The sequence below is a fragment of the Amblyomma mixtum genome, chromosome 1 (assembly GCF_055824585.1).
Source record: "Amblyomma mixtum isolate Tamu chromosome 1, ASM5582458v1, whole genome shotgun sequence".
Taxonomy (NCBI): Eukaryota; Metazoa; Arthropoda; class Arachnida; order Ixodida; family Ixodidae; genus Amblyomma; species Amblyomma mixtum.
In genome coordinates, this window is record NC_143012.1 from 276,253,933 (window position 1) to 276,398,111 (window position 144,179).

The 144,179-nt window shown below is 46.9% G+C and overlaps 2 protein-coding genes and 1 pseudogene across 5 annotated transcripts in view; 1 reads left to right on the top strand and 2 right to left on the bottom strand.

Moving 5' to 3' along the window:
* The first annotated feature begins 1,307 nt into the window (after positions 1 to 1,307).
* On the top strand, positions 1,308 to 5,277 carry LOC149371785 (uncharacterized; annotated as a pseudogene).
* Positions 5,278 to 7,400: 2,123 nt separating this feature from the next.
* On the bottom strand, positions 7,401 to 65,729 carry LOC149371786 (WD repeat-containing protein 17-like). 2 transcript variants are annotated; one of them, XM_089585259.1, is made up of 26 exons: positions 65,497 to 65,729; positions 59,977 to 60,157; positions 53,437 to 53,839; positions 44,247 to 44,516; positions 43,282 to 43,574; positions 40,309 to 40,422; positions 39,490 to 39,636; positions 39,134 to 39,219; positions 38,932 to 39,018; positions 38,010 to 38,174; positions 37,041 to 37,243; positions 33,909 to 34,058; positions 32,891 to 33,012; positions 32,665 to 32,793; positions 31,331 to 31,489; positions 30,294 to 30,358; positions 29,024 to 29,245; positions 25,348 to 25,447; positions 24,507 to 24,646; positions 16,337 to 16,448; positions 14,859 to 15,000; positions 14,554 to 14,656; positions 13,857 to 13,958; positions 13,675 to 13,773; positions 10,296 to 10,461; positions 7,401 to 7,671 (listed from the first exon to the last, which is right to left on the bottom strand). In XM_089585259.1, exons 2-26 carry the CDS (start codon positions 60,100 to 60,102, stop codon positions 7,552 to 7,554), a joined length of 3,825 nt encoding a protein of 1,274 aa, XP_089441385.1. In that variant the 5' UTR covers positions 60,103 to 60,157; positions 65,497 to 65,729; the 3' UTR covers positions 7,401 to 7,551. The 2 variants fall into 2 exon arrangements, 1 of the variants encoding a protein (XP_089441385.1); XR_016292022.1 differs by lacking the exons at positions 7,401 to 7,671; positions 10,296 to 10,461; positions 14,859 to 15,000.
* An 8,460-nt stretch (positions 65,730 to 74,189) lies between these two features.
* The window catches only part of Gycalpha99B (guanylate cyclase 1 soluble subunit alpha 2), a 198,036-nt gene continuing 128,046 nt past the window's right edge, over positions 74,190 to 144,179 (bottom strand). For all 3 annotated transcript variants that reach the window (XM_089566075.1, XM_089566076.1, XM_089566074.1), the window contains exons 3-10: positions 132,795 to 132,865; positions 129,921 to 130,069; positions 120,599 to 121,296; positions 119,222 to 119,543; positions 115,630 to 115,796; positions 98,801 to 98,944; positions 81,491 to 81,645; positions 74,190 to 76,205 (exon numbers count right to left, since the gene is read on the bottom strand). In XM_089566075.1, the coding sequence (XP_089422201.1) occupies positions 75,998 to 76,205; positions 81,491 to 81,645; positions 98,801 to 98,944; positions 115,630 to 115,796; positions 119,222 to 119,543; positions 120,599 to 121,296; positions 129,921 to 130,069; positions 132,795 to 132,865 (1,914 nt within the window). In that variant the 3' untranslated portion in view covers positions 74,190 to 75,997. The remainder of the gene's footprint in view (positions 76,206 to 81,490; positions 81,646 to 98,800; positions 98,945 to 115,629; positions 115,797 to 119,221; positions 119,544 to 120,598; positions 121,297 to 129,920; positions 130,070 to 132,794; positions 132,866 to 144,179) is intronic.

The following is a 144,179-nucleotide window of genomic DNA, read 5'->3' on the forward strand; positions in this document are numbered from 1 at the left end:
TAGACGAGTGTATAGTCTCCGAGGCCTAAACGGTTATGTGAAATAACTGCGATTAAAACTACATGGTACCAAAAGATGAAATCACAATTTCATACAGTTGGGTATCGGTGGGGGGGGGGGGGGGGGGGCAAAAAGCATGTAGACCGGCACAGAACTTTTCAAGCACGAATATTTTGGTTATATTTTCGGTTATTTTTAAGTGCTGTTTAAATTTAGAATCTTCAATAACATACCATCGTGCCATTTTACAGCTTAACCTCTTCTAAGAGCACTGCAACAACACAAGCACTTCACACACCTCTTCACTCACCTGATTCAAACAAATCACCCCTATACTTATGCTTATATACCCCCTAGGAAGGATGTCCTCATGTGGGCAAGTCCCAGTGTCAACACTGACAACCAAGGGATATCCCTGCGAAATTTTCAAAGGACATGCGGATATCCCCAGAAAGTATGGAGAAACTCCCGCACACATCCGTCGCATATCTTTTTGGCTGTACTTTCTGTGACCAAGGGACGTCCATAGGAAGTGTCTGAGGCTTTTCATATACCTTAACATGGACATATTCGGTATTGGTGAAATAACGGTAAATTTCTCTGGCAATTTTTATGGGCACATGAAAAAACTTGCTCGGCTCACGGTGAAAAATAATCGCAACCGTAATTTATACTTTCTGTGTTCGCCCGACGGCAATGTCCACGAGTATGGCTCGTGCGGGGCACCGCGGAAGCGCGGTTGTGAAAGAAAAAAAAAAATGACCAGCTGATTACACTGGTGTTGTTGCTTGGCCTAACGCTGACATTTTTTCGGCCGCTGTTTGACAGCGGTAAACAAGACTAACACAAAGCATATGCGAAACACAGATCAGGACGCACAAACGCTTTCATGCAACACCAAATGTTGGGCATATGTCCATTGAACGAATCATTACACGAGCATGTATACTCTAAATCCAACCTCATTTTGTATACCAGTGTTTCTTGCACGTTGATTCATATTATTTCATTCGATTATGCATCTATAATCACAAAAACAAGAATTGAAAATGAGTGGATCACGTTGCGGACATTTTATATTAGAAAAAATTCAGGCGGGCACTTTCTTTACCTAAAGTGCGGCGAGGCGAAAGCCTTAAGCGCTGTGTTGCTGCTTGTGTCACTGATGTGTGGTTAAGATGTTAAGCTTCGCTAGAGTGTACTAGAATAGGTGAGTGCCGCGACCCGCGCCGACGCGCATGCTTTCGAATGGCGCTCCGCGCGCGGAAAGCTATGCGGGGGCGCTGCGGTCGAGGTGGATTGGGAAGCGCCGGCCGCGCCGGGTCCCACTCGGAGAGATGTGCTGATGGAGGCGTGAGTGCGAAGCGTTGTTTGTTGTGTTTTGCAATGAAATTCTTCACTGAGATTGGCTGAGATTCACTGAGCGTGGCTGAGATTGTGAGGTGTTTAATATGCCGAAGGACCGGCATCGGCACTGCTACGCGCCTGGCTGTTGCACCGGTTACGCTGGTGTGGAAGCCACTCGGAAACTCTCCTTGTTCAGCGTGCCAAAGGACGAAGCCCGTAAGAAGCTGTGGGAAAAGAATCTACGTCGCGCCCACAAGCCGTTGGATATAGCAAATGTGCTGTATGTGAACTGCATTTCGAGGACCGCTATATTCTCCCTGAGTACGTGCACATTGTGGGCGGGAAAGAAGTGTGGAGTGCCGGCGCTCAGAAGTGATGCAGTGCCTACAATACTGCCAAATTCCCCTAAATACCTAAGCAAGGCGGTCCCGGTCGAACGTGCGCCTCGCAAAAGGGAAGCGTCTACAAAGCTGCAGGGTGCAAGGCGAAAAAAAAGGAGGGAAGAGAGCCCATGCTCGACAACAGCTTTACAAGATGAACTAGAAAGCAACGATTGCGGCTCGCCAAGCATTGATGAGGATAATTTGAATCATCTTAAGACTCCGTCAGCCAAGTGGTCATTACACCATTTCGAAAACTTCGAAGGCACCGTATATGCGCTCACACACCTGGAGGCGTGCACTGGAACAGTGCGCTCGGACAGAGCGGTTCTTTTCAGCCTCAGTCAAAAGAAGGATGTCTCCTTCAAGGCATTTCTCGGAGGGAAACAGGTTTCCGAAGGAACTGTAAGAACTGTGCTTGAAGCAGAAGAAGCCCTCCTTCATGCCTCAAGTTTAATTACATGTTCTGGTGCCATTTGTGCGTCAACAATTTTGACAGAGGATCTTACAAAATCACTCCTGCAAAAAACAGATGTCAAGCAGGGAAGTTTATACAGCAAAAAGTGCATGGCGACAACAACAGAGGGTAAATATTGCTTCATCATCTTTATTGTCAATTGCATGGATTTGGGCATTATTTTCATGTAATGCTAAACAGGGGGCTCGCTACAGGCTAAAAATCTAAAAGCTGCAAACATTCTCTGTTGCCAAAGAGCTCGAATCATTCTTTTACAGTGCCTTTACTGCCCAGGGATAGAAGCACTGGTTCAGTCATTTCATTACCTATTCCTTGCTTGCAGCATATTTGTTGACTAGCAAGATTGTGACTGCACATTCTTTCTAGGAATGCCCTGCATGTCCTGTCGCTACCTGCGAAAAGCTCTTCTTACAAAAATCTCTTGGCTGAAGAATCAACGTGTCAAAAAGACCAAGACCGCTGCGCAGAAGCTAAGGTCCACTTTACAAAAGCACCGGTGGCTGCCCAAGAAGGTGTTCAGCCTGAAGGGGCAAATTGAAAGAATGAGATCTAAGAATGCCACTATGGAAGAAGATGTACTGAGGGAGAAACTGGCCATACAGTGTGCCGAAACTGTTAATGCGACCGTCGTGTCGGCTGCTAGGTTCGACGGAACGCTTGTTCTTGCTTCAGTTTCCACAGCTTACACAAAGCAAATAAAAACTTGCATTCGCAACATGACGACGGCATCGATTCAGACTTGTCTAGGTGATCGCCGCGGTCGAAACAAGTTCAGAGCAGCGATTGCGCAGCGCGTAATCTGTCCCAGCAGCAGACGCTCCGAGCAAGCAATTCTCTCGGCAGTATTTCGTTACAATTGGGAGGCACTTAAATTGTCTTCGCGCACAAGCAGTCTGTTATTTAAAGGATGCTGATGCAAATCTGTGTCCGTACTGAACAGCGTAACCAGCCGCCGGAGTACCACCAAAGCGTGCGGCGATCCGCAACTCCGCAAGCAGGCGACAGCAAGCCGACCAAGCCAGGTCGCTCGCAGCGACCTCTGCCCTTTCCGCGCGCCGCGCCTCACGGACGCGGCTGTGGTCGGGCGCTTCGCCTCTAAGAGTGGAATGCGACAGCGTCTTGCAACGCTGCCAGGGAGTCCACAGAACGCCATCTCCAATTCGGCTTTACGCCTTGCTCGACGGTAAATTTCTTTTTGAGGAAAGGAAATATATCTCTCTCGCATATCTAGGTGGACACCTGAACCTCGCCGTAAGGGAAGGGAGAAAGATGGGAGTGAACGAAGACGCCATATCAGCTAGACGCGCCTTGTTCATTCCAAACCATCCTCTCCCTCCAGACACGTCCCCAGAGGCTGCAGAGGAAGCCGCCATTGCACTAGCTATCACTCGCACGGAAGCCCGGTATATACTAAGTGACTCCAAAACTGCGATTTTAAATTTTGCTCGAGGCCGAGTTTATGTCCCTGCTTTTGGCATACTGGACTCGCCCGATGCACCCCCGCCCCGCCATGTGGAGCTGATATGGGTGCCTGCGCACTCCGGGAATCCCGTAAACGAGGCTGCCAACCTTTTAGCCCGAGGTTCTTTAAACCGGGCTCAGGTGGCCTCGGATCGGGGATTCACGAAGGAGCGCATGCACACATTCAGTGAGCTGACCCAGGCATACAGAGCCTCACGCCAGCTCTACCCCCCGCCCCACCCCTCCCTAGATAACAAACACGCAACACTCTGGCGCAGACTACAGACACACACTCTCCCCTCCCCTGTTAACCTAGCCCACTATCACCCATCCTTTCCCACTTCCGCATGTGCCCTATCCCCAGAACCCTTCGCTTCTTCCCTCCACATCCTTTCCCTCTGCCCGGCGGACCCTCCCCCGCGGGACCTAGAGAACCTCAAGACCTGGGAGGACTGGGCGACCCTGCTGCGCTCGGAGGACCCGGCCGTGCAGACCATCGCCACCGGCCGTGCTGCCAGTGTTATGGACCTCAGGAACATACACACTTGAGTGCAGTGGGGTCGTGCGGGGACCCTGGGGCGTGTCCCAAAGTCCTGTGTAAATAAAGTTTTCTCTCTCTCTCTCTCTCCAAACCATCGAGCTGACATGGCGGAGTGGTTAGCGTACTCGTCTCCCAGTCCGGAGACCCTGGTTCGATTCCCCTACTCAACCAATTTCCTACTCGGTTTTATTTATTTGTGTGGTCTGACTAGAAAGATTAATTAGGCTAATTGGCCTTTATTGTTCTAATTCCATGTATCATGTCCTGTCACTAACCAGTCAAGTGATGGAACTCTCTAAAATGTTCGACAGAATGTGTATTAAACGTCTAGAAATGGCTAATTATGATGGTTAACGATAGTTAAGCATGACTTGCACATTTCGTGATACTAGTTAATGTATGGTTAGTGATAGTTAACGTGACGATAACTAGTACACTGATTAATTAATTTTAAGGTACAGGCGCAGTGCAGTCCCACATGCCATTTCTTTACTACTAATTACCAATTAGTCATTAAGTACAATGACATAATCATGAAATCTCTTTATATCATGTTCCGATGTCTCGATTGCACCCGATTCAGTATCGATTGGCTATTGATTGGCATATGCCCATATAAGGCATGCATCCGAAACGCGGACACATTTGCTAACACGTCTTGGTCACGACAGTATGAGACATTAAAGACTTTCGCCCTAAAAAAACAAACGTCCATTGTGCCATCTTCGTCGCGAACGTTATGCAGACGTAATGAGACATGATTGAAGAACGTGCGTAATATCATCCGAACGGGATACTCAACGGATAGAGTGTCAGGGCATCTCTACAAAAAGAATGCATATCAAGTTAGTGTCCGTAATACCACCCGAACGGGACATCCACCGGATAACGTGTCAGGACTTCTAAAACAAGGACTTGCCGCGGACATCCCTCGCAAGTACTCAAAAGTGTTAGGATATCTGGCTGCGATAAGGATATCCCTGGAATGTGGTGTTGTCACTGGATGGTAGACTGTTGCTTAACATGTTGACTTTTTGTTTGTTCTGTCTGTATGCCATAGGGTAAAGTAAGTTCAACCAGAGTGCTCTGTTAGTTGAAAACCGCAGTTAGTTCAAAAACAGTCAATATAATAAGCTCAGGTAGCAGCTGTCAAACTGTGTGCTTAGCCCTCCCATGCGGCGTACAGCCTTTGTCAAAAGTAACCAAACTGCATGGTTTGCTCCTAGCTCGTACAGTGGAGCCCTTACAGCTTCCCTGAAGCTGAAATGGTCGTTGAAGTTAAGGAGTGGGGGTCTTCTTACCTTGCAACACCTTTTGATCTCTAGAAAAGTCACAAGGGCTCCACTATAAAAGCTAGAAGCAAACCATGCAGCCTGGTTACTTTTGACGAAGACTGTACCTTACACTGATACTGCTGCAAAATATACCTAGTATGAGACAAAATGAAAAAATTTCTGTCTTTTCCAACAACCAACAGGAATTAATAAATTTTGTATGAATTGCTACTCCCAACCAACAGTTCTTGTCCGGAACGTTGAGCAAGTGCATTAAAAAAAAATTGAAGGACGTCATACACTTAAGGTCCGCCTTAAAGGGAAGCTGAAACGGTTTTTTGAGAATTCGAGGTTATTCAAGAATTCGAATCTATCAAGCTTCTAGATAAAACATGCAAAGTATTTTTGCACTAGCATTCAAAATGGTGACATAATCGTCGATTTAACCCGCGACGATGTTTAGGCTTCTCCTCACTACGTTGGGGGAGTGCGAGGAAACTCGGCAGTGACGTCATTGTTGCCGAAATTTCAGATGTCCGCTGCATTCGCCTGCATGCTGCTGTGCGTCGTCAGATGGCGCCAAACAACGCATCGATGACGTCGGTTTTCTTCCATGGAATAACCGTTTCTTCACTGGAAACGTAGTGCCGTCATACGTGACGTCATTATCGGGGCCTCTGCCCGTCTCTGCGCACTTCAGAGAAGCTGAACGCCGACGACGACTTTATTCAGCGATTACGTCACCATTTCAAATGGTAGAGCAAAACGATTTCGCAGGCTTTACCAGCACATTTCGCACGTTCGGCAGCATTAAACTCATCGAATTCGAAAACCGCTTCAGTTGCCCTTTAAGGGTATGACGCGATAGAGTAGTTGGTTAATTTTCATATATACAGAAGGTCATTCTCTAAATTACATTCATAGATCCCTGGGAGCCATCATACCCCTCCTGGCGCAGTGGTGAAGCAGTTAAGCGATGTGCCACTGGCCTGCGATGGCAGGTGCTCCCAGCAGTGGACCTTGTGCGACCCAGTTTGCTCTTCCCGAGCGACCGATCATTAACTGCCATCTCCCACGGCCGTGGGAAGTTCTCACTATCTGGTGGGCAGGTTGTGATGACGCCGCAAGGTCACATGACCTTGGTGGCCCACCTGCCTCCTGGATGGATGGATGGATGGATGGATGGATGGATGGATGGATAGGAGCGCCCCCTTTGAAACGGGGTGGTGGCAATTGCCACCATGCTCAGCTTTTCTTTTTAGAGAGCATCCTCCTAGGTTGCTCTCTGGGCGCCACCTGCCAGAGTCGTGCCCGGGATTTTTCTCTCACAGCGCCGACAACACCGACACCTTATTTCCTGGTTAACAAAGCCTTTAACACTATCATGTTAAATTCAGTGACGTCGAACCGATTTAGTTCAAAAGTCATTCTCCAGGATTAGCCTGTGTGTCCAGGAAAGAGTATTAGGGAAAAACAAGGAGATATGGGAGGTCTCACTTTCCCTTGATGTCAATTAACAATATCTATGAACAGTCCAAGAATGATGTAGAGGCAACGTCACGAATAAGGTTGCAGTTCCTTTCTCAGCAAAAGTAGATAAGCTGGACGGCGTAGAGACAATGCCTATGGACGTAGACGCTTGTACACAGTAGGGACGTCGCTCGGAGGTTTGTGGTGCGAAAAGAGTGGTACCGGAGTACACCATTCGCCCAAACTTTAGCTGGGTGATAAAGAAAAAACAAACGCAAGATGCAGAAATTATAACACCCATCCTGGAACCAGGTCTCTTCCTGAAAGAAAATCACCTGCTGCTTCAGTATCTTTTTTTCTTTCTCGAGATTATCGGCTGTCATTTAACCTTGACTTGCAAGGCAGAAGCTCATTTGGGCCAAATGTGAAGATCACAGCTGATATGATGGGACGCTCCAGATACCGTTGTACTTAAAGTTCGGGAACCTATTGGAGTAACAAAGGAAGTTTGAAACGACAGGCACATAATAAAAAAATCACAAAATATGCCACTCAGTAACAAGGTAAGGTGTATTAGTCAAACAACAGGCGTGCTGGTAGTCAAAACGGAACGATCCGATTGTATGCTCTTATTGGTGACAGGAGGTTGACCCTGGCCCACATTATGGCTTCGCTGAATGATATGGTAGATTCTCCGTCGTCTAGAAAGTAAACTGGGCCCTGAAAAAAAAAAAGAGAGACAAGGAAGGCAATTATGGAAACGTCACGGCGTATTCAAGAACTGAGGAAGTAACATTTCAGGGCATGTATTGATGCTGCTTTGTTTGCTTCTTTCACAAAGCTAGTTTCGCAGTGCAAGAGGCCATGCAAAATATGTTCATGAATCGTATCTCAACAGCTACTTCTGTAGCTCAAAGTTCGCAAGACGCTGTCCTACCTGCGCCTCAAGCACGGCTTTCGTCCATTCATGATTACAAAGAAAGAGATAGAGCTGTTAGATTCGAGGACAACTCGTAATGGGACGCATTCGTTGCAAGAAATGTTTGTCGCACTGAACTGCAAAACGAAAAAGTAAAATTAAATTCAGAAAGAGAACGTGCAGTAAAATACAGTATGCTATAGAACATGTAATGAGTCACCATCGAAATACTTCCTTTGAGTAGCGACTCGTCGATCAGTTCTACAAGCCGCCACTGGAGCTACTGCTGTTCCTACTCGCGGAATTCCATAACATCACATCCTCAGTTCACTTTCAATGTGATCTCCCATGACACTGGTTCGGGACAGTTAGTTCTTACCATGGTTTACAGTAAACAACACCGGTACAATACGCGACCTGTCCCGTCAGTGCTACGATGGTCCCCACTCCTCGTCACTTAGCTGCTCTAGCGCGGGTGGTTTTCAAATGGCGCAAAAAATTACCCAAGTTAGTTGAGCCACAGCGGCGCGGGTGACCGCGTTTTCGAAATTCGAAAAACTGACATGGCTATTTTTGCGAGCGTGCGTATAACGGCAAAAGTTAAAAAGTCAGCTATTATAATAGTTAGCGTACTAGATAGCATTATTCGCCTGTTTTTTGATGTCTGCCAATACTGGTTTACACTGCCGCAAAAAGCTTCTCTTCGCTTCAGAAACTTTATTTTTATAAGTTAGTGGCGGGCTTCCTTGAAATACACGTATATCTATACAGGCTGAGGGTAAGGTCGAAATGCGGTAAGCTGACGGAATTATGCCAAGGTTGGTTCGCCAGCTTATTGCAAGAGGACAAAAGAACAGGTCGTACTAATATCATAAACAAAAGCTTGATATCAGGATGTGCTCCCGGTAAGCGGCAGGTAAAGAAAAACGCTCTCTGTTAGAAATCTAGCAAACTAGCCCTTGCACTCGGTCATTTATTGCGCAAGTTTGCTTCTTAAAACTGAGTCTGCCTGTTGGCTTGGTCAGCACTACCTGCTGATAAAGACAAGAGGACATTTTTAGTGAAGTGAAATTCCAACGGTGGCTGCACCCGCTATGTCATGTACGTGCACAATTACAAGATGAAACGGGCTTTTTCAGGCGTAGCCGCCGTCCAAAAGGCGTTTCTTTACCAAAGCTATCATTAAAAAAATGAAGCAAGTGTTTGGAAATAAGGCCGAAATGTTGAAAAGTTTAATTGTATGTTTTTCTTTTAAACAAATTAACTCTGCATACTGCCTTCAAACGGCGTGTTTGTAAACACAAGTGAAGAAAGTCAATGGTGTTTTAAGCCACACGCTGTATTGTTAGATTTATTGAATAAAAACTGTTATTTGCTTCGTCATTGAGCTGCTACGTGAACATTTAGCTGTGCGTTTGGCATGCGAGGAATTACACTTCGTGACACTATTCTCACTTAATTTCATTTATTTCCAACATCACCCTGATGACCGCGAACAGAGCAACTAAACGGGCCTTTGTGTGCTCCATACTCAGCTTCGTCAGCGAATCCAAGTCTCTTTTATATTTGCGTTTTATGAACAAATCAGAACTGTGGAGCTTGAATGAAATGTCAAATGGCGACCTACAGAGCTTGTTAGTCGACACAAAACAATAAGTTACATCAGAGTCTTTCAAAAAGCATTGAAGGGCTGTGTTTAAATTCACTTTAGTGAACTTTTGTTTGGAATTGAAAAATTTGTAATTTACAGAATGTCACCTAAGCAATCCATCGACGGGCAAGCAAACTGCCCCGTTTAATTTTTTGTTTCTTTTTATATTGTCCTCACTGAACTTTGCCATACTGTACTCTGTTTTACCTTATTGCCATTGAAGATGTACAGAAAGGTCATTACGCAGAAAAAAAAGGCAAAACTAAGGCTGAACAAACACAACCAAACAAAATATAACTTTTCACTTTTCCCTTTTCGCTTTTCCTAGTTGAAACAGCTGGGAAAAGCTGGGTGCTTCAGTGAAGACTTCGTTTGCTTGTTTTGGATAGAGAGGCGTAACCATGAGAAGTGTGCGATCTGGGAATAGTATTGCTACATTTGCATTTTCTGCTGCTTTTTCTGATGCTTTATTTTCCGCTTGTGCTAGGGTACCACATCTGAGGTTGTACTTCTGCAAATGTATGTATTGGATCGCTCTACTTTCAAATAAATCAGCCCTGATAGCGCTCGACTATTACTTTTTTCTCAGAGCGCAGCGCGTACCAACCAGGCCCGCAACAACGCCCTCGTACAAAACTGAATAAGGATCCCACTCCTCGTCTTGTGCGCTACTATCCTGGTTAAGTTGTGAGCTGATACCCTAAAGTCATCGGAAACATGCGCTGTGTCTTTTGAATTTTTAGTAGCGACGGAGTTCTCGGCAAGTTTAGTTACCTGTATTGGTTTTCCGGTGAAGTGCGAGCGCCTCTGGTCTGAATGCCTGGGAAGGTGCGAGCCTGCAACCAGGACTTCCCCAAACTCCCCCTGATCAGTCGACATCTCGCCGAGTCTCCTAAGCAAACGTTCGGTTTGCAGTCCTCGATTTTGCATGATGCCGTTTCTGAAAAAAAAAAAACACAGAAAATAAATGTATGCACATGATGAGAAAGTTTTAAATTTGCTACCCACTCCGAGACTTTCGTTTCGAAGCACAGAGCCTGCAAGCTTTCGTAGTTTCGCGCTCACGTCGAGTTTGAGCGCTGTCGCAAAACTCCGGCGCTAATTGACGTAGTCGTTCAGCGTTTGGGCGTAAACCTGAAACAAAGAATCTTCACCTGCTGCCAGCGTGTTCTCGGCGGGACGCACCGAAGCAAGGGCCCTCATTAACGCAGACACGCATGAAGGGATGCTGTTGGTTCGCTCCCGTCCAAATACAACAGCAACGCACAAAAGTGCTCTTTCGAACAATCTCCTTCGGTGGATTTAGAACGAGACCTAAAATTCCGAAGCCCTAGCCCTAGTATAAAGGTGTACTACAATAAACGGTCAGTGCACTTAATCTCATGAGCTTCAAACCGTTTGAAGACACAACGTTCTGGCATCTACTGCATCCAAGTGCGGCACAGGCGTCATAGTCGGAATCGTGCCATTTGTATTTGTAATAACCGCGTCACGCCAGACCTCAAGTAATATGTTAATAGGCAGTACTGTCTTTAAAAAACCTGATCAATTAAAAAACATCATTTAGCCTTGGTTTTCTTCCTGCTTAATGTAGGTCGTGTTTTCGTTCCGAAAGAATACGAACACATCTAGGGCTAAGAAATGATTGAATCTTTCCACTTCATTCTATCTCCCAGAGGCAAGCCTGTACGCTGGACGATTTCGGCTCAGAATTTGTTGTTTATTGGATGGTAGAATGGTTCCGATATAAAGGAATATCTAACTTTGAAAGGCCGAGACTGGCGCTGTTTAGCACTTGGTACAGACGCTCCTAAACAGTAAGTTAAGCTTCAACAGGCTTTACCAAAGCTGAACTCATGCTTTCTCAGAGATCGAAACTGGAGGGGGGTAGAGGCGGACAGAGGGAGAGAGAAGTACTTTAGTAGAATGAGACTCGAGTCAGCTGCGGCCTGAGGCTAGAGTGATGGACTGTTTGGTTGCGTTAATACGTGACTCGTTTCGAAAGCGATCACCCCAGTAATGTGAGGCAAGTCCTCGTGATAACAGAGTGTTTTTATCATGCGCAAATTTAGGTTCGCAGGAAGCTCAATTGAGAGGAAATACCGCCATAGCGTTAGCAAAATCCTCTTTCAACAAACTTCTAATCATTACATCAACAAATCTACATGCACACACACACGAATGCACGCACATGTGTGCACCTTTGTCTTTTACCACTGCAAAACCAACAGAAAAAAATAATTAGTACTAAAACAATACAAAAATAATTAAAAAAATATATAAGAGCTACCACATAGAAATTCTTCGAATTTTCACGAAGACGGTCCATCTTAGCTACACACTACCTCTTTACTGTAGGGTCGACTTATTCGTCATGGCAAAGGACGGAAGACCAGGGAAACGCGTGTATTTCATGCCGGAACACAGTACGCGTGAGGGCTTGGATGATGTAACCGGAAACAACCGAACAAGTAACTGTGAACGTTGTTGGTAAGCGTGGTGCTCTTCCAGCCCTCGGGCTCGACAAGCACAACGATAAGGAACGTAGACGTGCCGTCTCGGCAGCACCATTATCTCGTTGCTTTCTCAGCATCTTCTTGTGTAATGGCGACTCGGACACACCTCCGTCGCTGCTCGGCAGCCTCAGCTTACGCTGCTCAAAGATGTATGCAAAAAAAGCCCATTCTCCCCTGTCGCGGCAGAGTCTTACGTACCTGTTCAATGTCGCCCTCACTAAGCGGCGTTGTGAAAAATGATCTTTCTTTATCAGCGACAGCTGTATGGGTGTTGTTCAGCGAAATCATGGCGTCGTTGTCGTCGGCGGATATCGCACTCCTACGTCGCTGCACCCCCACTAAACTCCTGGCTGCTGTTAGAGTTCATGCACGTCCACCACGGCAAGGCCCCTGTAAGTGACGTTTCCCGGAAGCTGCTAATCGCGCCATCCTAGCATCGTGTCCTCGCGGAATGGTTGGTTGGTTGGTTTATGGGGTTTAACGTCTCAAAGCGACTAAGGCTATGAGAGACGCCGTAGTGGAGGGCTCCGGAAATTTCGACCACCTGGGGTTCTTTAACGTGCACTGACATCGCACAGTACACGGGCCTCGAATTTCTCCTCCAAAGAAATTCTATCCGCCGCGGCCGGGATCGAACCCGCGTCTTTTGGGTCAGCAGCCGAGCACCATAGCCACTGAGCCACCGCGGCGGCACTCCTCGCGGAATGATCCCTATACTTGGACATGGCGACGGCCCACGTTTGGTAGGCGCCGACTAACCCATTGGGACGGTATGGGGATGAACAAAGGAAGCGGCCGTGGAGAGGAAGGCAGACAACTGCCGGCGACAATGGCGATGGAGGGGCGGCGGAAATAAAATTTGAAAAGAAGGAGCGGAGGGGAGGAACATAGGGAGCGAGGGAAGCTAGCGGACGAGACGTTCGTAAGAGAGCAAGAGAGAAGATCCGGGCGGCGCCATAACCCGAGAGCTCGTGGTCTAGCCGTTGCTTGAGTTCAGCCTGCGTGAACGCCTCCTCACGCCTGGCAGCTCGGCGTAGAACTATCAGCTCACGACGAAGGCAGCACAACTGGAAAGAATCCCCAGCCTGACTGCGGCAAACATCGAGGCTATGATCCAGTCCTTTATCGAGCTCGTGCCACGCCACGTCGATGTAGCCCCAGTAACGACCAACCAAACAAGTCACGTAAGTGACACCACGCCATTTGACTTCATTAAATATATCTAAAACTCATTTCTTGAGTCTGTGCTTCTATCGCCTCGTGTCCAGTGTGGACCCAGGGCCATTTTAGAAACTGGTTCATCACATTGCTTATTGCACCCGGCTACTCCAAAATAGTCGACGCTGCACCCCGAACACTAACACCACAACGTCCTCGCTGTACCTGTCACGGCGGATTACCGCCTGATATGGATGGATGAGCGACCGTGTGCGACCGTGCATGACGCATGGTTCTGCGTGACACACGTCTACCCTCATCCTTATACCCCACCCACACCCAACTCAATATGCTCAGCAAAATGCTCTCAGCAGACTTACCCTTGGCGCTAGTGCGAGTATAATTACATGTTCGACTTCGGGCGCAAGGCCAGAGGAATAGAAAAAAAAATCATGAGGCAATGCGCTCTTCAGACTTACTTGGATTCGATACTAAACTGCGGTAGCGCGTCGCTATCGTCCAACAGTACTTCGTTCTCTAGTAATGACTCCAGTGAGCGATTCTTCTTGAGCAGTTCTCTGGAACAAAATGACGTCATTGTAAGGTTGACAGTACAGGTCAGCGCTGAAGATGCCCTGGGCGAAAAAAAAAACTAACCTACCTGGCGTGAGCCAAGAGCGGCGTGACGACGGCCCAGTAACCGTCGCGGATGGCCTTCAGTGCACCCATATACGCAGAAAAGAAGCGGAGTTCTTTGTAGAGTCTAGGTGAAGAGAGAAGAGGTGGCATGTAGGTAGCTCCAGGCCCGTACCAAACATGCCCGTACTACAGTCCCGTACCAGACATGGATAGCCAAACACCCTGAGCATACCCGAAAGGCGCATTAAGAAACTTAAGCCATACTTAAAAAAAAAGGAATAAAAACTGGCAGGTTTGACGCAGCGATATTGAAAGAGCAGCGTTTGCCGACCTCTCCTCCTTTTTCACTCACTAAAATTCCTCTATCTCTCTTTCTGTCTATCAACTAGAGCAACATTATCTACCTCATGATAGGGTGATTATGCAGCGCGGAAAATTGTAAAAACGTTAAACCGCTATTGGTACTCTTCAGTGCGGACGCCATGAGCGTAACTAGAGAGATCTCCTACCACTGGAGAGCTGGCAGCCTCAGAATTCAGACTTCAGTCTGCCTGGTTACTTCAATGAACCAGCACTATAGTTCTAGCACGCTGTGTGTCACTACACCCGGAAACCGCATTGTACGCTGGTTAGTGGAAGCGTTTTATCAAAGCTCGTTTATGCCCTAGGCAACCCGAGTGTTGCGTGTTTTGTGCTGGTTGCGCGTTTCTGAAGCTTACTCTTCGTTCTTTTCCTGGGACAAGATCCTCGGATGCAGAGACTGCATCCAGCGCACCAGCTTCCAGAGAGGATCGAGTGTCCAGTCTTCTTTTGACATCCTTTCTAAAGAGAAAAAAAAAAACGATGGGAAGAAGGATGTTAACTTCTCTTAGGAGAATGAAATGACAAGAACAGTCAACAAAAAAGAAAATGCGTTAGTTTCTTTAGCATTCCCGCATTGCTGGCAGCAGCGACTTGAAGGGTTATGTGTAAGCAGACAATATGCACGTCCTACCAGACGCTTCTCAACGTCGTTTTCACGTACCTTTAACGTAACTAATGCCGACCCTGAGAGCTTCGGACTGTGTTTCGGATATAACATAATACTGAACAGCCATCGCACTGTCACCTTCTTTTTCGTGTTGGTGCGCAAGAGATGTGCATTCTTCGACAGACGGCAAGGAAACCTGGAAAGGGATAACAGAATATTTGTCCGAGAGAGGCAAAATATGAACTACTTACAGTATGCATCTACTGTACTGTTGAATACTACTTCATTTCCGCTCACCATTTGGGCTAACTTCAATATTAGGCGGAGAAATACCGTCAATGTGCAGTAACGTCAGAACGTTTTAAAGTAACCAGGGCCGGCGTAATACAATTCTTCTGACACAATTCTATTCCCTTTTACCGTAGTCCGCGTGAAATGGCTTATTATAATGGCTATTATTATTCTTATTGTTAATGGCTTATTAACACAATGAGGGCATAGCGCCGCCTGAACAAAAAAGCGAAGGCTGTTGGAACGGTATCGTGGTGATATCATGATTATTAATGTGAGCTTTCCGTAAAAGGGCCGTTTCCTTAACGCTTGCCCGCTTCTCGAAGGCATTTTTCAAATTTTCTGACATGAAATAGGGTTTAACAGGCTGTTATCGGAAGTTGTCCAGTAAGCTTGGCAGCTAGTTTTGCAAGTTACCCAGCCCACCCATTTGTCTGTTTCCTTACTTCTAACATAACATCTCAGTTAGCTTCGCTTGAAAAAAAAAAGAAATTAGTGCCTGCGGGACTAATTTTTTGAGGCACTCTCTGCGTGGCCTCTGGGGCACCGTCTGCGAAGCCTAAGACACCGTTTTAATAGCCTAAGGAGCCTTTTACTTAGCTTAAGGCAACGTCTGCGTAGCCCGAGGTGCCGTCTGCGTAGTCATGCTCACTTTTCTCGGTGTATTTAAAGTATTGAATCTGCGCAACAAAAACCAAGAAAGCAACACTTTTTACGTCGTCACTGCTCACCTAGTTAAAAAAACAAAACAAAAATATCCTCGAGCGCTCCACGAAAAGGCATGACAGAATACGCCGGCTAACGCTAGGACGCCGCGGAAGTATCGAATGCCGAGTACAATACGGCGACAGCAGCATCGACCCCACGAAGACGGCACCGCGGAGGAGAAAACATTGCTCAGCAGAGAAAAGCACATCAGAGTAGACAAGAAAAAATAAAGCGGGTTCTGCTTCCAGGACGATTCTCTGAGAACCCAGCCAAAAGAAATGAAGTATATTATCACGCAAAGTGCGCGACACATCAGAATCGCAAGAAAAACAAATAGGCAGAGATAAGAGCGAGAAAGAAATACGATCCGCGCTGCCGAGAAAATAATCAGGCATATATGTATTCATGAAGTTGCGACACATTCACGACGATATCGGATGCAGAGGTTCCAGGGCATTCTTCTTCCGCCTCGTTCTTGGAAAGTGTTGAAGCTCGACCAAAGAACTCGGAAGCGGATATGCAGTCACGTGCACCTTTTCGTGAAGGGCGTTCCTCTCGGCCATGGAGCAGCCACATCCGGCGAGGATCTCCACCCTCTCTGCGTGCGCCTCTTCGCACAGGCCGAGCAGGTCCATGGCCAGCTCCCTGGAACGGCATCCCCCCACACCAGCCGACAAGTTGCTCAAAAAGAGACAGATAACGGCGCAAGCTGAATCAATGCGAGTGTGCGCAGTGCCTGAATTTATTTGATTTTGCGAATGCAGACGACAGCTGAGCCCATCGTTGGAGTTTCCTTCTCAACTGCCGCGCGTGCATTCGTGTCTTGCGCGTTTTTATGGAGCTCACAGGGGATCTGTTATCGCCGCGCGCTGCCTCCAACCGACCGACTTTTAGGAAGATTGCTCGAAGCTTTCTCGTAAGCTTCGCGGTTCTGGTCTGCCCAAACACATAGGGATAGTAGTATTCGTACGGGTGTATGTACATAGATATGTGCAACGTCTCGATATGTGCGCCGAGGCTGCAAATCAAGATCCGTCATCGACGTTCTGAGGGCCGCCCCGCTCTTTTGTTTACAGACACGAAGATCTTTTACATGGCATCTTGTTTCTTCGCCAAACAAAATCATTTTTGTGGAGTCAGGGCTTTCCGTCCAATGTTATTGTTGTTCGGCGTACTACCGCTCACCAGTGCTTCCCAACGGTGTTCGAAGGGTCTTTATCTCTACGAGTAGTTACGGCATGATATGGAGGCAGTTATGAGAGGCCAGACAAGACATTCTCGAGAGCCTACACTCTTGAGGTAACATGCACTTTGCGGCTGAAGCCAACCTAGACAACATTCTTAACACTCTGCGTAGGGGGTACCCGGTTACATAACACAAAGTCGGCGACAATGCTCTGTCATCTCAGCTTTACTTTAGGCATATTTATTTTACCGCTAGAATAACGGGAAGAAACACAGATATCGATTGATGCGAGAAATAAAGTTGAATACTTTTCGCTATACAGACAGACTACAAGGTGGCTCCTCACAAGTGAAAAAAAACAAACAAACTTGACGGGTAGTTACGTAACCGTTACCCAATCGAAATCTTCCTACTTTTTTACCACAGTTCATATTGGGCTACCTGAGTTTCATCTTTTGAGGGCGACATGCAGAAAGCTACAGCAGCATCTAAGTGAATTTGGCAGTGGGCTAAGAAATGAATCCTAGGTAAGTATTTTATGGCATATTTTGCCCGCTCCCCGTTAGTATGTCAAGTTTCTACACCCAAGGAAGAAACGAACCTAGCCTAAACTGACTTAAAAACATGCAAGCAAATCAAAATCGAAAATTTCATCACTGTTAGAGTCGCCCACCCCGACCCCCCTCCGCCCCCCCCCCCCCCAAAAAAAAAAAAAACGGATCAAGCTGTTTCTATGCCACTTTCGTTTTTATATGTCTTGCTGGCTAGCCTAACTTTGACGTGCGGACTAGAAATGGCTCCAAGACAGCGCCTTTCTTCTCCGTACTCTAAATAGTGGAAACACCGTCGCGATCCTGTAGGGGTCGTCTGTAGTGTGCAGGCGCATGACGAACTGTGACGCAGCAGTACCAGCGATAATGAGGCACAAGTTCATTACAGCTACATTTAGGTGGAAAATGGTATGGACCCACCAGCAGAAAGTTATGATGAACAGCGAGGCGCTGAACCAGAAGGTGTAAAAAGGAATCGCCGCTTAGTGACTTGCTACGCTTCCTAACTGTAACTTCCTAAGACACCACCGTACTTGCTGAACATCCTAACCGTGCAGTTTCCTAACTGTACATGCTGAGCCTCCCAACTATACGTACTGAGCTTCACAGCTACATATGCTTCTTAAAACAGCCCAAAAGACACGGACGCAAATCCTAGGGTTTCAGACCTTAGGAATCCGAATGTATAGCTTTCAGCCCGTACGCTAACAAAATACGCCAGCCGACAAGTGCCGCTACGTGCGTTTTCTGGCGCCGACAACACAGATAGAGCACAGGAGCAAGAAATCTCCATGCCGTAATGAAAAACTTGCAGGACTATGACAGCGCAGTTTCTAGCAAGCACCAAAACTGTATTTCTAAAAGGACTTAAGATTGCGGAGATACGAGGCCCTGCTAATAAAAACCAAATCTCTGAGCCCACATGATTAACGGGCACATTTTGGGTATCAGAGTTTTGGGTATCAGTGCCCATTACGGCATGCGTGTATGGTGATATAGTGCTTTTGTTATTCGCGAAGCGAGGAGGGAGACAACGTTTTCAGCAGAATTGCATTTCATTCTGATCTTTTTTGCACTTCGACTGCCCGTGTTCTCGCTCTCACCGGAATCATAGAGATGGGTGAACGACAATAACCGAGAATCAGCCGAGAAGAATTGTATCATTGCGGCCTTACATTCATTACACACCTTCCTTTCACTGCTTTCGAACAAACAAGGCACAAGGCGAGGTTACGAGAACAGAGCGAGCAAAAAAAAAAAAAAAAGACGACCTCATTGTTCTCGCTTTTCACCTGTATACACGATCAGCAATCGTGTGCAGGATATATCGTTATTTAAACTATCACAGCATTAATAAAATTTTGGGCACGAAAAAATGCTAAAGGGCGGAGCTTTATTAAAACTCAAGCGACGCTGACTGGCAAACTTTTCTGGCTTGTCTTCTGCATAGCAGGATGACACTTCGACAATCGCTGTGTCGAGCGTATTTAAGAAATTTTTTTTTCCAGTGAGTTTTTTTTTTACCAGTGTATTTTTTTAAATGAAGCACAGAAATCGTGCGGTAATTAGTTGCCAAGTTTGGGTCACCGCTTTAAGTATTGGACACCCTAGCACATTTCATTTTGTCTGTAAAAACGCCCTACTCCAGGTCTAAATTCAATATGTAAGAATGTGTGGAAGTAATCACTGGCAGTACAGGCTTTATTTTCAAAGTTTTCAATATCTAGCGCCTTACTGTTTCGCAGTGATAAAAAAGAGATGTAAATCTCATGCTCATCAATTGGCTGAAGGTGTACAGGTTTTATGGTGGTATGAGGTTTAACGTACATCCCAGAGAGACTCGGGCTATGAGGTACTCCGTAGGGGAGGACTCCGAATAATATCGACCCCCTGGGGTTCTTTAATGTGCACTGACATCGAGCAGTAAATGAGCCTCTAGCATTTCGCCTCCATCGAAATGCGACCGCCGTCGCGGGGATCGAACCCGCGTCTTTCGGGTCAGCAGCACAGCACCATAACCACTGAGCCACCGCGGCGGCTGAGTCTCGCAATAACTTATGATGTGACGGCTCTTATGATTGTTTTATACGGATGACCATGAAGGCTTTGTAGGCTGCTCCAGCGAGTAGACGGAAGACGGCAGTGACCGGCAGATTCATCTTAAGTGGTCTTAGCGCAGCACAGATTTTGCACCAAGCACCTCACATAATTCTTTTTGTTGTCCAGCGGCTAAATGAACACGTTATTCGTGCGATGCGTTCTAGGGGGTTGTGACCATCTACTCCGCAAAGGTGGTTCTGGTTGGTGGTTCTGGTAAATCTAGTAACACAGCCTCGGAGGTTTTTCTCTAGGACCAGGTCTGCACTTAGAGGCAGCATATGGTGCGTGAAGCGGGTAAGCGGCGCTCTGTTAAAGCTGCAGAGCGGATAACAAGGCAAGGGAAACTTAGTCGGGATAACATAGAATTAGATTGAGCGATGAGGTGCGTTTATATGTAGGTATTGGCAGTGTCCTCCGGTAATGGCAGAAAAGTGGGCTCCTGGGGAACATTTTAATGCGCCTTTATTCTCAGTTTACTTAATTCGACTGATGATGCTAGGGGCGGTGGTTATAATTATGATGGCGGTCGTAGCGATGTTCGGTCCGCGTATTTTCTTTCGTACGGTGGCTCACTACAATTTTCACCTACGGTGTCTCCTTGCAAAGAGGAATTTTTCGTCAACTGCGAAGCGTCTGTGAAAGCTGTATAACTTTCCTCTGTAGTTGTATGGCCGCGCGTGGGTGGATGCCAATAAGTAATTACTCCCTTATTACATCTCTACTCCACCTTGGAAGATTCCCCTAAATTACTGCCCTAACTTCATTCCCACTTCGAGTTATTGATCAATTTACTCTCGCCCTACCACCTGATTTGCCAGCATTCAAGGTTAGCTCAGTTGATAGAACGGCTTCCCCGGACAGGCGGTGATCCCGGGTTCGAACCCCGGAACAAGACAAATGTTTCGTTAATTACCGAAGTTTCTGTGAAAGCTGTACAGCTTTCTCTTGAATCCCGCTTGGATGAATGCTAATGAGTAGCTACTCCCTTTTACAAATCTACTTCACCTTGGGGTATTCTCCTAAAACATTTAATTAACTTTCTTTTCTCCCTTCCTGACAACGGAAGGGTGGGGATTCAGAGATTTACAGCCGCGAGAAGGCGTTAGTTTTGATTCCAGTGTGTGAGCAGGCTGCGCACGAGTGCACTAATGAACCGCTCGGGGCTGTGCAGGGCTCTCTGACTAAATTTCCGTGAATCGCTGTTAGAAGGAAGGGAATGTTTTCGAGCGTCTTTCACAGCACAAACACATCTTGCGCACGTGAATCCCCACGCTAGCTGCTGTGACGGCGAGCGGCTGTTCATCAGTATTAGCGTTACCCGAAGCGCCTAGCTTCGCTGTTTACTCCGGGGCAATCTTTGGGTGCGTAGGTGGTTAGATCAAAGGGCGAAGCTAAATAATGCTTGTGCGAAATGGTTTTGGAATGGTAGGCAATGGCATCTTAAGAGAGGCTAATGAGTTTTACCCACGAATGGTCTACGCACACACATGAAGACTAAATATCTTTGCCGCGTGCGAGAACGAGTTTGGCAAAGACTGCGAGAGCGTCTCCGCAGACAAGGAAATGAGTAAAATTTCAAAAGTCGCGCGAAGAAATAAACGTAGCAGCCTGGTTGGATGGCAGTGCATTTCTTTTCATAATCATTAACTGACTGAGTTTCACGCATCATGAGACCGAACTGAGCTAATTGGTTGGTGGAATTGTACCGAGGATGGAGAAACCCCGTCTTCTGTACCAGTTTGGCAGCGGTGCGCAGGCCGTAAGCACGACACTAATATACTGCTCTTTCAAGGTAAGCATATTCGTTAACTTTTAATACTTTCTAACGCAAGAGACTTAGTATCGCTATGTCGGAAAAAATCGTCCGGCGTCGGCGACATCTACCGTGTAAAGCCCAGCAGCCGGAGCGGCCGGAGCAACCAGCCGCTCGAGGTGGGCCACCTAGGTCACATGACCTTGTGACGTCATCACAACCTGCCCACCGGACTGAGAAAACTGACCCCCGTGGCAGGTAGCAGTTAAATTAATGATTGCTGCGAGAGTTGCTCTAGAAGAGCAAACTGGTTCTCACAAGTTCCACCGATTGCAGCACGTACCATCGCACGTCAGTGGCGCATCGCTTGACCGCTGCCTAGCAACTAAACGTGTGCTAACTGGAAGTAGGTCTCGATTCCTGTAGATGAATTCTATAGTGCGAGCTAGGCTCGTTATAGTATGATTAGTGCGCGAGTCCCACAGCATGTGCTCTGAAAAAAGAAAAAATACGCCTAGAGTTTTAAATTCCGTCACAATTTCAATAGGCTGATAATTTATTTGAAGATTATTTGGAACAATGTAGCTAGGAAAACGACTGCTTTAGTTTTTTGCGCATTAATAACCAAACAATTACAGGAACACCAATCAAGTTTGCTTCTAGTGTTGTTTGTGCGATTAACAAGCTTTTGTAATCGTCCCCCTCAAAAAACAGGCTGGTATCATCTATGTAGATCAGGTACGGGTACTAAAAACCACTGGCACTATCGATAAAAAACCCACAGAAAGTCTCTTACAATTGAGGTCATATATTATGGTAAGCGACCTCATAAAAGCTCATTTAACAAACCAATACGCCACATTAGCGGGGACTAAAATAGGGCGTAGGGTGTTGGACGACTTGGTAATCTAATATCCCTACCACACCAGAACAAAGCCAACTATTCCGAAAGAGCGGAGATCTAGGTTTGGGATGACTCCTCTGTCTCGAAGCATGCATCCGGAGCATCACTTGCCAAGTGGATTATTAGAGCCAAGGCAATGAATAACAGCTGCAATAACTTAGAAGAGGCCTTCGTAGATGCCATGGGTCCCCTGAAAGGGATCTCAGCGATCTCAGTAATGCATCTGAAATTTCAGAGATTGCGCCTCACATCCAACATCAGAATACATCACCACAGAATCGCAGAGAGCACATAGAAACTGTATGTGGGGCAAAATTGCAGCGCTGGACTGCATATTCCTGCAACAATCCGGAGCTTACTCGTGCAATAAACAGCTGACTTGCATACCAGGCCAGCAGGGGGCTGAGGGAAACGAGCGTGCACACGCCGCGGCCCAAACATTTCTACGCTTCTACGCTTCTTCAATACCAAACATTTCTCTTCCGGGTTCCCTCCTCCTCCCTTCCCGGAGATGGTGACTCATCTCAGACTGACAACCTGCGCCGAATTTTTGCAACACCTATGTCTCAGCAGTCAAATCTATTCAATCTAAATCCCGCTAAGGGTTCGAACAGATCAGAAGAATGTCATCTCAGACAACTGCAAACTATGTCATTACACAATCGAACTAAATTTCAAAAGACACATTCAAAAGGTTTTAAATTGGGTTGTAGATTCTGTGGCCAATACACAGATCTATATCATATGGTATGAGTCTGCCAGGCTAATAGCTCTACAGATTTAAGAGAACAGCCCAACATGGGAAGAATGCGAGGCAGCCCCGTCCGGTTCGGACCTCGAAGATCAATGAGCTCTTTGCCAACAGAATCCTGGACTGAGGACACGACCACGTTCCCCTAATTCTCTTTCGTGAAGGGTAGCGGAGTGGATTCCAAGAGAAGGCAAGCGTAGCAGGGGGTGGCAGAAAGTTAAGTGGGCGGATGAGATTAAGAAGTTTGCGGGGATACAGTGGCTGAGTTGGTAAAGGACAGGGTTAATTGGAGAGACATGGAAGAGGCCTTTGCCCTGCTGTGGTCGCAGTCAGGCTGATGATGATGATGACGAGTCTGAGGCCAGCAGCATGAATAACATCGCAACCGTGCCTTCGTAAACGCTTAAAATTGTTTCGAGCATGGTGCCTTTTAAATTATTTGCTTTCCTCCTTGTGCCTTGCTGTGTACGAACAAACAGCCAATTTTTAGTGACACTGTTGTTACTGTCACACTTATTGCAAGCTAAATAGTACATACGCCAGCGCCCCTTGCATAACTACCTATGACCTGCATCCCAGATGGCAACTAGGAATTGGAGGTATCTTTTGCTGCAGCAGTCATGCACTTGGGCGCACAGGGTTACTGCGACGCGCCCGTTTTTTTTTTTTCATTCGGTTATACGATAAGCTGTGCAGCCTGCACATGAGCAATAACGGCGGCGTCGCACATTTTAGAAATGCTATTGCTGACGCACGCGCTGCTCCGGTGGGCAGCGCAGCACGTACTTAGAAGCCAGGGGCGACAAAGTTTCGATAAACTTCGTTTAGATTAGCCTCCGCCTTCTCCCTTCGGTTCGGTGCCGTGTTCTGCCTCCGCTCTGGCGCCAGGGGCACCCGCGGAGCACCGAAACCTGGAGCTAAAAGCGTGTAATGCTTAAAAAAACACCCGGTATTGTGCAGCACTGTCTCGAGGGAACTCAGCTGTGGTGACAAAGTAAAATGGTTTTGGTTTGGTTTTGTGGGGTTTAACGTCCCAAAGCGACTAAGGCTATGAGAGACGCCGTAGTGGAGGGCTCCGGAAATTTCGACCACCTGGGGTTCTTTAACGTGCACTGACATCGCACAGTACACGGGCCTCTAGAATTTCTCCTCCAAAGAAATTCTAGCCGCCGCGGCCGGGATCGAACCCGCGTCTTTTGGGTGAGCAGCCGAGCACCATAGCCACTGAGCCACCGCGGCGGCACACAACGTAAAATGTCTGAAGCGCATTTCGCAGTGTTGCTCTGGTTGCCGTAATAAGCCGAAGCTCGAAGAGACAAGAAGTCATTAAGTTCTTTTAGGAACTGCATATTTCCACCTATAGCAGTCTCATCAGCATGCATGTATGATATTAATTTTTATTACGCACATCGCCACTAATCTCAAGCACGCAATGCATGCGCATGCGTGCACGCTCACCAATTTCCAGTCAGGGAGCACCTCCAGGCGAGCCAGGAACAGAGGGACGCTGCCTTCGCTGCCTCCTCGCAGCCGGAGTGCAACACGACACTGAGCGCGAGCTCGAGCTCATTGCCTCGTATGAGTGCTCGCAAGGCAGCCTGCAAAGCATGTGCGATCATAAGAGGGTGTAACTAAGGCCTGTAATATTAATATAGATATTGCGCATATAGTGGTTTCGAGAGCAGTGTTACTGGGACTAAGAGTGGCGAAACGAAACAGGGAAAGTAATTCAGAAAACAAAGAAAAAGGCATGAACCTGCGTTTCTTGTACGCAAGAAGTTCGCCAGGAGGTTGATACCAATGCTAGCGAATACGTTCAGTAGAGCTGCCGTAGAGCCATGAATGGGAAAAGATAAGAGAACAAAACAATGTTCCTCACGGACGGCAATTTGCCTTCCACCATTTTACTATCCTGATTGTCACTGCCGGATCGGAGAAGCTGAAAAAGGGAGTGAGAGCGACAGGCACGAAAGGTGGACAGATTAAGCTGAACACAGCATTCAGTTTGTTACCCAAGACTAAAGAAGGCGCATAAACAAATAGGAGGACAAGCTGAAGAACGATAAGTACACACATGGACACAAGGTGAACTGCATCGCGCTTGTTTTCTGCAACGAGTACCACATTTGTGTCGACGTCATACGTATTTCGTGGGCCTGCCTCAGTATCACAGCAGCTAGCAATGTCGAATTGACTCAGAGCTTCTCGATCCCGGCAAGTGGGTCACTTCCGATCGAAAAGATGGACCGATCTTTGTTCCAAGCGCTCTCGTGTGCATCGCAGGGACTGCAGAACGCACCCGAACGTCGTTGACAGCCAGGTGACAACAGGCAGCCAAAGTAGGGGTTCCTTCCAAGAGGTACTTCTCTGAGATGTCTTGTGCGCATTCTTGTACAAGCCTGCGGACAGAATTCGGAGACGTAACTGAAAAGGTGAACGGAAAACAGCAGCGCTAAGGCGCTCTCTATATTGCAACACACCCAATAATATTTGCTTAAGGATCCCCTGACCAGGTTTGGACATTTCGATAACCAAGCGCAGTCGGTAGACTGGGAGTCGATGAAGGAAGGAAGGAAGGGAAAACTTTATTTACAGTAATGGTTCTTCTGCGGTTTGGGGGCTTCTTCAGAGACGTCTTGGTTCTACCCCCAGGAGCCTTCTCTGTCGAAGTCGTCCGCCTCTAACCAGTGGTCGGTTGCCCTCAGTCCAGGGCTCCGCTGGCCACTGCCGCCCGTTGAGCTCGCTGTACCAGACCTTGTTGGTCTTCGCAGCGATGAAAGTCTCTCTAAAAAACTTAGCCGGATAAATCAAGAAGACACCTTCCTCCATTCCCTTACGGCGTGGTTCGGGTGTCCACCAAACGTGACACTTACTGCACCAATTCCTTTCTTCAAAGATCAATTTGCAACTTTCAACTTTGCGGAGGCTGCGGAAGTAGTGCGTCCGTGAAACCATATTACTCCACCATCTTCTCGAAACCTCGGTGAGTGTTTGGACGAAAACAAAGAGAGGTGTAAAACGAAGTTGCAGCATTGAAAATCATGGTCGAAGCTGTGAGGCATTCAGTATTCGGGCCCTCTGGCTATAATTTCCACCGAGCGTGAACTACTTTTTAGGCGCGGATTGAGTAAGAGCGATTTTCCCTACCAGCTGCGCATCATACCGCCGCATGTAATACGCCTCGAATAATCGATGAGTTTCAAGAAGAAAATGTAGCAAGAGGTAAAAGAAACTGCAGGAGGTGCCACGCATGGCATTTAAGGTTTGCCGCAAAGAAATATGCTGGGTTCATTTTGGTTGTATGGTGAATTACATTTTGGGCGCAGACATAGCCCTGCGCGAACATGCGCGCCAGCTTTGGCAGCGTTGACTGCTATGTATGAAATGGAGTATAGTGTTGAGGATCTCACAACCCCAGGCAGAGGACAAAGGAGCATATCCTTCCTTTTCGTGCCTAGCTTTTGCTGCATTGCATAGAAAGTTAGCAAGTGTTGTTGACGGGCTAGTTGGCTTGATACTTGTAATGCCATCAAAAGTTATGCGTAAAAAAGACGACACGAAGATAGAAGACACGACAGGACGAGCGCGAACTAACAACTAGTTTAATAAAAAGCTGACACTTCTAAATATAAGACATGTAGGGGCATGCGTGGCGGATACACCCCCAGCCTGCCTGGTAAACGTGATAACAACATCGTACCCTACAAGACGGATCTTAACAAGGCTCGCTAATAGAAAGCTGTCTTCGAGTGCACAGTGAAATCGCACGTGACTGACAAGTGCCTCCGGGAAATGTAATTAACCGCGACGTCAGGACAGTCGGTCGACGCCACTGGCTAGAGAGCCTCCTTTGATGGGAATTTGCCGCTGCCTTCTTGACTGGTATCCTACTATAGAGATTAGCACTTATGCTGTCGTCCGGTCGCCCTCAGTACCCTCTTCCTGTCTTTTCTCCCTGTCACTCCAGGTCGCTGCGGTTTGCGCACATTGCGAATAGTCAACAGTGTCAAGATAGTAAGGCGAGGAAGGAGTAGGGGGGAAGGAGAAGGAAAAGTGTAGTGGAAAGAAAAAGAGCCAAACAGAAGGACCCCAATCACCACAATGACAGCACCTGCAAACAGTTTGCTGTGTACAGGCTGTTTATATGCGAAGCCCATTCATTCAACGCAAAGGGTAAAAGCAACTGAAATGGTAATTCATACCTGCACATGAAATGTTGCCCTGGATTAAACGCTCCCTGAAAACCTTTCGGCCGAAAATGTGTTTTACCCTGCGCTTATGAAGCCCTGGAAAGCGCGGCCGCAATTTTTTTTTTAAAGGTAGCGGAATCACAGCCACCGCAGTCCAGTGATTTCGCCTCACTCGCCTGTTCGACTAGCCTCCGACCTGCTACGGAGTCCGTGAGGTGCCTATATACGTCACAGCGCGGCCTCGCCAAGTATCTGCCTTTCTGAAACCCGGCGGCGCTCCCGGTGGCATCAGCGTCTGCTGTGCACTTCGTCTGCTTTGCAGCTCGAAGCTGTTCATGGACGCTTTGGTCATCCGTTGAACGGGAAAGTTCGCGTGGGTTGGTGAATGACTGTCGGATATTCTTGTCTACTAATCTCCGCCCACGTATGCCGCCAAGATCATGCTCCGGAGCACATAGGACGAAGAACGTTACCCTCTTCCGGGCAGCCACCTTGGACTTCGCCGCGCCACCTATAGGCGGTGAACTCAGAGGTAGAGCACCGGACGCGTAATTCGGAGGTCGTGGGTTCGGATCCCACCGGCGGCATGTGGTTGTTTTTTCTTCTGCTTTTCTAATCAATTAGCTTTAAGCGATAACGTATTCATTAATATTCTAAATTGATTAACACCACAAAATAAATAAATTAATTAAAAAAAAATCCCCTGTGCCCCTTGGTTTCTGTGGCTGTTGGCTTCTTTCATAATTATAACGAGCCCCTCATTCCCCTTCCATTGTTTGCTTAATTGCTTAGCGAGGGCCTCGGTTCTGGCAGCCTTGACGCCATAGGAAGCATAAGAGGGTTCTCACGAGGCTTCCACCCTCTCCGTTCGATGACGTTCTACGTCGCACCTGCGGTAACTCAGGACGTTCCACGTCCGCCGCTTATGAACGTGGGTGGCGCTGATGAACACTCTCAAGGTTAGGTTACTTGTAAACATAAATACCCCCGAAAGCAGAAGGTTTGACAGCCGTCGCCGCAGCTCAGAGGTAGAGCACCGGACGCGTAATTCGGAGGTCGTGGGTTCGGATCCCACCGGCGGCATATGGTTGTTTTTTCTTCTGCTTTTCCAATCAATTAGCTTTAAGCGATAACGTATTCAGTAATATTCTAATTTGATTAACACCACAAATTAAATAAATAAATTAAAAAAATCCCTTGTGCTACTTGGTTTTCTGTGGGCTTCTTTCATTGCGAATAGAAGGCAGGCCAAATCTAGTCCGACCTCTTCTGGTTTCAGTGTCCTATGCATACTTGAAGTCTAGCGTTTTACAGATGCGCTATGCGTCCACTGCCGCGACGCAAGCACGGTGGTCGTTATGATAAAAGGGGTTTAATATACACAAACTCTAATATGTACAGAAACTACAGAGCACATCCACACAAAAATGAAATGTAGTGGGGTGAGGCAGACAATCATGTGAAGAGATGGGATTAGCAAATCTGCTGGGGATGTGGCGGATAAGGGCTTTGTTCTGCAGTGGGCGCGGAACCGAAGTGATGATGGGGGTGTTGAAGTCACAGTGAATGAGCAGTTTTGTACCTCTTACTTTTGCAGTTGCTGCTGCAACTGGGTACCACACCCGCGACCTCTGCGTTAAACAGAGAGAAATTGTAGCTATCCCTAAAAATTATTGGAACAGCACGTAAATAATTAAGTTCGAGCTTTAATTTATCGATGAAATAACTGTACACCGTAGGAAACAAGAGTCGTCCTAAAGTCTCATCGTACAGTCCAAAGCTTACTTTTCGGATTCGTTGGCCTGGCATGAACTGCCTCCGCCCGGGGAGGCGTCCTCGCGGCTGCTCTCGGAGCGCGACGCGTGACGCACCGACAGCGCCAGCATGTAAGCGCTGTGTGCCTGGCCCCTGCTCCTCAGGAAGGCGCTCAGCTCCTTGACGTTTCCCAGGGCAAGCATCAGGCCGACGGCCTCCGGCCGGTCTTCACTCACCAGGAGGTCGGATCGCCTGCGAGGTTTCAGTGGTGTCGCAGGAGCGGAGGCTCTGGTGTCGACTTCAGTGCTCCATTCATTTTTTGTTTTGTTTTTTAAATTTTTTTCCTCGAAAATGATTATTACAGTTGTTTGAGGGGTAAGAAAACGCAATCCATACAGCAGGACTAGCAAAAGTGCTGAAACCAACACAAAAATTTAGAGGTCTTCGTATCACGCAGTAGTGACGTTCCTCACGTATTGAAGGGCATTAAAACGTAGCTATAATTTCACAGACAGATTATACGCTAATGTTATGCCTTCTTACTGACACTTATTTGAAGCCAAAGCTGTAAACGCTTCCTAATAAACAGTTGCAGTACGTAACAAAGAGGAATGGCAAGAAACACGCATGGCGTAATATTTACAGTCAGAGATCATAGAGTGAAAGGAAGAAAACAAAAAAAAAATGCTTAGAAGTACTCCACAGAGAAGCTCAATGGCATGCAAACCGAGGCTACAAAATACAGAAAGCGGACATTTAGAAAAGTGAAGAAGCCCGACAGTTCCAATATTCATGCTTGCCTCTCAACATCCGTCTTACCCAAAGCGTCACTCACTATACCACCCGATCACTATGGTACGTCATATGCGTCACTTCTACATAATCTGTCATTTCTCTGTTTCTATTGAGACCCCCGGATAACGCATTATCCGCTACCCTCTGGCACTATCCGGTAGCGGATCAGTGTGAACATCACGTCGCAAAGATTATCGCTTCAGATCGCGTGAGCTAATAATCAAAATCGAGAGGGGGGAGGAAAGCACAATAATAAAAGACCCCCCCCCCCCCTCACCATCCCTGTCCACGTCTGTGTCCTCCTATTGCGACTTCGTTTCCACGTGACAACGCGATTGAGTAACAAAAATAACGGTATTCTTTTTGTGTGAAAGTTTCCGCGGTATCAGGGACGCTAAAATGAGACTCATTCGTGAGATTCATTCCTGAACTGTAAAAACGTTTACCGAGGAACTCCGCAGAGAATTCAGGCAGGAAACGTGGCAGACTTCAATCCACTACTCACCGCTTTGCCAGCTGGCGCCAGTATTGGTAGGACACGCCTGGAGCCAATGCAAGGGCTTCGTTCCACTGCATGAAAGAGTTTAATGTGTGTTGTTCGCTCCGAGAGGGTAGCGGAACAAATTTTAAAAAGGGGAATGCAGCCTTCGCAGTTTCCCACTGAGACAAAGAATAAAAAGAAACCCCGAGAAGGGAACAGCGCGGTGGGACACATGACGAACGTATTCAACGTTAACAGTGCCTCTGCTCACGGTAACCAAATGCAATGTTTAATGTTCAGGTAAGCTAAGTAAACTAAGTAAACAAAGTATCTGAGAACAGGCAAGAGCAAAGCTGAGGCAGGAAGAGAGTAGCGAGTGAATGCGGTTTATGTGGACTTTCGTGGCAGCGCATGACAAAAAGATCAACAGGGATGCTCTCAAAAACTGATGATGAATTTTTATGACGCAAGAGAATCTATGGCCAAAGAGCGCCATGTACCGTGAATTGAAACTCCCTCTTTGACGGTAAATGAAATGAGAAAGAAGTATATTAACGTACGCCTGATCAACACTGGCTGGAGGTAAAGATGCGAGTGGAATGCACATGCGTTATATACTTCAAAATAGGCACAGTAATTTTTGAGAACATAACTGCAGCGATGGCTCATTCATATGAGCATCCACGTCGCATGCGGAAGGTGCGGAGTTCTCTCACACCTTTGAAGTTGAGGCAACAAATCCATCCATGTTTATAGACTGAACCCAAACTACCTACCTGCTACCACAAGACTAGGGCAGCAGCTGAATGCAAGCAAAGGTAACCAGTATGGTTAACAAATGATAAGGCGTGTCAAACTGACCAAGCACTAGAAGTGAGAACGCTGCTAGCTTGATTAATGCGTCCAGACGAACCTCTAAAGTGAGGAAGATTTCAAAGAAATACATGACATGACTAATCCCCGAGGCACCAGGGTCGCTTTCAGGCGGATGTCGGTTGCCATCTATTACCAATCAAAACGCGTGTACACAACCTTCGGAGGTGACGCCTTGTTGTACTTACCGCTCCGAGTTCCGTGAGTATTTCGCAGTACTTTCGAAGGTTTCCTGTGGAGAGGTAGAGCTGAGCCGCTTGGTGTAGGGACTGCTCTCGGCTCGGGCCGCCAACTCCCGTGCCGCCGAACCGCGTCGCTGTGACTAGCTCCAGCTCATGAGCCTTAGACTGTGGGGCACACCAAGATCAAGTATTGAAAGGCGGACAAGCGCTGACCTGTGGCCTCGCAGCGCTGTTCGCGAGCTGGTACACCAGCGCATAAGACAGCTAAGCTATAATTTTATGGTCATCGCGCAAACAGAAATATTGAATTCAGAGCAATGACATTTCAATAACCTAGAACTTAATGCCATGATCGGGCCTGTTTGCAGGTGCTGCCAGGTACCTGGAACCGTTGTGACCAGCCGGGAAGGAGCCGACTACCGCGTGTGGAACACTCGCAGACAACGTAGTGACTGTGTGCTGACCATGTGTGGACCCCATGGTTATACCGGTGGTCCCTATCAAGCGGGTCACAATAGCCCCTGGTTTCTGGCAGCAGCAGCTGGAAGGACCGTTCAAAGCACGCTGTTGGATCCATTTCAGGCAGTGGGTATGCCTAGAAACCTCACCTATTTGGTAATGCGATAAAATCCAGAGTTTGACGGAAGCCCATCTGTTCGGGTATGTTCATGGTGGAAATTCCTCAAGCACCGACAAATCGTTCTAAAAAATGACGCTTCGGCCCCGCTACGGGGCCTTGATTGCGAACGAGGCCCCGTAGCGGGGTCGAAACATCATTTTTAGAGCGATTAGTCGGCGCTGGTAGAATTTCCGCCATGGTAATGCCATAAAATGTGGCTGTGATTTCACGTCTTCTGTAGCGTGTGCTAAGAGGAGAAGGAAAGGAAGCTGTGGAGATCATGATTTTCAGCGGGATCTCAAAAAAAAAAAAATTGTGTAGTGTCAGTTTAATTCGTTGCAGTCCTTTTTCTGAAATAATTAATTCACAAATAGTAAAGAAGGCATTCAACACAAAACTCCATTGCGGGCCGTATTTGGGGATTTAAGCCAAATTAGTGGAAATTACTGGCTCTGTTTTGAAGGAAGAAAACTGTGTTCCAAAGAAGCTGCTGATATTGCACTACCATTTTGTGCAATTTATTCTAATACTGCAATTAAATGGGCAAGCTTAATACTATTAGCTATAGACTGCCAAGGCGCAAACAAAATGAAAGTTAAAATTCACAAAATCCAATAAATGTACAAAGCAATCAAACACGCCCAAAACTAGAACGGTTCCCTCTGTGCTATCTCTGCATGGAGCAAACGAAATTAACGGGTAGGAAAACCGGGCCGCTCACCGCCTTCAGCTTGACGAGATGGGTGCGATGGAGCAACAGTGAATCCTTGTACGAGTCGGACACCTCGGCATCCTCCCCCTTGGAGACTATGCTCAGTAAATCCCAAAGGTTACCAACTCCGGGGGGATCCTGCGGCAGAGAGAGAAGGCAGTGAAGCGGCCGGCCGGCCTCCCGTCGACAGCGGCACGCGTCATGGGCGTATATCTCGCCTGGCGAGCAAACTCACGCAGAAAAATGTGGACCACGCCCGGAGCGCCGCTTCGTCTCGGGACGACTTGTGGGCATTCTTCAGCTGCCTGGCCGCCGCGCCGCACAGCATCTCTTTGCCTCTCCCCAGTGGCTGCTCTCCTGGTGACAGGCGGGAGGACACAGGGAAGCTGATGTCTGGCACTGCCCGCTTGTTGCGGGAGCACTCTACTTATTGTCCTCGGGACTCTGTTCCCGGAGCGTGGTACAGGCCTGACATGTGACAGTCTAAAGTTGCCTTTTTCTAATCTGCGGTGCGAGCAACATATTTCACAGTAAAGCCCCCTCCTTCCTTCCTCTACCGCGCTTTACGGCCACAGTGTCATGCCAAGCGCAGTGTGAGAGTTAGGCCCGTCCTAGTTTTCTGTAGCTGTAGCCTTCCCACTTCGGCCTCATGCGTTTCTTGTCTACTACAACGAAACAAGTAAAACGTTTCAAAACGAAAAGACAAATGAAAGACACACAATAGATAGACGGGCGCTGACAACTACGTGTTGTTTTGGTCGGCGGTGGCGGTCTCTCTTGTGCGCGTCCCTCACGTGCGGTCGCTTTTTCTACGACATTTTAATTCTTTGACAATAATGGACCGGCAAGCCCAAATCAAACTCATCTTGAGAATTTTGTCGTCTCACGATGTAACAAAAGGGTCTTCCACTTCGACGGAGAACCACGAAATGACGAACTAAAACGGGCATGTTCAACTGAAACGACAGGCACGACGGACATAAGAAAAAGCAACGTGATAACATGCATTGAAGAAGAGGGGCTAGGCGGGCTGTTTGGTGCATGTTGATGCCACGGCGGCCGTGTTGATGCAAACCGACTGAACAACTATAACATACAGGTCGGAAGAGAACACAGACACGAGCGCTTGTGTCTTGTGTTCTCTTACGACCTCTCTGTTCAATCAGTGAAAAGTGCAGGCGGAAGACCCATTACTCCGCGGCTTTTCTTTTAGCCCTAGCATTAAATGGTAGACTACATCTCGGGCTGCGCACCTTGAGCCGCGACGACAGTGTCCAAATCCCAGCCGCACAGTATCCGCAGAAACATGGTTGAAGCCAGGGGCAGCATGGACCAGACACGGACCGTTGAGTCCCTCGACGAAGAAGCCACCACGAATGGTCGTCGAGGGTGGCAAGCGAGCGCTGGATACAAAACGCGCGAGCTGAGGGCACAGTTTCAAAGCGGCGCTTCACGGTCACGACGACCTTCTTAAAGGCTGTCCTGCTGTATGTATCCCTTCCTCGGAAGGGCGTCTGACTGTTGGGATGAATGCCTCAAATTCTGTTTCACTGAGCCATGGTAATGGTTGTGAGAGCAGTCGACAAGAAATATTACTCAGCAAAGCACTGCCATATTTTTTTCCTTTTTACATAGGACGCACCTTTGGCCAACACTGACGGGCTCAAACGAAGTCATACGCACTCCTTAAACAGCCGCACAGCGAAGTCGAAAGAACTTGACATCAACTACATTGATTTCAATGAGGCATGTAGGTAGAGCTTACGCTGACTACAGTCTTCTCAGTTATGTTCCTTCGACATTCCCGACATTACAGGCGTCCGCAAACTCTCGCAAAGTCTCTTCACGTCGTCGGCAGCACACGGAAAATTATATGGTTGAATGCCTCAAACATTCCAGGAAATTTCTAACTGTACACAAAAGTCGCCCATGAAGGTACGTAGCTGTCCCCCCCCCCCCCCCCCCCCCCTTCCCCCAGTCTTCCTCCTAATTGAATGCGAAAGGTGAGTGCACACATGAAATAAGCCAACTGTCAACACAAACTGGAGGCACCGATGGCTGCTAGACCCGCCGGACGGCACGGTCGCCGCCACTGGGGCTTCGAATTAAGGGCTCCACTCAGCGTGGTTTATTGTGTTTGGATGAGTGGAACTTTATTCACTCATTCGCTCTCAGCTTCATGATGATATCTGCGCTAAATTTATATCTAAATAAGACGTAATGGGGGCGTCCACAAATGTAGCACTACTGTGGTCACGTTCAAATTACTGGACGAACTCGTCCTTCCATTCTCTTTGGCAATCTCTGTCGCCCTTCACACGGAAACTGTAGCCAACCGGGCATATACCTGATTAACCTTTTTGCATTTCCTTAACTACCTCTCTTTATTTACTATGTAGCGCCATGTGCGTAGCGGTGTTCGGTAAATTGTGGTTTAAATGCACACCATCTGCATGCCTACAGCACAGGCACCAGCATAGCCTTTGTCCTCGGTAGAAATTCCACCACTAACCACTACCAGTGCTGTAAAAGAGTACTATTGAGCTCGCGTTACGCGGGGTATTTTTTGTTGTCTTTATCCGCCTATTTCGGGCGGCTTTAGTTAATAAATTCTTTATTTAAGTGCTTCTATCATATGAAAAATTTCTCCATCATGCGATATTAGCCAACCCTGCTCCTTTCGCTTGACGTCATACATTCCAACTGTGTAGAGAGACAATCGGCTCACAGGCGACGTGGTTACAATCCGCACATCATCTTTTCGGCACAGTTCTGGTGACACATAAGCAAGCCTAGCAGCCTTGCCGCTATGCTGTTTCCAGGTTAAGCGGACAAAAGAGTGCAGCCCCAGAGCTCTGGTTTCATAAATGACATCATATTAAATTTAAGACTCAAGTACGCCTTAGTATTAATCTCTTCAACATTAATGTTTCTCTCGGGAAGTGATGCAGTGATCAGCAGAACGCGCCAGTTCTTTTAAAGTTTCCCGCTCAAGATTTTTAGGTGCCTTTCTCAAAGCTTATCCTTTCGCTGACGAAGACAGCAGGCTTTTACTCCACTGAAGTCAACTAATACAACAACAACAACAAAAACAACAACAGCAACTAATGCTGAAGTGCAGTGTGGCAACATTTTGAGCCCGATTGTCCGACGTGTTGTGAAACGATGCGTTGCGGGCCAAAAAACTGTCGAATTTGCACTATTTTGGCTCGCTAAGCATTCCAAACACTGTAATTTTGGCTGACTGCACCAGCCAAGCAGAATGAGTTGAAAACTCATGAATAGAACTTTTCCACGAAAGGAATGTACATGATTCTTTTATTCCGAAAAGCACAACTGCGCAAATAAAAAAGAAACTCTGGGTGACGCAAGACGTTCTGTGATGCGCAGTATAAAGGATGTTTTAGATGCAAGCGACTGAGCAGTGCTGCGCGGCGAAAAATTTCAAACCTCATCGCTCTGGCCGCTCGAAAGAGGTTTTTGCGCCCCGGGCGGAAGAAGCCGCGACAGTTTTCGTCAGCAATTGAAACAGGCTTAGGGTAGGCAAATGATTCGGCTTTGGTGGGTATGAATACTTATCTGTAATTGATAACGTAGGTATGTCTTTATCTCAACACGATAGCATGCCGAACACACAGCGTACTGAGACTCCTAGCATTTTAGGATATCTTTGAAAAACCCAATGAGTCTCCAGTCCGTCGCAACATGCACATAACTGGTGAACCACGAAAGAGCAGACATCACACGCAGTATGGAAGAACATCCTAGAACTTAAGCTTGAACAGTTTGTGGACACTTTCGAAACAACTGAGGCGTTGTAACTCCTGCGATGGTGTCGAAGCTCCTGCCTCCAAGTTGTGGTTTAAGCGGCACTGTTGTGCTCATTTGCTTTTTTCTTGCATGTTAACGCTCTCTTTCAGTGGCCACCTCATTTTCAGTCCCGCGCTGCCGCAACCCCCCCCCCCCCCCCCCCCCCCTCCCCTACTGGGGTTATCACCGCGGCAGCAGCTCGGCGTATTCGTGCAGCTTCACCGCGATTTCTGTCCACAGCCGATAAATCTGATGCCCATGGCGGCTAACAAAGCATATTAGGAGGCGAGTAGTTCAAAAGCAAACGGAAAGAAATTTTGCAGCCTTCACACTGTTGCCGCCTTTCGCGCAATGAAAATGTTTAACTTTGAATGCGCTCTACGGTTGACATACGATCCGTACACCAACGAACCAGTAACAGAACCGAAGCAACTCTCTCTCTGTCTCGGGCTGAAGTGCCGGACGTGTATGCGGTTAGCGCCAAGTGTACACCAAGAACTCATTTTGGCATTAAAAGAACGATGACATGACAGAGTAATCCAAGACGAGGGGCAACCAACGGCGGCCCAGCCCACCGTAGATGTCGGCTCCGTGGTCGAGCAGGACGCAGAGGCAGACGCCGTCGCGGGTGTCCCACAGCCGGATGGTGGCGTCCCAGCTGCCCGACAGCAGAAGGTGGCTCAGCTCGGGACTCCACATTACGCTGCGGGTCAGGTCCGAGTGGCCGCGCAGCACACGCACCGCCGACTCGCACGTGTAGTTCCACACGTGGATGGTGCTGCGACGCCGAGATTAATTCCCGCAGGCTGAACCTACTACACGTTGACTTTCGACGTCCTACCCTCCCCCCTTCCCTCCCAGTTGGTAGTAGGGCGCCCGTATGTCTTCGTCTTTGTTTGTAAGCGCCTCCTTTTATTGTTCGTAGTTCAATTGAGCCGTCATCGTTTCATTCGGAACGTTGTTGAATAGTTGCTACAGGAATCGACCGATGTTTTTCTTCTTTCCAACCTAGCATTCGGTTAGCTTCCTGAAGTTGATGCCGAAAGTTTTTCATACGGAAGAATAAGTCATTGTTTCCTTCAAAACTAGTAGAATACATCAGCGAATATTATCTGACTATGACGAAGTGAAATCCCCCTTTATCAATTGTTTTGATGACACTGTTTTGCTTAGCATCGAGCACGCAGTAAGCACAAAGATATGAATCTGATCTGATATGATATATGAAGATATATGAATAAAATGTCGACTTTTCTTTCGAAATTAGTGCCCACAACATGGGCTATGATCATAGCTTCCTGACTTAATTGGTTTAAATGTTGAAGCTGTTACGTGCCTACACATGTTTTCCCTACAACAGAGTTAACAAACTAACGGCACGGTTAGAACCAGTAACGTCACTTAGCGCAATAGGCCCAATGGTAACACAAAAAATAGAGTACTCAGTGCGTTTCTTTCTCGTTAGTTATCCATTGTTCCTCCATGGTTATCTAAGCAAGACAAAAAGAAAGAACGCGGTACGAGGATATCAGAGGAGCGCTGACCAGTCATCAGAGGTGCTGCAAAGGACACCGTCTCGAAGCGGCGACCACTTGACGCGGAACGCCTTCTCCTTGTGGCCGATCAGCGTCTTGAGGGGCACGCCGCCGTTGAGGCTCAGGTAGAAGATGCGGATGACGCCGTCACCGCATGCCGTGGCGATGATGCTCCTGCGCATGTTCTCTTTTAATGCGCTAGCATTACAGACAGCCCATTACAGCAAAAAGTGTCCGGCGTTGACCTGTGAACACTCCAGTGGCAGGAGGCAAAGTGGAGAGAGAGAAAAATTCCTTTCTCGGAGAGGGAATAGGAAGGTAGGGTTGGAGGAGACGGGCGGCGAGAGGGACACCGCGGTCGCCATGCAGAGTCGAAAGGTGGGGAGAGGAGAGTGGGTACGGCATGAAAAAAACAATTGCTTACGGTATTCTGAGCAAACCTCTGCAGTTATCTTTTTTCGTTCTTCTCTTGGTCTTAAGACAGAGCGTGACAGTTAGCGGTGCGGTTCGCGTTCAGTAGTCAGTGCCTTGAAGTTAGGCACAATTACAATCTTGGGCTTATCGCTTAAATATGCATGTTTCGTGACCCGCAGTGTTCACTGGAAGAAAGTTGAGTCGAAAAATTCGGAGTACCATAACGGCGGAGAAAAAACAAAACAAAATACGCCACTTTCATCCTTCGGCGTTGGCTAGGAATCATTTTCCGAAATATGCGCCGTTGCAAAGAAACTGCTGCTTGGGAAAAAACAAAAAGAATGCACTGTTAGTTTTCTTTTCCCTCGCAGTATACGCCGTGCCTTTCCCGACTCCTTTAGTGTCGTAATAACCTTAATTCCTTGTTCTTACCGCAAGTGTCAGGTCTGCAAGCAGTTTCCCACGCTTTGTGACTGATTTTGCTTCGGAAAATTGCAGTCACGAACTGGAAACTTACTCGTTGTTAGGGTTCCAGTCACACCCGAATACCGTTGCGGGATGATGGAATGTCTGGATAAGCGCGCCGTCTGTCCGGTGAACCATGCTGTAAAAAGGAAAATAAAATTAGGATGGATAAGGAGGGCTGTACAACTCGAGAACGTGTAAAAAGAAATGTCAAGGCAAAGCGATTATCACGGCGCAAGGGCAACCATACTTGCCAGGTTGAATCTGCTCCAGCTGACGCTATCTTTCTTGAATCTGTTTGATTCCACGCCACGCAGTAGATAGCAGTGCCCTTGCCATGCTGCGCACACAGAAGGCAACGGGGAATGATTTTCTTTTTTTTTTCCTGCTTACCAGCAAAGTCATCCACCAAGACTACTTTTAGCTCACAAAATAATCAGTCCAAAGAAATTCACCGTTTTGATTGAGCAATACAAAAAGGTTGGCAGACACATAACATGCGTCACTAGCAAAGAAAAAAATACAGCTTCTCTGAGGAAGAAACAGCAAGCAGCGGAAGTAATTATGCACATTACCAGACATGCTTATATTTACGAATATCTGTCCTTACATCGAGAATGACAGTCTTGGCCGCGTTTTTTGCAGTGTCCCAAATAAGCAGGCCATCCTTTGACGTTCCTAGTGCTACGCAGTCCTGCCCGGACGGCGCCCAGGACAGGCAGTAGATTGTGCTTCCCCTTGGTGGTGATGACATGACCTGCGAAGCAAATAAGGGGTGCCCTTTTCTTCAGAAACTTGTAAAGCTACCTGCGACGCATGTAGGTCAGTTTAAATGAACCAAGAAAACCTAAATGTTACAGATATTTGCCCCTGACAAGAAATCTCGCCAGAGGTCGTGCGAGGGAATCACCGTCGTGAGCAGAAGACGGGCTTGCAGACAGGCGACGCTGGCTTCTTGCCTACTACGACAGAATCTGGAATAGCTGCGGTAGTAGCTTTTTCACTATCGCTGCAGTGCGCTGCATTTATACTCAGTTTCAAAAAACTCTCGTTGAATGTTGCCATCTTTGAAAAAAACTAGTTTAAATACAAACGCTCTATTCACTCCAACATTCCTTGACGAATTCGCAAGAAGCAGGAGCAGCGAAAAATTCATTCGCGTGCACAGGCCAGTATATCAAATTCACTGTAGAAATGTGGAAATTCTGGTCATGAAGTGATTGTTTAGTTGGTTTTAACAACTTAAGAACAATCACAACTTCTAAATGTAGCAGTACACAGCATATGCTACGTTGATACCGGCGAAGCACACTTAAATTGCGGATTTACCCGAGGCGTTAAATAAGGAGACCCAATAAGGTCGCGTGCTGAAGTACAGCTGCGACGCAGACCGCTCATGAAGCGTGCACGGGTCCAGTCTAGTACTTACCGGTTTCATGGTCTCTATGTCCCAAATCTTGAGAGTTCCGTCAAAGCCGGCGGTGGCAAGAAGGTTGCAGCTGTCGGGCTTGAACTGGCAGTCGAATATTGTTTCAGTGTGGGCCTGTAAGGAGCATGGCCAGGGGTTGGCACCTAGCTACCAAGAATCTATTTGAGCAGAAGGAAAAGTCGCCGACAAACCTGGAAAGTTTGTAGCGGTCGTTTAATGTTGCAATACTTGTAATTAAATGGAATGTTTAAACAGCCTTGACAGGGTGACAGTGTGAAGCGTTGCAGCTGTCGTTGTGCATCAGTAAATATCCATCCCTGGCACCTCCTCTGACGACAAAAACGTTCTTGTCTGCTTGCAACCAAGAACTTACGGTTTTCAAGAATTTCGCGGGTAAAAGCAATTTTTGCTCGGAACCAGGGACTACTCTACTGAAGCAAAGTTATGATTTCGGCTTGCAAAGCGAATTCCGCGGGTTTCGAATATTAGTTACATGACAAAAACTGAATGGACAGCGCCATGAAATTTCAGCATTACTTTAAAGTTCGCGTGATGTTATGTGAATGTTGTGTTTATGTAGAAATGTAGACAGGAAAAAACGTTTCAACGAACCGGTCTTCTACAGCCGGCAAGGAAGAATCACACGCCTCAGATTGAAGACAGGACGCAATTTCCACACTGCGTGGTGCTCCGAATGATAGCTACCATTTTCAACTTGCATTAGGTACGTAGTAAATTAGTCACCTTCCGTTCCAGTCCGTTGTTCTGAGTATGGACAAAATAAAAATAAAACCATTCCCAGTTCTCTGGCCGTATTTACATAGACGATATGCTAAGAAACTGAGGTCATTTATATCGTTTTGAGGTCGGGAATGGCGATGATGAAGAATACCACTCTTTAAGACATGTGGAAGGCAGGCTTTTTCAGGTAGAGGGAATATCCCTTCGTATCGTAAGCTCATTTCCGCTGCTGTAGCGATCGCAGAACTCTTTACTATGAAAAAGTTTTGTCAGTTTCGCCTTTCATTCTTCCCAGATTTTGGAATCATTAGGGCGGTGCTATTTGTGAATTCACAAACTTTTTTAAAATCATGAATGGATTTGTTTATTTTTGATCTACAGTTCACCTTATATTATGGATTCATTCATGCGTGGGTAGATTTAGCAATTACCAAAAAATTTGTCAATATTTTTTCTCCCTCTCTACCAACAAGCGCAAGTGCATTCCTGATGATAGAATAGAAATGTAGCAGATGGGACCAATGTTGCCATCGCTGGCCACCGTACCCGAGGGGTGACGTAAGAGCCCTACGCGGTTACTGCAGCTTTCCTTTTTGTTGTATCCCGCAACAGTGCATGAGAAAGTCTGCTGCGAAGTGCGCACACATGGGCATCCAAGCGCGTCGCGCATCAGCGATGGCCTGTGCGAGTGCAGCTATATTAATTTCCCCAACCCTTTCCACTATATTTGACCCGAAGCCTTGACATTCGCGAGCTGAGAACCAGAAATAATACCAGTGCTTATCATCCCTCTTGAGGCCAGCTGTACGAGTTCATTCTAGGCCTGCGCATTCTTAGGAAAACAAAACAAAGAAATAAGCACCTCTTTTCTCGGAGCAATTAGGGTGCAGGTAATAAATCTGGTGACTTAATACCAGTGGCCTCTGGCTGGAATGCTTAAGCCCGGGCTTAGAACTGAGCCGGGCCTAAACGCTGGGCAATAGGTTCGCTGTCCGACTCCTAATGGTCCTCGGCTGCACTGGGCACTGCCATGATGAGCGGTCTAGTGTCGAGAACTGCTGGCGCACGACTGCAAGTGACGTGCTGCGCAGAACAAGGCGATGAACTAAAGAAATGAAGTCGGCATGCGCGCTGCGCTCTCACTAGAGTCCGTGCAGTGTGAAAAAACAGGTAGCGCGTCTGCGAGTCGTAAGGTCGAATTCAAAGAGGAAGTGACACATAAGAACGGTTCCCGCTTAGTCAGCTAACTTGGACTAGCTATATGTCAACAGCGTATTATATAAGACACTGGCTGACCAATAATGAGCTTTTCTAAGTTGCGAGTATTTGGGAATTCGATCCCTGATTAACTGATGCAAGCGCTTTTTTTTGCAACAGCGCAGAGTTTTAGTGAAGTAGTATGCAGGGAACGCTCGGAATTGCTGGCATCAGTTCAGAGTCTTGATAGCCAAGTTTTCAAAAACGTTCTGGAGCGTCCCGGAAAAAAATATAGCCCGAATGATTGAGTAAGTTTCTTAAGAAAAGGGGGGCCTGTGACCAATGTATGGGGAAGGGGAAAAGTAGCTGGGGTTCGGTGAGATTTTCTTGAGCCTCTTTCAAGATCCGCGCTCTCATTCCCTCATGTTGCTAAGTGGAGCTTGCACTGTACAGCGATCATACAGCAACGAGCGTGCAAAGAGAAATGACAACTGTAATGTTAAGAAATGAAAAGAGAGCAGAGGAGGTATGGTTGGCAACCACCTCCTGGATACGAATGCTCTCGCGGCCACTCTGCTTTCCCGTTGAACCTGCATAGCATGGCTGATCCTTGACTATTTTTGGCTAACTGGTCCTGAGCTCGGGTCACCGATATCAGACAGTTGGCCAGGACTAGTTGTTCAAATCCATCGACACTTTTTTTCCTCTCTTCATGGGCGGCAAAATTGAGGCGTGATTCGAGCCGTGGGTCTCCAGCAGGGCAGGCGGGTACCCTACGTCTACGTAATTGCTGTCTCGACCCAGAAGAGGGCGCAGGATAACTGAACATCAGTGAGAGCGGCCTTTGGCCTGTAGCAGATAGAGATGGGCCGATGAACGGTCTAGAATCGTATGGAGCCATGCGGTTCGAAAATTCGAAGTCGTTCACTGTGATCGCGGCTGATGCATGACAAGGACAGCTGGAGGCTCATTTGGAGGGATGCCTTTGTTCGCTCCCTAATGGATAAGATGGTCATGATGTTGATGTACACGCACCGTGTCCCTGAGGAAGTCCCAGGAACGCCGCCGAATGTTGTACAGGCCCACCCCGCCGTCGGCGAACAGGCACAGGACGCGCACGTGCGGTGGAAGGCGTGCCGCGCTCCCCGCTGCTTGCTGCTGCTGCTTCTGCGGGGAGTCCTCCGTAGCCGGCAGCGCCGAGAAGCGATCCTTGTCCGGTAAGCCCGTGCAGACGCACAGCGTCCGGAACCCGCTGCCGTGCAGCTGCAGGTTCTCGAGTGGAGTGTTACGGGACACGTTCCACACGCGCAACGTGCCACAGGTTTTGTCTGCGGGGAAGAAACGAGGCATGCAGGTCAGCAGCCAGCCAGGTTACAAAACCATGTACTGTGAAGTGATTGCTTCGACACAATGCGAACTGTGCTCAAAGTTTGTGCGTGTGGTATGTTTGCTTCGTCCTTATTCTTTCTGCGGCAAAAAAAAAAACGAAGCACAACAATGAACAAACAAGGGAAATGCCACTCTGCACTTGTATGGTATGTGTAGTGGATGGCAGCTCACAACTAGGATCTCAGGCTATCGCACTGTCACAGCCAATGGTAGTTAGGTGTCCACCAAGTTTTTATTGTAACACCTAAAACAGACATGTTTGCGGGCATGTTTGCGCCAGTCCTGTCTCGTTATGTGTACTGTCTTCGTCTTTTAGCGCCAGTACGTTTTTTGCGTAAACGTGTCATGCTACAACCAACTAGCTCAAATCAAAGTATTGCTAGACATATGGACATGACTCATTTGGACACAGGAGTGTTTCTTTGACCGCCGTGCTTATCGCTACAGAGGTTTCCATAAAAGGAACGCCATCGAAAACGCAGTCCTCTGTTCCTCTTCAGCCCTCTTCAGCGCTTTCACTTGGGAAGCTTGATCTGGCTAGGTCAGTCCGAAACCTTGGTAAACATTGCGCGTTTGCGTGCACTCGTACGCGAACAACAAACGTAGCGCACCTCCGGTGAGGAACATCCCGGCCGCGCCGGGCACCCATGCCAGCGCGGCGACAGTGGTGGCTCGGCTGGGGCAGGCGTACGTGGCCAGCACGTGCATCTCTGCCGGCGCTGAGCAGTCGAGCAGGAAGAGCTGTCCGCTGGGCAGTGCGGCGAGCAGATACCCCGGCGACTGGTCGTCCCACCGGAGCGCCACCACGCTGCGGGGGTCCTCGTCCTCACTGTCCGGGGGAGCGTCGTGGAGCAGCCGGACGTGCTTCTGGCACGGACCACCTGAAATGTGAGAGCAGTCGCCGGCATGCGAGGTTCCAGAGAAATACGGACATCTTTCCGTGTCGAGCTGACAAGATACCATATGAGCACTTCTGAGATCACCTATCAAAATCTTGTCAGGCCGAATGCACCACTGACGCCTTTTGTGGAAAATCATCATCATCACCGTCAGCTTAACTACTCCCACTGGAGGACAAAGGTATCTAATACACTTTGTCCTGCACCTTCTGCGACCAGATTATTCATTTTTGTTTTATTTGTTTACTTACAGCGCTATAGCATGCCTACCGCATCGTGAAACTGATTGCTTTCTAATACAGCAGACAGTATACTTTATGTTCTAGCTATCATAGGGCGTGCACGGGGTAACACATGTTGGAGAAGTGCTCGGTCAGCATATGCGTATTATCCGATGTGGGGCTTAAAAAGCTGGTTTTGCTCATTGAAGAACGCTGTAGAGAAGGGCTATGGAATAGTTTTGACTATCCGCGCTTGTTTAACGCTAACTGATATCCCATAGCACCTGGACGTCTTTTGCATTTCGATGGCCGGGGTGCGAGGCTGCTTCCTCGAGCTCAGCAACCGAAAGCCACATCCACCAGAAAACCACGACGGGAAAGTGTTTACTCATTTTAATGCGTTATCATTAGAAGCTCCACGGCAAAGAAAAAGTGTCCGGCCCACAGGCGCAGAGTTCTGTACACTTGCCACCTTGGAGCCACCCCTCATACCATTTCCACTTGTAGGGAAGAGGAGGGAGAGGCCGGAAGGTGACTGTAATAGGAAGAACCCGCCCCATTCCTCCAAAGAAAAAAAGATTACTGCAAAATTGATAAGAAAGAATAATGACTATAAATGACTCAGCAAAAATGAAAATGCCTGCAAATGATTCACCAAACAACACAGCAAGGTTGCTCAGTACTCTATCCAGGAAAGTTGAGAAAAAGCCTTTAATGAGCAAAGAAATGCCCGGCAACTTATGTAAGAAAATTAGAAGAGAAGAAGCAGAAGAGAAGCAATTAAAAGCAAGAATTATACCTCCTTGGCATTCACCACCGTACCTTGGCCAATCCCCCCGCGTGGGTATGTGCCATTTTCATATGGTGAAGAAGAAGAAGAAAAGCAAGAAGACCTTATGCTAACGCACTGTAACCGCATAATGATAATGAATCGTACCCGTAATCTGTCAGTGTCATTCTTCATGTCAGATTTCATGCGTAAGTACTTCGCCTTCATAAAAGAGATTTCCTCTTAAATACTCTTGGCTTTCAAAATGTGATCAAGATCATCATTCAAACCTTATGCAGTGCCGTTCGCAACTTTCACACTATGTAGGTGGCGTTACTGGTAATCCAATGTGGCTGTTTTTGAGGGGATCGGGCAGCTGTCATAGAGTCGGTTTCTATTTTGGATCCGTTTTGTACCCTCGTGTTCACAATAGTTGTGCAGCTCAGAAACCAGCCTACGCTCGGCTCCTCAAATAGAGGGAGACAGTAGAAAATTGGTCGCGTTCTGTAGAAGACGACGGGGACATAAAGGCTGTCCGCACTATATGCTTAGGTGTGACAGCGTCGTCGGGCACAGTACGAGAGCTGTGCGTTACGGCATGAGACCAGCGGCAAAAACCATGTACACGCTTATGAACGGGTTGCAGAAATTTGCAAGTCAACTTCTTTGCACAGAAAAACCCCTTCATCATTGCCGCCAGACTGGTTTTCTGTGCAGAAATCAGGTGCAGCGAACAGATCAGATCAACCTAACTTCGATCAGAGCTTGAGCTAAGTCTAAAATCGTCACCAGACCTGCCAACGACCCAACAATGAGCCAACTAGGCTAAACACATGCTTTCGCACTTATATTCGGTTTAACTGCGTTAAAATCCTACCACATTTTAATGACAGCCGTTTTAAGGTGTTAGGTGGCGTCCTTTTCCTCTTATATGACAACGTTTCCGCGAGGTACTGGCTACGCGCACTGGATGATCATGTAATCGCATTGCAAGGAATTTCAGGTGCCCTTTTTGTACCCCATGCCCCGCCTGATGAGTGCGAAGTTAGTGCAAGGTACGGGACCGGGGCTTCGGTAGGGCTCCATTAAGGAAGGAATCTGATAAACAGTTCATGTAGTAAAAATCACCAAAGTCAGTATTCTTCCCACACCACTCGTCACTAGATGAGCATCGCTGATGGGTTGCGGCATTTGCCTCCGGAGCATTTAGCAGGCCTATCAGCATTCATCCTCTGATTCTGTTTTGAACAGCACCGTTTTTGCGCTCCGTGTCTCAAAGAATCTCAACCAAATGGCCCTGCTATCACCTTTACTGTGCCGAAAGCTGTCCGCAAATTGACAGTTATTTTCTTTTTACTGTTCCTAAAAAGTATCAAGAGGGATGATAATGCTAGAAATGTTCGAACAGAGAACACATGTCTATATTGCAACTCAATGACCGCAATGTGAGCACTGCAGTGGCATTGTTCCAGCAGCGACAGTGATCCTCCTTCGTAGGCATTCTGTGAAGATGCTCACTCTGGGTGGTCCGGCAATGTGGATGTTTACGTATATGTCATCCTTAAACGGCTTATAAAAACTAGAGGAATTTATTGAAAATTTTTCTCCTACGAAGGCAGGCTTTTCATGACGGCATTAGTGTGGCAGGAGGTAGGGAAAGCGGTGTCCGTACCGGAGCAGGTTGGAACAACTACTGCTGAACATCAGAAGTTAACAGAGGGTGATTTATGCAGCATGTGCATGAACTTTCGCAAAGGGTTGTCAAAAAGAACGTTTCAATCGAGACCAACTTAGCTGCTGCCATGAAAGGGCGGGGCAGCTCTTGATGAAAAGCGACCTATTCCGGATCAAAATTTATCAATAATTCTAAGCCATCAATACCACTTCAAGTTCCAACTCGGAACGCTGTAATTATTCCTCTAAATTGTTCCGCAGATTAATGAAATGAAGAAATCGGAGGTAACCGATGTTTTATCACGAAGTTTCACCCCAAACCTTCCCATTCCAATCGCTTGAAAACCTTTTGTAAACATGCGACGGCACACATCTCCAGATTCGCATTTTTTTATCTTTTTCTTTGCGGGACTAACGCTCTGCGGTCCCCATAGATACTTTTGAGCACTTTTAAACGTGCCCCATACTTTCCCTGATTGCGCACAGCATTCCTGACTTTTTCATTGAATAAAATGTCTTTGCCACCTATTCTAGGCAAACTAATTTGAACGTCGTATGGAAATCGCGGCTAACTCATTAGCATCTTACCCAAGCGTAGCCATACGGCTGCAAAGGAATAGCTTTGTATAGATATTGCTTGCAGAGGTAGGGCTGCGGTTGGGTGGATGCTAATGAGTAATTACTGCCTTATTACAAATATACTTTGCCTTAGAGTATTCCCGTAAACAACGAACCACGGAGTGACTGCATGTCAATTTGGGGGCGAGGGAAATGTGTGTCTGTATATAGCTGCCGATACAGCCCAACTTCTGATCTCAAGCAGTAATTTGATTCGAGTAATTCGATGTGATTTGAGTCCTGTCTTCAGTATCGGCTCTGTTCTGGACCTCCAGCTTCACAGAGAAGGGGATTATTCATCTGAATAAGTTTTTTAAAGCAAGAAAAACATTTTAAAAAGGCTACCACAGTAGAAGTGACGGTTTTACATGTAAGAGACAAAAAATCATTGTTTTTTTTCTGTCTGGTCTATGCTAGAGTGATGAATGATACAGTAAAACAAAAATTGTGTTCGTGAGGTCTCTAAATTCATTTGATATTGGTTCTTGTACGGACCGAAGCCTAGACTGCCTAAGGTAAGCTTTGCATTGAACCCAAGCGAATCGCTCTTTAAAAACGGAAATGTCATACTGAATTTCCTCGTAAACCGAGTCTAAGCATGACACGTTCATAAAGCTATATTGTGAATAAAATATAGAAAAATGCAAGTTTAATTTCAAGCACGAATACCTTGTGAACATTAGTCTACGCAAGCTTAACCCGCATCGTCGGGCACTTGCCCGGAGATTACTAAATGCCCGCGGTGCAACGCGCGAAATTACGAACAGGGAGCGGTGTTTAGCAGTCTTTTTTTGAGCACTGCACTTTAATATTCTTCTCCACCGTCGCAGACTTTTGTGCTTTCTGAACCCCTCGGATATCAAAGGATATCGGGATAAAAAATGAGATGTACTGCGAGCGGCTCATTATTCTCTACATCAGTGGCCTCAATGGCGTGCCAACATGCTGGTACCGCTTTGCGCTCCGCAAAATTCAAATCTGACAGGTCCATAAATGAAGTGCCTTTGTAATGAGTTTTCTCCGTCTTTCTCGGCCTCCCATCGCACACCAGAGAAGGCGTGTCAAAGCGGCCCGGCATCGAAATGGACTCACTCGGTGGGGATCGATAACTGCTGGGCATAAGAGGGCGGGCACATCAAGCACCAATCGAGAGCGCTTTTCGTCCTTTTTCCAGGATCGAGCTCCATTCATGTGTACAGACACGCAAGGACTCCCAAATTACCGCCGCCGAAGATAGCCCGGATGGGAAAGTGCGTACGCTTGTTTGCTGTCCAGACGGCCGGTGGGCGGCTGTGTGCAATGCGCTGTCATCTTTCAGACTGAGAGACAGGCCCCTGTACACGAAATTCCAGACGCTGTAAAATGAGCCGACTGTCAAGAAGGTGAAACAAAACTTGTTCCTAATATGGAGAGTTCACATAAAGGGCAACCTTTTTGTTATCTGTTCACGACCGCCATGTTTGTTGTGTTGTGCCCTCGTCCTTAAACTGTTTTGTTTCCGCGCACAACCAAATAGTTCGCCCTTAATTATATCAAACATTTTTAATACACTTAATGTTGGCGAGATCGAAGCGCCGCTTTGGACAAACCCGAATCGAACAAACTGGACCTTCGAATGAGGCGAGCTTGATTTCACGTACTTATTTTCGAGCTTATATCGCAAAATAAGCGCACGTCAAGTAAATCAAATAATTTAACATAAACGTTCTTTCACCGTTCTACGCATTTAGCACTTTTTAATGCATCTTCTTCTGTTTAAGCTTATAGCTGGTTGCCAACCTCGAGGATGGCGGAAAGATTTAAAGGGAGCGGGAAGTGATGAAATAGGGTTTCTCAGACGAAAACATGGCTGCGTTTGGCACAATGCATTGGCGACACACATGTGTGGCATGGGAGATGGTCGCCAAAGCGAGAACCAAGTGAACATCCATATACGGCGTCAAGAAAAATGTAATACAAAGAAAGTGGAAACCGCCTACACACACACAAAAAAAAAAAATGGCACTCCAACATATCCTAACGTAAGGTCGCAGGATTGAATTTCTCGTCCTAAATTCAATATTTTCTGTGCTTGGTCGTGCGAAACAAGACGGTTGAGTGTTGCTACAAGCCACGCGCATACACTCATCTGCCTTTCTGAACACCAGGGGCCTAGGGTTACGCTTGCATCTAGTCATTTTCTGATAGTAAAAAGCATACGAGCTCAAGTTTTACTTTCCGAACATCCACTTGCTTAATTTATGATCTTATTTAATGTATTGTTCAGTTGTAGTGTTGCCTACATGGTGTCATTTCACGAAGAGTCAAACAATATCGAGTCATTGTTGTTTCATTCGCTTGTCAAATGCGCGATACATACGACATTGCAGCGGCAGTTTATACACTGAGCAGACACAGCGCTGAGATTAAATGGCCCCATTTGTCTGGCCAGAGAAAACTCTGTCCCGTATGAGGGCAAAGGACTCGTTCGATGTTTCTCTTTTCTGGAACGAAGGACTCGAATTAGGTTTCGTGCGTCTTAGTTAAATGCTAAGAGAATGCACTTTTTCATCCTTTGTTTCTTGCACTCCGATCGCAATTCAGTAAGAGTTCCAGGCTTGATATACAAAAGAATATATTCTTGACCATACTTTTCTTTGGCCCAACATAACGAATCTTCGATAGCAATTCAGACGTAGGGGCAACTGAACGTATCTTTGCGTGAGACAGCACTTGTAAGAAGCGCTGAAATAGATCCCTCAAAGGAAAGGTTGTAACATCTCTAATCGAAAGCAGTTCAGATAAAAGTGGTTTTCATTTGATTCAGATCCGAGTTCTTGGAAGTTGGTGGAGCTCTTGGAAAACCTCCTGAGAGTTGAGGCCGCGATTTGCGGCACCACCTCTAGAGCTTTCTCAAATTTATTTTCCCGGATTATTTTCGGGTATTCTAAGTAAACATGTACTGCCGAATCGAACTTGTGAGCGCTAGTATATATCTCCCACCGGTTACTGCTTCAGTATCCGCTCGTCGAAGCTGTCTTTCCTGTATTTTAAGGTATGTGCGCGCACACGAAGATATAGGAGAATAGGTTTTTTAGATAATAATAATAATGATGTATTGATAATGATTTAGAACTAATTTCTATTTTCTCCAACAAGCGCAATACATCAAAAACAAGCCTGTATATAGGCCTTTAGTTGGCTTGTGTGACCTAGCCTTATGATGCACAAAGCACATGCCGATTAAAATGAATATCGATCCATGAACAAAACACAAATGAATAAAGAGAATTAAGGCAAATGGAGAACACAATACACCCAAGCAACCTAAAAAAAAATGAAAAGCACTAGATATAACCACGATGATAATTCACAACAATTACACCGTTCATTCTTTAATAACTTTTTAAGACTGCTCTTAGATGTCGCGGAAAAGATGTTATCTGGTAATAATAATTATAATAATAAAAACAATTATATTAAAAATCATAATTTTGCGGGGCCGCCGCGGTGACTCAGTGGTTATGGCTCTTGGCTGCTGGCCCGAAAGACGCGGGTTCGATCCCTGCCTCGACGGTCGAATTTCGATGGAGCGAAATTCTAGAGGCCCGTGTACTGTGCGATGTCAGTGCACGTTAAAGAACCCCAGGTGGTCAAAATTTCCGGAGCCCATCTACGGCGTCCCTCATAGCCTGAGTCGCTTTGGGGCGTTAAAGCCCCATAAACTAAACCAAACCATAATTTTGCTGACAACATAGGATAGAAATAGAAAATAATGTGGGGCAGTCCAGGCCTAAAAGGCCTTCCGCGACTAGGCCCGACAACGCAAGGAACTCTATCATACGTTGGCTATGTAGGTGCAAATGTACACAAGCACTTACTGCAAAATTTCTTGCTTATTCACGACACTATATTACACACTTTTATGTGTAATATAGTGTCGTGCTGTCGTGCTATAGTGTCGTGCTGTCGTGTCGTGCTATAGTGTCGTGCTGTCGTGTCGTGCTGTCGTGTCGTGCTGTCGTGTCGTGCTGTCGTGTCGTGCTATAGTGTCGCACAGCTGCGCATGCGCGAAACGAGCGACGTCACGCGGAGCGCAGGTGGCCGCTGCTGCCGCAGCCGTCGTCGCCGCCGCGCGCTGACTCCGTCGTCTGAGCGCCGCCGCTTCTCCTCCTCGCCATCGTTTTACCCTTCTCCGCTGCCGAGCGGTCGCCGCCACCGTACCAAGAGAAGGTTCTTTCGCAAGGCGTTGCGAGAACGCGTGAGCGGCGGCGGCGGCCGTAGAAGAGGCGGCCATCCTCGCCACCGTTTGACCTTTCTCCGCAGCCGTGCTCAGTGCACATTTGAAAGGAGGCGTATATAAGGCGCGCTTTCCCATAGAACAGGCGCAGACACTCGCCATGGAAGGAGAAGAAGAAGCAACAGTCGGACAGCGCAGAAACACCGCTCCAGAAGTGGTAGCTTGGGAGTTGGCTGAAAAGCAGCGAGAGCTTTTCGCTTATCCAGCCTTAACCTTAGCTAAGCCATAGCCATTTTTTTTTCTCCGATGGAGTGGGATTCGAGCTGTGGTCCTCTTGCACGCGAGGCGGATGCTCGATCACTATTCCATCACTCATGCTCATATACACCTTGCTGCTACCTTTCTCGGGGTCACTGCACCAGGATGTCGATGTCTATTTTCTAACGACGAGGCAAAACTTGTTCGCCTGCACTTTACGCTGTGCACATGACGCCTTCGCGCAGCTTTTACACACTCCAGTTCGATGCCGGCAGTAGCGAAATGTGTATGTAGATGGTTTGGTGCCACTAAATAAAGCTTGCTAATCTAGTTCCTGCACAAGTTGTACTACGCTTGTACGTTAAACAACATGCTAGCTAAATGGCATAATTTATTTGAACACACCTGCAGGAGAAGAGCTCCGGACACGGCACGTGGCTGTGCCGAGCTAGTGTTCAAGAGGCGTCTGTTAATGCCTTGTTGTGCAACATTCATAGTATACTAAAGCATCGCTCTTGCAAAAATACAAACGGCCTTTCAAATGAAGGCTTTTTAAACTTCCTCTTTTAACCAACTTCTTGTTTCTCCTGGAATTGACTGCCATCACTGGCACGCCTGTTGCGTCGCTGTGAATAAAATGCTCTCAATGGTACTCTTCTTTTTCTTTTGTTTGAATAAGAGGAGACGCATGCAAAATAAGATAGAGATGCAACTCATCAATGCATGTTAAAATTTTCCTCCATCCCTAACTCTTTTACACATTAGGCCCTCGATTTATTCCTTTTCTAACCTTTTCACGTTCTGCACGTAAAGCCATCCTCCCCCTCACTGATTTGTACATATATAGCACAAAATTCAGTTCACAATCTGCTTCAGAAACTCTTTCCCTGTTTTCAATTACACCGCTTCATATTGGGACGTCAACACCCGAGTCCTGGCATAATCTCCCACATGCGTTTCTTTCTCAGTTGGTGACAATGGTGAAAACTTTTGATTGAAGAGAGCGCACGCCTTGCACCCAGCACTCTTTCGCTGCTTAGATGAGAGGGCAAGCATGAGAGCAGAGAGACGTTTGCAAAGGGCTTCTTTAGGGTCTCTATTTGGGGCTACAGTGCCGCGCCCTCCACCACTTCGGACTCTCACCGCTCTGCAGTATGGACAGGGAGCCGTCCTGGTGTCCCATGGCGAGCTTCCCCGCCGGGTGCCACGTCATCTGGGTGACGGCGCTGGAGAACTGGGCGGCGTCGCGCCACGGCTCTCGCGGGCCCTCGGGCACCGACCAGGCGTGCAGGGGGCCCCGGCCGCTCACGTAGGCCAGCGTGTCGGGCGCGTCGGGCCTCCACGAGAGCAGCGCCGGCACGCAGGCGGGCTCGCGCAGCGCGGCCACCAGCCGCCGCTGGCCAATGTCCCAGACGCACACGACGGGGTCCAGGCTGCCGCTGGCGATCCACTCCCTGCGCGTCGGGTGCCAGTCGATAGCCGTCACGGTGCGCTTGTGCTCGGCCATGATGGCGCGGAGCTTGAATTCGCCGCTGCACTCGTCCATCTACGGAGGAGGAGGAGGAGAGCGCGTCCTGCGGTTCAAGGGTGTCGGGCTTTGCCGCATGACATCCTGATCGTCGTGACCATGAAACGACGTCATCTGACAGTAACGTCAAAGGTTACATGATCAGTGATTCACGTGACACTCATAAAGGAAGAATATCACCGATAAATTATCACATATGAGCCGGTATTAATGGGCAGCAGCAAGAGAAAGAGAGATGTACTGTTGCGCTCAATATGACTTGCAACACACGAGCGTGTGCGGACGCACGGTGGTGCCAACAAGCGGCGTGCTTGAAAACAAAGTGGAAAGGATTCTGCTGTTTCGCCAGTCAGCCGCATCCCTAGCGTCCTCTGACCTAAGCAATCTGAGATCCGTTGCTACATACGCCTTGCATTGTCACACAATTGTCGCCGCGCTAGCGTTGGCGATGCGATAACGCTATGCTTCTTTCTCGACTTGACGACACAGGGGAGAAGGTCACTGCCAGAAGAGCAAATCCTTTCCCTTTGATTTGCAAGCGCACCGCTTGCCGGCCCTACCATGCTTCCGGTAAGCGCTCCGGCCACGCTTCCTGGCGTTGCAAGTCATATTGAGCGCGATAGTACATTTACAACTTTTATTTTCCGGCTCACAAGTGAGCACGCACTATGCTTGACAGCCCATGATAAGCCTCGTAGCATGACCTTTACGGTGGGTTGACCAGGGCGCACTTTGTTCAGCTGGTGGAAAGAAAGAGGGCAAAAGTAAGCAGGAAGGAGAGGATCTCGGAGTGTGGGCCGTTTTGCAGATTCGTGGGATAGAAGGTAACTGCGTTCCTAAGTAAGTTCCCTGCTAGGCAGAAATGTTTTCAAAAGGAGTCAACCTGAAGTGCGTAGAAAGCGTTCACCCAGGCAATCGTGGGAAAAAGAACTAAACAAACGGGCGCACCTCTCTAAAGTGCGTGCTCTTTTTTCGGCCACAGAGCAGACACGCAGATGGAGTGGCTGGAACGAATATACACTTAAAAATTGGACGCAGGTGTAGAGATTGATCGCAGACGTATCGGACGCAGCTCGCTACGTCAGGTGATGGAATTCCACGCAACCACAGTAAAAATTTCAATGCAAGAGCGTTGGAGCGGATGATCGGAGGAGAAGCCGTGCGCGTTGTCACACTAACTCAGGATTGGTCGAGAGAGGCATGACGTCACACGCTCAGCTATGAAATTGTAATCATTAAAACATGAGTTCCGCTGTAATTGTGAGGTCAGAGGGTCAATTAAATGACACAGTGGCATGTAATGATATGTAGTAAACTAAGTACGCTGAGAAGATTGGGGTAATTAGTTTTAAATTGAATCCTGGACCGTGACACAAGGGAAAACCTTGTGTGCCTTGTGGTGTAACACGTGGTGCAATATAATTACTAAAGTATGCTAATGAGTGTGTGTAATTAGAAATCGGCACTAATTAAAAAGTAGCAAATAACCATTAATGCTGTTGCGTAATACTCTTAAGGCGTTGCTTACGTGTCCGCCTAAATATTTTACCCTCCTATCGCACAAATTCGTAAACAAAAAAAATAAATTTGGTTACTTATTGATTTCTTTTGTATCCCACGGGCCCTTTTGATATTGAAAACTGCAATCTGTGTAAGGGCGAGGCACTTAATCGCGCGTGGATGTTTGCTTAGTGTTGTCAAGCATCGCCGAGGAAGTTTCCAAAGTTGGCTTATCTGCTCCTTCCAAATGTTATTTCTAGTCTCGCCCGAAGCGTGACATGAGAAGAGCAAAACGCTCCTTCTGAGATATGCAAGAGCCTCACGTAGTGTTTTCAATATGCGCGGGAAAAGCATCCTTTTTTCTGCGCGAGTACAGAGGGCAAAACGCAGGTTCAGAATGCACGAACAGTTAGCACTCAGCAGGAGAGGTTTTTAATCACTTGATCTCACTGCTCTCTGCGCATTCGCAGCGATGTTATATGCATATAGCGCGACAGAGACGCGCTAGACACGTCATCTGTTTTCCACGGCGCCGCGTCCCCAAAACCGTTCGAGGCGCTATCAGGCGCAGCAAATTCAAGTCAAGCGCTTAAGCATTCGCGCCTAAATTACGCAGGGTGGTACGGCTGTAGCGTTGCAAGTTTCTTCCGGTACCAGCATTACTACTAGCAATGGTGGGCGTCGTGTCAACGACATCTGAAGGATGCACTCTTAGAAGACATTTGTTGGATTTACAGAAGCAAAGAATCATGTGGACAGGATATGCACCATCTCTCGTAATACGGAGAATAAGTCTCATGACATTGAGCTTGCGCCGTCAATCAGTTTGTAAAGCACAAGCTGAAATAAGAGTACGGCATGCGAACGGCTTTGTAGGCACCAAGTTACCACCAGTGGACCAATTATTAGGCATCGCGAAATTTGAAAATTTGAGGAACCCCAAATTTTGAAGTTGGCCTACCCGGAAAATTCCAAAAGGACCCCAAAATTTTGGCAGTAGGTCCACCCTAGAAAATGAGTTTAGGTAGATTAGTGGGGATTAATGTGTGGATTGAGGTGGATTAGTAAAATCCCATATAACAATTCCATAGAAGGTACTTGAACATCCCAGAAGGTGACTCATGCATACCACATAAGGACAATTAAACCGGTTCCAGCCAGATTTTTGGCAGGAAAATCGCAAGAACATTAGATCATAGCATCCTATATTATCCATGCCTGATCATTGCAGCTGAGATCAAAAGTAATTGAAGTGTAGTGAAGCGAGCCCCTCATCGCGGGGAACGCCGAAAGTAGTACAAATACTAGGCTCTCACCGCGATGAGGCGTTCGCATCGCAGACTACACGCTTTGCACGTCGCGCTTGGTTTCCCGTGGTGGTTCCAGGTTTTCTCGGTTACCCGCGCCCACGGTGTGCCCACGCCTTAGCGGGGCTGGAACTATGGGCGTATAGATTAATACCTTAACGGTACTTTACCGGAAAGCCATTTGAAACTGTGATTTGAGTTTTCATTCACTGGTGTGCACTGCTCGACAGCTCTACACAAGGGTAACGCAGACTGTAAATGGTTCTTCCATACACCCTCCTCACCCACGCAAGCACGTTCCGTAATTCTACATGTTTTTGGAATAATATATGCTGGGGCACTGCGAGGTCATTATCCTGCATCGCAGGTTACGGCAAAGCGTTAGAAATTCCCGCGAACCAGCAGCAGGCGCCCATGGGCGCGCGGCGAAAAGCTCCATTCCTACTTCCTCACACCTCGCCCATAATAGTATGCAAGAAAAGGGGGACAGGGGATTCAAAGCGGGTGACCGGGCATGAATGATATCGATGGCTATGATCAGACACTCACTGCAGATGCCATAGTAGGTAATCTAAATGCTACTTTCGTCAAGAATGCGGTTAAGAAGGCTCCCAAGTTTTTGGTGACTTTCGAGGTTTTTATCCGAAATGACAACTGAGCTATAACAGCAAAGCGTTTAATCCGTGTTGTACAGAAACTTACGTAATAACAGTAAAAAAAATCACCGATATATACATAGGGTTATTCGTTTTCGGGTTTTATATTTTTTCACATTCGGGGGGTAAAAATCGGGCGTTATTTTTCGGCTTGATAATAGGGGAGAAATCGGCTTTTCGTGGAAAATCTCCGAAATTCGGGTTTTATCGGGTTATTAGAAAACATAGCGCAAAAAGGACACGGACGACACAGAAGTGGACAGGACAGCGCCTGTCCTGTCCACTTCTGTGTCGTCCGTGTCCTTTTTGCGCTATGTTTTCTAAGAACTGTTACCAACTAGCCCAAACCAAGCTACTGTTATCGGGTTAAATTTGCAAACTAATAACTTATTCGATTTGCTGTAACCGGTGTGTAACAATTAGGGTTATATTTTGGGCTGCTTTCAAGAAAGTATTGCAAAATTTTGCGTTTCTTTGGTAATTATTACTCGCAGTGGGAGGCAACGGTCAGTTTTGAGAAAAGGAACATTTTATTCACGACGGCTGGTCATCGACGTTCTACACGTCCTTATTAACATACATAATCATCTGCATGCGCAACATCTCGGTTTCCATCCGAGACCTGTCTGGTCTCTGCAGGTACACCTTAACTGAGAGAATGTTCGCTCAATGTCACAGCTGCCATTAGCTAGGCACAACAATGACAACGCTGCATTTGTAGCCTTGGGTAACGCACAGTTGCGTCGCTCCAATAGTCCATCACTTCAACACCTTCATTTGTGGGGCTTGCTTCCAGCAAGTACTGGTTAAACTCCTCGCGAGGCGAGCCTACATCGTCCATCACGGAAATAAAGAGGGGTCGGTAGTCATCAAACGACCGACTCAGCAGCCGCTTCTGGAACGGATCGAGTACGGCTCCCTGTTGTTTTTGTTGTTGTTGCCTTGGTGGCATGGAACATACCCAACAATGTCAACTGGTTTTCTTCTTTGTCTGAGACTGGAGGCACAGCAATTCCGTGGGCACAGTAGTTTCAGAAATCGGGAAAAATCGGGTTTTACCCGATATTTTAGGAACACGTTCGGGGTGCAAAAATCGGGTAAAATCGGGTTTTACCCGAAAACGAACAACCCTATATATACAGCATTATTGAGCAAAATTCAAGAAAGCACCGAACCAGAATGACAATAGAAAAACCACCCATTTTTTATATTCTTACCAGATATTTTGCACCATATGAATAATCATAGGCAATAATGCAGCATTTTTAGTCAGAATGATGCTTTCGTGAAGCTGGTTACGAATAATTTTAAATGTCTTCAGTCTTGAAGGGACCTGAAAACAAATTTTTAGGGCGCATGTATATCTATCATGAACTGCACCCACTTATTCTTGTCGATTTGACACTTTTGGTCTCTTTGAAATTTGGAACAAGTGGCGCTATACAGGTTTTTTTTTTGTCAACTCTGGAGGTATTCATCTCTGCAAAGAACACAACTATAACCAATGATAAGTTTACACTGAATTCGATGCAAATTATATATAATACACTGTATGACTCACTGATAAACCTTCTACATGCAAAGAGCAATTATCAGCCAAGATTCGAGAAAGCACAAAACAAAAACTTTGAAAGACAATAAAAATATTTTTACCGTTATTCTTGCCCTTTGTTCAAGTATTCTTAATTATACGAATATTCATGAGCGCAAAAACACGTTGCATAATATTTTTGGCAGATACAGCGCGTCTAACGAGACCCGTCTGCAAGGACCGACAAAACTTTGCAGCTCAAGAAACACGCTACGTGCAACGAGTGTGGAACACCGACCGCTTTCTTTCAGTGCGGCCGTTATGAGTTAAATTAAAGAACGTAATATGTGAAGCCCTTCTAATTGGCGCAGTAACATAAAGCACTGCCGTGACGTACATGGAATCTTCATTTACACTAATAAATATGCGGGCGGACATTTACATTTCCGCCGCTGAAAACCGAGGACAACGCGCATTCGTGGACACGATAAAGGATTTTAATGCCACGTATGAGTAATGCGACGCTCGTGGCATCGGCAAGCCCCTCGCACCAAATTACTGGGCACTTACGAATTGCGCACGCGGCTATTCGTGCTGTTAGCAACAACGCAGGTATCATACTCTGTCTGAACAGCACCTATAAAGAAGGTTTTAGTGCATGCCCGTATCTTTTTTGTTGCGTGCTTTCCAGAAATTTGAGCGGTAACGCTCTCTTACGTCTAACTTTATGTAGTTTAGTAGACAATTTCGCATAGAACTCATTGCGAACTAATCATGGTTACAGTCATCGTCTTTGCAGATATGAGGTACACCATAGTTATAAAAAAAAAGTCCCGTTCTTCATGTTGTCAAAATTAAAAAAAAAAGTAACAATAAAAGTTTGACATCGACAAGATTATAGCAGCCGTCCACCAGAGAGCGCCAAAACTTATCCATAAGAAGAATTTGCTGAAAATATCTGCTGCTCTTAATCCAGCCTCCATTAGAGAGTGTGTAGTGCCAGAGATTAAATGTTCGTTTTCCATTTCTTTACAGTTTTTACCTGTTTTAGTGCGCTTCTCCTCTGCTTCACGCACCGCGAAAGCAACAGCGGTGCAAAAAATGTAGGTGTTGCAGCTTTAGTATTCAACGTAAGTACAGTGAGCAACCAAACCATCTTACCTCATAGATGTAGATGGCAAGCGTGGCGGCATACGCAAAGCGATGGCCGCTGAAGCATGCCACGTTGACATGCCACGTTTGGCATCCGGCAGCCAGAAGGCCGACCTGGCGCATGACCATGCTCATGCTGCTGACCGTGGCTTCTGCTCGCACCCAGCTAAAAGAGTGGTATCATGTGAACCTAAGAAACAAAGAAAAAAAAAACAGGCAGAAAAACCCTTAACAGAGATACACACCTAACCTACCTAAAGACGATCATCAACGAAGTCTAAAGTCGTCTAAGTGATAATAGGATGGGTCTCTGTTTTCAGAAGTTTGCTTTGCCTGAAAGTTTGAGAGTGGTAGCTCGACTCGATACAAAAGTCGTTCACCATTCCATCCTTGACCCGCCGCGGTGGCTCAGTGGTAAGGTGCTCGTCTACCGAGCCGGAGTACCCGGGTTCCAACCCGACCGCGGCGGCCGCTTTTCGATGGAGGCGAAACGCAAGAGGCGCCCGTGTGCTGTGCGATGTCAGTGAACGTTAAAGATCCCCAGGTGGTCGAAATTATTCCGGAGACCTCCACTACGGCAACCCTTTCTCGCTTTCTTCTTTCACTCCCACCTTCCTCCGTTCCCTTACGGCGCGGTTCAGGTGTCCGCCGAGATATGTGACACAGATACTGCGCCATTTCGTTCCCTCAAAAACCAATTTACCAATTTACCATTCCATCCTTGATTTGACCTTGGTTTAACCTTGAGAAGCACAGCATAGCAAGAGATTGCCTTTGACAGATTGACCTTGGCCGATTGGGGCCAAAATATATGGTTCATAGCTTATTGGGGTTTAAAGTCCCAAAGCGACTCAGTCTATGAGAGACGCCGTAGTGAAGGGCAGCAGAAATTTCGACCACCTGGGGTTCTTCTAACGAGCCCTGACATCGCACAGTACACGGGCCTCTAGAATTTCGCCTCCATCGAAATTCGACCACCGCGGCCGGGATCGAACCCGCGTCTTTCGGGTCAGTAGCCAAGCGCCGTAACCACTGAGCCACCGCGGAATGAAAATAGATGTCCAATAATAATTGACCTTGCCCGACACAATGACGCCCTAGAAATTTGGCCCGCGTCATTTCCAAAATATCGCCCGGGCCACCCCCGAAATTTGACCATGGCCGAAAGCAACGTCCCTAAACGAAAGCAGACCGATTTGGACCGAAGGCGATGTCGAACCATAATTTAGTACGCCCGACAAGATAGCGACATTTATATTTGGGCCGGGCCATTGCCAAAATGCTATCGCTCGACCTTTGGGTATAACAAAACTTGGGTAGGGCCTAGTTGGTACATGATGTTGTGAAGGTAAAGGATGCGCAATCAAAGGACGAACCACGAAGAAAGACACAGGGACAAACCGTTGGGTATAACCGTATACCCAACGGTTATACCCTTTGGGTATAACCGTTGTTGAACCCTGCCTAACTTCTTGCCCAGACGCTAACGCCATTTTAGGGATTTTCTTTTCGGCACATGCGCAGCCAGGTAGCAAGCGGAGAAGCTGTCTGCAGATTTCATAGCTCTAACTTATTTTTCGCGTTTGCAAACTTTTTTGCGGGCGATTAGCAGGTGGCTCAGTGGCTATGGTGCTCGGCTGCTGACCCAAAAGACGCGGGTTCGATCCCGGCCGCGGCGGCTGGAATTTCTTTGGAGGAGAAATTCTAGAGGCCCGTGTACTGTGCGATGTCAGTGCACGTTAAAGAACCCCAGGTGGTCGAAATTTCCGGAGCCCTTCACTACGGCGTCTCTCATAGCCTTAGTCGCTTTGGGACGTTAAACCCCACAAAACCAAACCAAACCAGCAGGAACCCTGTTGTGGCCGTTCTGCTCATAAACAGTGAGTCAGTTCTTGCTTGTGCATGGGACGATCATAGCAAGGTGAGCGTTAACAATGCTGTGAATGCAGTTAAGTTAGCAGACACAACAGAACTGAACATTATGTTGCACTATATGTAGTACATCAAGTTTTAAATCTGTTATAGCACTTATCCCTTATAAAAATGGTCTATAGAAAGTCTACGTGTATAGGTTCTATTACCTTCCTACAGGCATTTCTGCTTGTCCAGTCATAGTCCATAGACATTCTATAGACGAAAGTCTTCTAAAAGTGTATGGCAATAAATCTATAGATTGTTTTGGTTGATTTGGTTTATTAGGGTTTAACGTCCCCAAGCGACTCAGGCTATGAGGGACGCCGTAGTGAAGGGCTCTGGAAATTTCGACCACCTGGGGTTAGATTGTCTATAGATTGTCTATAGGATTTGAAGTGCCTGTAGAATATTCTCTAGAATTTGTCTATGGAGATTGATGCGAGCGAGTTTGCACCTTGCAAGGTCTCAGGGCCACCGCACAGCCCTCACAATACGCGCATGTGTCCAGGCCACGTAGGACCGTAGAGAGTCGATAGACTTTATAGACAGAAGTCTATGCACAGTCTATAGACTGTTTAAAGAAATTTTTGTACGGGATTAGGAGTGGTAATGCGTTGAAGATGCAAACTGCTTGAGTTATCAAAGTACTGATTTGAACTAGCTGGTTTTACATAGCCAATCCTACAGCTCAAAACAAAACAAAAAGAAAACTACAGAGAATGTTTACTACATTCGAATCAGTGGGAGAACACATATTTTTTATACGTAGAAGACGGCGATGAGCAGGCAGTGCCGCGGGATTGAGCGCTCACGCTAGGCCAACAGATAACGGACGATTTCGCTCAGGGTTGGTGCCAGTCGGATTAGTGCTCAAAAAAGACGGCTACGATCGCACAACACAAGCCTCTATGATGTGCAATCGTTGTGTCGTTTTTTGAGTTCGGCGCCATAGGTTTAGCTACTTCCTGTTTTCTTTTCACACGTGTTGTTCGCTGCGCTCACATGACCTGCTGACCAGAAAAAACGCTACTTTTCGAAGAGCAAGTCTCCTTTATGTTTCTCCTATATACAATCGTCAGTACGCCTGTCTAGAGCGCATGCACGTCGCCCCGTCACACACAGAATGAGATAGTTTTGAGGAGATACTCGGTTGTAGATGTAATCGTGGCGCTAGACCGAAGGGACCTAGGTGTACTATTTGCCCTGGAAACTGCACTATACCAGCTACAGAGTAGCTGAGCCGATATTTCTCTTCCTTTGTTCCGCAGTGCACCGCTCCAGCGCTTTATACAGGCGTGCTGACGACTGTACATAACCAGAGATAACGCTGCAACATTGCAAACAATTCAGTGGCGCCCTCTACATTGTCACACAGACTAAACGACGAGAGAATACCAAACGTACACACGATTCGCCTTCAGCGCACGATAACTTCAAGCTGGGCCCGCGCCATCGTCCGATTCGCACGCTCGGCTCTTATCGAGAGCGCCAGACTCGCGAAAAGCTTCCAGCCGACGGTCCGGGCCTAAGCCCTCGGTCAAACAGCTCCAACCTAACGGCGCTCCCGTGTGCGCAGACGTGCCCGGCGGCAGTTTTATTTGGGCTCCCGAGTTCGCTCGGCACGCTGCTGCATAAACTATTCTAAAATGCGCACTTGTGCACGCACGCGGCCATGCATATTAATCGCCAACTGGAGCCCAGCTGTGAAAGACTCGGACTTCTTAATTGAGGACGCAAATTGGGAAAGTTGGTTCTGCGTCATAAGGGATAATTGCAGACGCTAAGACCGGATTAGAGAGAACATTATTAGGAAATACGTAAAACACTGTAAATATACCGCTGCTTACATACATACAAATTCTGGGTATGGACACACATTACTGTTGTGCCATTCCTCGGGCTCGTGTGGCACTTCTTCTGCAGTTCTCACTTCCCCTAAGTTAGCGAATGCCTTCATATCGAATGGGCGGCAGTACCTGTCACGTCCTCGTCTCCAGTAAATTTTGTAGATCAATTTTCACATGCTTGCAATGCATCTTAGACTTTCAGGGCATAGCACTACTCTTTGTTTTTTACTCTGCGTAGCTAAACAAAGCCTTCGCGGGAGACTCACCGGTCGGTTGAGACATTGCAGTAAAACCGACAGGTAACTTGTGTTTTTGCACTAGACTACTATTCGCCATTCCACATCTCGCATATCTGTCTCGCGGCTTTGATCAGTTCGAACTTGTGCAGGTGATAACGTTTAGCCTTGTGATTATACTAATGACCTATGGCGCCGAACGCAGTTAGATTGGTTTGGTTTTATGGGGTCTAACGTCCGAAAGCGACTAAGGTTGCGAGGGATGCCGTATTGGAGGGCTCCAGATAATATCGACCACCTGGGGTTCTTTAGCGTGCTCTGACATCGCACAGTACACGGGCCTCTCGCAATTCGCCTCCAACTAAATGCGACCGCCACGGCAGAGATTGAACTCGCGTCTTTCGGGTCAGCAGTCGAGCACCATAACCACTGAGCCACCGCTGCGGCCGTAGTTAGGAGTGAAAACACTGACACATACTGAATTATTAGTTACGGGCATGACATTGTGAATGAAGCGAAGAGAATTCGTGAGACGATGAAATTTCCAGGCTGGTCTAGGCACACATTTTGCCACGTTTTTACTCGAAGAAGTTGAAAAAATAAACTTTTAAAATGGTATCTTCATTGTTGACAGACACTGGTAACCTGATTTTGAACGACAGATGTGACGTAAAATGTGGCCACATGCTCAGTATTTTAACTTCCACAAACGTACACAGAAAACTGACGAAAACACTCCTGTCACTCGTTCCGCTCCTACAGTGTGTGCATTCTCATTCTACATCGCAACGATTTCAGCTGAAGCAGCTACCACGGTGACGTTGCTAACAGCAATGCTGGCGCCACAATTAACAGAAAAAAATGCCGTATTTGGACAGCGTGATGCAATACACGAGTGCTGCTTTAAGGGTGCATGCTGAGGTAGCGTAAGAACTCAGACAGTAGCTGACTGACAGTCTGTTGGCAACGCTACAGCCCGGTGCGTCTACCTCTGTGCTTCGACAGCTGCTCAAGCTGAGCAACCGAGGTGTTGCTCAGCTCTGCTGGCGTAGCAACAGCTTCGAACGATTTGAAGCCTCACTTAAGTTGCGCGGCCCAGCATATCCAAAGCGCTGCTAAAAACGTCAGCTGTCTTCTTACGACGTTCTCTAAAATTGAACGACGCACCTCTTTGCCAGAAACGGCTGTGCACCAACCATTTCTCGCAAACACGCGTCACCGTTTTTCACAGAAAAAAAAAAAAATATTATTACGCGTAAGTTACGGGAACAGCGAGTTTGCAAATCATTTACTCCTGTAGCCGAAGCTTCGTGCGCCCAGTATTTCTTGTTAAATGCATTCCGACTTGAAACCATCTCGCTGGCTTCGACGAAGCTCTTCTTTATCCTTCATCATCTGATAAGACACGAATTAGCACTGAGCTGTTCCACTTAGCAACGAGTAAACAACGCGCCAGTGCTAAATCAAGCGACTGAAGAACAGCAGAGCAACGACAACTGCAAAAGAAAAGAAAAGGCGTAGCACCAACGAACCGGCCGGCCGACGTGGCTTCGGGTCTCCCCCGGGTTTCACATGGTAGTCTGGGATGCACGAAGTATATCCAAGCACGGCACCGCTTCCCCGGACGAGGGGGTCCACCTATTTCCTGTCCCAAGGGGCAGCGGCGGCGCACCGTAGCAGCAGCAGCAGCAGCAACAGACGCAGCGACTGGACGCCTGCGGTGGCAGGCGACGAGCTGTGCTGGTTCCCTTTCGTGACGGCCGCGGCTGCCTGCTGACCGGCGAAACTGTGGCCGGGCTTTTTGTCGTGCCTGGCACCTACGGTGGCTGCCATGGCGACTCATTGATTGCGGCCGCTAAAAAAGACCGCTCATTCGGGAGTCGGTTCGCGATCGCTCAACGGATGAATGCTGTGTTCGTTCAGCCGCGGGTGCAGGAACGGTGGCGGCGGGTGGCCCCGCAGATGCTGCGCGGTTGGTGGTGTTGAGCGCATCGGACGAGATGGGAGGAAGGGTAGGGAGGAGAAGGAACGTCCTTTGGACGGAAGGACTGAAGGCAGACGATGTGCGTCATGTCAACGTGACGAGGAAACATAGAACTGCGCCAGGAATTCGATAATGTGAACCTGTTCTTTTATTTTTGCAATTCCGATAAGGGCTGGGACTAAACTACACTTCTACAGTTCATTTGTCTTGGATGTTCGCAACCCAAATGCGGTGTAAATACCGTTCATTTAGCATCAGTAATAACGTCTAATGCATGCGTTTTCAACGTACGCATCAACTGAGTCGCTTTGGGACGTTAAACCCCCTTAAACCAAACCAATTAGAAAAAGCCTATGAAGACAGCCTGATCTACGAAATCTACTTCGTCACTCACGTCAGTGGGAATAGGCGCATTAACCGTATCTTGTTTTAAAAAAAATCGCGACTTCTGTCGTCGCCTGTCGACGTTTGGTTACTGCAAATACACGTGACGCTGCCTGCTGCGTGCGCAGCGCTATAATGCAGTGCTGGCCTTTGTACTACACACGTCATCCTGGATACAGGATCATATTTAAAACTAGGGGTGTGCGAATATTCGAAATTTTCGAATATATTTCGAATATTATATTTTTAGTATTCGTATTCGATTCGAAATCCAAGTATTCGTGTTCTTTCGAATATTTGACCCGACGCGAATATTCGTATCTAGCCGAATATTCAATGTGAGCACCGGCGTTCATTTCGGTCTTCAAGCCCTATCGATATAGACATAACAACATGGCGGCGCCCAGAGCAATGCTATAGTGCCTAGAATACAGTATATTCTAGGCACTATAGCAATGCGCATGGATGAAGGAAAATTTTTCCTTCGAATTTTTCCTTCGAGGAAGGAAAATTTTCCCTTGCAAAAAAGCTCACCAGCGCAGTCAGCTACGGCATGGCCCTTGGAGGAAGGAAAATTTCTCCTTCCTCCAAGGGCCATGCCGTAGCTGACTGCGCTGGTGAGCTTTTTTGTGTCTATACCTGCGAAGCTGGTATAGTCAGAGCTGTGCACAAAGTACCTCGCAATACGTGCCAGGGCAGTGCCAAGTGAGAGGCATTTTCTGTCGCTGGAGGAGTCGTTTCAGCTAGAAGGGAACTACTTCTGCCTGACCATGTGGAGCAGCTGGTTTCCCTTCACGACAACCTTTTATGTTCATCGCAGCAACGCGCTTTTGTGCTGATGGCAAGCTGGCCTTAATCAATGCTGTGTACTAGCCATCCTCTCTGATATTTCCACTATTCTAAGAATAATGTTCGAGACTGATACTTTTTGTGCAGCCACACACACCTTTTGTGTTCATTTAATCATCGATAGTTGAACTGTGATGTTCTTGGGTGCTCAAATAAATGTTTTGTAGTGGTTAAATGCGTCTGTCCTTGATTATTCGATATTCGATTCGATATTCGGAATCAAGTATTCGTATTCGATTCGTATTCGAAAAATTTGATATTCGCACACCCCTATTTAAAACCCTTTGCGGGACAATGGGACGTATATGTCCCACTTCATTCTTATGCTTCGTTCTTAAGTTCTGCCGTGGCACCTTAGCAGTTTTATCAATTGCTGCTGGGTACTTTTTTTTTCTCTTTTCTTGAGAGAATTCAACCACCCACTCCACCGCGCTTTCAGGCATGCTCGGATGGTATAGGGTATTAAGTAATGCCGATGACAATAACATCGTTGGTTTAATGAGGAAGCATAAGCTATTTGTTCACCTAGCCATTCCGTGAGAGGGAAGTGCAACTTGCCAATAGCAGTACCCGTCTGTCGAATGACTGTCACACTGCTATGGAATCTTCAGCAACGACCATAGTCGTGACGTGGTAGTATAATGCAGAAAATATATGGTGCCACCGCTCTGGGAGTCGGTCCCGCTTTACTCGTACCGATGTGGTACGTTTGTACAGCCCATCTGTATTCGAGGAAGCGAGCCATGAAGCTTAGAAGAGCGTAATCATATCAGGTCGCCATCACATGTGTCTCGGCGAACTTCTACCCGCCGCAGTTCATCACCAGACAAATGGTGCGCTTTTATTTTCTTGGCCTTGATGTGAAACCGTATGCTCATCACGCCTCTGGTAAATCCAAGGTTATTTATAAACGTTTTTGTTTTCTTATTAACATGCCACCCTTGTTGCCTGTCCACGCAAAAAAAATTGCTAAGAAACAAAAGACATTTTGTATTTTCTGCCCATTCAGGTTTTTTATAGCAAGCGATGTAGCAAACTGACCTCAGGGAAAGGGTAGTTTAGATATTCTCAAAACGGTTGTTTCATCTAAATAAAATGCTTTTTTTTTCATGACAGCTAAACAAGTGACGATAAGACTTTGGGGCGACTCTACCATCTTCTCAACTAGGTGAACAATTCTTGCAAGCTCATGACAGATTGCATGTCCTTACTGCGAACCAAATTTAACAGAATCTCTACAGAAAATCTTTGTTTAATGTAATTTTTGCTCTCTGAGCATAGACTTCGTGCCCCAAAATGGTGAGAGAAATGGAGAAAAAAAATACGAAACGAACAAACAGGTACTGTAACCGACCCGCCGCGGAGGCTCAGTGATAAGGCGCTCGTCTAGCGAGCCGGAGTACCCGTGTTCGAACCCGACCGAGGCGGCCGCGTTTCGATGGAGGCGAAACGCAAGAGAGCCTGTGTGCTGTGCGATATCAGTGCACGTTAAAGATCCCCAGGTGGTCGAAATTATCCCGGAGACCTCCACTACGGCACCTCTTTCTCTCTTTCTTATTTCACTATCACCTTTCTCCCTTCCCTTACGGCGCGGTTCAGGTGTCCGCCGAGATAAGTGAGACAGATATTGCGCCGTTTATTTTCCTTCAAAGCCAATTCACCAATTTACTGTAACCGCCGCTTCTTTTAAAAGGCAGTGTGACATCCCATAGGTGCGAAGCACATCACACTCCATTTCTCTGAAAAATCAATGGAGTGTGCTGTTCACTTTAATTTTATCTCTGGCCGCTAGCGACGAACAACAGAAAAAAAGGCTATTTCATGCCGAAGAGAAAGAGGCCACCGCCAGCACGTTCTGCCTGTTCCCCGGAGCTTTTTCAGCGCAGGCAGCAAGAATATCAATTATGAATGTGTCCCAGTATTAATGTTCCGAATCATCGGAATTTCAAATGACCGCGTATGCACTCGCGCTATGAATGTATGCACAGAGTCCACTCTCGGGTCGATCAATGATTGCAGTCACCGCTCGAATTCTTACGGGGTCGAAGCGAGGAAATGGAAACAGGAACGACCGAAGAGCAAGGCTTAGGTGGAAGTTCTGCACACAACAGTTCGCTCTTATAGCATGCTCCCCTGCGGTACAATCATGAAAGAAGGCATACAACAGGCGTCCTAAAACGCTTAGAGCGTAGCGGCGATGATATCCTGCCCATGAGTAATGATAACACCGATGACGGCAGGTATTTTATTGTTGGCAGACTATAGCGTATGTGTGCTTGCCTCCGATATTCTTCGTCTCGTTTGGCCCACTCAGCTTTTTTTTTTGCTGAAAAGCTGATTAATTATGTTGCTATTTGTTTGTTTCTGTAGGTTTTCATCCCCCCGGTGGCCAGTTAGAAAACGTAGGGACTCGTACTGCGCGTGAAATACTCCTGAGGCTTGCTCAATCATACCGCGAATGCCGTTTCTTTCCTGGAATGAAGTCCAGACAGCGAGGACAGTGCGAGGTCGAAAAAAATGCTGAAAGTGAGGGATTAAAGTGTTTTGATGCTCCCTCGAAACACACTGAGTTTTAGTTTCAGCACATTTTCTTCAACTAAAGCACACTGTACACGATATTAAATTCGCACTGGTCCATTTGCTTTACATCAATAAAAAAAGAGCGCCAAAAGGAAACAAGGATAAGAGGAACACGGCACACAACAAAGCATGTGCTGACGTGCTTCTTTCTTGTTTTTTTTTTATGCGAAGCATACTACTTTAGCTACCACTTCAGCCCTTCACCGTGGTTATGCACCTCCAAATCACGTGATACATGACGTCACACCACGTGACACGATGACGTCACGACAGTAGAGAAACGGGGGCCCACCTCGCGCCGTCGCTGTGGTTGTGCGCCTCCAAATCACGTGATACATGACGTCACACCACGTGACACGATGACGTCACGACAGTGGAGAAACGGGGGCCCACCTCGCGCCGTCGCTGTGGTTGTGCGCCTCCAAATCACGTGATACATGACGTCACACCACGTGACACGATGACGTCACGGCAGTGGAGAAACGGGGGCCCACCTCGTGCCGTCGCTGTGGTTGTGCGCCTCCAAATCACGTGATACATGACGTCACACCACGTGACACGATGACGTCATGGCAGTGGAGAAACGGGGGCCCACCTCGCGCCGTCGCTGTGGTTGTGCGCCTCCAAATTACGCGACACGATGATGCTTCGCATTCTCCAGGCTTAACGAAGTTAAGCCTCAGCCTTTTTTCATTTATCATGAACCGTCAACCTTCCTAAGTCTTCGCCCTCCCACAAACAGTCGTGGATAGCTTCGATTTGATTTATTGGGGTTTAACGTCCCAAAACAACTCAGGCTTTGAGGGACGCCGTAGTGAAGGGCTCCGGAAATTTCGACCACGTGGGGTTCTTTAACGTGCACTGACATCGCACAGCACACGGGCCTACAAAATTTCGCCTCTATCGAAATTCGGCTGCCGCGGCCGGGATCGAACCCGTGTCTTTCGGATCAGCAGCCGAGCGCCGTAACCACTGAGCCACAGCGGCGGGGCGTGGATGGCTTCAGAAAGTAAATAAATCTATTGCAGTCATAGCATCTACTGTTTGTCAGTCTATGCGAGCAAGTGTACCTGCACGTTGCTTAGCATTGCCTGTGAGGAACATTTCCTTCGACGTCGAAGAAAAAAAAAAAAACTAAAGGAAAGCAGCGAGAGACTTACTTGGCCTCCTTGTTAGGGCTAGTCTTGTTTGGTCGCACACGCAGAGACAACACAAATGCGGCGCTCAACCGCCACCGTTATAGCTGCATTACTTCCGCACGGTTGCACCGACAACCTCCGCGTGCACCGAAGGGCGCGGCCAGCGTGTTGCCGAGCCGGCGGGGTTTCCCGGTCCGATACTAACGAGCGACCTCCCCGCTGTGAATCTTTCCGCCCACTTTGGCCGCCCGGCTGGTCACCTCAGAGTGCAGGGGCCGGTCGAGGGTCTCGTTATCGAAGCCGGAGCTGCGCCTCACTTCGTTTCGGCTGCCACTGTATGGGATGCCCCGAGGAGACGCAGTAGTCATTGAAACCTGAACGCAGACTCCCCGCTGACATCGTATCGCGGTATACTTTATTAGATGTTGAGCTGTCACGCTCGCAGATTACCGGTAGCTGCTACAAGGACTCCCACTGTTTTAACCTGACGTCATATATTTCATCAGGATGTGAAGTATTTCAGGCGAAACCTGTTGGCCTACTTTTGACCGTTAACTGTTTCTATAATTTGTTATTAATGTCAGTGTCTTCGCTATAGTAATTCTTCATGTTGTTACTCTGTTTTATTCTTTTCATTCTTCTTTTTCCTTTCACTGCTCTGTGTGCATCACCGTAAAAGGCGTATGCTGTTAGGTGCCTCATCACAATGAATGAATGAGAGACATCGTGCGCAAAACTGACTTGACGAAAGAAAGGGTATTATCATGAAAAGGTTCGCTTCACTTTGTCTCACTCATCTACTACGCGCACTAGGCAAACCGTGCGATAGTAGTAGCACGGAGACGGAGTGGCTGTAGCCAGTGACAGCCACTTAAATTGGCTGGAACTGAATCAATCATCTTGTTATTCCAGGCGAGGCCCAAGACACGAAAAAAAAATTGATCTGAAGATGGCATTGGTTTTGATATGACGTCACCGCCGCATAATCATATACGGACCCTGAAAGCATTGCATTTGTGTAGTAAGAGAGACGAGTGCTTGCCTTTTCTAAAGGCAAGAAAATAGAGGAATGTGCCATGCCACTAGGCGGGCTTTATGCCACAGCGGTGATGTGGGGCTGGTGGTGAAAAACATTTATTCTGTATACATACAGAGAGGATTTCGGGGGCTTCCCCTAGCGGGAAGCATCCTTACATACCAGGTGGAGTCCCTAGTCCAGGACCCTATTGGTAGAAGCCGCCGTTCGGGCCCTCTGGACCAAAGCCCGCTGAGACTGGAGGACGCAGTAGCTGAACAGGGCCGCCTCCCAGTCTTCTCGGGTAGGCTGGCGGGTTTGGGGAAAGGGCTGCGTTCTGCTGGCAGGCCCACACCATGTGGCAGGTGTCAGCTACCTCCCCACAGTGCGAGCACCAGCCGTGACCATAGGGTCGAGATGTGTCCCTAGATAACAAACACGCAACACTCCCGCGCCGACTACAGACGCACACTCTACCCCTTACCCTAGCTCACTATTGTACTTCCTTCCCCACTCCGGCATGCGCCCTATGCCCAGAACCCTTCGCCTCTTCCCTTCACATCCTCTCCCTCTGCCCGGCGGACCCTCCCCCGTGAAATCTAGAGAACCTCAAGACCTGGGAGGACTGGAAGACCCAGCTGCGCTCGGAGGGCAGACCATCGCTACCGGACGGGCTGCCAGTGTTATGGACCTTAGGAACATAAACACGAGCGCAGTGGGGTCGTGCGGGGACCTAGGGGCGTGCCCCGAATTCCTTTTATAATAAAGTTTTCTGTCTATTTATAAATTGTAACAGGTATACAGAGTGTTCTTAAAATGTCGGAGGAGCACGCGTTCGTCTGTCCCAATCCCTTTCGCCGGAGATGGGTAGCGTTAATGTTCATGCTGATAGGATTTCATAATTTCACAAAAGCGGAATAAGGGTTGCCCGCATCCGAGGTGAAGACGCCTACGTACGCGGGGAGTATTCAATCTAGCACAAAAAAGTCGCAAACAAATTGACTTCCACAGTGGCGTTGTTGTTGTTGTTGCCTTGGTGGCATGGCAAATACCCATGACGGGGGTTGTGCACATTGTTGTGTCGCAAATAAGTGTGTCGAAGTCGTTTTCTATTTCAGTGTCAGTCACCGCACTATTATGTCCCGCTTAAACATGAGTGGACCGATTGGCCCGGCTGGCAGCTTTGTTGCGCCATACCCCAATGCGCCCAATCGCTTCTGCGAGCTCCACAGAATGTTTGAATTGATTATCACCTGCAGGCACGCAGAGTTGTGAGAGCACCGAGAAAGCAAAGGCGCATGCATTGCGGACTCCGTGCTTCTCCTGGCAGTGGTGCTTACAGATTGTTACACGTAACTCCTCGAGAGATGTATTCTAATGTAGTCAAAACGGTGGCGGTCACAGTGAAATTCAAAACACTTGTATGGCGATCCATTTTGGCGCCCGCATCTGTTGATTGCGGCTCCTTCAATCCCACTAAGAAGACTAGAGCTATATTTTGTTGGCTGCACTGAATACAAAAAACAATATTAATAAGTTAAACATTTATGAACGCATCCACGCGGCATGTAAAGAACAAAAAGAAAACACGCTATTTTTGCAAAGGCCAAACAACCGAATAGAAAAAAAAGCCGTGTATGCGTGCGCAGTAGCAAACAAAATAAAATCACCACACTTGGTTGAAAGCTATGAACTAATACGGATGACTGAGTGCTAGCCAATAGACTTCACAGTGCTAACCAATAGCCGAATACGTGGTGCGAGCAGAGCACAATTATATATTTTTCTTTCTATGGTCTCACCAAGATTTCAGTAAGCATTACTGGCTCTTTAATATAGGCGCGTGCACTCAATACTGACGCTCACATGACCTCGACAGGGCCACATTGAGCTCACATTTCTGATATTTCGGGTGGAAAACTGCCGTATTGTTGGGGTCTTTAAGTGTCAACGGGTCCAGTCGGATCAAATTGCGTGCAAGAGGTAGGCTGCCCAGCTTGACTTTCTGAAGAACTGTCTTTAATCACATCTTATCGTGCAAGTAACAGCTGAGAGCGAAAACTGCTGCCCGTTCAACACGCTCTCTATCGTGCCTCCGAGATTATGGCACGTATTGCAATCTTGGAGGTCCTTGTTCGCACTCACGCACTGCCCTCCTCCACGATGGATGCCGCTGCGATCCCTACTGGCTTGGTTCATTAGTAGTAGTGCGATACAGAGCTCATGCTCATGGATGACCTTAATTATTCGAAGCTTGACTTCATTCAACCCCATATACTTGGGTCATGTAAACAAGACAAGAGATCATTTACTGCGCGCAATAAATGTGTATTTAAAGTGTTCAAGACGGTACAACGGGCACGCGATCTTTGACCATGAACGGCATGCTGAGCACATTGTCAAATACACAACGTTTTCACATCCAGCATGGGAACAACAATATAAGCATCACAAGCAACGTGCTAAATCACACAATTTTCTTCGTGCGCAACATTCACCAAACAAGTGCTTCTTTCTCTAAACTGCTAATCCCACTAATGGCCACCTCAATTTTGAAACGGTACACCGAACATTTGAAACTGTGTACTGTGATAATCATTTATTTTACGACCCGAAGTCACTGTACCATCTACCAACACGAACTAAATGACCAACAACATCACTATTTAAAAGCTCGCAAAAACATTGTGGTGCATCTCTGGGTTCATATTCTACCTTAATCAGAGACAGTGAAAACGTACATGTCATCGTTTGCAGACTAGAAGAACGTTAAAATACTGCTGTAATTTTTTTAAACAGTTATTCATCCATTTCTGGCTACCGAAATAAAGGTCACTGGATGAACGAAACATGCATTTGAAGGACCATTTGTCGCAGAAAATTAAAGGAGAGCACAAATTTGTGTGAAAATGAAGCTAAGTGCGAGGAACATGAAAATCAAATTCGTTTTAAGATTATGTCTTACTATTCCCTGTATCACAGAGGATTACAGCGCAGCGTGCTTTTGTGACTATACAAACGCAATACTTCGACCTACTACGGAGTAATAAACAACAGCGTCCAGCAAATCAAGTTTTGCAAAGAGAGATTACAAAAAAATCAATGAAACAGGCATTCAGCAGGTTTCGCAGACGACTGCTTTGAAACCCTTTTTCTCAGAACACATTTCATGTCCTCGAAAGCTCTCGAAAACAAAGACGTGATCTAAACTTTCAGGTCAAGTATTTTTCACCTAAGTGCCTGAAATGAACAAACAGCGCGCTACACATAATACTCAACTCCAACATTTATCTTCTCTTAAAGCTCACCGGCAAACTTTGTCTTGGCATGGCATAGGCTCTACTGTCGAAACATAACACTTTGAACGAGTGGAATTGAGCTAGAGCTACAAGCGCTCAGCCCCTGTTATCCGATGTGGGTTTCAGTCCATCCACGCGTGCCAGCAGGGCTTGCTCGCCGGCCTCAGCTTCCCCTGAAGGTAATGGCCACTGGGCAAATACACCTCCACCGGATGACAAACTCGACAAACGACATATTTGACAAGTGGTGCTGTTTTTAGTGTCAGGAATGTCAATGACCAGTTAAGAAGACGATGTGAATCGCCGCACAGCAGTTTTCCTTACGATTGGCGACATAACTGTTGCACTAGCACTGGGAAAATCCGCGTCTTCAAATTATTACTTCACGGCAATCACCAGGGCGCCGCACTCGGGAGAATTCATGTGAAACTCGGAGTACATAAACACTGTCCATTTACCTTTTCACCTTGGTATTTGTGCATCCCTTCATGATACAGTCGGGCAGCTGGTTCTCCAGCATGAAAACTGTCCACAAAGTCCAAAGTTATAAAAATTCAAGAACGAGCTAGGTCGCTCCCACCGAAGCCGAGTCAGGAAGCGCACTTTGAGCAAACCCCACCGAGCTCCGACAATCAACTTTGAGCTCCGCGTGTCCAGATTTGATTTGTTCCGATGTCCGTAACCACACTGACACGCACAGAACTATGGCACGCCCGTGACCCTCAAGACGGGCGGTCAGTCCAGCGGTGCGCCTCGCGCTGCTCCTTGGTCGCGTCCGTCCGTTCAGGCAAGCCAGGTCTGCGAGGCGTCCATTCTGAGCTCACGCTGCGCTTTGCGTATGTGCACGTCCAGGGGCTCGGCCGGGTCCAGCTTGGGGTGGGCGAATCCCTTGAGGAAGTGGCAGGTTCCCTTGATGTGCTCCGGGAAGCCCTCCGGCAGGCACTCGCGGGGCCGGGCTTCGAACCGGAATCCTTCCGTGTGCACCAACAGTCTGCGAGAGGGCACGAAAGGAGGGAAAGTTGCAGCTGTTGATACTGATGATGATGATTGTGCTGGTAAGCCCTTTGGAATGGCCGATAATGCATAAACCGGACCATGCCGAAAGGAAAGATCTGTAGTAGCCCTGCCGGTGCTGGGGCAACTTTTGGGGATCACAGAGCCTTTAGAGGATGGCACTGTCGGGAGAGCCACAAATGCTTTCAGATATGGCAGCAACTGAATTGCTGTAGTGAAATGATAGTAATTTAATGACTTCTTCAGTAACTTGCAATCTAACGAAATTTATGGTCTACTGATTTATTAATATAATTAAGTGCTTTATGGCAGAAATTTTGGAGCTAAAGTAATTAATTACTTCCGAAATTTCTTTCGTTCAAACGCACCATTGCCCTCTGTGGTCAAAGCTTTGGTGTCTGGTTAGCGCGCGCTTAGAAAGCAGGAACGACGTGCGGCAAGACTTGCGTAGGGCTGTGCCTCCTAGACCGCCGGCTTCCTCTGTTGCCGGGTCGCTGCCAGTTGGTATTCGGTGGCTAGGCAGGTGTGCACTTGTCGCGAGCATCCCTAAAACAGAGAGCTGATAGGCTGGGCACAGGGGGCTCGAGGAGCAGTTGGCGCGCACGTCGGAGTTAAAAACTATAAATGAGCGCGCTGCGGTACTCGCAAGGTTATGTCAGCTATGGGCATAGGGGCACCTACACTGTAAACAAGCATCAACACCGATGGGAGAACTATGTACTCCATTAATACGGTGTAAAATGGCGCAATTTCTCTATTTTACACCATATTGTTGGAGTACAGGAAAGAGAGGAAAAAAAGAAAGTATGGAAAGAAAAAAGGACAAAAGGGAACTAGAGTAAGAGAAAAGAAAGAGAAAGAAAGAAATAAGGGAAGAAGGAAGGAACGGAAGGAAGGAGGAAAGGGCAAGAAGAGGAAGGAAGAAAAAAGAAAGAAATGAAGAAGGAAACAAAGAGATAGGAAGAATAAAAGGAAGACATGGAGAAAGAAGGAAGAACGAGAGGAAGAAAATGAAAGCAAGAAGGAAAGGAATAAAGAGCAAGAAAAGGAAGTAAGAGAAAGGAAAGAGAAAAAAGTACGAAGGAAAGAAGGAACCAGAGAAAGAACGAAAGGAAGAAATGAAGAAAGAAGGAAAAAAAGAAACAGAGAAAGAAAATGGAAGAAGAAGGTAGGAAAGGAAGAAAGGAGAAAAGCGAAGAAAGTAAGGTAAAAGAAAAAGTAAGAAGGAAAGAAAGAGAAAGAAAGGAAGCAAGAAGGAGTCCTCTGAGTCGCCCTCAGAGTTGAGCTATTTTTTCTCCATGAACGATGTCTAGTACTGATTTAGCAACATCGATCCTGCCTCGAATCTTTTTTTTTTTTTTATCAATGTGAGTCTCACTTTGCCTTCTGCTAGTGATATTATCAGCGTTGGTGCCCTCTAGTCCTATGACCGTCTCCATTCTGATCTCCTTGCAGAAGAGAGGGCTTCCAGCTACCAACATTTTTTGAAGGTTTTGTAACTTTCAGCTGCATTCGTACGTCTGCTCTTCGAAAATATCAGGCGTGATCGCTTGCATTTCACTGCGATTTCTGATCAAAACACTAGGCGTTCGTTGAACGCGATTAAAATTATAAAATGCAGGGTCTAACGTCCCGAAGTGAAACTAAGGCTATGAAGGGCGCAGTAGTGGAGAGTTGCGGATTAATCTTTACCACCTTGCATTCTTTAACATGCACTAACATCCCTCAGCACACAGGCTCCTTTTGCATTTTGCATCTGAGCGGCGGAAAGGACTGTACCCTGGTACTCCGGCTTATTAGCCGAACTCGCTAACCACGGGTCTACCATGGCGGGGAGAGTGATTAAAAATTTCTTCAAAACAATTAATATAGTTGTCGAATGGTCAGATCTACCAGCAAAAGTAAGCTGGAAGCTGTGCTTTCCCTGCAATTGTTGCTCCAGACACTAATTCTTGAGAATGCGAGCAGTGTTTAGAAACCTGCTTTCCGTAAACAGCTGCCTTCAACCACTTTTCAGTAACACTCTAATGCCTAGAAACTTTAATTCTTGTGTTTTAGGCTACTTGTGCATTACTGAAGAGATAATCTGAATGCCAGATGAGGCTTTTTTTTCGATTTCTTGATCGCAGTGGACCTTGTTCGAGTCTCAATTTCGCAGTTTTCAGCAGACGCTTATATGCGCACGTACACGTGCAATACGCTAACGAGCTACTTACTATTCGATAACCTTGCGAGTAATATCCTGCACAGTTCGTAACGTGATCGCGAGGAAGCCTTGCTGTTAAAACAGTGAAGATTTGTCCTGCTCAAGATTTCAGGCTAAGCATAAGGCGGATAGAATATAAGCCGTGGAGTTGTCAAATTTTGTTTTCTTGCAACCTACCATTTCCTGTATATCTTAAAAAATATCTTGAAATTTATAAAGTGTGCAAAAAAAGCGAGGGGGGAGCTTAAATTTGCACCACAATTCTCGATTAATAAGAACATCTGAGGGTGTGACTTACCGTGCTGATATAACGTAGTTGTTAGAAATGTGGGTGCCTCCTGCAAACGACACTAACTGCCCTTTGAGCCGTACCCCCCTCGGACCACCACACACTAAAATAAGACTATGGCTGCGCCGTACATGTTCAATACATCGCTTCGCCGTTTGCACGTGCCAGCTGTAAGACGCAGGTTAAAAACTCGTCAGCTGGATTATCTTGCTTTTTATTTTTTTTTTACCCACTGGACTTTACATTTTTCCACACTCGGGAGTTAAACCGTTGTTGCCTCAAAAGATATTTTCTCTTTTCGTATCTGTGGAATATATTCTCCTTCCCATGGCAGGCAACCTACCCGGCACCCGTCGGCCATCACATCCGCGAGGGTGCGTCCTCCTTTTCCGGCCCGCTGGTCATCTGAGATTTTAGCCTTCGCTGGCTTGCTTGTGCGTGGGCATACGTGTTTACTTGCGTTTGTACGGGCGTGCGTTCGTGCGTAATTACCCGGATCGGCGGCTGGAAGCCTAATTAGGGCAGGCGAGCGTGGACTCTGGTGCGAGGGGTGGCAGCGGGGAGGGTTGGGCGGTGGTGATAGTCCAGCAAATGCATCACCGCGGAAAGGTCAGCCCCTGCCGGCCCGGCACGGCGGCCGCGAAACAGCACGGATCAGCGGCGAGACAGCGAGTCAGCGTAGCGCTCCGCTCGTGCGCATCGGTGGGCTGCTGCTCCTCCCCTTTCTCTCCGCTTTTGGTTTTGCGTTATAGCTCCTTCGGCCTCTCCCTCTCCTGTACGGAGCGGGGGGTTGTCGTGGAGCCCAGCTAAGTCTGGCTTGGCCTGTCGGCACGCCGCAAGGGTCCTCGCTTGGGCGGCTTTAGGAGGTGAGGGGACGTGTGGGGCAGAGCTCACGGGGAAAGGGCACGCGCCCTCGCCTTTCGTAACAGGTGTCGCCGTCTAAAACTCTCTTGTACCGCGCCCCTGATGGCGTTCCGCGACGTTGCTCAAATCAAACCTTTGAGGCATTAGAGGGCGTGAAGGGAGCTCTAATTTGAGATTGATGTTCTAGGTTTTGTGCCTTGATCCAGAATGATAAAATATGAATAAATAATAATAATAATAATTCTTATTTTCATCAACAAGCGCCATACATTAGAAACAGGCCAGTCTAGGCCTTCAGCTCGCTTGAGTGACTGTGCTTTAGGATGCATAAAACACGTGGTGATGGAGATGAATATATCCATGACCGTACGGAGCGAAGGAAACAAAATGATAAAAACATAACAATAATAACAATAATAATATTAATAATAAGGAGAAAATAAGAAAAAAATAATAATAGAGGCCTAATAATAATATGAAAATTATATAACAGCAAAGGAGGGAGAAGAGCAGGCTAGAAAAGAGGCTGCCTTTTACAGATTGACAAAGGCTGAGCCCCCCACGCACTGTACTACTCGCCAGTCAAAAGCAGGGATTAAGTATAAATTCAGAAAAGTAAAAAGAAAATTAATTAAACGAAAGATGAACACCAATAATGCTGTTTAGAAAATTCAGCAACTGTGAGAAAAAAGGGAAACTACAGAAAGTGAAATTACACATTAGTGTTGTATGAAATGTCACATTTCGCACATAGGTGAAAAAATGCTCAACAACGCAGACACGAATATGAAAATAGAGAGGGTAGCAAAAGCGGGGAGCGAAAACGCATGGTTCATTGCTGACATTGGAACTATCAGAAATTCTCATCGGCCATGGGGAAAGGAGGCGAAGGGAGAGGGGGCAAAGGGAAGTGAAGGGACTCAGACATGCCCGCATTTGGAATGAGGGGTAAATCGAGGAAAAATCTGGGCTGAAAAACAAAGAAGCTGAAATTGTAAAAGAAGTCAGTCAAGAGCGATTTCATAAACTGATCCCCTCACAGCAATGTTGTTGGTAAATCTTTCTGGACTATCTCTATTAAATATTTTTTTCGCATCAGTTAACAGCCATTTGTTCACTTTCCGCGCATATGCTGTTGTTTTAAGGGGCAGGACTTGCTTCCCCATTAAGCTTGCCCCCCCCCCCTGTGTGTGTGTGTGTGCGTGCGTGCGTGCGTGCGTGCGTGTGTGTGCGTGCGTGCGTGTGTGTGTGTGTGTATGTGTGTGTGTTTGTGTGTGTGTGTGTGTGTGTGTGTGTGTGTGTGTGTGTGTGTGTGTGTGTGTGTGTGTGTGTGTGTGTGTGTGTGTGTGTGTGTGTGTGTGTGTGTGTGTGTGTGTGTGTGTGTGTGTGTGTGTGTGTGTGTGTGTGTGTGTGTGTGTGTGTGCGTGTGTGTGTGCGTGTGTGTGTGCGCGCGCGTCACACTCTATGGTACGCATAAAATATGTCCTTATAGAACCTGGCAGGTGGCGGTTAGATTAAGTTTCGGTCGCGCGAGGCTACTCAGGACAACCTGGATCACACAAGTCCCAACAGTCCCAATGGGGACTTCCAGGGATCCTTGAATGTCAAGTAGAGGAAGACCATTTCTGCATGCATGGGAACATATGCATGGGACCCATTAGCTATCACTTCAAACGGCGGAAACTGCCTTCACGAGGTTAGCGTGCAGGTGAGAAGGAATGCGGCGGCTACGTAAGCCATGCAGAGGTAGAATTGCCAGCTACGTGGCATACGGTTACATCACGCCGCAGCGCGCGGTGACTGCGTTCACAAAGTTAGCGGGTGGGGTTACGCCTTCTCACACGTAAGCAGCCTTAAGTGTCTCCACTGACTTTTTTCTTCATTTTTTTCAAATCTTACCGACCTGTGCGTGGTGGGGCTGACGTTGATGTGCATAGCGATGCTGCCGGACTCGAACTTGTTGGCCAGGGACACGTCGTTGCCGATGAGGCAGTAGCGGGGCATCTTGACGCCCACCACGCCCGCCAGCACCAGGCCCGTGTGCAGGCCGATGCGCATCTGTAAACCACCATTCCAGCGCCAATTCCAATTACAAAGGTACAGAAGCCCGCCGCTCAATTCAGGCACTTATCACTCTCTTTTCTTTTCCTTTGAATACTTCCTACATCCCCTCCCTCTCGACGAGTTTGGAGTGTCCACCGAGAAGTGAGACAGTTACTGCGCCTACTCCTCTCTCAAAACAATGACATAGAAGTGGTCTGAACGTGATAGCACCATGTGTTTTTTCTTGCCTGAAATAAACTGTTATAGCTCCGCCCATAACTTAAAGGATGTGAGAAGGAGCAGGTAAGCAGAGCTTATTCAATCTGTGCCGCCCCCCAGGCGCGAAATGCCCAGCGCGCGAGAAAAGAGCGTTCGTCGGGTTTCTTTGATATGTGACCAATCTCCGTCATATAGCTTAAAGCTACGTACAGGGCCGATGCACCAAAAAGAGACAGATGACCCAAAAGGTCCCATCTGCATGGTCTTTAAATAAGATTTTTATACTAGCAGCCAGACTCTGAAAGCGAAACTTGGCTATAAGATCTATTTTACTGGTGTTAACAACCCGAACATAGGGGATCATGTAACCCCACTTAGAATGTACTTAGCCCATTTCGAGCAAACAATTCCCCCTCTCAAGCCCACACGCACGTGGACGCAATATAAACATACAAACAATAAAAAAAGGGAACTAAAGTGGTATTGACGGTTTCTTACTGTCAACTTGACTACAGCAATTTAGTGCAAAATAGCCATTTTCTCCATTTTGAATTTATCAAAGAAAATTTCAGACACTTTCGCCTAACTTCAACGGAAATTTTACAGTGTACATCTCTGATGGCCAGCTGGTTTCGTTCGCTAATTAGGCAATAGCAGTGTCACCAAAGAAAAACAAACTGCAAATTGTGATCACACTGAGACATGGCTAAGAACACGAAGCTTCAAATATGAGCGGGGCCTGTTTATTTTTTCCTTTTTTTTCACTTTTCAAACGTGTCCACCTTCACACACAACACAAACTTCCAAAGCATCCCGAGCAGATTCCAAATTGCGCGTCTTAGATAGTCGTACGTCCTTACGTTAGTTCAAGAAAGCAGAAAAAGCAGTTCTTCAGCTACAGAGCAAATCCACTTAGGGAACTGATGCCCAAAGCATACAGGCACGTACGCACGAATGCCTCATTCAAAGCACGCACATACACACAAAAACACGCTCCTTCCCGTAATTCCGCAAAGAAAGCAAAGCAAGACTATATAGTTGAAGCGTTAAGTGTTCAGGGAAGAAGGGGACCCAGGGGACTAGCAAGCAGCGCAGCGCGGAATATTCGTTAAAGTTCAATCCCGGGCCATTTCCCGCTTTCCAGCGGCGCTCCTCCGGAACGGCGTGATTAATTTAGGTGAGATTGAGATGGCGCTCCCTCTTAATGCCTCATTCGGGCTAGTCCGCTGCCACGTTCTCCCTTTCTACCCAACGGCCCCGCTTCGGCTATGGGGGAGATAGAGGGGGAGAAGGCGGGAAAAGGAACGAGATCCTAAAGTGGCGCGGCGGCGGGAGCGGGGCAAATTCGGCAAATCCGCACCGAAGCGAGCGCACCAGGCGGAAACGCACTCCACGACATCACCCGCTCGTGCCCTCGGGCGCTGGGCATAAAAAACAACGAAGTACAAAACGGGGAGCACCGCCGCCAACGGAGAGAAGGTGGGGAGAAATGAAGCGCCGGAAAAGCGCGCGGGAGAGTGCACAAAGAAAGTGTAATAGGGAAAGCCCACACAGGCAGCAAGACGAGCCGCTAAGGGAAATGTGGACGAGAGTTGGAGAAGGAAGGAGGAGGAAAAAAAAAGGAACAAAATGGAAAGAAACTAGAGTTCAAATGTAGCTGTCGAGTGTGTTGTACACGAGCACTTATATATCAGTGGACGAAAAGTAAAAGAGAATGAGAAAAGAAAATACCCACAGCGAGGTTGTTTCACTGGGTCGGAACGACCATCGCACGGTGGTTCGCATAGTGAAGCTCCCTGCAGTCCGAGATAACGGCGCTGGCGCGACAAGTCTCGCCCGCAAGGAAACACTCGCGTGTAAAGATAAAATTTACTAGAAATAAATCAACGCAAGTAAGTGTGACGGGGGAAAAAGGCGAAAGCAAGGAAAGTAAAGGCAGAACTGAGAACGAAATGCGCAAACAGCAGCTCTCGTCTCTGTATAATTGATCAACTTCGCGAGGAAAGCAGCGGAAATAGAGAAAATAACCTTCGGGGGTGCAATGCTAATGTGAGCGACGACGCTTCGCACGTGCGTGCCGCCACCTGAACGTCGAGCTGCGTCAGTACGCGTGGCTTTCTGCGCACTTGAGTGTTTTTCTTGGTATCTTAGTCTCGTCTCCCACCGCTGTTCCTTGGAGTACTTTGTTATACAGCGAAAGTTTGCGGCCCCTCAAAAGCTACCAGGTTGCAACGTCGTGAACTTCCCCTAAATGAAAGGACTCAGAGCGGAGTTCTGAAATAATATCACGAAGAAAAAGAACTTTCCAACGCTTATCGTTGTTTTCTTTTTTTGGCATGGCAATAATGTTTATAATATTTTACAGGTACAAAACCGAGTGAACATATTTGGCGTGCCGTCGTGGAGGGTACTGAACTAACTCCGACAGTCAAGGTTTCTTCTGCGTTCACCAAAAATCAGCGCATATCAGAAATTGCGGAGGGATTGAACCTACGACCATGCTCTCAGTGGTAGAATTACACAGACATTGAAAAAAAAAAATGGCACGAAAGATAATATTGCAATAGAAAAAGGTGTAACATAGACACTGAGTCACCGCGGTGAGTGCTTTATGAGCTGGTCGTGTCAATAATAATACTATGAAGCATGTTTCCATCGGAAAAAAACACAAGAAGAGAGAGAGAGAGAGAGTAGACCCTACGGGTGCTCGAAAGATGCCTCATAGCGTTAAAAACCAGCAACTAGCACAGCTGTCTACGCTTATTGCCGGTAAAAGTTGTCATTAAGTTTCTGTACACACCCAGAGAGTGCTGGGCTGCTGCTTGGTACATGAATGCGCTCTTCCCCTAGAATGAAGCGTCAGGTAGATATTGTAAAACAAAAACTAAACTAAAAGGTCGGCATTAGGCTTTTTCTTGAGCGCTTTCAAATAGAATGTAAAAAAAAAAAAACAAACTAGCAGAACCGTTACGACTGCGGAACGCGAGAGCCCGCTGCAGCTGATAAGGTATTTAAATTTCATGACATATTGAGGTACAGAATATGAGGCGTACATCATTTGTGTACATCTGCAGAGCCGGTTCAGGTGGACCGCGATACATTCCTCCACTCTTGGCGTACTCTCCCTTCACCTTCCACGGCAACCACGCCGTAGTGGAGGGCTCCGGAAATTTCGGCCACCTGGCGTTAAAGAACCCCAGGTGGTCGAAATTTCCGGAGCCCTCCACTACGGCGTCTCTCATAGCCTTAGTTGCTTTGGGACGTTAAACCCCATAAACCAAACCAAACCACTCTTCGGATGGCTCACGCGACCAGATCAGTGAATTCTTGAGCTCAGGTGTCCGCCCTGAGGTGTCCAGTTGCTCATTCATCGCTCTCGCCATACCCTCCTTTTTCTACGGTATCCATCCTCCGGTTGAGGATTCCTGCGATCTCGCCATACACTCCGCCTTTTACGGTAACCATAGTCCAGAAGGTTCCCGTGGCAATTTTTCTCCAGATACTCATACCTACGCTGTCTCCATACCCTATAAGGTATGCTGCCGGGCTAGTTAGTTTTGCATGTTAAATTGTGAAAAAGGGCGCTGCATTAAAACACACAGAAAGGCAGGACGACAAGCACAGCTTTGTTTGAGAAGTATCCATACCCTTCCATGGTAAGAATCATCCGGATGGTTCCCCTGATAGCCGCCCTCCGGTTATGCGTTCCTCCGATCTCGGCAAAACTTTCTCTTTACATGGCAACCATCTTAGTAGTGGCTACCATCGCAACCAGTTACCGGTTACGCCGACTACTACTACTACTATTACTACACTGACTCGAAACCCAAAAACGGGAGTTAACAGTACTAGCTGGAAAGCAAATATCAAAAGACAACTAAGAAAACAAGCTTCTCATGGATATGTAGTTGGAATTCAAAAGAAGATTCATTAATTATACGCAGAAACTCGGGTCATGAATGCCGATGCGAGCTGCATTCTTGCACCGATAATAACGAAATTAATTCATTGAGAAACAGCAGTACATGAACAGGCGCATAATTATACAACCTTAGAGCCATTACTGCACGAACCGTGCAGCTTCCCTGCAAGCACCACTCCTTAAGTGGACAGAGACTGAAGGCACTTATCTCGACGAGGCTGATATACAATAAATTAACCCATCTGCATCCATATGAGCGCGCAGGCTCAGCTCGCGTTCCGAGGAGTCACAAGCTATTTCTCGATTAGCGCTTCAAACTCATCGGCTGGAAAGAAAGCCGCACGGACACATCTCGGCCCACTCAGAGGAGCTGCTAAGCTCTACACGAGCAGCGTTGCTGAGAGAGGACGTTGGCTCTCGCACTTCTTGACCGAGCCAGGTCAACTGCGAATGGCCAAGACAATGCGGTGCACTGCATGTACAGAATGCAACAAGTCGCAGCGTTTTTGACTCACAACGTAAATGCAAATGTGCGAAGCAACGACGCCTCCAGCGTTCGTAAATCAGCACATAAAAAGTGGGACTCCCCACCCCGCCCTTTTGAATATCATCTCATGGACGCCCCAGAAAAAGCGAGTAGGCGCGCGTGGTGTGTGCGCAATATATGTCCATATATTTTGTCGCTTGCAACACGGCTGACTTAATGAAGGCGTAGACAGCTGCGCGGCGGCATAGGCTGCACCATGTTCCAACACAAGGGATGAACAGTGTAAACAAAAGGCCAGACATAAGCCCATTATCATCATCATCAGGCTGACTGCGCCCATGGCAGGACGAAGGCCTTCAATGAACCCTTTCCTGTACCGGCCGCGGCCACCATATCCCCCCAAACTTCTTAATCCCATCCATCCAACTAATTTTCTGCCACACCTGCTAGGCTTGCCTTCTCTTGATATTTAGCCCGTTACCCTCAATGATCATCGGCTACCTTGCCTTCGCATTACACGGCCTGCCAAAGCCCATTTCTTTCCTTTGATTTCGACAAGGATGTAATTAATACGCTTTTGTTCACTGACCCATTCTGCCCGCTTCCTGTTTTTTAACTTTTCCATAGCTCGCTGCGTTGCCCTCAATTTAACTTGAGCCCTATTCGTTAGCGTCCACGTTTCTGCCCCATAGGTAAGTACCGGTAAAACACGGCTGTTATGCAGGGTGTTTCCCCTGTATAACAGACTCGAGTTACGTGAACTCGAAGGATTGCTTTGTCTGCAAGCTTCTCGAAAGCGCACGACTTTTGGCGCGATGTAGCGAAAATTTACTCGGTCATAGCGCCAGGGTAACCCCGTTTTCAAAGTTCTAAAAACTGATACGGATATTACTTACGGCGGGCTACACGCCTCTCAATATTTAACGCGACTAACAGTAATAGTTAAAAAGTTAACTTTTCAGTATTAGTTAACCAGCCTGTTAATTAGAACGCCTTATCTGTATTCCGATGTACTGCACCACTCACAATGCTATGCCGAAAAAAAGCGCTCTTTTTTTCACTCAAAACTCAAAAAGCCTATTTTTAAAAATTGTGGGAAGTCATAGGTGAGACAACCCTGTATATTTTTCTCTTGAGAGGTATTGGTAAACTGTCATTCATGATCTGAGAGAACCTGCCAAATGCGCTCTCCCCATTCTTCTAGTTCTCGTGATTCCGATTTGTGGTCATTACCTGTCCTAAGTACATGCATTCCCTTACCACTTTCAGCGCCTCGCTACCAAGCGTAAACTGCTGTTCCCTTCCCAGACTGTTGAACATTACTTTCGTTTTCTGCATATGAATTTTAGACTAACCGTTCTGCTCACACATACGTGATCACCCATGAAATGGTCAATTTAGGCCAGCAGTCAACTGGCTAACAGTTTCTACAAAGACGAAGGATTTTCTTTATAACGGCAACAGCAGTAGAACTAACAATCGGTTATGATGACAAAAGAAGAGAAAAACGGGATCTACGAGCGTAACAGACTCTTCCCAACCTTAAAAACGGCCCGCCAGACCAAATTCCGGTGAACTCTTTACGATGTGCATTAAGGGCGCGCTAAGTGCCGTTAATGAACGCAATCCAATAAAGAAAAAAATCAATTGGACGTGTGCTTAAGAGTTCAAGGAATATGACGCTCTTCGTATATTGTGACTAGTGTAGGCGCGTCGTGCGCGGTGAAGCGTTGCCACTTTTTAACTTTGATCACAAGGTACCGGTGTCAGACGAAGCAAGGGACATAATATTGAGAGACGTATGTCTCAACAGTGTGCTGCTTATAGAAATACAGATGGAAGAGATCCCGTTTTTCACACGACTTTCGTTCATGCGACTGTCATCTGCAACTACGCAGCATTAGTCGAACAGCCACTTAAGCAGTTTCCCGCTTTCTTTATTATCATACCGACACTGCCAACCTTACCGACAATGTGCGCAATTATCGCTAATTCTCCTAAACTTCCATTTCCAGTGACGCTTTTGAATGCCAGAGTTTTTAAAATGTTTGCCGACCTTCTTTAGTGCAGGGCCATATTTTAATGTACAACGCTTAAGCCTAGGCGCCATGGACAGGAAGGCAGCCAATTGAACAGTGCCCAGGTGAATGTGCGGGCTACCGCACAGCCTTTCCCTACACACGGAAGATCTCGTTCAATTCTTGTTACAACAAAGTAGCTTTTGATTAATTATATAGATTTGAGAAGAACATAACTCTTACACGGCAAGCTTTGCTTATAAGAGAACAGTTATTTTTTCCTTTATTAATGAACAGTTTTGCATCAAGAAAACAAAAGGGACTGAACATTGTCGATCACGCCCTCAGCACTCGCCTGAAACGGCGCAAGAAACTATTCAGTACCCATTAAAACCTGCATCTTGTGCATCGTTATTATACACGCTGCTTTGTCGTACACTAATTAAGGTGGCATCGCACAGAACATGAAATTTCGACCACGTCAGGTTCTTTAACGTGCACTGACGTCGCACGGAACACGGGCCTCCAGAATTTCGCCTCCATAGAAATTCAACCACCGCGGCAGGGATCAGATGCGGGTTCGATCCCGGCCGCGGCGGTCGAATTTCGATGGAGGCGAAATTCTAGAGGTCCGTGCACTGTGCGATGTCAGTGCACGTTAAACAACCCCAGGAGGTAGAAATTTCCGAAGCTCTTCACTAGGGCGTCCCTCATAGCCTGAGTCGCTTTGGGACGTTAAACCCCATAAACCAAACCACTAATTAACGTGGCTTATAATAATTGTTACTCTCACGGGTAGGAATAGTACTTCCCGACTTTCAAAATGTTTTGGCAACATTTATATCGGTCGCGCAAAACAGATGTACATAAGAGAGAACAAAAAGGGATGGTCGCCCGTCCCGTCTTCTTCTTTCCTTGTTTTGTGCAGCCCAACTAAATGTCGCCAGCATGAAGCAATTCGTCCAGATTTGCACGCTGCTCAATTTTCTGCCGCATTAAATACAGTGGAGGCTCCCAGCATCGCAACATCCCAGCATCAGAGCGAATTTCTGGCAAGAAGTGCTAGATATACACAGCTTACCCATCGTCCATTCAGCCAAAATTTTTATAAAGCGCTTGCAGTCATGTCGTCTGTTGGTATTGCAACAAAACCGTTCCAAGCGAGGATTATCACTGCCTTACTTGCTGTAATGTCTTGCTTTGGCATAGCTTTTACATGAAATTATCGCTGCGGAAAGCGTCGCAGACTTACTGAAGAGAACTGTCTTCCAAGAACGCTGTGCATTTCAATGCTTCCTCATTTATGCATTTAAATAAGGGAGTAATTACTCATTGACATCCACCCGAGCGGAGCCATACGGCTACAAAGGAAATCTATAGAACTTTCTCAGAAACTTCGTAATTAAAGAAAAATTCGTCCTGGTGCGGGGTTCGAACCCGGGACCACCACTTCACCAGAGCAGTCGCTCTACCAATTGAGCTTATGGTAGGGCGAGAGCGAATTGATCCATAACTCGAAGTGGGAACAATCTTGGTCAAAGGTTTAGGGGAAAGATTTGACCAGTTATCCAAATGTTCCCCTAAACATTTCACGATTCATGCATTGTCTGTGCCTACCACAGCACGAGAAGCTATTCGCTGAAAACATTTTCATGGTTCAGGCGCTGTAATCTTATGGTGCATTCCAGCGTAGTTTTCAGCAATTTCATCTATGCATTAGGGCTTCTTAGAAGGCGCCGCCTTTGTCAATGTAAACATAAATGTTTCACGACGAATGAAAAGGCGCCGCACTTGCCTCACTAACGGTGAACTCCTGAACAACTCCGTGAGGGAACGGATGAAGGAGAGGGCATAAAGGGAGCCAAGGAGTGGCCGTAGTCCGCTCATTCGACCATCTGGACTACTTTAGTTAGGGTAATTTTGATCATCTTGGGTGCTAAAACGTCGCTTTAGATTTACGCTTTTCCCCATTTTCCATCCTCTTTCACCGCACTACTATAGCCAACTCCCCGTTTCGTGTGCCTCTTCAATAACTGCCTCAATGCCGAGCCTTGATGTTTGCTTCTTCTTATACAAACTAAGCATGCGGAGATGAGCACTTTCAAGGAAAATTTGGTACTGAAAAAATAGTTGGGCACAGAGGAAATAACAGAAACTCGGACATGCACACGGCAGGAAAAAGATACAAAAATATCAAAGAATGAAAGAAGGGGCACAATAAAAAGATGGTAGGAAGAGAACGGAACAGATGTAGGGAGAAAGTAAGAGAGCCCAGACGCTACGTGCTTATAAACCGCAAAGGAGCGCATTTGTGCCCGTCAGTCTCGGCAGTACTCAAACCACCACGGACTTCCTTATCCTCAAATGACAAGGCAGCAGAGAAAATCTCGAAACCGCGTTTCGTACAGAATTATAAAGGGTCCAACATGCTGCCTTTCAAAAATTTGCAATCTTCAACTAACTATTCTTCGGTGACATGCGTTTCACTCTTTGGAAAAGGAAATTTTTTAAATATAACAGAAACTTTGGTAATCGTGAACGTCTTTAAATGAGTGAGTTTCTTTGGTCATGCTGCTCATGCACAGGAAACTACAGAGAACAACGCAAGGACAGTACTGTTATATGCGAAAGAATTGTCATATGCTTCTCAAAAAGCAAGACTTCCGAATTAGGTATTTTGAGGTCCATGAGAGCCTTCCTAAATCCCTTGGTATGGGCAGTGCGCTAACTTTAAAATATACCAGGGCTTTAACTTGGAAGCGACACTGAATGAAACTGCTTTGGAAATAGCTACTGCCATTATGCTTTTTTCGCCATCTTTCTTTCCATCGTCGGCGCAGGCATCGCGACCTATACAATTACCTACACAATGGCTAATACCCCTATTAAGTTAGTTGACTCCTATTAGTACCTTGGTATTAACTTATGCTAAGTTAAGTTAAGATTTAAATTGGTCGGATCCCATTCACATCATCACTAATTCAGCTAAACAAGTTCATCGGTATTTGCGTCGTAACCTTTCCTTACCCCCCGTTTTATAGAGTGTCTTTCTTACCTAACATTTATACGTTCAAGACATTAGTTTGCATGTGCCGCATATTATCCCTATTATGTTACCGTTATCACTGTCCAAGACCACGCTGCCAGGCTCATTTCCTCCGACTATTCTTATCAAACTAGCGTTTCGGCATTCTCAGCTCCATCTCCCTACATTGGCCTGTCGCTGGAAAATCAGCCTTCTTTCTTTGTATCATAAGTTTTCTCGCACTTTAAACCATAATGCTACCCCTATCCCAAGCGCGCATCGCTCGTAATAGTCACCTTAATTCCATCTACCGTTAAAAAGCACGCATATAAACACATCATCAGTCAGTTTTTTTTTTTTTTTTTGAACAGCCAGGGACTGGAATGGCCTTCCTTCCGAAGTGGCGACCGTCATCAATCTGGTCCTCTTCAGATCTGCTATCGAAGACGATCTGCTATCGTGCTAATACCTTTTTTTTTATTGTCAGCCCACCCCTCATGTAATGTCCCTTATGAACCTTTGAGAGAAAAAAATAATAAATAAAAAACGAGACGCAATCGTTTGTTTCTTTGCTTGCTTACTTCGGAGAGAAGTAGCCGATTATCTATTGTGAGCATTACAGTAAACACATTAGATTTCCCTTTATGTTCGTTTCCCGTTCTGCGGTTTCTGTTAATATAATAAAGAAGTGCCTGATTCAGCAGGGCGACGTTTTTTTAACTGGGTGTACTGGGGGTACAGAAAAACATACAGCGTCGTTCTGATCTGTTGCCGCCAATTTTATGTTGGCTATGGATGAGCAGTTTCCCTTTAGCATCTTAGCGAAGCCATCCCGTTGCCCCCTTCGTCATAAAACGCATTAACCGTGCTATCCAGTAAGTAATTTTCCAAGACACTCGGCGCCAGGTTGCGAAAACCTGGCATTGCCTTTGATTTCCTGTCTTACTTGTGTGGTCCTTGAAATTAAAGACTTGCCATGGTGCTCAGAAGGAGGTCTTGTGCGAAATTCAAGGCGTTTGTGCTTACGAAATTATGTAATATCAGTTCGTTTTGACAAAGGAGTTAGTATTCCCTTCGACAGAAATGAAACGCACTTTTCTTAATTCTGATATCGTGCACATGCTCATTAAAATGGGAAATTATATTTTTGCACTCATCAGTATAAGAGATTTTCAGAAGTAGTGGGAATTTTGAAGCCCTCTTCGTTACTAAAAAAATCCTTGTCCAGCAGCCATAGAGATGTAGCAATAAAAAGGCTCCAGGACAATAAATTTTACTTCGACGTACTGCTCACATTATTTGAAAGGTAATGTTTTGCAGCGTTTTTTTTCCCTCCCACCTATACATTCTTTCCCACTACTGCTTCATCAGTCGCAGTATCCAAGCAACAGTTTTTCTGCAGTTTCTGAAGAGGCCTGAATGCTATTATCGCCTTCAAACATCAGAACTTTTACAAGCGCATTACACATCATCTAATACGGAACAGAGGCTACATTTAAAGTGAAAACAAAAAACACACCTATTTAGAGAAGACGCGTAGAGAGCGAATTCGAGGAGTTCTTTTCGAGGCGACAAAAGAAAGAAAAAGCACTTAAAAGCAAGCAACTCACTCCATTATTACGCTGTAATTGTATCTTTCGTTACTTATTTAAAAAAAAAAGAAAGAACAGTCTTGGAATGCAATAATTCGCAACAGTTGTAGCGAAACTCTCTTCATTCCCTCGTTACGAGTAGTTTTTCATTTCAGTCTTCCACAATCTAAAAATTCAGCCATTCTTCTCTCGACGTTACTTTGCCCCCGGGGCGAGACAAAAACGTCGTGCCTACACATCACGATGAAACATCCGGGCGCACGCATCCGCGCCCGGCGAAAAAAAAGAGACTCCGCAGCGCGTCCACAACTCTCAGCCTTCTCGTGCGAAAGCAGTAGCATCAAATCGCCGCAGATGCCAGGTTCTGATCCATGTAACTGCTCCGGGCACAACGACATGGGGGCTTTTCTGCGGCGGTCCCCGAAGGGCGGCGTTCAAAAACGTGAACCCATTTAGTGGCCTGCGCTGCGGTGGCCTCGTAATCAGCCAGATGTGCTTTCGACCAACTGGAGGACGAAAGAACACCGCGTGTGCGAAACCCCGAGTCTGGAAAAGCCGCAAGAAAATGACACCACATTTTTGTTGCTGTCGTCGTCTCACAGCGCGGGAAGGGACGTGTGCGCGCGTCATTTGCAGGCATCCACCTAATAGCTACTGGGTTTGTGCTTACCTGAACGCTCATGAGAAAAACGGAACAAAATTAGAGCGGTGCGCTTAAGTTTCCTTAGGGGCGAAAGTGTTTCTCTTACAACTGCCGATTATGTTGCTGCGTGTTCGTTTCTTAATGCCTTTTCTGTTTCTATGTCGCGATTTCGCTATAACTTCGGTTCTGCCACATCCGAAGACGTGGATCCCGTTGCCAGAGCGTCTAGTAGGCACATCAAAATAGTAATTACCAAAGCACACCAAAGTAATTAATCAAACTGATTAATTAACTAACTCAGTAAATGCGTAATACATCAATTTGATTAAATTACCGTGGATTGTATGAATTAACGCACTAATTGATCTATTTTATTATTACAAGCAATTATTTAGAGGCCCAATTAATTAACCATTTCAATAACTTAATTGAATGTAATTGAACATAAGTGTTTACGTAACAAAATGTGCAATTGATTAATTCGATTAAGTTACTCTAATCTGTAACAGAATTGACCAATTCACCTAAACAGTTACTTCAACCAAGTGCTTACTTACCTATATAATTAATCGTTTCGGTGAGTTCATGTTCATTACATAATTATTTAATCAACTATTCTATTAATTACCCCTGTAATGCATGACTGACAGTTCGCACGGAAACGCTATGATGACATGCTCTGCCGACAGGTCCTGCACACGCCGCTCATGAAACAAGAAATACTTTCGCACTAAAAAAGCTAAGGGCGATTAATTGGATTGATGCGGACGAGATGCAACAGCGTGCTGCTTTCACTCCACAATCTATTCCATTTCTTATTCTATTGCAATTACGACTAAGCAAGTACAAAAAGTGTCACAATCATAGCTTGCAGCAACTTCTCATACTATTATCGGTGCCGTGGCGCAGCGCTTAAGCGATGCGCTACTGCATTGGCAAGTGGCTGTTTCAAACACAGCCAGCTGTGGCACTTGTGCAATCCAGGTTCCTCTTCCCGAGCAATACGAGAAGTAATATGGATTCATATTTGCTAGCGCTTAGTGAACACACGGGACAAGAACACAAATACACAGGACAGACGCTAGTCTTCAACTGCCGTTTATTCGAAAAACAATGGTTGTTTTTCGAATAAACGGCAGTTGAAGACTAGCGTCTGTCCTGTGTATTTGTGTTCTTGTCCCGTGTGTTCACTAAGCGCTAGCAAATATGAATCCAAATGCTTTACAACTAGCCCAAGTTTCCGCCTTAATGAGAAGTAATAGCTGCCGCAGGCCTCCTCTTTGTACAGATAGTCCTTTGGGAGGATGTGTATTTTGCATATAGACATGGTGCTGACTGAGACATTTTCTTCTCAGCCATTTTCATTTTTGCACAGTCATTATTCGTCCGGCGTGCCCTCCTCTCTCTTACAAGTGGAGAGAGGCAAATCTTCCTAAACGCCATCAAGCCGGTGGAGGCTTCACACAGACACAGACTCTAACGCCGCCAGACAGTTTTCGCCTTATGGCCCTACAAATTCTATTGCATTAAAAAATAATGTGGTGATTTATCCCTTGAAGTCGGAAACCGGTGTCGACAACTAAGAAAGCTGCGCTTTGTCGTATAACAGTATGTGGGCCTTTTAATGCCGACGCTGGCGCCAATTTGCTATGTTCCTGATGTGTGAAAAAAGAAGTGCGAACTAGGAAGCGAACTAGTTACCGGCCATAGAAATATAGCAAATCTTTACAGAGTATTACCCCTTGGTGCCAATGTTAGCATCGCAGATAATGTTGCCGAAATTTATTTTTTCCGGCGTGTATATTGGTGTTTGGGTTATGCAGTTATTTCCGCAAGGCCCATGTACACCTCGTAGTCATTTTCGCAGTGATAATCTTACCACACGATACCGATCAAGCATGGCTATGAGACATGCCTCTACAAACTTTACGGTTGCCCTCTCTTCACTCCTTGATAGCTTACTTTTCTTTTCTTATGTTTTTGTTATAACAGTTTTTTTTAGAGCGCAGCTCTTTGGCGTCCGTTCCTGGGTTTCGCGTCGTCGTCGGCGTTGTCGTCGGCCTCGTAACCAGCTCCGCCCCCCTTTCATCCCCCCAGCGCTAGCAGCGACCGACTGATACCGCTGGATGCCGCTGACGCCGCTAGAGAGTCAAGATAACGTGACTGCATAGAACACCGTCGCCACCATGCAGAAAGAGGAGGAAAGGGTCCCCCCCCCCCCCCCCTGTTCTTGTGTGGCGGATAGGGTGCTCTTCAGTTGCCGACGCGCCGGTTATTTCACGTAGGCCCCGGCACGTCGACGAATACGTGACCACCTTCCCACGGCTAGACCTGGTTCTTAGCGCTGCGGAAGCGAGGGTATCATATTGTTTGTGTCGGCATCGGCGGCGTTGTCCCTGAAACCAACTCCGCAGCTGGGGTTGACTCACTATCGGCGTCAGCGGCATCAGTCAGTCGCTGCTATCTCTTCCCTCCTCCCTTTATCGTGTTGTCCGCTTGCTGCGCGCGCTTCTGCCCCCATCGTTTGCCGCTGGGTGTACACGCCGCCCCCCTCCCCCCTCTTCCTGCGAAAAAAAAAAAAAATTCTGTGATAGCGCATACATGTGTTGCTCGATTTCTTTGCCTCAATCTATCGAAAAGGTGAAACAGCTTATTTGCTGCGCTCAAATTTCGCATTAGGAAGTAACGTAATCGTCGGTAATTTTTTCCTTTTTTAAAGAATAACTTCCTCGGGGCTGTTTACAGTGCTGCTACGAGCTCGGAAACGTGCATCTCTAATGAGGCAGGCGTCTGTGCCGCCCGAGTCAACACTACGTTCATTTGTCATCGGTAACAGAAAAGAACGTGCGAAAAGACGCCGGCTCAGAAAAGAGTGGTTCCTTGCGCACATATCTACGTATGCAAAACTTCCTGAGGAAAACACGACAGTAAGGAAGTCCCAGAGGTGAAAGCGCTAAAGGAATTCTTGATTTTTTGCGCAGAGGGTGTGGAGGCATAAGTATAGGACATAAGTATAGGACACGCCACGGCTCAAATACTCCAGCGCTGTACGACGCTGAACAGTTACAGGTCTAGTTCCTTCATGCACAAAGCTTAAAAGTTGAAGAAGTTTCCTTGAATGGCGCGATGCCAAACTGAATAAGAGCGATTTTTTGTGTAGACTTTGCAGTTCGACATTGCAGTTTAGAAGGATTGTCGGCAGCCGGGGGGCATTTAAGAAAAGGTTACATTTTTTCAAATGAACGCGTAACGGGTAAAATTTTCTTTCGCTGGAAAGTGTGCGCATTCAGGCTGGCTACTGAGAAATTGCAAAGTAGAAATTAAAATGGGATCTCTGTACCAAAATACTGCAATAAAACGCCCTGGGAGGGATTTACAAGCGTTTCCTCACCGTTCGCATACGAGGTACCGCAACTAACTGTTTAGGGAGGCCCCACCATCATTCGAGAAGCATGTGCTCATACATTGACACTCTGCGTGGTGAACTTTTTGTCAACAGGGTTTTTATTAAAGGAGTTGAGAAACTCTTCCATGAGGCCACCGTATTAAAATCCTGACTTTGAAAACGTGAAGGCTAGTAGAATGATTAAGGGACCACAACGGGCGGTGACGGCACAAAATAGGCCCAAGGCAGGCGCTGACTTAGGGCAAAACTTTATTCGTGGAGTGATGTTATAAAAAAATGAATTAAAGAATAAATGATCCATTCAAGTCAACATTTAATTTGTCTTTTGTGAATGAGGGTACTGGTTTTCAAACACAATGATTAGTGTTGCTGGCTTCTTTGTTCTGCTTTGTCTTCATTCCGAGTAGTCACAGTCTTCACTATATAGTCTCATGCGCAAAATTTTCCCTGTATTTTATTTCTCCTGTGAAAAAATTGAAGTTGCGAGTCAGCCCCAGTCATGTGTTCTTGCGTGCATGTGCGTCTGTTAAGGCCAACGTAACGAAATTTTACTTTGGCTAGAATGACTCTTTGTGCTGGGTGTGCCATAAAACTGATCTTGACAAAGTTCAGTGTTTGTTAGGCAACTAGTACTGTTGTTACAAGAAGGTTAAAAAAATTCCGTAGCAGACGACGCGTGCACCTGGCCTCGTGTCGCGCACTTAAGCAGCTTACCGGACATGGCGGAGGGGCGGATCACCGAGATCCGCGCTGAAGCCGGACCCATTGGGAGTTAACAGATTACAGACGACGTGGGGTTCAGGCAGGAGGCTGAAATGCAACTTGGAAGCCCTGGGTTCGGTGCTACGGTAGAGTTTCTCGAAATTTCAGGCGTGATAACCACTCTGAAACTCTTGTGTTGCCGTCGAAAGACGAACGCATACCCCGCACACATGAACGCACACAAACGCACACAATATATGCGTTTTCGAAGTACGACACACAGCGAGCGTTGCGTTGCAGATGACGATCTTATTTCTTTCGTGTGGCGTACAATGCCCTCACGTAGTTTCGTCACAATGAATCGAAAGTCCGTGTCGTCAATGGCGATTCTGACCGAAAAAAAAAAAGTTTCGCAAAAACTGTACTCGCATAGCCACTTCTCGTCAGTGACAAAACAACGAAGGCAGACGACGCGAAGCAAAGTGGTCGTTGCTCGTGGGCGCTCGTTCGAAGTGCTGTTAATTCATTCATTCCATCAGTGCACGAAAAAGAACCCCAGGTGGTCGAAATTTCCGGAGCCCTTCAATACGGCGTCCCTCATAGGCTGAGTCGCTTTCGGACGTTAAACCCCATAAATCAAATCAAATCAAATCAAAATCATTCCATCGGTGATCACTTTTCTCGTAGTAAACGCTCGTAACGCGTGTCCTCTCGCTGCGCTTTCTGCGGTAAGCCGCCTAAGTGGTGCCGTGTTTTCTCATTTGTAAGCCTTTTTAGACACATGACAACATCCCCCCCCCCCCCTCCTCCTTTTATTGGAGTTTCGGTTTGAAAAACTACAATTTGAGAGAGCAAATCCTGACGCACTTACTTTATTACAAATACGAACTACTGTTTTTAGGACTGTCTGGAATTATAACACAAGAAAAAAACAAGTTTTTAAAGGGCCAAAAGGTTTGTTGCAGCTCGCCTTTAAGTTTTTGCCCACTCATGTAGTTCTACAAACTTGCCCAACTCATTGCTCTTGTTTAGGCTGGCTGAGCATTACGCCACTTGCGGTATTACGAACTTCATCAGGCTCATCAAAGGGTGCGTGCAGGTTGAGATAAAAAAAAAAAAACTCTCTTCTTGGGTGCAGACCACGGTCTCAGCGTACCTGTATGGGTTTGCCGTCGTGGGAGTGGACCTGTCCGGCGGCCGCCATCATCTTGAGGGCCATCCAGGCAGCCTGCTGTGCGTGCGTGTGCACTTGCTTGCGGAGGCCGCTGGCTACGCAGTACGCGTCGCCGACCGTCTCGATCTGCGAAGGCAAGGACACGACTCGTTTCAAACACTGCTTCGCGGAAGGGCCAACACGACATGTACGCCCCGCTGCCCCACAGATAAGTGTTGGCATGCCCGGATTGCTTGCCATTTTTTCCTAATGTAATAGTTGAGGGGAAGCAGTCATCGGCATAACAGATGTTTTTGAAACCTGAGGGTTCCGAAATAGGCTGTGCTAATGAATGCTATATAAGGAGAAAAAAAAAAAACTGCCCTAAGCACTACTGTTTTTAAGTCTTTAATGTCTGAAACAAATTTGCAGTTGATACAAAGTGCTCACGATGACTTCAGTAAGAGGCTAGCAACTCGTAACAGACGCCACGGGTACCCTAAGTTCTGTTTATTTTTAACAAAGAGACTTCCATGCCGTAAGGAAATGAAGATTTTAAAGAGATGTATATATATTGCACGTGTTAAATTATTGTCTAAAAAACTTTCAATAATGTTTAAGTTTGCGTCATAGCGTTCCGGTCGAGCGATGCTTCCAAAACCATATTGCAAATTGTGCAGCACTGAACACTCAGTGAGGTACACCGATAACCTTGAGTGTATCAGCTTTACGACTGCCTAGAAAAAATAAGCAAGATAGGTATAGGCCTGTAATTTTTTTTTATCCTGTTGCTGTCCTCACCTTTCAAAATCAGAATCACCTTTGTAGCCTTCACTGCCCCCGAAAAAACGTCGGTTTACAGGACCAAATTTAATATGTGCGATCTTGGTGCTTTTATAATTCTTACTACGAGCTTAGCAGGCTTTAATTATAAATTATCAGCGCCGCACGCGCTCCTGTTAATTAAATTCATTATTGTGAAAACGATCTCGTCTACATCCGTTGGACACAAGAACATGGCACTTCTGCCTGATGAAATGCCCGGTTGTGCTGGGTTTCTTTCCTCCAACGAAATACTTGACAATAAAAACTCGTTTTTCAAGAAGGAACTGAAGAGGTCTGCTAGACGGAATTCCGAAACCTTTTCATCTTTATGAAAGATCGACTCAGTTTCGTTACAGCTACGAGTTCGACAAAGCAAGTTATGCGAACGGAATCAGTTATTGATCGAGGCACTCGGTCTGTTAGTGGGAACACGTGACAGATTAGTCATCCTACACGCTATGCATCGCTACGTACAAGGCGTTTTTACATAGCTCTGCTCATTTCTTCTGTCAGTAGATTATTACTGCGAAAGACTTGCATGGCTGGTCCGACACGGAAGCCGGCGTTGTCCGCAACCAGCAGCAGTGCCCAGAGGAAGCGCCTATACGCCACGAGTGACTCCAGCAGCCAGGACACCGTTGTGTACGGTGATGACTACTCGACTCCCCGAAGTGATGACTCCTTGACCGACGATGGGTTTGTACCCGTCGTCAGTAAGAAGGCCAAGCGCAGACTGCGGAGACAAACTGAGTCGACGTCAACGACGTCCTCAAGTACGGATACGGTCATCACGGCGCGGAGTGCGGAGGCCCATACAGCCTTGTTCGTGCCATTGGAGCCAACAGAAAACTTGAATCTCCTGAACAGGCAAGCCATCTCCGTATTCCTTGAAAGCCTTGTACCAGGAGGGATTAAAGACGTTAGAGTTAACCCGCACAAGAACATCATTGCCATTGATGTCATGAAGCGAAGCGAGCTGGACAATTTGGCCGCCATCACCAAACTGGGAAATATCAGTGTACGCCCACTTATTCTACAAGACAGCGGAACCACGGCTGGCGTAATTTACAACGTCGACATTGCTATCCCTGACGCCGACTTGCCCATATTAATCAAGCCGGCAACCAACAGCATTTCCATAATGCAAGTTCAGCGCCTTGGAAGGTCTACATGCGTTAAGCTGACTTTCAAGGGTGACTGCATTCCATCATACGTGAAGGTGGGGCACTTTCGTCACCCAGTTCGTGCATTCGTACCTAAGCCGCTACAGTGCCGGAAATGTATGAAGATTGGTCATGTGAGCGGGGTCTGTCAAAACACCATTGTGTGCCCAAAATGCTCTGAGCCACACAGCGGCGACAGTTGCCGCGCGACTGCCTTGAAGTGCGCCAATTGTCGTGGCCCTCACGCTTCTTCCTCGAAGGACTGCCCTCGCCTAAAGACAGAGAGGGCGGTACTGAAGCAAATGGTGCGTGATCATTCCACCCACAGAGAAGCCGCTGCAAAGGTGCGACGACGTCGTTCGCGCCGCCGCCGAAGGTCGTTGAATGAAACAAATACCTTCGAAGAGAAGACCCCAAGCGGCAGTGCAGCTTGTCCGCCTCCACCGACAACAAATCAGGAAAGCCTGGCGACTCGTGAAACACGCCCTGCTGCCTCTGACACAACGTGGCCACCACTACCAAAGCCTAGAGCACACACTTCGTCCGGTACGTTGCCGCACCCCATGTCTGCAACACCTACAACTGATCCGGGCAAAAGGCACGATTCCGACCACGGCCAAGATATACAAGTGATTGCAATGCTAACGTCACTGATGAATGTTATGCGTGCTCTGCTGTCCGGCTTGCGCACGCCAGCAGCACACAACGCACTGCAAGTACTGGATGCGCTACAGCCAGTTCTTGCAGCTCTTCATTAGAAGGCACCATGGCTCCCCCGGAATAATCTTTTACGAAGAAAGTCAAGCAAGCTTTTATTTTTCAATGGAATGCTCGCGGGCTCCAGTCCCGGATTTCAGATATTCGAAATTATGTTTATGAAAACCGCTTCCCCATTCTTGTTATCTGTGAACCGAATCTACCCAACATTTTGCGATTATCCGGTTATGAAGCTTTTACTTCCCCCACGCGCAACAGAACCAGCAAAGTCATCGTCTACATTCGACGTGAACTTACATATGTGCATCATTCGGTTCCCCCACACAATGACAACCAGTATGTTTGCCTCACAGTGAAGAGCCGTGACCTCACGTTTACGCTTTTGGCTGTGTACATGGCGCCGTCAAGCCGCTTTGACGAAAAAAGGTTGAGTGATTTGATGCAAGCCACCTCCGGTCCATGGGTGATTATAGGTGACTTCAATGCTCACCACACCATGTGGGGAGGCGTTAGGATGAACCTTAGTGGAAGGAAACTCGTCTCCTTCGCCTCTGACCACGGCCTCCAGTGCCTAAATGACGGAACCCCGACGTATATTCGAGGGGTGAGCTATAGCAGCTGCCTAGATTTGACTTTCGTTTCGTGATGCCTAACCAACAACGTCCAATGGTTTTAGGATGTACACGTAGAAACCCATGGCAGTGACCACATCCCAACCTACCTGATTTTTACCGGCCATTGCACGTCCCGCTCTGCCACACGTATGCAGCGCATTGATTGGACAGGTTTTAAAGCGCGTATGGAGGATGCATGCATGGAAGGATTCTCGACAGGTCTTGAACAAAAAATTAAGGAGGTCATGGAGAGCGCAACGTGTTGCTACAAACCCGTCGCAAAGTACACCGACTTTGATATTGAATTACAACGACTGCGGGCACTACGGCGCAGGGCAGAGCGCAGATACCGACGCACAAAGTCGCGCTTAGACCTCAGAGATGCAAGACGCCTGCAGAAGAAAATCCAGCGCAGAATTCAAGCCCTGCAGACACAACGTTGGAGAACATTTTGCGAGACATTTGACCCACGAAAGCCTTTGTCACGCGTTTGGAATGCGATCCGTGGCCTTCGTACGTCCCCTCAACAGCGCCACCCGTTTAAATCCCTCGCGCTCCACCAAAAACGCAGCGAGGTCGCGGTAGCCGAAGAATTTTGCGCAAGGATAACAGGCCAACCGAACCCATCCACAACGCTGCACTGCAGTGATGTTCCACCCTCGCGGGATTCACGAATGGATAACTTGTTCTCCATGGAGGAACTTGACGCTGCGCTGGCTTGTTGCAGAAGGTCGTCATCGCCGGGGCCCGATGGTGTGACATACTCCGCGCTCGCCAACCTTGGCCAAGAGGCTCGACGGGTTCTTCTGGACATATACAACAAGTCATGGTGCGAGGGCATAGTTCCTAATGCATGGAAGACCAGTCGTCTCGTACCACTCCTTAAACCGGGAAAATCACCACTCGACATTTCAGCATAGCGACCAATTGCACTCTCCAGCAGTGTCGGGAAAGTCATGGAAAGAATGTTGTTAACACGCGTGGAATGGTACCCGGAGCGATACCAAATTTACCCTGCATGTATGTCTGGGTTTCGACGTGGCCGCTCTTCCATTGACAATGTGGTTGACCTTGTATCGTCCGTCCAGCACCAAAAACACTTGAAAAGATTGACTGCGGCACTATTCTTGGACATCAAGGGCGCCTACGACAACGTCACGCATTAGGCCATTTTGGACGCATTAGAAGCTGCTCAGATTGGAGGCCGCATGTTCAGCTGGATACGCAGCTATTTGTCAGGGAGGTCGTATTTTGTCCAGACTGAAGACGGACCAACCTCTTCGCATCTAAATTCGCCCGGAGTCCCGCAGGGTGGAGTGCTGAGCCCAACTCTTTTCAACATAGCTCTCGTCGGCCTTGTTGACTCATTGCCACAATCAGTCCAGATCTCAATATACGCCGATGATATCTGTATTTGGGCATCAAGCGTGACCCGTCCCCAAGTTCGTGCGAGACTACAAAAGGCGGCAACGATACTGACGTTATACCTTCGTCAGCAGGGCCTAAATATTTCAACCGAGAAATGTTCCCTCGTGGCGTTCACGCGAAAAAAAATGACAAGTTACCCCATATATATTAATGGCAACGCCATTCCCTATGAGAAAAACCATCGCTTCCTTGGCGTTGTTATTGATAGGAACCTCTCGTGGAGTCCCCATCTTTACGACATGCGAAAGAAACTGACAGCGATTGTTCATATTCTCTCCTTCCTCGGGGGAAAGTCCTGGGGTGCATCTGTACGCTCGATGCTTCAACTGTACCGTTCGCTGTTCCTGGATACATGCGGTATAGCTTTCCCATTTTAAACAATATCAGAAAGACAAACCTTCAGACACTTCAAAGTGTTCAAGCGCAAGCTCTACGAATCTGCCTTGGGCTACCTAAATGTGCCTCAACGGCAGCCACTATTCTTGTCGCTGGGGAGCATCCTGTTACTTCATACATTGCTGTTGAAACCATGAGAACACACATTCGGCACCTCACGCGAGTTCCGAGTCATCATCTTGCAGCTCTTCCCGTACTAAGACCACATACTGCATTTGCAAATGTAATTCAAGCTCACCGTGCCTATCTTCCTTCGCAGTTCGCCCACCCATCAAGATCATGCTCACCCATATGGAGTCTCCATGAACCCCGGGTGCACCTATCTATTCCTGGAATTAATAAGAAATCTGATTTATCATTGCCTGCTCTCAAGCAACTGACACTGCATCATTTGCATTTTAACCATACACACCGCACACATGTCTACACAGATGGTTCAGTGACTTCAACAAGCTCTGCTGGGTCTGTGGTGATACCGGCCAGGTCTATTTTAATGAAGGTGAGGACTACCTATCTCACCTCTTCAACTGGTGCAGAACTAGCTGCCCTACGGGCTGCAGTTCAGTTCATTAGTCAGGAATCTGCACATGACTGGACAGTTTTCACCGACTCTAAAGCAGCCCTTCAAGGCCTCCAAACTGCACTACGCCGTGGGTCACACGAACAACTCGTTGCCGAAATCCGCAAGCTCTACCATGACGCCACATTGAAAGGACATAACATAATTTTCCAGTGGCTGCCGGGCCACTGCGGCATTCATGGCAATAACCAGGCTGACGAAGCTGCCCGTTCTGCCCACAATGACGGAATCGCCGTTAATATCCCCGTAACGAGAGCTGACGCAGCGTGTGGGCTTCGTTCCTTGAGGCTGGAGCTCACACTTTCAGCGTGGAACTCTGGTGAGTTGTGCAACCGTCACCTCAGGACTTTGGACCCTGGACTGCGCCTCCGTCTTCCGTGTAATGTAGCGCGTCGTGAAGCAACACTACTGTGTCGCCTATGGCTCGGTGTTGCCTTCACGAATAAGTATGCTTTCCGGATCGCGATGGCCGACAGCCCTTCTTGTGTGAACTGCGCCTGTGATGAGACAATCACCCATATCTTGTGTGAGTGCCCTGCCTTTGTAGCCGAAAGACATAAGCTGCGATGTGCTCTGGACCGCCTGGACCCTCGCCCTTTCACAGAGGCCAAGATCCTCGGTCCGTGGCCACAACAGTCAACTGCCATCAAGGCTTACAAGGCACTCTTTCGCTTTTTGAGAGCGACTGCCTTAATTGACAGACTGTGATTATTTCCCTTTACTTCTCTCTTTCCTCTTTAATTCCCCTCATTCCCTTCCCCTGTACAGGGTAGCCAACCGGAATCCTTTCTGGTTAACATCCCTGCCTTTCCCTCTCTCTCTCTCTCTCTCTCTCAGACTGCGAGGCGTGCACATAACACATAGGCCACATAACCGCGTTGCTTCTTCGCGAACAAAGGTGAACTTACTATATGCGTTGCCTTACGACTGTATGCTAATAGTAGGTGTGTCAACAGAAATGGAGAAAAATTAAAAATTAACCAAAAATAGAAAGGAAATAAAAATGAAAACTATGTTTTCGTATTCAAAGACTGTAAGTAGCCTTGAGGGCCCTCCGTATTTTTTTTTTGTTCTGACGACGTACTTCCTGAATTATTTGGTACTGAAACCATTCTCTCTCTAAAAATCTTTTTCTGAATTTCCTGTCGAGAGTAGAATTCTTGTTCTGATTAGGGGCACGCTACGGTGACCTCTGACGATTTTGTGCATCTGCATGCTTCCCAGTTTCAGTTAAGCATAGCACCGCCATCCATTATACGCAAAGCTATGAAGCTGGCAACCTAAAAGTACAAGAGGATCCCAACTCTTTCAAGGTGAGCTTACAATCCACTCCAATATTTATAAGCAAAACTTACGCTACCTCATACCATGCTCAGGTTTTCGTTTACGAACTTGCTCCGCATTATGTGCAGTTAACCTAGGCTCAACGTCTGTGTTCCTGTAGACGCAAGGGGTAACATGGGAGCTATTCACAGTGGTCTTTTTGTTTGTAAACTTTGTGAAAAGAGTCGGTGAACCGAGGGCACGTGTGGTGCCAATAAGAAAAAAATTACACCATCTCTTACGTAGTCACACAAATATAAGCGCCCTGTATACAACATCAGCTGACCTCTGCTCGCGAATGTCCGTTTATGTTTACCCAAACCACAGAAGAAAAACAGGCGCACCTGAAACTACTCTTATAAGTTCGAAACGAAGGAGGACTCATCAATCCACACGGGCATCATTTGTTTTCAGACTGATGAGCTCAGCCAGACTTGAGGGTCGTTGTAGCACAGCCAATAAGAAGGTGCAGTTTTGACGTGCGGCAATCGAAGGCCAATGACTGTAAACTGGTTGCACTTAACAATTGAATTCAGTATTGTTGCCAGTTTGCGACTCGAACTGGGGTCCCTTGGTAGTGGCGTCATTGGGTGTTTTGACTTGACAACTGAAAACGATTGCTTATTACGCGGAAGCGTCTTTGTGCTTTCGGCTGCTGATTGACCGATTCCAGCACTGTCTTCCACAACAGCGCACAGTTTCAGCCAAAGTGGTGCAGTCGGTTCATGCATCACCGCAGCCAGAGTAGAAGGTCTTTGCTTCAGCCTTTGCCCCTCTAAACATTTATGCGGCCGAGTGCTTACAAACGGCTGTTTGAAACTTTCCAGCGAAGAATAACCTTTGCTGTCTTTTCTTAGCCGTATTTTTACACTCAACATCTCTAACTAGCAATTTTGAACCTGTTGAAATCATTTGCTGTCTTTCTAAAGCTTTGGAAATGATCAAAGCGAAGTCAGCAACTGCAGTGCTGCAAAAGGTGGGCATTACGACTGCGCACTTAAAAGCTCCCACAGCAAACGTCGAAACGGACTGCGACCGCATTACGGGCTTGGTATACGCACAGCGCACTTTATAAGTTTTTTTTTTTCTCTTCGTAATCAAACTCAGTGACCTGCAGCAAGCCATGGACGAGGCTTCTCGTCAGCATGTTTTACTGCCATACCTAACTGAATAGCCACGTTTTCTTTTATCTTAATTTTAAACCGCAACGGCCATTTCTAAGGCTGGCATAACCATTTCTGTCGCGCTGTAAGAAAAAAAGAACAGACTAACGCGCGCTATCCCATCAAGATTTAAACGAGCGACTGCGCCAACACACGACAAATGTGAGATCATTTCCATGCGAGGAATCGTAGAAAAATCAAAGAAAGCGGGGCTGGATTTCAAAAGATTGCGAATAAGCAGCTGAAAGCGGCTTACTGGCGAGCGGCGCGCTTATTTGCATTGCTCAACGCCGAGCTCCGGAAGAGAAGGACCGGACAAATTATTTGCCAGCCGGATTCGCAGACGCGTGCGCAGGCAATATGCCTGCCTGCTCGACGCTTGGACGACGTGAGGACGTGAATACCTCTGGCGTGCTGCCAATACCGCCCTGCGCGCGTCCATGCACGGTCCAGTTGCTCATTCCCGAGGCGGCCTCATGGCGTGTTTACCACTTCCTTAAAATATTCCATTGGTCTGTCTCGGTTCTTTCGCGCCTGTGTCGAGATCTCGTATTAAAAAGCACTTTATTCTCTCCCGCTTACTGCAGAGTAAACCGAAGTCTTTTTGCATCTCGTGACGCAGTTCGCCGAATCGGACGGGATTTTTGTGTTCACATTGTAATGGCTGCGATCGTCCTCCTGGTGCTTTGCGCTATGATTTTTAATGCAAATGAAGGATAGAAAGCAGCAACAGGTGCTTGGGGGAATTCCGATTCTCGTGTTAATGCTTGCCGCTTATATACATCTAGAACCCTTCGCACACATTGTTCAAAATTTTGGTTTGGTTTGGTTTGGTTTAATGGGGTTTAACGTCCCAAAGCGGCTCAGGCTATGAGAGACGCCGTAGTGAAGGGCTCCGGAAATTTCGACCACCTGGGGTTTTTTAACGTGCACTGACATCGCACAGTACACGGGCCTCTAGAATTTCGCCTCCTTCGAAATTCAGCCGAAGCGGCCGGGATCGAACCCGCGTCTTTCGGGTCAGCAGCCGAGTGCCGTAACCACTGAGCCACCGCGGCGGGGTGTTCAAAATTTTCAGCGGGTAGACAGTGGCAGAAATAGCTTTAAAAAAAACTACAAAACAGCCAACAAAAGGACGCCACGCAGAAAGGAGCCCACACACACAAGGCTGAAAAAATAGGCGAGAGATGCGCCTTTAGCGCCCTCCTTTGCAAGCGAAGTTATTCCTTGAGCAAAATACGTTTATAGATAAAAAATATGTGCATTGTGACAAGTGTGCAGAGACTGACAGCACATGTCTGTATTGACCTTTTCTTCGAATAAACTCATGAGTTGATAGTCAGCGCCGTGTGCGTCCTGTTCTCCCTTTCGTGATGTCCTTTTTGAGCGGTGAGCACGTAGCACATGTATTGCAGCCTACAGTTTTAAGTGACAATGTCGCGTGATTTTTTGGTAATCCATACACATTTTTATTCTAAAAACCGTGAGGGATACGGCGGTACGGTCTGGCATCTGGATTGTATAGAAAGTACTCTAATTTAACTAAAATAACTAGTAATGAACTTAGTTCTTCGTTTTTAGGGCTCAAGCTTTTGTTGCGAAAGCAACACGACACGAGTCACCGAGCCATTTCGCGGAGCTGACGAAAGGTCATACACGCATGCGTGGGGAGCAGTGGCGTCATACGGCGCACAGCTGGCGCGCCGCCGCCGTCGCTGCGCAGGTGACTGACAGGTGCCGTCGCCGCGCTCGCCAGTTTCGCATGCGCAGTAGCGGCGCATAGCTAGCGTGCCGGGGCCGCCGCCGCGCGCTCTCCATCGCCTCTCTCTCTCTCCTCGTTGCTTTGGCAATCCTCCTGGTTTAACCAGAGCTAGACCACTGCCATTTTTATTGTGAAACTCAACGCCGCCAGCATCGAAGGCAAGCGCAGATTTTGAACTTTATGAATAGGCAGCGCCGTTCGAAATATAGAGCGTCAGAAGTACGCTTTTGAAAGCTAGTTGAGTTCAGCAGAGTTGAAGTTTGGGCTCGTTGCTAAGGCATCGTTTTCAGCTCGTTGAGCTGGCTTTCCCACATTGCACTTTGATAAAATCTCGTGGCTCAATTTTCAATGCAGCTGATACTGGCGAAGTTCGTGTATATTATCATGCAGAAAAGGCTAACGTGATATCGATGGTGATATCACGCGCAGCGATGCACTTTATAAGTGGGCAACAGGGTAAACTAACTCAATGAGCTTTCGGAAGCTTATTTCTGACGCTCGTTATTTCGAGCCATAAAATCGATTCAAAAAATTTTAAAAGTCATTATTGACGGCGCCTCGGATATTGACGGCCTTCAATATCTCAGTATAATCTTGAACCCTAAAACAAGATATTAAAAAGTTGATTAATTGTTTCAGTGAACTAATCGTCTTTTCTATGAGCTTTGTCACACAAATGATCTCCGCATTGTTCCTGAACTTGTCTTTTTGCCGCGGGAACTAGATCTACACGTTCCTAGCATTCTTAGAAACTGCGACTTATTGCGCTCTGTGGCCGATTTCCCTAATTAAATCGAATTAACGTCCGGCTCCCGCCTTTATTTTTTGAATTCGCAGCGTATGGTGGGCGGAGTCGACCAACGCAAGTGCCTTTCAGCCAGCTCCGTGAAGGCTTTGCTTTCGCTTTATTTTGTTTTTTAGGTTTCCATGGATAAATAGTTTCATTAGCAGATAATATAGCCGCAAAATAAGCCCGCAGAAATAAAAATACGCGCGGACTATTTGCTACTACGGACTACTACGTATTACTTCGCCGATGGCAGAGCGGCAAGCCGCCACGGGACTGGGTGAAAGGCGCTCCATGCGTTGGTCGACTCCGCCCATCGTACGCACCGTACGTAAGGGAGAATTAAAAAAAAAGGCGGGAGCCGGACGTTAATTTGATTTAATTACGGAAATTGGCACACAGGGCAATAAATCGAAGTTCCTAAGAAAGCTCGGAACGTGTAGATCGAGTTCCCGCGGCAAAAAGACAAGTTCAGATTCCTCTTCAGTGCACCTTTAAAATCTTTACATGACGATTGCACATTAGTGATGAAGATATAATAAGCGCCAGCTGGCATCCCTTTATGCTTCTCCTAATATTGACTGTGCTATTCAAGCTTTTGGAAAAATCGCAATTTTGATTTATGAATACTTCACGGGCCGGCCAAAACTTGAAAACCCTCATGTCTTTCCCGGCAGACTTATGCTCGGCGAGTCCATATTTGAACGTCTTGACATCTTTCTCGGGCGGCTTTGAGCTTGAGCGCACGGACTCAGGGTCCTTTCATTGGGCCTCGCCCCAGTGTCCTGCCACCAACGCTAACGTGGACGCGACGGCCCGCTTGGGCCTCTTTCCGCGCTCCTTAACGCTTCGCGTCCTTCATCCGAGCTACTGCACGATGTCGTCACTCCACGCGCTTCCCCCTAAGGGTAACAGGCAAGGTGAAATCCGAGCTTGTCAAGATGTCCAACTTCACCTGAACGCTACATTTACGAACGGCTTGCGATACCGTTTCGGTCAAATAAACAGTCTGCTTTGTAACAACTTCGGCTCGATCGAAACTGCCGTTCATATCCTGCTTGAGTGCCCTGCATATGCTGACGAAAGTCCGTACTATGAACATTTCATGCAGAAGCTCTCTCCATTGCCTCTAACAATGAACAGTGTTTTAGGTTGTTTAGCCTGCCCTAGACAACAGAGAAATGCAGTGAACTTTTTGATTGCGTATTGAAAGGACGAGGACCACATCACTATGCAATTAATGCGAAATATGTGGCGAAAGCAATGCAAGTGTACAATATTTTTCTCGGGAATGGTTTACGACTGACGCGTTGCGAAACATCTTTATCGGTTTCTTCGTCTGCTGATAAACGCATAAAAATGTCCGCCAATTGTAAGAAAATAAAATGTTCTGCAAAAATTCGAGATCTCCTAAGTTTCACTATCTCTTTTTATGCTTTATTTAGGAATAACGAAAAGAAATATAGTTTAGGTCATTTTATAATGATTAAAACTTCTCATTACAGGAAGGTAATACAGGAAGCTATTTCTTTGCTTAATGTTATCAGAGGGTAACGACAGCTGGGTGTATCGTTCAAGGAACATTTGCGCATGTCCTTGCAGCCATCGGTAATGCTCCGGCACATGTTGATGTCTTTAATCTCGACTAACACTACTTTTCTATACGCGACGAAATTTTTTTTATAATTATTGTAACATCAAAATAAACGAATCGCAAATGTCGTTTATGTTAGATACAAAGTTTTTAGTGAGCAAAACTTTTTCAGACAAAATTGAAAACCTGAATACTGGTGCGTGTCTTTTTTAACTTAACTTTTTTTTTTTTCGTTTCATTCTGATCACGCGTCTCGCATCTGTTCTCCTTCAAGAGTACGAAAAAAATTCCAAAGCGAGGTAATGCCTTCCGACCACTCGCTGGCCCGACGAGTTATGTCCTCCGCAATCCGAGGGTGCAACGGCAGTGGTGTGAATGTGGGGATCAGCGGCCGCAATGCTGGAGCAAAACACAATGCTCGCGAAGCAGCTGGCGCGGACGTGGAACCACTGCCGAGGCCCGAGCGGCTTGGTCCTATTTGCCCATATCTGCATCTCGCTGCTGAGGCGCGAAAAAAAAAAAAGAACGAAAAGAGAAAATTGCTCCCCCTGAACGCCCGGATTCCCGCGTAGCCCTCGAGAATAAGGAAGGACGAATACCAGTGGAAAGGAAAAGAGCACAGATGCAGTTGGAGCGAGGACACTCTTCCCTGCCCTTCCCCTCCTTGAAGCTCACTCCAGCCACCTTATACTCACCAAGGATTTTGAAGGAGAAAAAACAAATATTCGCGCAGCGACAAATCGGATTTAGGAGCGGACTAGTCGCTCCGCAGGTTCTGAGGCTTTCCTGCCGTAGCGGAATATTTTTCAATACCACCCCACTCGCTCCTATCGTTTTCAGCAGAGCGCGCACGAGTTTTTCCTTCCTTCCTCTCCTCTTCTTCAATCCTCTCCCCTTCTCAAACTGAAGCCTCACCGGCCGTCGCTTACATAACAAGTTGGCCGTACTCTCCCCAGCTAAACGAGTGCTACCCCAAGGCCCGTGCGCGACGACGCATACACACACAGGAGGGCGCTCGTACGCGTCGAGCGCCTTGCACGCGTACAGCGCTTTGGGATTCAGGGCACGGAGCCCGCGCCAGACCGCGCAGCGAACGCTTCGGGCCGTGCCCTGATTTTAGTCAAGTTGCATTATGGGAAGCGGAAGGTTATTATACCTCGAAAGGCGCAGGAAGTGCTTGCGCGATTTTCACCGTGAGCGGATTAGTTTTGGACGGGGAAGGAGGACATGTAAGAGCGCCGCGTCGGCGTTTTCGTTTTTCGTGTGTCAAGGCAGGCGAACGCGTTCGATTTTCGCAACTCTGCAGACGCGCAGAAAGAAACGGAAAGAAGGTTGAAATTTTGGCTTTGCTGCTCGAGGTTTGTCGGACGACTCAAAGACAGCGAGCAAAAGTTCTTTAAAGCAGTGGCTTTCAAAAGTCGCTGTTAAGAAAGTGGATTTGCTTTTCGCTTTGCGGTGTGCTTAAGTCACCAGCCTGCTTGTAGGCTTGGGAAATCGGTAAGCCTTATTAGCAAAGCAAGGTGAATGAAAAAAATAAGCGATGCGAGCAGGTTGTTCGCTTTTGTGGATAAACCCTTGATGTCTGTCCCTCTTTGACAGCTGTGTTCTGCCACCCGTAGAGCTGTTTTCTTTTCTTTTGCGATATTCTGCTACCTTATGTGAGCAAGTTACGCTGGATGTGTTCACAACATGGCATTGATGACTTTGGGAAAGTGTTAAACCCAAGCAATTATTAAGTTTGTCGTGTTGTTACTGCAACATGCGTAGCCAATGACGCCGGATAGCCCTCGGGTGGGCGTATCCATTTTACACTACAATTGTGCGAAGAAACCAACATCACTGGAATTCGATCTCTTGCGACTGTCTGGTGTCAGCGCCCTTAAAAACGACGTTAAAAATTAAGAACAGGTCTCTCCTTGCTGTATGAAAATTATTTTCAAGAGCAGAATTTAGTTGGCCAGAACTGCAGTTTGTGCTTGTTGGTCGGGCTGTTCAAAGTTCAGCGCTTGTTGTGTGTGCTGCTCTTGTGTCCCGTCCACGTTCTGCGCTGTTTATTTATTTATTTATTTAGGACATACTGCAGGCCCAGTAAAGGGCCCTTGCAGGAGGGGCACAATAAACACAATACAAAAAAAGCACAAAACAAAAAGTACAAGGCAAGTAAAAAAAATCAATGAACGGCCTGTTCAATGGCATCAATGTCAACTGTTGATGATGGTGGCAACTGATTCCACTCGTTAATGGTGCGGGGAAAAAAAGAGAATTTGAATATGTTAGTTCTGGCAAAGTAAGGTTTTAACGATTCAGTGTGCCTGTTTCTGGATGACCTGGACGTTATAGGTTGGAGATACAAATCGGGGGCCATTGACAGTTTGTTAGTTTTCAATAGAAAGAGAAATCTTAACCTTAGTATTCTACGCCGAGTTTCAAGGGACTGTATATTATGTTGAAGCAACAGAGCAGATGGTGAGTCAGTGGTGCGATATTTAGAAAATATAAACCGAACTGCTTTGCGCTGAATTCTTTCAAGGGCATTAATGTTAGTCTTTGTGTGAGGATCCCAAACAGTGCATGCATACTCAAGTTTTGGCCTGATCATGGTGTAATATGCCAATTGCTTAACGTTAGGGGGAGCTTGTTTTAACTTGTGCCTAAGAAAACAGAGATTACGAAACGAAGAAGAGCATACGGTTTCAATATGTTTATTCCAACTAAGATTATTCGTTAGTGTTACACCTAGGTACTTGTACTCTTTGACTTCTGAAAGGTGCCGAGTGGGAAGATTATATGAAAAGGAATGACTGTTTCTTTTATTAGTGATCCGCATAAATACTGTCTTGTCAGCGTTTAGTTCCATCCCCCATTTAACGCACCATTCACTAACATTCTGTAGGTTATGATTAAGTAAAATCTGGTCGCCTGGAACTTTAACTTCATTAAACAAAACACATCTAGATCAGGAGAATTTAGTACTCGCATCAAGTGCCTTCAACGCACTTTCCTGTGCTTCACTCGTGACGACCTTGGCGACTCTTCAGCAAGCCGTGCTGGTGTTTGTTTAACCATGTTGGTAAGAGCATAGTAAAGTGTCTCAGGGCGAAGGCAAAATTCGAAGAGCATTGCTCTTAATCCAAGGGATTTATCGCAGTGCCTCAGTTCAAGCAGTTTTTGCATTTTCAGTACCCGAGAAGAAAATAAAACATAACGAAAAATGCATGGAGCTAACCGATATGATTCGAAAGAAGACCGTTCAAGGCATAGTTGGAGAGGAGGACGAGAACAACGAATGTCATATTTGTTATAGACTGAAAGCTTTCTTTTGATATTCGTCTGGAGAATGGTGCAGATAAAACTGCAAGGCGAAGAACGGTGAAACACACTTAGCATTCAAGCATTGCCTTGCTTGTTTGAGCAGCACCCAAATAAAGATTACGAAGTCTGGAGAAATTACTCTGTGCTCCCGCTTGCATTATGCAACAGCGCTCGCGGAAGTTGAAAGCCTTGTAGAAAATTAAATTTCCACTTTTTTTAGAGACAAGGTGTACAGGGAGGAACTGTGGATGCTGCTTAACTAAACTAGACAAATGAATTGCGTTAGATGTGCCGTACGCCTGTTAAACTTCATTATTGAAACTCTCATTTTAATTTTGTCCTTGACCCTAAGTCCTCGGGTGGCGGTGATAAACAGTTTTTTTCAGTAAAGTAAAGAGTTCGCACCCCTGGAGCTGCGAAGGGGCTTCAGTCTACGGCTCCTACGGCCTTGACTCTTTGCTGAGACCTGTGAAGCAGCTACCTTCGGCCCTCTAGGCTTGAAATGGACAGCAGGCCTTGCGCTGCCCAGATTATGGGTTTGGAAAAGTCCTTCAGGGTTCTTTCTCACCCGTTGCAAAACTGGGTTGAGGTGAATTACGTATATACGCTTTAAAACAAGCCCACGTAAAGTGCAAAACAAAAGAAACAACTTAATATCGGTGACTTACTAACTAAAATATCGCCTTTATAGGCAAATGTATTCACTCAGTCATGCGTAAACGTAACTTAGTAAAGCGTCATCTAAATTAGTGTAATTTGTGTAGTGCACCCACAGACCTGCGCTAAAACCTGAAACAAGTTACCAGCCTCCCACCTTTGCGGCATGGTGGCCTTGAATAAAATTGCCGTGGAAGTCAGCCGAGTATTGTCTAGAACGACCTCATCGGCGGGAATAGTCGGAGGACAACTGCAAGCAAAAGTTACTGCTGTGTGCCTGAAGCAGCGAGAAGCAACCATTAATTGCACTGGCGGCTGATTGCGCGCGCATAAAAGAAAAGAAAAAGTTATCTTTCTGTTCTCTTCACTAAGGAGCCATGTGCAGAGTTCATGTTGCGATATAGAACAGGCTTGGAAGATGGTGCATTGTAAAATTCAAGTAGCAGTATTTGTGCAGCTGTCTTGCAGCGAGTCCAATGGGAAAGGAAGAGACAGAGAAGAGAAAGCTAGCCTTGTAGACGTCCAGCTCGCCGCAGAACTGGTCAAACTGCGTGTAGAGGGCGTTGAGCATGTTGATGACCATCATGGGCGTGGCGGTGGCACAGATGGCCGTGAAGCCCACGATGTCTGAGAAGAGCAGCGTCACCTGGTCGTGCTGCTGGGCCTCGACGGACTCGCCTGCACCGAGAACCGAAGGTCAGCAACCACCATGCGCGACGGAGACAAACAGTCCAGACCCGCACAACCAAACACTGAATGTATGAATGCACAGAGTGTGTGTCATTGAGCGTCTAGACTGCGGTTGCTAACTCGTAACTTCCGGTGCACATGCGAGTGTCAGCAATATTTAATAAAGACACAAACACCTTCGCCAACCGGGAAAAAGAGAAAAGACGTAGAGCCAGCCTATAGAGTTTATGAGAGGAAGCTTATCAGAGTCATACCCCTGTCAAGCGGGCAAGTTAAGTGCACTTACGGGGAGTGCGCTTCGCCATCCCGAGTGACACTTTGGGCTACGCGGTGCTAAACGGGAAAGCAAAGTGCACTCGTTGTAAGAAAAAATGCCGATAGAAAATGAGCGGAATTTGTGAACAGGACGATGGAAAAGAAAAAAAGACTCATAATATTTGATTGCTTAACGTGATAGCGCAAATAAAACGAGGTTCAACAGTTTTTAACGATTAAAAAAAAAAACAAAAATAGAAGAAAAGCCAAGTCCAGCCAAGACTATCCAGAATTTTGACAACAAACAAGATGGCGGCGGGCAGCGATGTTGCATCTGATCACGTTTACTTGTTTTGTTGCTTCGCTTGTAGCTATAACCAACGAACTTTTCTCTGATAATTGTGTTATAGCACGTAAAATAAAGTTGTAAGTACTTTTTATGCACTATAAATTTTGTACCATTGGAACCGCTGGCGTCGAGGCTACGCACTCGGCCAGCAAAGTGTGGTCCATGAACGCACTCCTAGCGGAGTGCATTCTTCCGCGAGTGACACTCACTTGCGTCGTTTAGATACGACAAAGTGTACTTATAGCGAAGTACACTCTCCGTAAGTGCACTTAACTTGCCCGCTTGACAGGGGTAAGAGGCCCACCGAGACGTTCATTACCGTTATGCCAAGGATGAGGAAACTCTGAGGAAAACCATGGCACAGCCAGGGTTTTCGTCATAATTCATGATCACGAAGAAAAACACGGAAACTCAATTTTTCGCAGTTAGAGTACGCGCAAAGTCCCAGCAGGTTGATCACGGACGAAGGAATGCTACGAATGTGGCTAGTAATGTACAGCCTTTGTCAAAAGTTTGGAGCCCAGGCGGTTTGCTTCTGAACCACACTGTGTGGTTCGTAATGCATCTTCAGCGTTTCGAATTTTCTGAGGGCAAGAATATTTCTGGTCCTGCCTTCTCCAGTAGGCAGGTTGTCCAAGAATAATACAGGAGTCCCACTGCGAGGCTTAGAAGCAAACCCCTTGGGCTCTAAACTTTTGACAAAGAGTGTACGCGAAGGAAGAATTGGAAATAATTATGAGCTAAGAAACATATATCTTTGATATGGCCTATTTCATGTAGGTTGTTAGCGATAATTTGTTTTGTTCTACGCAACGAAGCGAATTGTCTTGGTTCATTTTATTCACAGATGAAACAAATGGAAACAATACAATATGAACCAGTTTCAAGACATAAAAGAAAACTATCTGTATTCAACTTTTAAGCCTGATAATACTGTCAGTTTTTACCGCACAGAAGAAAAAGTTTGGCAGTAACTTGAAAGTGAGAGTAAAAATAACGACTGCGTTCAATAAACAGTAAGCAACACTTCAAGACGTTTTAAATGAACATAACATGACGCATCCAAATTCCGTTTGCCTCACCTTCATCAGTTAACTGAAAAGCACAGAAGAATATGCATGCCTTTTAAGTAGCTGCTGCAGAGCGGCCTAGCTTTCCGTTTCAACAAGTATACGCTTGCAAATTTTTTTACTATAGATACGGCTAACCATCACTATAGTCTTCACGAAATTCCAGAATAACTGGCTTTCTTTCTTCCGCGGGACTGCAGAACAATTTCGCTCTACTGAGCTGTACCTGAAGTCCGAGAATAAAACAAGTGCTTAAAGCTTGAATTACCTACATTCACTGGAAACGATGCTTTTCGACCGATAAAAATCCCACAGATGCACTTGAAAAACTGGAAAATGCAATGCGCTTGTTGTGAGCCTGGGGTCTGCTTCGTTGCTCCTAACTATGAGTGAAGAGAAAAGGTCGTAAATGCACCTGACCAGCACCCAGAAACAAGATCTGTTAAATTTTATCCACTTAGGTGGCAAAGTAAACAGCACTTGTTGCTAAGCAGGCTGAATTAGGCCTGAAGGTAGAGTGTTAGCGCAAAACCTTTGCACACACATCAACAAGAAAGCAAGAAAAAAAAATTTACCCGGACACCAAATTACATTATGGGTTCGCAGTGTCATAGCATTTGCAGCTGTTGAAGCCTTTACCAGAAGTGATGCCACTCCCCAATCTAGTGCAATCACTTCCGCCCGGCCAATAGGCGAATTCCCAACGGAAGACGCATTTTGGCTCCGTGGGACTTCTAATGATGTGCCATTGAAGACCTGCGGAGTCTTTTCATACCTTCAAATCGCTATTTCGCTCAACTTGACAGCCAGCATGCTCTCAAGGGCTTTTCGCTCTCTTGAGAGAAAGCCACAGATTGCTCAACCGGCGGTACCTATATACTTTCGATGCCAGTTAAATCACTTGCTTCTAAATGGGATCCCTCCTGTCGCCTATGTTCATTTACTTGCCGCAATGCGGCGCAAATTGAGAGAAGCGGTAGCATTCGCCGCAGCGCAAGATGCTCGCCTGACTGCTGGATGCTCCTCCTTACACAGCTGTTTGAAGAAGGAAAGGAGAAGTCAGCATAAAACGGATATTCTCCTTTCATGTGGCTACAGTGCGGGATACTCTCTCCCTTCATTTCACTGCTTGTGCGGAGCAAGCACGAAGGGTAGCAAACAAGAGAGAGAGAGTAAAAAAGGCTAAAAACAGAGCAAGGGCATCGATTTGCCGAAACCGTCTCATCTGAATGGCAATGAAGCAGAGCAGGCATTGGTGCGAGAAAGATGAGTTCCTAGTCTTTCATTCACCTTCAATTACGCAAGCTTCCTGATTCTTGGAAAGAGCGGGAATGAAAAGGCTAGGCCCCTTCTAGAGGTTTATCATATCAGAAAGTTGTCCGAGCGTTGTGTCTCTACACGTCTATTCTGCTGAATGGGCTTTTTTACATTCGTTTTTTAAATAACTTGTTGCTAGACTGATTCGCCTTCTCTACCCTCTCTAGGCGCATGCTCGTCGTTTTTATATTTATATGCCTTATGCGACAGCATGAATAAACAGTCAGTAGTAGCACTCGTGAATGTCTTGTGTGTCCTCTCTTATGTCCCTAGTCCGTTTTTTGCCCCGACTTCTTCACATCAAGCTTCCTGAGAGCTCCGAGCCAAAATCCCTTCGCGCTGCGGTCTTTTTCGGTGGTGCGGGGTTTTCTAGGGTCCCGCCTGCTATTTCTATAGGAGACGGAGGCCAGAAGCACGCTCACCCAGCCACAGCTTGCGGGCCACCCTGGGCGGGAATATGAGGTGCAGCAGGTCGACGTTCTTCTGGCGCTCCTCCTCGACGGCCAGGTTGGCCTCCTGGATGGAGCCGCGTATCTTGTCCATGCGGCGCTTGAGGCCGTCCTGCGCGCGGCTCTGCTCCTCGACGAGCAGGATGTCGCGTGTGGCGTCGTGCACGGGCACGTCCGAGATGTACAGGCCCCGGCGGAGCATGGCCGACAGGCCGCCGTCCAGCACGGGAGAGCCCAGGAAGAGCAGCGCCCGTGACTCCGGGCAGTGCACCATCTGGCCCTTGACCTCCATGCCCTGAGAAAGGACATTGCGCAGCCACAGCAGGGCAAATCTGGTGAGAAACCTTGAGGTATTACTGAGCTCACTGGAGAGATCAGAGCTCTTGGTTACTTTTCACAGTACTGGGAAAGTATTATAAACGATATATCGGCTGATTGATTCATTGATTCATTGATCAATCGATCGATTCATTGTACACGGGGAGCCTGCTCTGCAAAGTAAAAGACGGGTGAAGAACGATGAAGACAGTTCAAGAACGATCTTATAAGAGCCAACGCTCTAAAAGTATAACAATCCATTTCTATTCCAGAATCACTGCCTGGAGAAACGCACGTGAAAAATAATATTAGACAAAAAGTCAGCCCATAACCAGATGCCGCATAGAGTTTGCGACCATGTTACATGAATATGATTTTTACCCATTCATCACAGAGCGGCTTTTGATTTCAGTGTTGAATCCGATAATGGAATTTTATTTCTTACTGATGATGAGATATTTAAACGCTGAGCAAGAAGAAACTCAGTAGAAGAAAAAAGTGGTAGGGTTTTAATGCAGTTAAACAGAGTAGACGTGCGCAATCATGTGTTCACTCTTCGCCTCTTCTTTCTGGCATCTGCATGTGCACGCAACAGCGTTTCTCGCCCTTCATCGTCACATGCTCTTTCCACTCGGCGGAAGGTGGCGCGACGCCCTCCACCAATTGGCTACAGCTGGCGCGACGATCCTCCGAACTTTCTCGAGCTTCCTCCCATTGGCTGCAGCTTACGCGACGATCCACCGAAGTAACCCGAGCTTACCCGAGTTACTCCGATGCTTCATATAACGCAAGATTCTTGCTCGGCGTTGGTACACCTAGAGCACTAAAATATTTCTCTATGTATGGTTCTAGGCAGATAGAGCTATCCTGTTGCTGCGCTTCGATTAACTGTTACATCAGCTTATTCTCTCTACGAGATCACCCTGTCTCCGCCTTCCCCGACACTTCCCCGAAAAGCTGTGATTTCCATTCCTACTGCCGGCCACTCTCGTGCGCCCGCTGCCACACATCAGCGGAGAGACCTGTACCCACCTTGTACCGTTCGTGCTTTATGGCGTCGTCGCGGACCTGCAGAAGGAACGGCAGGTTGATGTTAGCCACCACGTGGTCGAAACGCATCTCGACCTTCGGCTCCACGAAGGTGAAGAGAGCGGGCACCGTGCTCGCCTTGCCCCCGAAGATGCGTGCCAGGCCCATGCCCAGCTGAGTCAGCTTCAGCTGCCGGTCGCACATGAAGTGGAAGGGGAAGGCCCGGCAAAAGGTGGCCACCGACACGGCCAGGTCTTCCGGGTTAGCGCTGGCTACGGGCTTAGCCGCTACCCCACCTGCCGGCGCCGACAGTGACGGAGAGGAGCCGGCGGGTGCCTCCGGCTGCAGCACCAGCGTGGCCTGCTGTGCCTTGGAGCCGGCCACGCTGACACGGACGCTGAGCTGGAAGAGCTGTGCGGCGAGCCGGCGCAGCGAGCCGGCCAGCAGTCTGAGCAGGGGCGGCTGGTTGGCTGCCGACACGCACTGGAGCACCAGGCGGCCGTGCTCTTCGCGGACACCACTGAGGCGACTTCCGCGCAGCCGCAGCCCAGCGCGCTCGAGCACCACGTGCAGGGACTCCAGGTTGACAAGGAAATCGGCCAACGAGCCGCCCAGGAAGCGCAGCGCATTGCCGTGCCAGTCGAGGCAGGAGCCCGTGTGCGCCTCGCCCGCGCTCTCCAGGACGGTGTCAAGGGGAAGGCCTGCGAATTGCAAATGGGTAAAGAATGAATGTCTCTCTATGTTTCCTGTAGTACCCCCATGTGGGAAAAATTGTCCGGAGTCGGCTTTGGCGTCGGCGTTGGCGACTGTTTGAAGCCTGAAGCCTCGGAGCGGCCAGTTGCTCCGGCCGCTCCGGCAACCTAGGTGGTCACCTAGGTCATATGACCTTGTGGCGTCATCACAACCTGCCCAACGGATTGTGAGCAAACTGACTACCCTGGCAGGTGCCTGTCTAATTAATGACTGGCCGCGAGATATTGTTCGGGAACAAGAACGTCTGCTTAACCGTCGCTTAACCGCTGCAGCACTGCGGCAGAAGTTGTATGAGGACTTCTTGGGACGCATGAATGTAAAGTCAATCCTTATCAATTCTGCATATATGGGCCTTAACCCATTAACGCTTACGCGTCAAACACTTAAGGCGGAGCGTGTGTCCCCTCCAGTGCTTTTTTTTTTACCCTGTAGGAGCATTTGCAATATGGAGATGATGGTGGTTTGGGCGTCACCGTGGGTTGGCGAGCACGTGTGGGCTCAGCCCACCCACGTACAGCCGTGACTGCCGTTTGGCTATGGCCGAGTAAAAGGGGATCCTGGTGGTTCTTTGACGCCGAGCGCTTGGACCTTAAAGGGGCCTTAGTAGAGGCAAGTCATCATTTTGGCTCCCGCTTCCCGTAGACTGCATCCCCGGGGCTGACCCAACCAGGGCGAAATCGGCAGTCGCCTTTTCTTGCTCTTCCCTACTTATTTCACTTTCGTGACTTTTTTTTCTCACAACTTTTCTGCCTCCTCCTTCCTTCTTGGCTTCTCCTTTCATTTAGCGCTAGGGCTAACCACGTATATCTAACTACACTGAGTTACGCCATATTTGGGTATAGTGGTGGTGTACAGCTGCCGTGGACAGGGAAAGTTCCCATCTCGTTCCCTCATTGGGCTCCATGGAGGCAGGCTGGCACTGCGGCCTAAGAAAATGCATATTTAATGGCTGCTTCCTTATCTTTGAATGATCGCCCTCCCGAAAAGGGCGTATCAAGGTTACCGTTCATTTTATCCATAGAAAAAAATACTTTTTCCAAGTTCCAAATTGTCCTCAGCGAAAGAACAGGAATACTTGCAAAAATGATATCTTTTGTAGTGTCAAAGTGTCTAACAGATGCCTTGGGCCCTTAATACAAAGGAGACGTAATTAGCCAACGGAGGCCTATCATTTGAACTCCATGACAAGGCTCGACGATCCAGACTCATAAACATTGAATCGCTTGAAAAAATTTGTTTCCATGACAGCCCATAGACCTCTGCATACAGTACGTGGTGTCACCTCTGGCAATGACTGTTCATTTGATAGAGGAATAAATGCTCGATGGGCTTACTGAAAAAAATGTAGTAAATGTGAACAGAACAAAAATCCGGAAAGAAAACAAAGAAATTCCCACAAAACACCTAGTCTTGATCTTCCCTTCCTTCATACTGCCGTAGTCGTTTGAAGCAGGGCCCACAAAAATCTCTGTCCGTCGATATATACCTTGAGATTCGGCCACTGCTCCCAAAGCTCCCGTGGCCATGAAAGAGGCGAGAAATGTGTCTGTAATTATCATCTATCAGGAAACTGCAATGCTGCGCCACACTGTGCGAACTCTGATGGGGGCCCTCCGCATACTACAGATTTTGCCTATCTTGGGAAGCTGAATAAGAAATCACCAGCTTAAAGGCAAAAGAAAACACTTCATTTTAAGAAGAAAGAAGACGTATTGCAGTCAAGAGCAAAATTTCTTCGACTGCAAATCAATTTTGCTCAAGTGTAGCTACGGTGTGGGGCACTACATTGGCCTTTGGCATCTGCACAGATCACACATGGTGAACCTGACACAGGGCCATCCAGGCCCCCGGTAGACGCAGCGAAGGCTCCCCTGCCATCTCTGAAAAAGGGTCCTGAGTCAGCAGCCCCCCGTAATTCTCCCCATAGGGCGAGGTCTGAATATTGTACACCTGCTGCTTCCCCAAAGGCCTCCAATGAAGCGATGGACACAAACCCCAGCGCATCTACTGCGCACGGGCTGCACAGCTTGCTTCAGTGTGTTAACAAAGTAAAACATGACTAACGGACCTGAAGAGTCTGGGAACCCAGGTTTTAAGCGTAACTCCCCAAACCACTAAAAATGGCAGTACTAATTCTAGACGCATTGTTCTCACAGCCTTGTGACTATAGTAGAAACTAGTTTAGCATTTCTGTAGTGGCGTTTTTGCTTATTAATGAGGTTTTGCAGATGGTTATTACACCATTGGTTGTTTAAATCAATCTTTATGAGGATGGTGGGAATATATCAAGCTTATGTTCTAGCATCCTATTTTTATATAATTGCCAATTGACTTTGACAGAGCGAACTGAATGTGAAGTACTAAAGTGCTCGTAAAACTGTCCTAGTTCGCGGTTAATTGCCTCAAAGTTAGCCCTCATATTCAGTGATTAGCTTTCCCGTATGGTATCTCTTTATGATGGGTAATGATATGCATATATGAAGGAAACTGCGGCTTACGTCGATTCGACCCGTAGCTCCCACAGTTTATGTGTTGCACACATCAACAGAGATGGGCCTTCATGAAAATACAAAGCTTAGCAGAACTTCGAATGATTATGCAGCTTTCACTGCGTCAGTAGTGCATGATGTCCATGCATAGCTGCAGAGAGGTACTATAACCCACACTCGCACAGGCCCCGGCACACACGCTTATGCACGTGTGTAATCTGCAGTCCAAATCGTGTAAACCACGCACAGCCCTCAAAATGTGGCACAGGCTGGTGTCTAGGCCTGCCTCACGCAAGAGTTTAAGAACGGCCTTCGCCCTACAAAAGTTTCGCAATAGCGGTTAAGGCAGTTTCTTCGGAGAGAGGCCGAGAGTCCAGTCGTCTTACGGTAGCTCACAGTGCCCTCCTGGCATCAGTGTTGTAAGGGCACTCGCAAAGAATGTCACAAATTTTCGCTGAAATGTTGCAGTGCAAGAGAATCGGGCCAGCTTCAACTCTGATCTTGGGGAAGAAGCGCTTGGTGAACGCGACGCCAAGCCGTAACAGACAACATTAACTGGCAGGCGTGGTCCCATTGGTGATTCACGCCGTTCTAGTGTGACTACGTTGCAGCTTGCGCTGAATGCGCCAGCAAGTCTGCTACTTCTAGAGAATGCTACTTTGACGGAAGCCCCATAGCATAAGCTTCAGCATAAGCGCGTTTTTTCCTGCTATGCCGCAATGGCTGGTTATCCACTGAAGCCTTATCATATGGCCGCATTTAAATGCCTCAGCTAGCTACTGCACAACTTTTCCGACTAGTAGCTCAGACGTCCTTGGCTTCACACGCGTTTTTATGGTCTGCAGGTCAGGTCCTCAGTCGCAAACTATAGTCCATTGCTTTGCTGTCTGGTTGTCAATATAGTGGACGGCCTCTCGTGTGCCTGACAATTCTGTCGCCGTGCAAGACGATGTATGCACAGGCATAATGCGGTAGCTTAAGGCACTTCTAAGCACCATCGCCACTGCTTCTGAAGAGGTGTTCGCCACCGACCCATCTTCGAAGCTCTGCTTAAGAACGACAGCGCTGTCTTCGCTTCAAAAGAGCAAACAGAGCTTAAATGATGAAGTTTTTTCTCTTCAAGAACAAGACTTCAAGAACAAGTTATATTTCGAAAGCGGATGGCCAGTTTTTTGTTCAGACTGGACGCACAAAAAAATCAACTTTATTCTCACTTCTTTATGGTCTCCACTACACTTTTTTTTTACAATAATAGTAACAATTTTAGTTCACAGGACATGTCACATTTACATAACAGGCTTGCCAAAGCAACAGTGGGCTTGGCTGGCAACGAGTGGCACGCAGCAGGCTCTTAGAACATGTGCAGTGAGGGAAAAAAACGTTATTCAAAGTTGGATAAATTAATGTTCTAAAGGCGAAGCACCTCAATGCCTTCCTGAGCGTACACCTCCTAGCTGCAGAACGCTTCATTCTGAGGACCTGAGCAGTCCTGAGCATGCATTGTAGCTCGGGTGTCCCTAAGCAGAGCCCGAAGATCTTGTCAGCTATTGCTTAAGCCCCCTTTTCCCGACCAATTTACATTTCTCATCGCTGTAGAAAGGTTGCAGTTGCTCGACTTACAGCAAAGCGGCGGCGATTCCGCCCCGAGAGAGCACCTCCAATGGCATTCCATTGGCCTGAATGTCCGTTGCAAATAGAGATTCAAATTGCCCCTTTCAAATTAGTAGCTCGATGATGAAAAGAGACGAGATATTCCGGTCATCTGAGCGAAGCACAAGGCGCAAGGAATTCCAAAGAGCGATTTTGTTTCGGACTTCCGCCGCCTTTTATCAAATGAGGACGTTTAGTTAAAAGACGAGGCTGCGCAGGATTACGAAACGAATTTACTGGGGCGGACAGAGCACGAAATATGAGCGGCAGCCATTAGCAAAGTTTTGAGAATAAAGAGACACTCGGGACCGAATTGAAGTTGGCCTGGATTAGTGTACTACCAGTTTCTAATGACAAAGGAGTTCATTTCAAAGATAATAGCGCTGTTGTAAGCCATAAAAAGAGCAAGAAGTGAAAGGTAGGTGTAGCACCACCGGCTGTCTCTGCGAGTACACTACGGTGAGTGCAGATGATAGTTCTTGTCGAAAAGAACAAAGAAAAAGACAACAAAGGGTTGCGCCCAGGAATATTAAGGTAACTGACGCACAGTTGCCGCTAGTGCACTTTAACCGGCTTAATAATAAGAAAGAAAAACTGAACTCGCAAAATAAAGTGAAAAAAAAAAACACACGACACCTGAAATTTCCAACAATTTCATGAATTTTAATTGATCGACGGGAGACATATTATGGTGCCGGACAAACATCAACTCAGTCACGAAAGGGCCCCCTGTAAGATGTTTCTTTGTGCAAGAACCTTACAGAGTTGACCCTTAGTGTCCCCTTCACACTGCATGTAGTCAAGTCTACAAATGAACGAGCTAACTGAGATTTTCATCGCTACGAAGACACACGCACGAAAGAGGACAACACTGTCTTTCTTGTGTGCGTCTTTGCTGCGCTGAAAATAGCGGTTATATGTCTGAAAACCAACTAGCTACACAGTTAACTCTCGTAGAGCTAACTGAGGTTCATGGCTGGGAGAAGGAAACTTGTTGCTTTAAGCATGACATGGTGTGCTCTGTCAAGCTGAAGTACAAAAAACAAAAGTATTCATTCAAAGCTGAAAGTAGGAAAAAAACGCGAGAAAAGTTCTGGAAATCGTCACCGTTATTTTATATTCACAGAAATGAAGAAGCAAATTCTGCCGAATTATTTCCTGGTGTCCTAGCATCACGCTCACCAAATATAAAAAGTTCAGCTGAATATGAACAGAGCAAAACTTACTGAAATGTAAAACTTCAGAATGTACCGTTTTGACCCCCCTCCCCTAGGGGAAAATGAGACAGTGCTCGAGGTAAGATGAGGCGCCCTTCCAAAATGTCTCCATTATTCATACTTCCGATGAATGCACACGAAGTTGGCTCGATGCACATCCATGCAATCTTTGCGGGTTTGTTCTAATGAAACACATTGCACTAACACCCAACCTAGCGACCTATCGTTGTTTTGTTTCATGCCCCTTTATGGTCGACATAGTTCTACCGCCGAGCTGTGCGTGCAGCCTGGCTACGCGATGTTTTTGAATTTACCACCTTCATCGCAAATTTTCTGTTTTATTGTATCAGTTGTTCCTCTTTCGCTCAACGGCGTTGAATGGGCATGCAATTTTGTTCGATTTTCAGCGCGTGAACTCGGGTTTCTTAAAGGAATGCTGAAGAGTTTTTCGAATTCATTAAAATGCTCACGTATGGATGTGGGAACTCTATAAATCACAGGGGTGAAATTTTTTTACAGATTCATAACTTAGGAGCGACGTAATCGCCGTTTAAAATTACGCTGCAGCTCCGCCCCCCGCGGTCCGCCGAGCGCTGCTGATGACCCTGACGATGCGAGCCAAAACCGGAAACCGCGGAGTTGTGACGTAAACACTGGTGATCCGTCGCTTCAGAGCCTCCGCGGCCGGGCTTGTTTCTGCGTGCGTGCCATCATAAGCTGCTTCGAGCTGCCTTGTGTTTCTTTATTTGTGCGTATTTATGTTTGTGGTGACGTACAGAAAGGTGTGCAGCATCGAATGAAGCGGTGGACCCATCACGCTGGCGTTCTGCGCAGCCCTCAGCTGCACGAACATCCGCGGCCGCGACGATGTGGTCTTTCATTATTTCCCTTAAAAAAAGAAGCTCTCCGCGAAGTGAGTCGCTGCTGTGAAGCGAAGGGATCTCAAGCCGTCAAAGGCAACAGTGCTATGCTCTGGCCACTTTCGTGATTAGAATTATCACCAGAGCCTGTCGGCAATGCATTCACTGGGCCTGTCAACAGTCAGCTCGACTGAAACCCGGTGCAATACCGTCTGTTTTCTGATAATTTCATCAATTTCTTGGCAGCACCAGCAGTCTTCTTCATTCCCCTCTGGAATGCAGCGGACGGAGGAACACCTGTTTTGGAAGTAGAGTGTTTACAATGACATCACTCAACTGCCAGGAATACATTTCTAATAACGCATGTAGTCGTAAAGAATTGCCGACTGCCGCATGGCTTCATACATTAATAATAATATTATATAATTGTGCGCCACGTGTGCTACAGCCAGCCTTGCGATTCATCCTGCTCGGTTGCAGCACGAGTCCACCTAGTTAGTGAAAAAATCTCTTGCCGCTAGATCTGAACAACAAGCACGATAAAGGCGGCGCAAACGGATGAAAGTATTCTTACAAGGACTTGTAGCATGAACCAACTCGCCTAAACAAGGATTTTAATTTACTGCTAGCTCCCATCTTGGCACGAAAAACGGAAGGCGCATGTTTGTCACCTAGACGAGTTTTGTCGCAAAGTGCTGCGCACTTGTATGTTATGAATCGAGCCGGCATGCAGCGACCATGAAGTGGTGCAAGCATAAAATTTGCGTGCAAAAAGAGCCTGATAATTTATTGCTCATGCCAATGATCTTTGTGGATTACAAGCAGATTTGCGGCAGCACTGACAAGCGGCAAGACAAAAAATGCCGACGATCGCATCCCGCTTACATTGTATTAGGAAAATTACGTCGGGCAGTGCTATACTGGATTTGCTCGCCTCAAAATTCATCCATTGTATCTCTGAATGTAGTTTGGCAAGAAAAGTATACTTACCAAAGCCATTTCCAACACGTGGAGATGCTGACACTTCGCTTTCGTTCGAGTCAAAATCACGGCTTGCGCCAGCATCGTTTCTTTCTTGGAGAGGTTTGCTCTTTGCAATCGGTTCTAACATGTAGGGGATGACGCCAAGATACTACGGGTAATCTTCGATGCGTTCCATCGTCGCATAAGAAGCAAAATAACAACTTCGAACCGCCGAGCGCCGCGGTTCATGTGCAGCGGCGGCGGCCGAGCCGACCGAGCCAGCGCCATTGTTGACGTCACGAGGCGCCCAACCAATCATAGGCGGCAACGAGGCGCGCGAGCTCACCCGAGGCTGCTGCTGCACTTCTCGCCCAAATAAAATAGGTTTGCGCTTTCCTCTGCCTAATTTCGACGAGAAATTCGAATTCCGAGGGTGGAAAACTGTAAAGTGCATCTCTCCACTCAATTTTTCTGGGAAACCTTTCAGCATCCCTTTAATGCGACTGCAGCCTGCAGGCCGAACAGAGCTCGCTTCATTGTCAGAATGTTTGGTTTGGTTCACGGGGTTCAACGTCCCAGAGCGACTCACGCTATGACAGACGCCGTAGTGGAAAGCTCCGGAAATTGTCAAAATGTGTTGCACTAGCAGCTGTTCATGCCTACCAGACGTGTGACGCTGAAGTACGCGAGACTCTTTATGCGTTGTCTGCTTTTTTATTTATTCATTTTCTTTACTGTTTTGTGGTGGCCGAATTCAGGAGCACCAAAACGCTTGTTGGCACCAGCGCTGCCTGCGGCTCTCCAGTGCTTTCTACATGCATCTTGCGCGGTAGTCGACGTTCAGCCTTTTCTTTTTTGTACGCTCGGACTATACTAGAGAGCTGGATAACACGGGTAGAGCTTCAGAGCAAGCAGTGAAACCAATGCATTTATTTTAGTCACACCAGAACATCACAACGTCGTTCTTTGCCCCTTTGTAGCTTACTGCTAAATTATATTTATCTTAATTACCCAAGGAGAAGAAAATTTAAAATTTATAAGAGGCCAATAACAAGTTGTAACAACTTCCGTTTCGCGCTTCTTCGACCGCTTTCACGTTCACCAAGGCTCCCTTCTAAATTTTTTGCCGATCTCAAAAGGGGCCAGTCTGGTCAATCTTGAATTCAATTGTAGTGGAGATGCGACGGGCTATACCGCATAAATGTCAGGTTAATGTGATGGCTCACTGAAAGCTTAGGAGGCGCTAAGCGACAAAGTGTTGTGTTTTGCACCATGTCGCGCTTTGCCTCGCTCTTCCCTACACAATGTTTCCTCAAAGGCGAGGACTATCGGACAGATACAAGGCGCAAAATTTTGTGTCCGTAGATAGACGGGAAAAGAGAAGCCTGCTTACCCGTAATGGTTGCCACCTCTTGGGAAATCCGGAGAAGAAACTGCTGGTGGGCGTCTCCGTTTTCGGCGCTGTCTACGCTGTCCTCATCGCGCAGCTCTTCGTGCAGCAGCGCCGCCTCGCGGGTGTTCAGGCCGTCGTCCATCGTCCGCCTGTGCCACAGAGCGCGCAGCTGCGGTAAGCTCGCCTTTGTCGTTCATAGCTGCAAATATGATTTAAAACAATGTAGCATTCGCTGACAATGACCGCAAGGATTAACCACGTCTGTGTATTTCTGTCTTCGACGCAGAATGTGCACCTTAATGAAATTTGACATCGTCAGGACATCATGACTTCCCTTCCCCTTTTTCTTCTCCTCTCTCCCCTTCTCCAGAGTGGAGTAGCAGGCGAGATGTGTGTTCCTGCGGCCGACCTCTCTTCCCTTCTTTTCATTAAGGGATCTCCTCGTGGAAAACGAAAGAAGAACCTATGAATGCAGATGTGTGTTCGCTAGATTCCTATTGTCAAAAGAAAAAGCCACAGCTTTGCAGGAGAACCCTGTTTTTCTCTGAACTCTCATTCTTGGCTCGGTGCTGTTACATGATGCACGCGCAATGCGTCGTCCTAAAAAAAAATGGAGGAAACGTTTCGCCTGCGTAAAGCACAGTCTGTAACAGCAATATTTATCACGGCATATAGAGTCAACGTGGCATATATTTGCATCTTTGCTTTGGCACCTCACACTCGTTATTTTAAAGAATTTCAGCAGCAACAATACGAAGACAGGCTGTAGCGTGCGCATTTGCTGTGAATTTCTTTTTTTTTTTCACACAAAAGCTTCGGTCCGGTGTGACAGAGCTCGGACTTGCAATGTTCTCGAATAAATGCAATCCCGGGACACAAGCAGCTAAGCCTGGAAATTCCGTTCTTCGCTCTTTGTTGTTGCGCGAAAAACGCGTCGAAGATTCTCTTTGGAAGGAATCTGACTTCCGATTAATTACACACAGCGTAATTGCAAACCAACGTTAATTAAACTTTTACGACAAAAGATTCTGTGTCCGATTTTTCGTTTCGTTTTAACGACAGCTGTCAAGGAACGCAGGTTCAGGGAACTGTGCATCCGGCATTCGATTTTGCGGCCGGGCCAGCCGTATCGGAAATACAGAAAAAAAAAGTGTGTGTGTGGGGAGGGGGAGGGGGGGGAGAGGCGAAGGCCCCCGTTTTAGTTCTCAGCGAAGCAGCTGCCCCTGTTTTTGAACGTTTGAGGCTGCGCGTGTGTGATCATCAACGCAGGGCCGCGTGTTTATACCATGGCCAGTGTTTCGAGCGCATCGGGACAGCCGAGCACAAAACGCTATTTTTGCAACTGCCGCCACAGTAAAACGCGAAATCACCGCCACTCGGTTCCTTCTTGATGTATGAATACGAATGATAGTGCACTGATAGTGTTGCTAGTGCAGGTGAAGCCTACTCCATATTATCCAATAGTAGTCCCTCGTTCAAGGAGTTTAGTTTACACTTAGGTAACGTCAGTAACGTAAAACCTACCATTCTGCGTTCGTTTTTCAGGCAGATAGCGATACGACATTTACCTTAATCAGCTTTAAAACAATTTGATTTAGTAGACATTGTTTGCTGTGGGCGAAAATCTGCTGCCTCAGTTAATGTCCTTGAAGGAAGTGTGAAATATTATTGCGAAAGCATTATATATCCCATCAGCACAAAAGCCGGTGTCCGCCGCCGTCCACGGCACGAAATTCGCATGATGTGAGAACGCCGGTGTACGAGGTCACAACACATATAAGATCACATGTGTAACCATGAATGACGAAATGTCACGTGTGAGAGTCATGAGTCTGTGATTCTGCAATGTAGCATGACTGAGAACTTTACAAGTAACGCAATGTAGGGTATATTGCATTTTTACAAGGTATGCATAGTCATTCCTTGTAGTCATAGTCATGACTCCTTACCCATATTCAATCTGCAGCGTAGTCTGACTCAGCACTTTAATGCTCTCGCATTAGCACACGTAAACAATCGTAAATGTCTCTGCAGAATTTTCTCAAGCTAATCGAAAGCAGCTATAGCCTCTTGCAGACTGCAACCCATGCAGAACTCAGCAATGGTAGACGCAAAATGGCTGCTCAGATAATACTAGTGAAGTATCAACTCGAAAAAAGTTTACAAGTAGCGGATTTTGAGCCTGCATGGAATCCGGAAAATTGTTTCCACCAGAAAGCAACCCATTGTCGCTCATTAAGCCCTTAAGAGCTTATTAAGCCCTTCTGAAAAATGCGCTTACCGCTAACTCAGTGTAGTCTTGCAACGTTTACTCATTTTGTACCGTAATTCAAAGCCACGCACGCCAAAGAACGCCGCTGTTTCCATGCGCAGGCTGCTATCTTTATTCAAATGTCTTCGACTCGGAGATGGCGTTGGCTGCTGCAAAACGCGTTACTGGGCGCCTTGCGAACCACAATATCGCATGGAGCGTAGTATAAGCCTAGCCAGGAAGAATGAAATTGAAAATTGGTTTTCGAGGAAAGGAAATAGCGCAGTAATTGTCTCAAATAACTCGGTGGACACCGGAACCGCGACCGCGCCGTAAGGGAAGGTAGGAAGGTGGGAGTGAAAGAAGAAAGAGGGAAAGAGAGGCCGCAGTAGGAGGCTTCGGAATAATTCCTACCATCCGGAGATCTTCAACGTACACTTACATCCCACAGCACATGGGTGCCTTTTTGCGTTTCGCTTCCTAACCAGGTGCAGTGCATTTTTTCAGACTATCTCCTCGGTGATAGACAAAACTATGATGGGCGCTCTGCTGTAGGCACAGGCAAGTTGTACGAAAAGAAAAGGATAAAGTGGAAACGTACATGAACTTCTTTGAATACTCACACAAGGTCATCCCACAAGGAGGGGTCTTTATCGGATACCACTTGTCGTAGAGCCTTGACGACTGCTGATGGCTGCAAACAAAGGAATAAATGACAACAGATGTATATAAATGACTTCTTACTTTCAGACAAGTTTTGGGGAAAAATAAAAGAAAGAGAAAGGGTGAAGAAAGGAAGGTGCTGAGGTTAACTGGAAGAAGACTCCGGAAGATAAAAACAGAGAAGAGGATTGAAAGAATAGAATCGAAGTGAAGAAAAAGTAGGACGTCTTGTATTGATGTCAACATATCGAGCAGGCATGACGTCATCAAGAAGCAGAACAATGCCCAGCATACTTTCAGGGATGAAGGTTTCCGTGGCCACGGTCAAGAAACACAGTCGTACCTTCTTATAACGACCGCAAATATAACAAACGATCGCTTATTGCGAACGAGTGTTATGCGTCAAAATATGCATTAGGATAACGGCAATTCGTCTCAGATACAAAGAACTGTGGCCGCACCACTGTGGGCGCGAGATAACGGCGACGTCGAAAGCGAAGCTAAAGCGCAAGGTCGTGGATCAACAAACGGCAGCGATGTGAGAAGATTTAATGCCTTGTTGACCACGCTGGATGCATGGTATGCGTCCTCTGTTCAGCCGGCTCTACCTTTTATGTTCATGTTGTTCTCCTAAAAAGATCTGGCAGGAAAGTAAAGGCTGAGGCATTAAAGGTTTGCGAACAGATCAATTTGACAGGACTTCATAAGTCAGTTAAAGCAGCGAATGAGCAGGGGCTGAACGTTTTCTTTTCTGCGAAGACACACAAAGAGGGCATGCCTCTCAGAGCTATTGTATCAGAGAAAGAAGCCTGGCAAGGCCTGGTGTCAAAATACCTACTAGAGCACCTTAGCCAACTAGACGTAGAAGACCCTTTTCGAGTGCGCAACTCAAAAGATGTGATAGAATTTTTGGCAGCGCAAGGTGGTGCTTCAGGAGCTAATTTCGCGTTTTCAGTTGATGTTGAGGAGCTATTCTATTCCATACCACAAAAAGAGTTGTTAGATGCTGTAAGAGAGCGGATTGAAAGCTGGGGGGCTGTGAAGTTTCAGAATAGTAGCGGGGTTTCGGTAAATGACTTTATAGCCTTAGTTAAGTGTTACCTCTCATCCACTTACATTTGTTTTGATGACCGATTGTTTGTGCAAAAAGATGGCATTTGCATAGGGTCTTGCATAGCCCCGATTCTTAGTGAAATCTTTTTAGGACAGTTTGACAAGCGCGTTGCAGCGTGCATTGAAGACGAAAAGCGTGTTGTTAAGTGTTTTAGGTACGTGGATGACTTTATTGTGTTTATGCATGTTAACAACGAGAGCGACAAACCACAGGGTGTAAAAAGTGTTTTAGAGATTTTCGGTGATTGTTCTGGCAAGCTGAGGTTCACGCATGAAGTTCCAGTGGACGGGTGCCTCCAGTTCCTCGAGCTAAGTTTGTTCTTTGGCACTGGGCACATCTGTTGGTCGTACCAGCCTCGCACAAAAAAAGAAATTTTAGCGTATAATTCGGCCCATTCTAAATTGGTAAAACGGGGGATTGCAAAAAATTGCCTGCGGGGTGCTCTCGAGAAGTCCTGCCAGCATAAGATTGAGGACAGCTTGCAAGCGCAAGTGCACCGGTTGAAGAAGGCCGGTTTCCCTAACGACACCGTGATGGCTGTGGCGGAAGGCCTCTTGAAGGAAGTCAGGGCAGGTGGCCGCCCTGGCGTGGCCGCCGGAGAAAGTGCCAAAAGGCTCAGGCGTACGGCTATACCGTACGTGCACCAGCTTTCGCACCGGCTGAGGAAAGTTGGAGGGAAGTGCGGTGTGGACGTCATGTTCACCGCCCCCGAAAAGCTGGTGCGCATGTGCAAAGCCGTCAATGAGAAGAGGAAACCGGTATGCACCATAAAACACGTGTGCAAGTTCGTTCCGTGCACCGCTGGCATTGTATACCGCATTCCCCTCTCATGCGGTAGATGCTACGTGGGACAGTCTGGACGCTGCCTAAATGAACGGCTACGAGAGCATCGCACGCTGGTGGATTCATTGGCGGGGGGCAGCCATTTGGCTACGCATTGTAAGCGGTGCGGGTGCGTGCCGGCGTTTGATGCCACGTGTGTGCTTGGTAGGGGAGGCACAAGGTTAGGTCGCGAGATTTGTGAGGCTTATCACATTATGAGGGAAGGTGACAAGTGTGTAAGCACGACGTCACTTGCCCTGACCAGGAAAGAAACCATGTATCTGCGAAACAGTTTGCCACTTCTTGATTAGTTTTTTGTAACTCAGTGTGCGCATGTGCCACTGTAGTGTTTTAAGTACATGTTTGGTGTAGTAAACCTTTAGTTGATGTTTAGCGCACGTCCTGTCTCCTTCTTTGTCTTTGTCCTAGTTTTATGCGCTAGTCTTTTAATTAACTATGTCAAACCAACTAGCCCAGCTTTCCGCCTTGACTACCAGCTTTACAGTGCCTTGCAGACATCAAACACCCCAACAAAAACATAGGCGGTAACGCACTATATAGTAAAAAAATAAGTCTAGAGACACTGGGGTTTCCGCTGAACTAAGCAAAGGCAAAATAACCAAAGTAAATGCAGCGCCCACAGCTTTTTCTTCCGCCTTCAGGCGCGTAATACCAGCCTTTGTGCCACATGTCAATCCGTAAAGCGCTGAAGGGAACGTGCTTTACCCGAACCTAATCCTTGAGGTGCCATTTCGACCCATGGAAATACAAAAAAAAAAAAATAAACCTCTCTTTTTAATATAAGGCTTAAATACTGAAGCCGCTGAATTATACACCGCAACCGGTGCCGGCTGTCCATAATGTCAGCGGTGCGTTAAAATAAAAACAAGTGGAAAATAAACTAATCATATTTAAAAACCCTAGGTGAACTTTTAATCGCCAATGGATCCGGTTCCTTGTACTTGTTTTTCTCTTCGTTTAAATTTGCTCTGTGCGCACATAGCGTATTTAAAACGGTTGTGCAGCATTGTTCGTTTTATTTTTCTGAAGACAACTTGTCACTAGCGCGTTTGTCTCGAAACCAACCTGTAATAATGCTCAGATTCCTAGGCCATAATTTCTTGCTGAAACTTTGGAATAACAAAACCAATATGAATGCCACAATATTTTGGACAGGGCAACCTCTTGACAGCGCCGCCTTAACCAAGATTGTCTGCTTGACATTGTGTTCGAGGTGGACAGTAACTAACCTTTCTTTGTCGTAAGATATTGTTCATGCTGCACTTGTTTCTTGTAAACCTCCTTATTGTATTTATAAATGCTTCAAATTTGTAGCTAATTTCAGAGTGAAGCCATTGTCCATGAGCTCTCTTCTAAATACATTAACTCAGTATATTTCGTACATGAATGAAAAGGTTTGACACAATCAAAAAACACGAGACTGGTGCAGGGGTCTGTTTTTACATATGCTTCGAACACGCAGGGGAAGTGAGTGCTCCCTCGAACAACAAGAGCAGAGGGTGGGCTCCTTCACTATTTTAAATGACGCAATAGCGCAGACACTCTGCCATGATGATATACTTTCATCCTAATTAAGCATCATCAACACTCGGCAATTAATGGATGCAGCTGATGCGGATCTCTGCTAGTACACCACATGTAGGCGTCATCGTAGATATATTAACGAAAATTAGAAATTAACAAATTAATTATAATTTGCACATAAGTTGAGGCTTATAACCAGCAGGAATATATCGCGTAGTGGACGAATACACCGTGATGCACAAATCAAATAATCGATGCGTTGAATATTATCTAGACTCAGAAGACGCTGAAGACTTTTAATTTTGTCCGCAAGGGTTTAAGCTTCGAGAAAAAAATACAGAGGTTATCCATGTGATCAACAGCCTTGGTGCATTTTTTAAAGAATACATTTTGCTTATGCCCCGAAACCTGGAAAGTATTTTACAATCGCCAGAGAGTACAGCACATCCTGTCGACAATATTTTACTCTCTGCGGGCAGTTCAATAAGTTCAGCAAGTGCACCGGCGGACAACATTCACAGTGCGAAAAAAAAAAAATCGATTTCTTTATTCGCGCTGACCGAGAGAACCGACAAGGGGCATGCACAATGGCTGGCGATCGGGTGAAGCTTTGTATTGTCGCATGAAGTAAAACCCTATCCCCCCCCCCCCCCCCCTTTTTCTTTTAAGCAATCAAGTGTAGGCAACAGCCACGGATTTCAGCATGTGAATGGTACAACCACGAGTTAGAACACAATAACGAAAACTATTGAAAGCAAACTAACAGCTGCCAAATATTCGACTCTATCTCCATTTGTCCAGCGTCCGGAGGGAAAGCCCGTTTCTATTCTCTTCGGGCGGCGACCGCCTCCTGCCCAAGCCCAACAGCACATTGCCAGCGAACTAAGAGCGGCGTTCCGCGCTCGGCACTTCGACGCATTCGTGCCGTGCCCGCCGCGATGTCATCTGTGGCGCCGCCCCGCGGGCAAATCACGAGCACGCCCGGAATGCAACACGGCGCAAGCACGTAGCCATGCCAGCTCTACTCTCTGCCGACGCGTGTAGCGCTTCGCAGCCTGCAGGAATCCGGCTTGGGGCTGAAGCGCCTCGCAAGCGCACGATCAATTCTCGCCGAAGTGTGGGGACGAAGGATGGAAAGGGGGAGAGCCTTGACTGAATGGAAACCGTGCAGGAGACGAAGGAGACACGTTGTGGATAGAAAGAGAGACTCCAGGCAAAGTCAGAGTGTGTTCTGTGTCTTAGTGCCTTCGTCGGAGGAGAGGGGGACAGTAGCGGAAGTGAACGAAGCTAGCTGCTTCGAGAAACTAGAGAAATGCACGAGGAATTCTCAACCCTTTTTTCCCACCTCCTACTTTCCACCGGAATGCCGCTTCGGCGTTCAGTCTTGATTTTAAGTGTCGAGCAGCCTCTTAGTCAACCTGTCTCAACTTCCCCTCGCTGTATTTCAGCTGATTCCTTTCTCATCTCAACACCCTGGTAAACGAAGGCGAAACTATGTGCTGCTGGTAGAAGTTCGCTCTAAAAGTGCGCTAGAATTACAGGTCGAAGCGGAGGAATGGACGAAGGCACAAGTCCCACAGTGAGAAAGAAGGAGAAAGTAACGCAAAGAACGAAGGTAGTGGGATGGGGAATTAGGACACACGATCTCCGATGACTAGAACAAAAAAAAGAAACAAGCGTAGGAAAGCAATAGAAAACAAAGAAAACAAACAAGCACGTTCTTCAAGTTGCTGTGGTTTGCGCTCCAAACTGTTGCCCACGTCGCTGCGAAAGGGGAAAGGTGCTGAAGTGTTTCTGCTCTGGAAAAGTGGTGACCCAGCTGGAAAAGCGATCTCCAGTCTCAGCTCCTTGCGGCTTCTTTTTCCCTAACCTTTCTTTCCAGGCATTTTTTCCCTCGTATAATCTGGAAGACTGCAGACGTGTAGGTGAAATAAACACTTTCTTCTCTTTTTTGTTGCGCGTTTTTTTCCCGAGATTATGTTTCTCTCAGAGAAATGTCGGAATTATTCTAAGAGTTACGTTCTAAAATACCGCCCGTTCCCTCAAGACGGCAAAAGAGTACATCTGGCCTCCTCCCACAAGCATTGATGTCATAGGCCACCGATATTTCCGCCACATAAAATATTGTTCCTTATTTACGCTCCTTGAGATCACCAAGCAGAAAAGATTGATACTTTAGCGTCTACCCGCCGCGTTCTCAACGGGCGCCTCTAACTCTCCCAGCTTGAATACCGAACACTGGAACCCTGCTATCAATAAAACATCGGCTGCTCTCGCATACTTTCCAGCGAAGTTTTGAGCTATCGACGCGTTTTCTTACATCGAGCCAGCAGCGTTCCAAGATATAAGCGCAGGCTGTTTGGTAAGAATAAGAGGTACACAAAGTGAAGTACCCTAAGGGAAAAAAAAGAAACAATGTGGAATGAAGTTCTCTTATACTGGGATCTCCGCGTGAAAATGGAGGGCTTGAAGTGGGGTCACGGTGTGCCTCCCTAAATGGACCCGGCGCACACAGTAAAAACAAGCTACGCGCACGTGCGCCAAATGCGAATGAGGTAGGCGCGAAAAGGAAAGCTGGTCCAGATGTGCGTCCATCTTCCGCGCACTCGCAAACGCGACGCTGCGCATCGCGCCAAGAAAACGCAGGTCGATGGAAGAAGACGGCTTCGGCCGACTCCGAGGTCCATCCCGTGCAGTTGCGTCGCCCAGTTTATATGCCTGTGCGTCGTCTCAGTGTGCGCCGATCCAGCCGCTCTCCAAACTCAGCTTTTACTTTCACGACTTGCTTTTTTTTTCGGTAAGTGTTTGGGTCCTCCCGCCATTGAATCGCGAGCATCGATAGCTGAGTAAAAACTACAGACAATGTTTTTTTTTTGTATTCGAATCAGTGTGAAAGCATGGATTTGTGCTGCATAGGAGACGACCATGAGCGCGCGGTGCCGCGGAACGGAGCGCTCGCGCTAGGCCAGCTGCGAACAGACGAAGGAACAGGCAACGTACGATTTTGGGTTGGTACCCATCCGATTAGTGCTTACGCACTAGAAACGCACTGCCAACCGGATGATGATCCTCTTTTTGTCACAGTAAGTAGCTGTATGTATATACGGAGCAAAAGACGCGTTAACTGTCAACGTATAGGCCATTTTGTCTAAGACGAAAAGAAACGTTAAAATGCACTTGCTTTCGTAGCGAACCCAAAGCCTCTGTACCATGCTTTTCAGTCACCACGTAAATACCTTTATTTTTTAAACAACGATAATTTAGTGCAGACAATTTTACTTCCCTTAGAAACAATAGAAACGCATGGCATGATTATGATAAAAAAAAATGTGGTGTGCCAAGAACATCAATAAACAGCGCATGTCCAAAAATGTAGCAGTGTTTCGAACATCCTCTTTTTTCGCACATGGAGCTAAGCGCACAAAGATATATGCCCTAAACGGGGGTGGGCAGTACTGCCGCTCGAGCGCGCTGAGCAGAAGCTGCTGTTACAAATAGTTGGGCCCGAGGGAGCACCCAACAACAAATGTTTCCTGTCAAGTGCTGCAACTTGAAAACAGGCGCCCATGTCGTAGACATACTAGTATGATATGGTAAGCTAAGGTATGTAATGATGTCGTATGCTATCATGTGGTGCGGTATGGTGCGGTATGGTATGGTATGGTATGGTATGGTATGGTATGGTATGGTATGGTATGGTATGGTATGGTATGGTATGGTATGGTATGGTATGGTATGGTATGGTGTGGTATGGTATGGTATGGTATGGTATGGTATGGTATGGTATGGTATGGTATGGTATGGTATGGTATGGTATGGTATGGTATGGTATGATATCGTGTGGCATGACATGGTCTGTGGGGTTCGACGTCTCGAAGTTGAACATGGGTTAAGTGGAGTGGCATAATGAAAGGTTCCGGATTAATTTAGACCCCCTGGGGTTCTTTATGTGCACTGATATCGCTGATCTAAATGCGGTCGGGATTCGGTCCCACGACTCCGGCTCTACAGCTGGAAGTCAGAGTCAAAGAGGCGGGTACATACACACTTTTGGGAGCGTACGCGCACGCGTATATACTGTTACTAAGATTACAAAGTTACAAACCGAGTGTTAAAAAGGCAGCGTCATCAGAAGTTACTTTTCACGTGCTCTCTATAACTTTCTCAGTCCTTTAAGTAATGAACTGCGCCCGGCGGCCGCCGACAACAGTAAACTACGGTAGCTTTATTCTTGTAAGATCTACCGACAATCCTCAAGATCTCAGACCAAATACGATAATATATGACTATGAATATATGACTCCACCCGCAAGAGGCAGAGAAAGAACCTGCAAGACATCGTTCTGTTTGTTTACTGCGGCGAACGCAAAATTTTAAACGCTGTTTGTCATCAAAGAACGCCTCAGTGTCATATTTCTCTACGCAAGCAAACGCATGAACATCAGCCTCTCTTGAATGAATTCCCCAAAAGTGCACATCACCTACAGCTTATCTGCTTAACCTAACGTGCTGAGAGAAGAGCTTCTCTAGCACATCTAGCACATATGCTCAAATGAAATCTACAGAAGCGCAAACACTCTTCAAGCTCAAGTGACTCGAAGGCAAAATCCGCCACAGCATTTCGTCGAAGCCTGAGTGGTCGACATCAGTTTCGTCCACCAATTCTTCATCTTTATAATTGGCTTAAAATGTACGCCAACACGTCATTCAGAAGGACATTATTTGTTCTAAATTGGGTTGTAACGTAGAGTATGCCCGACACTCTTTTTCTCCTAATGGTACCCTAAATATTTCTCGTGCCTTTACGCTCCACCTTTTCATAATAAATCTGTATTATCTAAACCTACTCTAGATTTCTTTCAAAACATTTTTTACTTACCTAACTAAAACCTTTTTTTTTTCTCCTACATCTACTTGGGTGGGCGGTCAGGTGTGCTACTACTTTTAATGGAGAAAAACAGTATCATCTTTTTCTCTATTTTTGAAACGAACCTAGCGCGGGTGTTATTTTCACGCCAAGGCAGAAATGCATTAATCTTTTGGCGAAATATTTTGTGTGTATAGCTGCAAGTAGAAAAGCGCTGGTACCACTGGCACTACGAAAGCTTGCTCGGTTCCTCATAAAGATGATGACTGCGACTTTTACGGTGCCATTGCGCCCCGTCGTGCCAGCCGTAAAACTGCCGCGATAAAAATAATGCATTTTTTAGTTAACGATTGTTTGCGAGCGCGCCATGCGAATTCTGCTTTTGTTGCGATCCGAAAGTACACGGCGGCGCGTCCGATCGTAAATCTAATGCACCAGGAAAAAACCCCGCAGGGAACAGTTCTGCCAAGAAAATTCGCTCGCTGTTTTCTCGCTTTCTTTTTTTTTATACTGAGCTTCTTTTTTTTTTTTAATTTTGCCGCTGCTTCCAATGGCTACAGCACTGAGTTGTAAAAATTTATAAAACAAAATAAAAAATTTGGAAAGTTGGTGTTGTCTCTGTGCCTTGCTGTGAGCCATTGCGAATAGTCGGTGAAAATAAAGGGGTCAAGCTCGCAAAATTGTACTACTATCGCTTTCATGTGTATTCTCGCAAAATAGGGCGGAAAAGTGACAGAAGCTGAGCTTTAATATGCGAACGTCTTTCTTTTTAGTTACGAACCTTTTGCTTTAAGAAGTTTGCGTTGACAAAACTAGCCAGGACAGTGCCTTGCATGCTGCGCTTTTTAAAATATTCACAATAAAATTTTTTTTAGCCTGCCTAATATCACAATGGCTAGCCCAAATGAAGAAAAGCCGGGGGCTTTTGCGACATTCGCCAAAGCGACTGTCATTACAAAATTCTGTCCTCTAGAATGATACGACGCGTCAACTTAGTATTATGAGATTAAACTTCTTCGGTGAAAATCAAATGACACCATAAAGGGTGTTTAACAGCGCTTTGTAATAAGTCTCTTCTATGCCGCTGAAGGGGTCCAAGCAAAATCCAAGGCACTTCTCGAAGTAGTTAATTTTGTGCGAGGATGGCAGGCTATGGGGGCAGACATCCTGGAAAATGAACACTTTAAAGCGGCAACTGAAATCTTTAAACAGGGCGACAACGAATCACAAAAGCAGTGTATATCACGTGGTACATAACGCCCTCTAGATCCAGGAACAATGACGTCGTTTTGATTCGTCGCATGTCAGGTAGATGTAGAGTGGTAGCACAACTTTCATAGAAGCCCATGCGTTCAAAACATGAAGACTTATGGTGCGGAGCCAGCGCCGTCTTCGAAGGGTGAGGAGAACTATACAATGATGTCATTACTGACTGAAAATGATCTGAGAAAAGCCGTTAGATTTATATAATGCTCGTACCACTGATTAGATTCGCCTTCATCTCTCATGACCGCAAACAACATTTCGACATTAGAACGCAGAATTCTCGCCAGACTACGGCTCCTGTTTCTGCTACATTCGGAACTGTTCATTCATTAACATGCGGTTTGTCAAACTCGGAACTCCCATATTTACAACCTCGAGCCATATTTCGCCCGCACTGACAGTTCTAGGAACTACTTTTTACCGCGCACTATCACCCTGTGGAATGCGCTCCCAATAGAAGTATTTGCCACTGTTGATGAAGAAACATTTGAAGAAGATGCGCGGAAATAATTGTCTTGAATTGCCCGTTTGATGATTTCTTCCTCATTTCGTTATGTTCTTGTTCCAGTGCACTTCTGTTTGTTTTGTTTTTATTTGTTGCTTGCTGATGGTAGCGCTGCATTGCATTTACGTATTCTATCGTGTACAGCCCTCCTGCTTGTTCTTCAAGGACTGCAATATGTTTTAAATAAATAAATAAATAAGATAATAACCGCTGCCAGCTGCTGCAAGGAAACACGAACATAAACATTTTTTTTTTTATATAAGAAGGCGTCATACTTTACAGCCAAATGTACACAACTAAAACATTTTTACAACGACTAACGATGGAGGTGTATTAAGTGGTAAAAAGGCCACACATACTTACCCAATTATTTTTCTTTTATTTGTGTCGTCCTCACCGACAAGTTTGGCGTTTCAGTTCCACTCTCCAATTGGTGGGAGCGGCACTCAGTTCTAGACCTCTATCGAGCTGCACCTTCGCGAGCTACGTCAACTGACCTTGTCATGGTACTGGTCGTGACATACGGTGGTTCGGGGAAAGCGATAGGAAAGAAAACGTGAAAATGTTTACGCTTGAGGCCCAATTCGTTAAATTATCGGTAGCTGTTAGCCTGTCCGCGTGTGCGTGAATGGGCTAGCGCAGTGCGCCGTATCTGCGCCAATTCTCCGGCACGTCGTTCTTGATTCACGCAGGCTAAAATCTTACGTTGTCCATCGCTTGCGCTAGGCAGAGTAGTCTTAGCAATCGCCGTTTTTCATGGCGAGAATGTTGCAAGCCCTTCGCCAAATGCGCTGCACATAGCCAGCTTTGACGTCACTCTGACAAGGTGGTGCGACCCTCCCGCACCGTGTGGTGACCACACGAACCCCTCATTCGTGGTGACAACAGCGTGCCCACACCGCCTGATCAGCGAAGCGTCGCACTGTGGACCGTAGCCAATATGTAGTTTGAGAACGTGATAATAACGGCTACGGCTTCAAAAACTTGCGTAAGAATATCTTTATTCAGAGGCCCATGTACTGTGCGATGTCAGTGCACGTTAAAGAACCCCAGGCGGTCGAAATTTCCGGAGCCCTTCACTACGGCGTCCCTCATAGCCTGAGTAGCTTTGGGACGTTAAACCCCAATAAACCTAAACCAATCTTTATGATACCACCCTGTAACAGAAGTATTCATCAGGGCCAATATTTTCGGCGCCGCAGGAGTCATCTGCGTTTCTAATTGTT

Excerpts from the sequence above, each read along its gene's own strand:
- LOC149371786 (XM_089585259.1), bottom strand. The coding sequence starts at position 60,102 with ATGAGCATGGTCATGCGCCAGGTCGGCCTTCTGGCTGCCGGATGCCAA. Across the intron at positions 53,840-59,976 it reads TTGCCATCTACATCTATGAG|ATGGACGAGTGCAGCGGCGA; the intron begins GTAAGATGGTTT and ends CCTCCTCCGTAG. Across the intron at positions 29,246-30,293 it reads TGGCGCCAGCTGGCAAAGCG|GCGATCCGACCTCCTGGTGA; the intron begins GTGAGTAGTGGA and ends GAAACCTCGCAG.